This window comes from Nelumbo lutea, chromosome 6, assembly GCF_056320005.1.
Source record: "Nelumbo lutea isolate HS-2025 chromosome 6, American lotus-T2T, whole genome shotgun sequence".
NCBI classification, from domain to species: domain Eukaryota; kingdom Viridiplantae; phylum Streptophyta; class Magnoliopsida; order Proteales; family Nelumbonaceae; genus Nelumbo; species Nelumbo lutea.
In genome coordinates, this window is record NC_142689.1 from 15958768 (window position 1) to 16102946 (window position 144179).

The window sequence follows — 144179 nt, forward strand, 5'->3', positions numbered from 1 at the left end:
AAATCAACGATTTTTGGCCAAAGAGTGGTTTTAGGGTGAAACGGAACCAGTTACTAACCGTCCGGTCTGATCTGATTTTAAAAACCATGATAAATAACTAATAATATTAATAATAATTAAAAATAATTATTAGTATTAATAAAAATAATATTCAAAACTTATTAAATAATATTAATAATTAGGGTAAAACACATGTTGCATGGTTTTAGGGTAAAAACACATTATTTGAGAGTAGTGTGAAGGGATCAATATGAAAATAAATGTTCACAATAACGTGGACTTGTCCATGAGAAATAACCGTAGACGATATTTTACCTTGTGGTGTGGACTGTTCCACGATATATTATGGTTTAATCCACACCACAATGCAACCAAACACTAAGAGAAACTGTGACTTGTTTCAATCTGCAATATATGATGGTTGAGCCACAGTTCCGAAAACCAATAAATGAACATAAACAGACTCTCCTAGTTGTGAGGGATAATAGAGGAACGTGTTTGCCATTTTAAAAACATTTTGATTTTGATGGATAGGAGATTCCTTGATTGTTCAGCCTTCGTCACAATAAATGAAATGATTAATAGATCGATTTTTAATTGGTTGGAGACAAAAAATCATACACAACGGGGTGGTCAATTTATCACAAATGAGCACCCAGGCTAGTGTTCCATACGCATAAGATATAGGTCCCGCATGGGCTCCATATATACAATACACTGACGCTTCAGTACTACTGATAGGTTGCCCAACGCATTGTACATGATTTTGTCTCGAACCCATATGCTTCAATCTTTATATTCCATTCATTTTCACTTATCATATAAGGTAAGTGAGTGATATATCTTTCACATATTTACCATCATTATTAATCAATACCAATTAAATGGAAAAAATGTAAACCAAGATAAATAAGAAGAAGAAAATTGTATATCCATCCACTAAATATCCATGTGAATCATCAAAATAGATCTCTCTCTCACTCTCTCATGGTTAGCATTTCCCAAAACAGCTGCAAAACTTTCTATTTTGCCATATTTTACACTTTACGTTACTGACCATTTCTCCATGGAATATCTATATTACTATAAAAAGCATGAATGAGCCCTAAGATTTTTGGAATTTTATTTGACTAAAATATCCCTAATTTTGAATTTAGGCACCCTTTATTTTGGGGGAAAATGTAATTTCAATACCATTATTCAATTCATTCAATTCCCTCTCATTAAATTCCATATTTAGGATATTAACTCCTATTGGTTTTTAGAATTTTTATTGGCAAAAATATCCTTCATTTTGAATTTGGACAATTTTCATTTTGGGGGAAAAATGTAATTTCAATACTACTATTCATTTTATTCAATTCCCTCACATTAAATCCCATATTTAAGGTACCGATTCCTATTTTCTATCATTGAATCCTATATTTAAGGTATTTTTGTTTTTTATTATTACATTACATTAATTAAGTCCATAAATAATGATTTTCATAATATAAAAAAACTATATTTTTAAAACCAATTCAAAAATGAAACCATTTTTTTCATCTAGGTGGTGAGTAAGTAGTTCAACCATCTAGGCCAAATGGATCAATCCAAAATTTCATAATTAAATATTAAATAATAAAAAAGGCATGAATGAGGCTTGAGATTTCTGGAATTTTACTTGATTAAAATACCCCCCATTTTGAAATTAGACTTTCTTTATTTTAAGGGCAAAAAATGTAAATTCAATGCCACTATTCAGTTCATTCAATTTCCTCTCATTAAATCCATATTTAAGATATTAACTCTTATTGATTTCTAAAAATTTTCTTGGCTAAAATACCCTTCATTTTGTATTTAGACAATTTTCATTTTGGGGGCAAAAAATGTAATTTCAATACTACTATTCATTTTATTCAATTTCCTCACATTAAATCCCATATTTAAGGTATTAAGTCCTACTCTTTGTCATTGAATCCTATATTTAAGGATTTTTTGTTTTTTATTTTTATTTTTAAGTTCCATTAATTAAGTCCATAAATAATGATTTTTATAATATAGAAACCTATATTTTTAAAATCAACTCAAAAATGAAATCATTTTAGTCATCTAGGTGATGTGTAAGTAGTTCAAATATTTTGGCCAAATGAATCAATCCAAAATGCCATAACTAAATAATAAAAAATTAAAATAAATAATTATACAAAAAACATGAAAAACAAAGAAAATCTGTAGAAAATTTTGGATACATCACTATTATTATATATCGTCATACTAAACACAAGTATGATATTTTTTTGTAAACTAAAAATTTATAAAAAGAGAAAAAAGGAAGTATATATGCAATAAAAACACCCAAATAGAGAACGCAAAAAACCGGGCTACACAATGGCAACCCAACAAAAAAACATGATAAATATGAAGTATTTATGAATGATGAAAATAGGATATAAAATTTAAAATAAAAAATTAAAACCATCTTCTATCTAGGTGGCAGATTAATGATTCAACAATTTGAGTCAAATTGGTCAACCCATGGTGTCATGATTAGAAAACACTAAAAATAAAGAAATACAAAGAATTATGAAAAATACGAAAAATGATAAAACAATTTTGTGCACATGTCTAAAATTATATATTTGTCATATTAAAAACTAAATGAGATAAATAAGAACTATTTTTATTAATGATAGAAGTGAAATATAAAATTAGAAAAATTGATGCCTAATTTATGATTCCACTAACTAGGTTAAGTTGTTCAAGTAGGCCACCATGTTGATAACCAAGTAAATTGTCTTTTGCAAATAAGTGGCTTAGTTGTAAATGAACTTAGAATCATTGTTACGTGATGGGTTTACCCATTTGACCACTTGATTTGACTATAAGATAAAACCAATGTTATAAAAATCAATTGCAATTGCATTTTCCTCCCAATTAAACAAAACTTGTAATGCCATAAAATAAATAATGAAAATGCAAAATGTAAAAAATTATAAAACTTATAAAAAATTTTCTTTATATCTATGATGCTAGAAGGTAAGATACCAAAAGAATTTTAACCGATCATACCCCACTAGGAATTTTAATGAATACCACTTGATTGGTAGCATATGCGTAGGAATAGTTCCGAAAGGAGAAAAATGAGAGAAAGTAGATTGAGATGGTTTGGTCATTTGCATGCAAAACCATATATAAATTTGTTTGATAAGTTGTTCTATTTTTATTTTTTTATTTTTGGTAAAATAAAGAGGAGATACACAAGCCTAGGGATAGTTACGCCCCAAAGATCACAGCAATAAAAAAAAATTCTAGAAGACTAGGGAGGGAGGAAGAAGATATATTGAGGGGGGCATTTGAGTGGAGAGCTTTGTGCACAGTCCAATCTGCTGCTTGATTTACTTCAATTTAATATTGAATTTAATGTTGAAGGGGATAAAAGAGTGAAGGATAAATCAAGGACTTAGGTGGAAGTAATAAAAATTATGTCTCCATAATTTAACGATAGATATAGAATTGAATTGTGAAAGGGGATTCATGTAGCTGATCCCACATAATTAATTTGGACAAAGCTCTTAGGTTGATGATGATGATAACCACATAATTATTTATCATTTTTATTCTATCAATTACACTACGATTTGATCACTTATCTTTGTTAAATAAGCTCTAATAAGAACATTTAAATTTTATTATGGTTATCATTATCATTGAAAATTGCCAAATGCAACTTAATTATATGCACATTACTAAAACATTACAAATGCTTGTAAAGATATGTAAAGTATTATTTAGAAAAAAATAAAAACAAAAAAAAAGGATCTATAATGTTTTAATTCTTTCAACTTCAAATCATACCGAAAATTTCAATCCCATTCAACATAATGATCAATGAAGTTAAATTTCCCTTTTTCCCTGGAACCTCCATACCAAGAATTTAAGCAATGCAATCACATTGACTCAACTTCTTTGTTTCTGTTCTCTCTCTCTCAAATACAAACAATAAGACATTGATGTTGTCTTCTCTCACAATTATGAATTATCCCACCACCACCTGCCATGAATTGCCAATTAAAACGCTAGCTTCTCACATAGATGCATATATGAAATGCTTACACACAGTACGTAGTTGCATATATGCATGCATGCAGGTATCTTAGGGAGCCATGCAGCAAGATCCAAGAAGCCTCAACTCATCATCTAGGGACTAGGGGTCCTGTAGGTGGCAGGTGCCAATTAATACGTACGTGTGTATCTCGTAACGCCAATGCCCTAACATTCACAAATCAATCATCCCCAGTTGTTACACAAAACTGTCATCTCTGTCATGAACGTTAACGACGATGAATGTGAAATTAGCCCAAAGAAGAAGAAGAAGTGGTAGCTATAGCTACTTACTTAATATCACGTAGCCAGCTGCTAGGTACCGTACGTCACACAAAAACCTTGCAGGTCCTATGCTTCCCACTCAATATTCCGGAGGGATGGGTTGAGTTGATTTTGAGGTACATACCGCCGCAGAAAACTTTGATCATTTGTCTCTTCATCTCCCAATCTTCCCTCTCATACGTAACCCAACCGACCACCCTCAGCCTCACAGTTCTAACCATGTATCCCGTCCCCACGTCGTTCTCAATAAAAAAAAACTCAACACTCAGAGGATCGGTCAGGTGGATGTTAAACGTGGTGCTCACCGTCCCCTCCTGCAGGCTATCAATGCGCAGAGGCAAAGCAGGCTGCCCCATGCTTGAGTTGGAAATTTCTGTAAACCCTTGAAACAGCGTAAGGTTGAGGCTATACAAGTTGAGGCTCATATTACCCGCCATGTTCCTCATTCCCACTCTCATGAAACAATCTATTTTGATGCTGCTTTTAGCTGGTATTTCTGGTTTCTGGGTGAAATACATTTCCCTCACTTCGAAATTCGGGGGCTTTGGACCAAGAAGGAACCAAGCAATCAGGATCACCGTCGCCACTAGCACCACCACCACTGTAATGGCCGTCCATATTGCATACAGGGTCATGGTGGCCAAGCTTAGCAATGGACTAGATTGCAGGTTGTGGGCAAAGTCCCAATCCGGATGCTCTATTAGGGGTTCAGATGTATGCTGCATCATCCTTCCCTTAATTTTCTTTATTCGATCTGTGTACGTAGAAAATTCAAAATTACCCAGAAACAGAAACAGAGACAGAGAGTTGCGACAAAAAAGAGAACAACCAGTTTAAACCGATCCACATATAGATAGAGGACCTCCGTTAAAAATGAGTGGAGATCGTTGCTCAAAAATCAGTTACTCCGAGTCGTCCTGGGCTAAAACCGTGAATCACGGCCCTCGCTCGATGTATTGATGTAGCCCCACCTTGAATTATTGGATGAAGCTTAATTAGCAAACAATTAGCTAGGTTGCAGGTTGTGGGCAAACTCCAAGTCGTGATGCTCTATTAGAGGTACAGAAGATCGGTGCTGGTTCAATTCAATGGATTCATCATCCTCTTCCCTTTTCCTTGTACGTAACTTCTGTAGAAATTTATCCAGAGACACATGCAGACAAGCAGAGAGAGAGAGAGAGAGAGAGAGAGAGAGAGAGAGAGAGACAGAGACAGAGAGAGACAGAGAGAGAGTTGTGACGAAAACAAAGCAACCAGTTTAAACCGATCCACACATAGATCGAGAACGTTAAAAATGAGTAGAGATCATGCATTGCTCAAAATTCAGCTACTCCCACCTTGAATTGGATGAAGGTGATGTAAGATGGAGCCACAACATTTCATCAAAGGTCGTGATTTCATGGTTTTAGCCCAGCGCTATTCCAATAAGAGTAGCTAAATTTCTCCTCGAGATCGTTCGGCCTTGTTAGAATAGCCCCAAAGCGAAAGAAATTAAGTCATTTGACTAGGGGTAGTAGCTTGGGTGGAACGATACTTCCCTCATACCAGGATGCAGGATCATTGGCCCCGGACCAATCCAAGGACTGACTGGCCCAACCAAGGTTAGATTCGGTTAAGCATCCATGAAAGAAGCAAATTAATTAACCATATTCACACTGCGATCCAGACAGACCTACTGCAACTGGTTAGGATATACGCAGTGATGAACTTAGGACTTGGGAGGAGTTATCCATGTACTTGATCAAAATTAATTGTTCGATTCACTTGTTCAGACTTAATTCAGAGAAGAAAGATATGGTGGGAGCCATGGACTCTGGGTACAGCGGATTAATTTTAGCTAGCCCAATCAAGTCTAATGCCAGATCAAGAAACATCCATCTTCATTATGGGCTTGGCTTACTAATAATCCTCTGGCATGTAAACCAAATAGTTAGTTGGCCTAGTTTGGAAAGCTTAATTAGCTTTATCTGGGCTTGTAAGTAGTTGCTTTGAACAAGTTCCTAGAAAAGGCTTTACTGGAGAGCCGCATCCCGCATGAATGACTGACTGTAGGATGATCAATATTTTAGCTCTCAGGTTTTCTTTTATCAAATGTTGCTCATAAGATTTTCACATGGACCCAATAACCTCGCAAAGCCAAAAGCCACAGCGTACGTGAAACCCTCCAAATGGCCGCTGAATTTCATTGGAGCCATATTGACCAAACAGTTCTCAATGCCATAGCCCAGACAAATGAAATTCAAGCTCTCTGATAGTCAATTGCAGGGTGCTCCTCTGCTAACTTTTCTTTTTTCCTTTATTAAATCTGATACTACCTGGTCTAAAGAGTCTGGTTGTAAGATCTCTCGGGGGCATTTATACCAAATAACTGTGAAAGAGTTCAACTATGTAAACTGCCCACAATTTTCACTGGAATCCTCCATTATTTTCAACTCAAATATGTGTGTTGTCATCTAACACCATGACTCAGTCTCAAGCAGATTAGATGTTTTTCTCATGGCAACATTATATGGTGAACATTATAGACTGGCTTCATGGTTGGACCCCTCACTAGTGGGACCCAACTGATCATGCGTCGGATCCTCTGGTATATTATTACACTTTAACGTTGTAGGTTATGAGGGTTCACCCAACTAGGCAAAAAATACACAACAAATAATTAAGATTGTTTAAAATTCTGAACTCTTCATTTGTACCAGAATTTTTTTTGATCAGTTCTTTTTGAATTCATTCAGTTGGCTTCAAGTCCAGATCACCAAATTTAGTACATAATTTCCCAATCTCTCTCCCTCTCTCTCTCTCTCTCTCTACTCCTCTCTCCGATGAACTAAAAGAATCTCTCATTTTAATGATTTTCCTCTCCCTATCTCTCTCCATTAATTCTACCATCTCTCTTTCTTTTAAAGGAAGATTTGCGAAAGTCTCATGAAGAAAGAAAAGGGAGAAGAAGCAGAGGCTATAGATAAAACAAGCATTCCCTTGGACCGCCTATAAACGCTTCTTCTCCTGATGATGAGCCAGAGAGCCCAACCCTCAAATTATCGCAGTAAACTCTCACACACTGATTTCTTGACACCCAAATTCCATTTTTGAATGTAATAGAAGCGGTCATTCTCAGATTGAAGAACATCACCCCATGGCTCCGATCCACTTGCATTGTCTCGGCCAGAACGCCTTCCATGGACTCCGACTCCGTTGTCAACTTCACACTCAGCGCTGTTTGATTCCTCTTCTCCAAGGAGAAGGGCGGGAGCAATTTCGCAGCAGAATTCTCTCCCCGAACAGCACAAATGTATGCACGCGGTCATAGGTCAAACTAAGTTTCTTGCTGGGGTTGTTCACGTTCATGGCTACGTCCCATTTGGCCGTCAATATTGAATCGGAGAGGTTGAAGTTGGAGATAGAGAAGGAGTCGACTCTGATCTCGGGGACCTGTGGGCGGAGGGAAACCACTCGGCGAAGCTGGTCAGACCCATTATGACCGTAAGGACAACCATCAGGGTAATCATACGGCGGAAGAAGGAGCTGTTGGCGCCATGGAGAGGTGGACGTGGAGAACTCGGCGGTGCTGCAGTGTATGGGTAGCCACCTGTTGGGTATGCCGGAGGATAGTACACCGGCGGTGGGAAGCCAGGGGCCGGGATATAGCCTGCTGCATGTTTTGCTCGATCGTCAGGCGTGAAAGCCATATAGATCGAGCAGAGAGAGAGAGAGATTGGTATATTGGTGATGAAATGGAGAGAGACAGAAAGAAGGGTATAAATAAATAGAGGGAAGATGGAAAGAGCGTGGTAACTGTAATTACAGTGTGGAGTGGATTGATTTACGGTGTGATTAATTAAGGAAATCTATGTTAATAAAATCCACCGGGGGTTGCTATAAAATAAGCGTCGCACCAACGCGTACAAAAGTAGCATAAGCTGAGTGGATGGTTTATGGGATTTTTCGTTTGGGAGGAGCATCCTGCCTCCTACGTCTGCATGCAAATGCAAGGGTTGCTCATTGCTGTTGTTGTTGGTGCAGGGAGTAAGGGCTTTGCGCTTCCAACGGTTAGTAACGGCTTTACTAATAATGAATATGAAATTAATGAATACAGGAGGGGTATGAGATCAAAAAGCCTCGTGGCCAGAAGACAACACATGTGTGATAACCCTATTTGTATTTATATTCCTCCCAAACTGAGCCTTAAGAGAGAGAATACAACAGTCAACAGATGGAGTCCGGATCCGCTCCTCATTCCTCACACACCGCTTCTCAATGCAGGTGAGATGTGCCTGTGAGGAGCAGATCCCAATTCCAATTCCAACAGATGACGCTAAAATCTCCTTCAAGAATGAGCTTAGACACATTAAGCTGATTAATCAGTTGCAAACCTTTAGGCTATGTTTGGTTTGAAGGAAAAATATAGGTAAAGGAAGGAAAATGTAGGGAAATCTTTAGAAACCTTGTATGATTTTCCTGTCTTTCCCTTCCTTTCCCTACTTTTTCTTTGAAACCGAATACAGCCTTAAGAAAAGCCGCAAGAGAGTTGAAAGGGGTGGATTCATAAGACCCCTTTCAACTATTAATCTAGTACTATACACCCTTATTCTTTTTAATATAAAAGGTTTTTATTAAAAATAAAGAAAAAAATGAGATCTCCCTTCATCTTCTTTTTCCTCTCCTTCTTCCTCCTTTCTCCTAACCCCCTTCTCTTAAAGAGGGATCTCAACTACCTCTAGATGGTGAAATACTTCACGTCAAACTTCTGCATTTTAAAACATTAATTGTTATAGGGATTTTAATTAGCTCTATTGACTCCAATAAAAGTGCCATCTTCTTTCACTTAGATTTTTGAACTAAGAATTAAAATACATCAAAGAATACCGACTTGGAACTGACTTTGGTAAGGCTAGTTCCTATCAGCGTTTGAGTAGAGCCCAGTTCCAAATTCTTGGACTAACAACACACTACTGTCACGTTGTCAAAAAACCTAATGATATTTCAAGTAATTCATTAGAAAATAGGGTACACTAATTCTATTTATCAGAACACAAGGTACTTTAATTATTTAACCCTTAAAATAATGCATCAAGGATTTTTTTTCTTTAATTTAACCCATCCAAATGATGTAATAAATCAATCCAAAGATCTAGGAAATCAAATTAATTCCCTAAAATGGTTGAATATTAATTATCCAATTAACATACCAATATTTCAACAAATCAAGGCATATGTACCAAATCAACCAAAAAAAAACCCTAAGCCCAAAGCAATCTCCTATCTAAGGGTGCAAATCAGGTTGTCCAATTTGAAAATGTTCAACTATGTCATGTTCAGCGGAGAAGTTGCACCTCTACTCTTGTGTAATGGACTAATCTCATATCCATGATGTATCAAGTGTACGAGATTTTAACTGCAATCCAACATATTCTGGAATGGGCTTGAAACATAGTTTGGATGATTTTTGAGGATGTTGATGTTTTTGTTTGATTTTTTTAGAAAAAATCATGCATTAATTGAATGCCGGAGATTAGTCAAAATATTGGTACTCGGGAATTAATTCACCTGTATTGATTTCGCGGATGTTTTTCAACCGTTTTGTTGTATTTAATCGATTTTACCCTATTTTTCTCAATAATCATGCATCTGATCCTCTAGTACATAACACTGTAATGAGAACCAACTAACTAGCTAGGCAAAAAGTAAAAAAATAAAATAAAATAAACAAAACAAAACAGATAATTAAGGTTTGTTTGAATGAACTCATTTGTACCAGAAAAAAAAAAAAAAAAACCTGATTTCATTCAGTGGGCTTCACGTCCCAGATCACCAAATATAATATACAATTTCCCAATCTCTCTCTCTCTCTCTCTCTCTCTCTGATTAACTAAAAGAATCTCTCGTTTATTGATTTTCTTCTCCCTATATATTGTCTCTCCCCATTCTGCCATCTCTCTTTCTCTTTTTCTCTCCTTTTACGTGCATGACGCACGTCCCATTTAACTGTAAATTAAATTTAAAAGAGAAAGATTTGCCACCCAAGACATTTCATGGAGAAAGAAGAGGAAGAAGAACCAGAGGCTATAGATAAACCAAGCAATCCCTTGGACCACCTATTAACGTTCCTGCTCCGGATGATGACTTAGAGAGCTCAACCCTCAAATAATCGCAGTAAACTCTCACACTCTGCTTGCTTAACGTCCAAATTCCATTCTTGAATGTAATAAAAGCGGTCATCCTCAGATTGAATAACATCTCCCCATTTCTCCGACCCACCTGCATTATCTCGTCCAGAACGCCTTCCATGTACTCCGAATCCGCTGTAAACTTCACATTCAGCGTTGTTTGATCCCTCTTCTCCAAGTAGAAGGGAGGGAGCAATTTCGCAGTCAGAATTCTCTCCCCGAACAGCACAAGTGTATGCACGCGATCATACACCATACCAACTTTCTCGCTGGGGTTGTTCACGTTCATGGCTACGTCCCATTTGGCCGTCAATATTGAACTGGAGAGGTTGAAGTTGGATACGGAGAAGGATTCGACTCTGATCTCGGGGACTTGTGGGGGGAGGATAAACCACGCGGCGATGCTGGTCAGACCCATTATGACCGTGACGACAATCACCAGGATAATCATACGGCGGAGGAAGGAGCTGCAGGCATCATGGGGAGGTGGAGATGGAGACCTCGGCGTTGCTGCAGTGTATGGGTAGCCACCTGTTGGGTATGCCGGAGGATAGTACACCGGCGGCGGGAAGGCCGAGGTATAGCCTGCTGCATATTTTGCTCGATCGTCTGGCACGAAAGCCATACGATCGAGCAGAGAGAGAGAGAGAGAGAGAGAGAGATTGGTGTATTGGCGATGAAATGGAGAGAGACGGAGAGAGAGGTATAAATAAATAGAAGGAAGATGGAAAAAGCGTGAGAGCTGTAATTAGTAATTACAGTGCGGAGTGGATTGATTTACGGTGTGATTAAATTGGGGAAGTCCATGTTAAGAAAATCCACCAGGTTGGTGGTAGTGGTGTCAATTGTACTGGATTTGGTCCAATCAATGTGAGTCCATTACAAATGCATTGGTCCAGTCCAATCCAATGAATATTTTGAATCATTTTGGACTGATCCAATTCAATGTTTCAACCGTTTAATCGGTTCAAATTCATTTTAATTTAGATTGGTTTCAACCCAAATCCAGTCCATTGACCTATATTCTTATCTTATATTAATGGACCAGCTATTGGCCTAATCCAACTCAACCCAGTATAAATTTATTATGAACGAATCAGGACCAATCCAATCTAATAAATATTTTGGATCGGATTGATCCAATCCAATATGTCTTGTTAGTTTGTCCAATCTGTCCAAATTGATCCATTGACACCCATAGTTGACGGGTTACTACAAAATAAGCTTGCACCAACAACAACGCGTACAATAGTAGAATAAGCTGAATGGATGGTTCATTGGATTGGTTTTGGAGGAGCATCCTGCGTCTGCAGTTCTGCACCATGGTCCATGCAAGGGTGGTTGTTGTTAGCATAGGATAAGAATGGCAATGGGACGGGTTATCCTTCCCCGTCTTGACTTAATTAGAATAAATTATTAATAAATACATTAAATTTTAAAAATATTTTAGATATAGAATTATGAAAATTTGGGAGTATTTTAAATATATGATTATGGGATTTTTGGGTTTTTTTAAAAATTAATATTAAATCTAGAAATATTTTAATAATTTATCATCGGATTTGAGGAATTATATGAAAATCCTATCCTTGCCTGTCCTCAATTTGGGGAAAAAATATTTTCCTCATGTCCGCACCACCCCATCTCCTTGAATTCACATATGCTCCCCACAGAATGCACCCCAAAAATGTCCCACATGCACATCTCAGCATGCATTCAAAACATCTCCCATACTTGTCATTGGGAGATATTCCCAATACACATTGGGATGTGCTGCAGGATGTTTTTGGGGTGCATTCTGAGGGGAAAGATGTAACTTCCATCTCTGTTTAAGATTAGGGGAAACCAACCCCATTCCAAACAGGGTGATGTGGGACCCCCAATTTTACAGAAAAATTTGCCATCCCTCATATAGGAGCAAGGGCTTTGTGCTCCAAATAGTTTGTAACTGCTTTAGGAATAATGAACAATGAATAAAAGAGATATAATCATATCAAAATGGCTCGTGGCAAGAAAAGAGAGTGCATGATGGGCAAGAGCATGTGATATTAAGGTTCAAAGTATCAACACGTATCAGCTCGTATCGGCTGATACATATCATTCTGGGACCCCTCCGGTACGTCCCTATAGTGGGTGTATTAGGGGTTTGACCGGTTCAGGGGGTGGAGGAGCCCTAAACCAGCCCCCCTGAACTGGTTTTAGAAAAAAATAAAAGAAAATAGTAAAAAAATAGTACTGATGGGCATATCGGGCGTATCGATATTTTGAACTTTGTGTGCTATATACAGTGGCATCCTTGAAAACATGTGCGCTTTCTAACACATCAAAATAAGGAAGGAGAGCTTGGTCTCCAAAGAGAATTGGGATCTGCTCCTCACACAACGCACTTCACAGCCACATCCCAACCTGTATTGGAAATATATTCCAAGAATAATAAATACAAGTACGGGAGGTGTTCTTGATGTGGGGCGAAGATAGATTGTGAGGAGCAGATCTAGACTCCTCCAAAGAGCGAGAGAATACCTCCAAGCCACGGCCTCACAGCTCTGCTTCTTTGGGAGGGATTAAAAATACCAATTCTAAAAGCAACCTGAAGATATTTCTGAGGATCACACTCACGACCACGAGTTCAAATCTGCATGCCCCCACAACACATCTCTGACATGTATTGGAAACATCTCCCAATGATAGTATCAAAAATGATGATACCGTCATCAAGTGATGTTCCCAATACACAACGGAGATGTGATGTGGGACGTCGTGGGGCGAAGTCTTGTGGTTGTGGGGGGCTGATTTGATCTCCACACCCATAGAAGAAAAAGATGCTTTGAATTGAACGCACCATCCATGTTGATCTTTTAACCAATCTGAGGGAGGTCATTTCTCCGAGTTCAAATCAGCCCCCCACAGCACACCCCTGCCATGTATTGAGAATATCTCCCGATGATAATATCTAGAATGATGATGTCATCATCAAGAGATGTTCCCACACGGCGGGGATGTGTTGTGGGACGTTGTGGGGGACTGATTCTGTCTTTTATCTCTCCCACTAGGGCTTGCATCAATAGATAGGAGGCTCCACCAAAACCTCAGAACTAACGTACATGCATAATTTGGGGCCTCAAATGGTTGTCACGAATGTAAGAGATGAAGCTATGCGGGCATGAGAAATATATATAATTGTTTTGAATACATACACTTCTTCTAACCAATGCAAGTTTCAGATTGTAATGGTGGTTGATTCACAATCAATCTTGCACAAGGGTCGGGCATATAATTATTGCCACAGGGATCCCATGTAAGCATGAGATTCCAGTGGCTTTCCATGTTTTCCACCTTTGAGGTTAGGCGAGAGTGAGTCGGATGTAGGAATGGCAATGGGGCAGGTTCGGGGCGAGGATTATGTTCCTCATCCTTGACCCTGAGCTCCAAATCATCCCCGATCCCCGTTGGGGAAAGGAATTCTCTTCCATCCCGACCCCGATGGGGATGAATTCCCCACTAGAGACCCGAATCCCTAAATACGTGAAATCCAGTATCCATTGGCTGAACCTGAAACATGTCATTTTACTTCCAATTCTATTCCCCCAAACAAACAAAACAATTTAAATTTCAAATAAAGTCTCCATTTGGTTGTAGTGCAAATCCCAACCTATATACAAAATTTGCATCCCATTCACATTGACTATGATTTGAACACATACTTGCTGCAAATTTTGTACATACTTGTACTCATTGGCAATACAAAATTTGCAGGGATAGGGAGATTTGAAGAATTTGTTTAGTAGCTATCTCTTTGCATTAATCAATAAACCAGAAATGAATCTGTACTTACCAAGTTGCGACTTGTGAGTTTTAAAGGAACTTGCAAAGTTACCCTTCATATCTAAATGAGAGATAGAGACTTTAGACTTGCAAGTAGATTCAAATTTGTACTTAAGTAGATTTGGATCTGTATTTGTAATCTATTTGAGATTTCAAAAATAAGAAATCAAAAGCACAAAAAAACAGAAATAAAAAATAGAGAGACTGAGAGAGAAAGATAGAGAGGACATTTGCGAGTTATAGGCTTGCGACGTTGATAGACGAAGAAGAAAGCCAAAGAACTAGGGTTTTGAGTACCGACGTTCGAAGTCTGACGAGCAATGGTGGCCGGGGGTAATAACCCCATCCCTAACCCCGACCCCACCAAAGTACTCCCCATACTCGACCCCGTTGGTTCGGGGAGCCTGGGTACCCATTGGGAACGGGGAAAACTGCCATCACTATTCGGATGATATTGTCATACTCACTTTGTCTTCCCACTTTACATTACAGCTAGACCTGTTCATGGGTCGGGTAGCCTAATGGCTTGGCCCGGCCCGGGCCACACCCCGATCGGGCTTGGTCATGTAATTTGGCCCACGGGCCTAACCTCGGGCCTAACACAATAAGCTTGATTGTGTTACGGGCCAGGCTCGGGATTTGTCAAAAAAGCCCGGCCCGACTCAGCATTATATATTTTATAAAATATATAATATGTATTTTATATATTATATAAAATATACAAATAATATAATTTTTATTGAAATATATATATTTATAATTTAATATATACATTTTTTATTTTTTTCTTTATAATTTCTCTCTCACTCTCTCTTCTCTCTATTCAGTCGCTTCAACAGTAGTAACAACATGGGATAAATTTTGGGCTCGGGCCCAAGCCCGGGCTTCGGGCTTTTTATGAGGGTCGGGCTTGGGCCTTAGAAGAATCTGTTAATATAGAGTGAAAGCCCGGCCCGACCCGACCCGACCCATGAACAAGTCTAATTGCAGCTGTACATTTCACAATACAAGATGGGGATGTGTGACTGCAATTCAAGGTAGGGTAGATTGTGGGTAGAGAGTTGTGAGCAGGAAATCTGGAGTGCTATTGGAGCTAGGATCTCCTACCCACAAACTGCTCCCATTTCAGTACCCACAGGACAAAAGAAGGCAGGCACACATTGGGAATATCGGCTTGGGATCTGCTCCTCACACATGGGAGCCTCATAGGCACATCCATCGTGCATTGGGAACATCTCCCATGAATAATAACTTATAAGTACAGGAGATGTGCCCAATGCATGGTAGGATGTGCGTGTGAGGTCGGTTTGAGGCACCCTGTGTGAGGAGCAGATCCTGTCTCTGGAATATATGCCTTGCTATTCATGGAGAGATGTTCCCAGTACACTACAATAACATCTTGTTGGTATGCATGTGCGGACAGTTTATGGATCAGAATTCGGAAGTAGTTACAATCAGTTTCTTAACTCAATTGGTTGTGGCTTGTGGGTGAGTTTAAGGCTCAGTTTGGAAGGAGTACAAATGCAAATATGTATAGAGTAAATACATACAAAATAATGCAAAATATAAGGTTTTGCACTCTACGTATTTGCATTTGTACTCCTTGCAAACTCAGCCTAAATAGTCCCATATTTAATTTTTTTTTAATTCAAAAAAACCATAAAATATTTAAAAGGGTTGGAAAGCAACATGAGGGACAATTACATTTTATAATATAGTATAGATTTGGTATAGTGGTTTTAGCATTTTAGGCCAGAGAAGAGGGGAAATATTTGGCTCCTACTTGGTTGGAGGACATGTGTCAGACCAACTGCATTTTACATGTTAATTTTAGGATTTATGCTTAGAATTCAAGGGTTAGGGATGTAGGGGTTAGGGTTTAGCTATGACAATCAAGAGGTGGTGAGGACGCTTTTGTCCACCATGGTAGGAGTGAAATAAAACCTGGCTGATAAATACAAATTTGTGTTGCTATTGCATTGCATTTTGGTGAGAGAAATTTTTCTACCTAAAATGTGGTGTTGTGTTGTATTGCTATTATATTTTGGGTTGATAAATACAAATTTGTGTGATAGATTTTTCTACTTGAAACATTTTAAAAACATTTTGATGTTTTTCACATAATGCATTTTTTTTTATGCGATCAGATCTGGCAGGCACAACATAGGAACTAAATAAAAAATCTGACAACTGTAAAAAATCATATAAGATGCTGACAAAACATATTTCTCACAAATTTATATTAATCAAGAGCTTTCTGAAGACTAGTACTATTATTTCATGTTGAACATGTAGACGCTAGACAATTATTCCAGTGTCCTAACGGAATAAATGGAGACCTAGCAATGGTAACATTTTCGATATATTATTTACCAAATGTGATGTCTCTTACCAAAGAGATCGCAACACCATATATATAAGCTCAGAGCAAGACCCTAGGAGGTCTTCTCTAAAATCTCTTAGGTCCATTTTGGATCTCCAAGTCAAAGATGAAGGCTATAAAGGCAATAAAGGTAAAGACCCCAAAGAGTTCGAGTTCAATAAATGCAACAGCGAGCAAGTCATTAATGAGAGAGAGAGATCGTAGGCTATGCAATAGATTTCTGCACAGGCAAGGTAGCTAGATTTATGTCTCCACCAAGGCTCCATTCATTTTTGGGTAAGTTATTTATCTAGGTAAATGTAGTTATTTGGATAAGTTTTTCCTCGGAAACACTTATCTAGATAAGTGTATTTATCCATGTTCTTTTATTTCTCATGTAAATAAGGCAATGACCATTTTAATCATAAAAATCCATTATTAAAAATGACATTTTTATTCTATTCAAGTGTTGGCAACTTTCCCCCTATGTGGGAAAGTTGTTTACCCACCTAAGAGATGAGTACCACTTACCCGGATAAGTGGTACCCAAGAAAATAAACTTTTCCTGATCCCCACTTAAATCTAAAAAAAGAACATGGGATTCATGGTCAATGGGAATCAAAATCCCATTGACCAACTTTCCCCTCTCTCAAAATCTAAAAAAAGAATGCCCTCTAAGAAATACACAGTTTCAATGGAATTAAGAGAGAGAGAGAGAGAGAGAGAGGCTAATGAACATCTCGACTTAGGACAATTGTGAGAGTAAGTAGACAGAAACTCCAATAGGCTGTATTTGGTTTGAAAGAAAAGGTAGAGAAACCCACCTACCTTTACCTTCCTTTCCCTACCTTTTATTTCCAACCAAACACAAAATTAGGGAACCATGCTTTCTTCTTCGAGGTCATATTTTTCTAAAGGAGCTCCAAGAGATGCAAATGGGATTTCCTACTCACTTTTCCTACCCACTCTCTACCCGTTGTGAATTACAGCCACACATCTCTTAATTCACGGCGGATAGAGAGTGGGTAGGAAACCTAGATTCCAAAAGATGGGCCTTTTCGAAAGACTTACATTAGTAAAAGCGAATGAACAAGGGAACAATAAAAGATAAGTTCTGGCTCTCGTATCCACATGTGTGTTTATATTATCATCAATGCCAGATAATTAAATAAGGGTGAACCGTGCCAGGCCTTTTCTAGGACTGGTGCAAAACCAGCCCAGGCCAGGCCAGGCTAGAACATAAAACCTAAGCCCAAGTACGAAAATTTCTGGGCTGGGCTAGGCCAGGCCCAAGCCATAAATGAATACCCCTAGAATTTAATCATTAATTAATATAAATATAGGGGTGATCATTCTTGGCCCGGCCTGGCCCAGCCCAGGCTGCAAAAATTTCCGGGCCTTATATAGATGAAAGCTAAAGTCTTCTTCTCATTCCCTAAGTAATATAGGACTTGCTCAAGAATGGGAGTGAAACTCAATCCAAATCAAGCCTAACAATTAAATGAGGCCTATGCCTTTTTTTTCGTGCTATAGGCCTAAAGCCTAACAAGCCCAATTTAATTTTTGCTTGTATAATATTTTTGTATATATTGCATCTACATGCTATTTAATTTGAAACTTTTAAATATATAAATAATTTTTTATTTTTTGATATGGGACCAAAGGTATTTTACACATTAGACCTGGCACGTAAGTCCAGCCCGGGCCCAGCGCATGATCACCCCTATATGCATGGTTGTCGCTTCACAACTTATGCCTTTCACACACTTTTCTTGAATACTAGTAAATGTGCATGTGCTTTGCACGTGGCAATTTCAAATGATAACAACAACAACAATAATTGTATATATATATATTGGTGGTTTATTGCCTTTCAACCTAAAAACTTGTATCAAATCTTCTTACTTTATAGCTTATATCAATATTTTCAATTTATTCTGATAATTGAACCATTGCTTGCCCAGAGACTAATTAGACTAATTGAATTGTTAGTTGACCTAGATTTTAGATTCATTTTCCACCAAATTGCTTGTTTGTAAAAAACCATTGACTTGGCCAACAACATGGTGACCTAGCTAATAAAACCATTTTATCATTTGATTTGTTTGGTAGGGTGATGGAATAGTCATTAATTTTCTCTTTTCATAACTTTTGTATTCCATTTCCTTCATTTAACAAACATGAAAGTGGTTTCATTGATAAGGCAGTTTTAAACTTTGTATTCCCTTTCTATCTTTAATAAAAATTCTTCTTATTTATCATACTTAAAAATCAGTTTTATTTCCAAATTGATTTTCAATATACAGGTTTTTATACTAATAAAATTGTTATTCGTGAATTTAATTAGTAAAATTTAATGATGAAAAACAAAAATACATTAAGCATATGATTCAATGTGAGGGAATGAAAGTTAACTTTAAATATGAGACTTAATGAGAGAGAATGGAATAAAATAAAAAGTAGTATTCAATTGACAACTTGTATCTTCATAAGAGAGAGAGAGAAGGGGTGAGGGAGGGAAGTTAAATTTGTCCAACTAAATACTCCATGCAATTTCAATTACAATTCATTAAGTTAAGTGATTTATAGATGTCTATATAGACACATTGTGAGTTGTCAAAAAAAAAAAAGACATGTTGTAGATGCATAAAACAAGAAGTTAACAATGAAGGGATCAGTTTGTCCTATTTTGATCTCATTTTAGACAATCAACAAAATACTTGATTTTTCCCTCAAATTCAAATATGAAAGCATTGACATAAAGGGGAAAAATACCTCTTATAGATTTTTCAAAAAATTCAGGGGTTCTTAATGATTTTCCCAAAAATAAAAGTCACTAATTTGTAAATCCTTTTCTAACATGTCCTACAATTGCTCATTGCCTTCTCTTGGGCCTTAAAAGAATTGACTTTGAATTTTATCAATCTTTTTTAGGTTATGTTCATTTGAAAAACATTTGAAATAGAGGAATTACATTTTTTTTTTGCCTCATAGATATACAACAGGGATGACCCATCCCCTAAACCCATAACCTCCAACCCATGTGCAAGTGAGTTTTGATTCCAAGTCTCTCAACTACAACCACTAAGAGCCCTTACTGACTGACCAATTGGTGCATTGTAAATAGAAGAACCACATAAACTTATTTGATAAGAATAGCTCTTTCATCTTTAAAAGGAGTTTTCAATTTCCAACCCTAACTTTTCTTCTTAATTTTAGTTGTGCTGTTATTAGGAGCCTTCTTATCAATTATGCCTTGAATAATTGGAGCATCCAAATATGGGATGCTCATAATCTTAGAAATCAATTTTTAAAGCCTATATGAAAAATTTTATTCAAGAAAAATTTGACTTTTTGAAATGGATATTTCGAATGAGACCCTCTCAAACAACCTGATATTGGGCAAAAAATAATTATAAACCAAGGGAAAAGCTAACCCAAAAACCATTGTTTTGAAAATAGGTCCAAGTCGGACGATCAAACCATTTGACCTAGGAGCCAATCATAGTTTTGGGTCCGATTTTGGGTTGGATTGAAAAAAACATTGACTTTGTCAAAATCACTAACTTGGGTAGTCTAACAACTAAACCGTTTTAACCCAGACAACGATTTAAGTATATTATATATATATTTAAAATATTGTTTATATTTTAAAATTTTTATTTATTTTTCAAAATAAATACAATTAACTAAAAAAAATTGAAGATTCAAATCCCCATGGGAAACTTGTTCCCATCATGGATCAAGGATGGAAAACAACTTATCTCTGATGGGGATCAGAGTTGAAAATAGGGATTTATTTTGAAATTGAGGGTCAGGGATGAAGAATATGATCCTTTGCCCTATTGCCATTCCTAGAAATAATGTTCTTAAACAAGAAATAAACTGTCCACGAGGAAAAGCTTGAACAAGCAAAAACATTAAGTAGTAAGATGGATCCGATAACCAACATATCTTGAACTTGAAGGGTAATCATGGACGAAAGGCATGGAAAGTCATAAATGAAAGGAGCAACACCGCCATATTTCCAAAGTTTTTAAAATCAGACCGAACAAGGAATTGTTCTAGGGTCCGATTCTCGGGTTGAACTATCCAACCATCCGATCCAAATGGATGGCCCACTATAAAAAAATAAAAAAAAAAAACAAAAAAACGACCAAGGTCGATGGTTCAACTGCTCGAGTCAACGATTCATTGACCAAATCAATGATTTTTGGACAAAAGATGATTTTGGGGTGAAAGGTTTCCAATTTTTTTGGTCCGACCATCCAATCCAGTTCAGTTTTGAAAACTCTTTGAACTTGGCAATTAAAGATTGTTAAAAAAAAGGGAAAATCTATGATGCGGGAAAGACATGGTATCAAAAGAGTTTTGACCAATCAAAACCCACCCATGAATTTTGATAAATAACACCTGATTGGCTACCACAATTATGATATCAGTTGATTGGTCAAAATTTGTTTAGATATCATATCTTTTCCATATCATAGTTGAACCCTAAAAAAAAAGAGTAATTAAAGATGCTTTTTATACCATTTCTGTTTCTAACTAAAACTTTGGTCTTTGGATTGATAATACAAATTGGCATAAAACTATAATTCAAGGCTGTTTGGCATATGTGTGAGAGGGAGGCTGTTTATACAAAAATCAAAATTTGGCATTTCTTGCTTTAGGAGAGTGAAGTCTAATCATTCTAGCTTAGGAGATTCTCACCAATTTGTATTGAACAACCTCGTTTCTGGTGGAAACAACAGTGGTACCAAAACAACCTAAACGAACCCTCCACTTACAGCTCCAAGCCTCCAATAAGCAAGCTAGGAACCTGAATAAAACCGGACGAAGAGCAGCTTTAGGTTTTAAAAGCCCCCAGCCCCCTACATCTGTGGAGTTCACGACTGTGAGAGGGTGGTCTCATCAACAGGTTCATAATCATTGCCCAAAAAATATGCTTCAACTGTTTAAGAATTTCAATTAGAGGGTTCTTCATGCAGCTTTTGATCTATATGAGGAAGAAAAGGCGACCATACAATACTTGATATCATTCAACTCAGAGACGAAATGGAAGCCGCAGGTTATATACAACAATTTATGCAAAGCGACGAAAATATGCCACCTGAAAAGATATTTTTCTTATTATTCCACAATGCAAATGAATCACGAGCTATGCAAATACATGCACTGCTAACCACGTATAGAGCAGGGGGTTTTTCTACTTTACAATCTCTACCGCCTCTGTTCATTCAAGATCTTCCCCTCAAAAAATTCACTCAGCATCCGATCAAGATCCTCAGCTGAGAATCTTATATACTTCTGTGGGTTTTTCCCATTCTCAATCATAGGCCTGTAAATAATCCCGTGGTAAGAATCACTTTTTTTATCAATAACTGAAACAGTGGTAAGAATCGTAAGGAAGATGGAAGGCAGGATATAGAAGAATCTAAGGTTTTAAAATAATAGAACACACCCAAAACGTTTGAGGAAAGATCTATATGCAGGCAAGAGGACTTCTGCAACTGCCAGCCTCAAAGACTCCCTGAGCTCACTGTCAGGCACTGTCCACTGGGATTGTCTCTGATGAAGCTCCTCAAACTGTATATTAAAAGTCTTGAACCTGATGAAGTAAAGAACTGCTGCTTAGTTTGCGAAGTATGTATCAAGAAATAAAACAAGCTAATAGAGAATCTAACTGACCTGTCCTTCACCATTGCTCTTGAAATCCCACTGTTATCACTTCCAGTTGCACTATTACTACCGCCACCAGATGGTCCCACACCCTGGACAGATACGCATTGCAGAATCTGCAGGCAAAAGATCAATAAGCTGAAAAAAAAAACAGATGATTTCTCTTCAAGCTATTCTTTTGAAATGATATTCATTGAGTGTAAAATTGGTCTCTTAAATACTTATTATAGTAGTATTATTTTTGAAAATAATGAAATTAATATATGTAAAAGATTTTATCTTTTAGATGTGATGATTTCCACATTTTTAGAGGAAAATTAATGTTCTTAATAAAGAGAATTGCTATTTTTTCAATTGCTATACATTCTGAATGGCATATACAAGTGGGAACTAGCTAAAACCCAAAAGTTAGTTCTTTATATTATAAAATTCTTATCGCCTAGGTGCGACTAGGCGCCTCAGTTTCACCCAGACACCTTGAAAACTATGACCCCAATTTGGTAAGAAAAGTGGGTATTCTCTAGGCCATATTGGCATGAAAAAGAGATTCTGTTATTTGATCTGTGATCCCTTAGCCATACCCATTGGGATATCTAGAAAGAAAACTGAACCATAAATCTTTAATAGTTTGGGAAGGCCCTTGGCGGGCATGTGTATATGTTAGCGGTGTTTTGACCAGTCCTTTTAGCTCCCCCTCCCCCCCTACCACATATCCATGGATCCGTTGACCTATATATATATATATATATATTTTTTTTTTGGCTTGAATCATCCTATCAATCTTGGAGTCTCCTACCTCTATGTTCTTGTAATTTTAAGTGTTCTGCAGTATCCAACCAACATATCCATCGCTTCTGCCCTTATGGGGTCTGCAACTCCAATGGGGCCAGAAAAGGCATCTTCCCACTGATTTACAATCCACATCCATCATATAGGTAGCTACAAGCTGAATAGGCATGCTATTAAATGATAAATGATGTTATACAAAGATACATATACCTATATAAATGCATGTGTTTTCTTTGTTGAACCATAAAAATACACCATAAAGTACCTTTTATTTTTTATTGGTTACTTCCACAGAGGTATGCCATGTGGAGAATCCATGCCTTTTATAGTCATGGCATTCCATTAGAGATCATTAAAGAGAGGCAACACTTGTTTCACTCAAGATCAGAGGTCAGAATTTACTTTGTTCAAGATCAGAGATCAGATTTAGACCTCTCCTATTTTCTGTTTTTGTTTTACCTTTTTTAGATGAATCATTCCTGTGAGGTAATGTTGTGGAGCCCAGAAAGAGCAGGCAAAAGAGTAAATAATTAGAACACCCACATTGATGACACCACAATCAAAGGCTTAGGGTAGAATCCAAAAATAACAGGATATGAAAAGTGTGAAGAGACTTGACATATCCTTTTTTCTTTTTTTATCAATAACAGATTCATTTCATTAATGAAAAGTGAAAGAAAGGTACAAAGGTAGGGGAGATAAACTCTCTTAACTCCCCCAAGGAAAAGAAAGATTACAGATTAGCCTAAAACAACTGATTTCTTCCCTCCCCTTTTTTGGCTAGTGCATCTGCAAAGGAATTGGCGCATCTCTTTACCCACTGTAATCTCACTGTCATACCCCGAGCCAACCTCTTGAAAGTTCTTTTTTCATTCAGGTAGCTCCACATGCTCCTCTCCTCCTTTTGTAGCCAATCTATTACTAGCTTCAAGTCTCCCTCAATTATTAACCTTTCTACATTAAGCTCCTTAGCCTTTTTGACACCTTCCAAGACACCCAAAACTTCAGCGCAAAGTGAATCTCCTTCCCCTACTGAGCCTGAAAACATAGCAATAATTTCACCCCTCTCCTTCCTAAAAACCCCTCCAATACCTGAAGGGCCAGGGTTCCCTTCACTACTTCCATCAAAGTTCAGCTTTATAAAGCCAGAATCTGGAAGAGTCAACTGTGGTAAAGTGACTTAACATATCCTATTAGGATTGTCCTTGTTGTATATTGTACATGTGTTTTACTTAGCTTTATTTTCTTTCAGCCCTATAAGGCACTTCTGTGGGGTGGGATCAACTGATTCATTTGACACCCCTGAATCTGCATTCTCTTCTGCTTGAACTAGGGTTGACAGAAAGGGATTTGGGGAACAAAGAGATAGTGAGCCATGTCATACAGCATTGAAATAGATTCTTCAGCTTCTCACATTAGAACTCTAATTTGAGATTGCACATACTAATTGTTCATAGATGCCACCTATAAGAGGTCGTTTGATAATAGCTGAATTGAATGAGCATCTACTTTTAGTGGATAAAAGTAATTAAATAATAGAATATTTGAGGGTACAGTAATCAATCCAAAATGGAGAAAGGTTTTGTGGAGAAAACAAAATGGAAAATAGCTTGGAAGGTAGAGGCTAAAAAATTTCTTTTTGAAGAAATGTGGATTAAAGGAAGACTTAGCCTGAAGATAGTGGAACAGAAAATGGCTACAGTGCTTGTGGAAGGAACTGAGATGATTGACTGGCTGAAAGAGTTCCTTTCCGATGCAGCAACTAAAGGGAAGCAGTGTATATGGAAAGAGAAGTTATCCCAGATGGGTAGAAGGTACGTAATGCTAAGTAAGAGGAATGTAAAGGGATCCTTCATATCTCTTTCTGAATATCTTGCTAAAGGAAGGAGGCAAATGGTCTGTTTTCCTGAAGGAAGAAGCAGTCAAGGGTGGAATGGAGTGGCTAATATTTTATCAAACTTCCTAGACAGAAGGAAAATGGAAAAAACAGAGATGATGGTGAAAGGGGACAGTGGCCAGAGTTTGTATGCTAGCACTCCTAGTCCACCTGTGGAAGAGGAACCAAAAAAGGAGCTCCTTGCACTGGCACATAGCAGTAGTAATCCTTCTTTGGTAGCAGACAGGAAGTCAGGGCATTGGGACAACATGCTAATCTTAAAAGCTGAGAAGAGGGTATTAGACTGGAGGAAAGTTGCAGAACTCCTGAAGGTTAAGCTGTGCTTGAAGAAGATTATTTTAACTCCGTTTGAACAACAGAAGGCAGTGCTGGACCCTCTTTCTTGATCTCTCCAACTGTCTCATTCTCATCTTTGAGCCCCTGTTTTGCCACTGAACCAGAGAATCGAAAAAGCACTTTTCACAGTCCTTTTTGGTCAAACTCCAACTTACGGTGACAGAAATCTCACTAATCTTCGTTGGTTCTCATCCTGGTCATCCTTCTGACTTAACCAAAGTGATGGTGAACCACACTACCACAAACTGAACAGTGCATCAACATAACATCTCCAACTCCAAGTTCTTCTCAATTGAAGATAATGTGACTGTTCAGTTAGTTGGGCTGCCATTCCATCTGTGGAATCAGGAGATTGCAAACTCAATTGCTCTGCTGTGTGGTGCTCGACTAGATGGTGTTTTCTAGGGAGATCTACGTAGTGCAGCTCTTCTTCTGAGTAGAGTAAAGCCAGAAGAGATACCGAGGAAGGTGACCATTGGAGTGGAGGGAGTATTACTACCGGTGTGGTTAGCAACCTCCATTGAAGCTGCCTTGTGGAGGGAGGCTAAACAAGAGGAAGAAGAAAGGGCTGAAGGGTTGGTGCTACATGGCAGTCTGGGGATGGACAAACAAAGCAGATGGAAACTTTCACCAAAATGGAAAGACAACTTTTAAGCAGCCCAAAGGTTCTAGGTCAGGAGAATGGTATAAGACGTGAGCAACAAGGCAAGGGTATGACAGTCAATAGAACTTTCGTGTAGGTATTATCTTCTGGCGCCAAACTGAACAAGTTGAATGGGTCAAATAAATCAAATTTACTTGAAGGAATGTGTGTTTCAAAGGGGGCATCTGGAGAAAAAGGGGTGCAAGCAGATGGGCTGAAACAGACACGTGGGCCTCTAAGTGGGCACGTGGGGTTGGGTAAAGAAAGCCACAACTTAAGGCCGAAAGGAAATGGGCCTATTCCAGATGGGCCAGCAAACATATTTGGGGAAAAAGGGGTACAAACTGATGGGCTGAAACAGGCACGTGGGGTCGGGTAAAGAAAGCCTTGACTTAAGGCCAAAAATAAATGGGCCTAGTCCAGATGGGCCAGCAAATAGAATTGGACCAAAAGGTAGGTCATGTGACTGTCTAAAAAGCCATGTGATAGGAGATAGGATTCGAGTGACACTAGATGGTTCTTATGGTGTATCATCGTCCCAACCCAAGCCCAACCAAACTGAAAAACAGAAAGATCAAAAGACTACGGGAGGAGTTTAGACATGGAAACCTAGGCTGGTATCCTATTCTATTAGCCCAGAGAAACCAAACCCAAGGTACGATTGGCAAAGGGATAAGGATGATGTTTTCGACTCAGATTGGGTTAGCATCAATGATGAAAATACAGATGATGAAGTCTTCACAGTTTCCCCTAGCCCAGGAAGTGTGGAAAGCAAAACAAAAGCTTTGGTTGATTCAACGGAATTGAACGGTCTTGCGTTACTATTTGAAGAGAGTAGTATAGGATTGGAAGTAGGGGCAACGACGGTGGAAAAGATAAATCCTTCGGATGAGAGGGCAACTCAGTCATAAAGGGAAAGAAAACCAGGAAACGTATAGGATCAAGGACAAGAAGGAACAGGATGTAGTAAAACACTCCCACTAGCTCTCGACAAGGCAACGACAAACCCCTTAACCCCGTTCTCTTATCCAAGTATTGATCCAAAAACCATAAATTGTCACCCCTGGCAAAAGGCTAATTTCCAAAAACTAGAACCTTCCAAATCCTAGTGTCTCCCTCACAGTTACAAGGTATGATGTCTCCTTTGGTTTGTGTGGGTACTAATCTATCTTCTAGTCCTTTGCACATAGGTGAGACCAGCCCGACACCCAAGTCTGCCATTGCCAGTGTTTCGACAGAAATGGTGGGTAGTGATAAGATGCCGATAGCTGATGAGGAGGAAGGTGATAGAATCTGGGAGATGATCTTGGAGATTTTTAGGATCTTAGTGAAGGATGAACTAGAAAATGAGAGGAGAAAGGGTGGGGAGGGTGACAGTCCTCAGTCTAGGCCAAAACACTCCCACTAGCTCTCGACAAGGCAACGACAAACCCCTTATCCCCGTTCTCTTATCCAAGTATTGATCCAAAAACCATAAATTGTCACCCCTGGCAAAAGGCTAATTTCCAAAAACTAGAACCTTCCAAATCCTAGTGTCTCCCTCACAGTTACAAGGTATGATGTCTCCTTTGGTTTGTGTGGGTACTAATCTATCTTCTAGTCCTTTGCACACAGGTGAGACCAGCCCGACACCCAAGTCTGCCATTGCCAGTGTTTCGACAGAAATGGTGGGTAGTGATAAGATGCCGATAGCTGATGAGGAGGAAGGTGATAGAATCTGGGAGATGATCTTGGAGATTTTTAGGATCTTAGTGAAGGATGAAATAGAAAATGAGAGGAGAAAGGGTGGGGAGGGTGACAGTCCTCAGTCTAGGCCAAAAGAGGTGTGAAAAGAGTTTGAGGCTTTGATTACAAAGAAAAAAGGGTCAAGAAAAAGTAACAGCAGAGGTAGGGGTAGAAATAGGGTGAGAAAGGAAAAATTGAGTGCACAAAAGGTTCCAAATAAGGTCAAAGGAGGTTCAAATAAGAAAAGGAAGAAGAAGTTAACTAGGGTGGAAAGGTTGTGATGTGATGTGGTGTATGATAAAGGGAGCGATGGGAGAAAAGATAGGCAAAGGTAAAGTAGAGGGTGTGTTTAGGAAAGGGGACAAAATTTAGCTTGTTTTTTCTGCATAAAGATATTAAGCTAGAATGTAAGAGGTCTGGGAAGAGCAACTAAGAGAAGGGAAATAAGAGAGATGTTAAGAAAGGAGAAGCCAAACTTTGTGTTAATTCAAGAGTTCAAATTGATGGAAGTGGATAGGAAGTGGATAAGACAAATTTGGACTGCTAGGGGAATCAGTTGGGCCTTCTCACAATCTTGGGGATCTTCTGGAGGAATCATTACTATATGGAAGAATGATAATATTGAGTGCATGGAAGAACTGATAGGGAACTTTTTAGTCTCAATCAAGCTAAAGAGAAAGACAAATGACTTTGTTTGGGTTTTTACCAATGTCTATGGGCTGAATTCCTATAGAGAGAGAGAGAGAGAGAGAAGATTTTTGGGAAGAACTGACAATAATCAGGGGTCTATGGAAGGGCCCATGGTGCTTGGGGGGTAACTTCAATGTGATCAGGTTCCTTTAGGAATCAAATAACCCTAGCCATAGGATTACTTCCAGTATGAGGAAATTTAAACCTTTTGTAGATACAAATGATCTGAGATAGTTGCCCCTTCTTCAAACAAAGTTCACATGGTCCAATTTTCAAGAGACACCTATTTGTTGCAAGCTAGACAGATTTCTCTTTACTTTAGACTGGGAGGAAGGGTGGCGGAGCCTAGTGGTTAGGACCTTGCCTAGAACTACTTCGGATCACTGTCCTATCAGCATCTCTAAAGAAAGAATGGGAGGAGGGGCCCTACCCTTTTAGGTTTGCGAACATGTGGCTGCTACATCCAAATTTCAAATCAAAAGTGAAAGAATGGTGGGAAGAAGGCCAAGTGGAGTTTAGATGGAAGGGTTTTAGATTTTACAAAAAACTGCAAAGGTTGAAGGGCAAGATTAAAGAGTGGAATAAGGAAGTATTCGGGTCATTGGAGGAAAGAAAGACAAGCATCTCACATAGAATAGGGGAATTAGATGAATTGGAAGGGGAAAGGACAATAAGAGAGGAAGAGAAATCTAAGAGATGGAGACTAAAGCATGAGCTGGAAGAGGTTTTGAGGAAAGAGGAGATTTGTTGGAGATAGAAATCTAGATATCAGTGGTTAAAGGAAGGTGATGGCAATACAAGTTTTTTCCACTTAGTAGAAAATGGGAGATAAAGAAGAAATTCTATTGCTTAGCTAGTGTGGAATGGGTAAACTTCAACTAGGGAGGAGGATATAGCACAAGCTTTTGTGGATCACTTTAAAGGCATTTTTACTAGTTAGGGAGTTACCAGAGAGCCACTAGAAAATTTTGATTGGAGAAGAGGTCCTAGGGAGTTGATGGAAACCTTGGAAAAGGCTTTTGAAGCTCAATAAATAAAGGAAGCCATATTCTTTACAGAAAGATCCAAAGCCCCAGGCCTAGACGGCTTCACAATGGCTTTCTTTCAAGATTGTTAGGAAATTGTGGGTGCTGGTTTAGTGGAAGTTTTCACTGAATTCAAGGGTAAATGCCACCTTTATCACCCAAAAGATTTTAGACCATCAGCCTTGTGGGTAGCATGTACAAAATTGTCTCCAAGGTGTTAGCTAAGAGGATTAAAAAAGTTCTTCCCTCTTTAATCTCTCCAAATCAAGGGGCTTTTGTGTTTGGAAGACAAATAATAGACCAAATCCTTATTGAAAACGTGTGTGGAGTTTAAAAAACGGAGAAAGGAAAAAGGGCTAGTTTGCAAATTGGATCTGGAGAAAGCCTATGACTTGGTGGATTGGGATTTCCTTCTAGAAGAGCTTTGCTTAGGTTGAGAGGTTTTGGAGCGAGATGGTGCAAATGGATTAAGGGCTGTATTTCTTCTTGTCATTATTCCATTTTGGTTAACGGGGTTGCCAGGGATTTCTTTCCAGCAATTTGATTTCAATGATCGATACCAATAATCTGATACAAGTTGGAGAATTGGGGGGAATAATGTGGTGGTTACCCATTTACAATTTGTAGATGATATTATAATCTTTTGCAAAGGAGAAAGGGAGGAAATGACAAATTTACAAAGGATGGTAACCCATTTTGAAAGGATCTCCAATCTCAAAGTAAACTAGAGAAAAAGTTGTGTAGCAAGTATAAATAGGGAGAGAAGAGAGGTGGAAAGCCTAGCTAGTTTGTTGAGATGTGAGGTAGGTGACTGGCCTCTACAATACCTTGGAGTACCCTTGGGGGGAACCCGACTTCAGTTAGCTTCTGGGATCTAGATTAACAAAAAGGCTTGCTGGCTAGAAGAGAAACTACAGATCTCTAGGGGGTAGAATAACCCTAAAAAAGTACACATTGACTAATTTGCTAGTCTATTACCTCTCAACCTTTAAGATCCCCATAAAAGTGGCCAATAAACTAGAGAAATTGATGAGAGACTTCTTGTGGGAGTCGGGGGATACAAAAAAGGATCATTTGGTAAAGTGGGAGGTGGTTTCAAGGAGTAGGGATAGTGGAGGCTTAGGGTTAGGAAACATCAAGCTTAGAAACATGGCTTTACTGGGTAAATGGCTATGGAGGTTTCCTTTGGAAAAAGAGAACTTATGGCATAATGAAACTGTAAGCATTCATGGCATGGTAGACAACGGATGGGACGCTGGTCTTGATCCTAGGGCAACAAGGGCTTCTCCATGGAAAGAAATTCACAGTTTGCTACATTCTTTCCTTCCGCTGGTCAAGTATGATGCTTGTTTGGGTAATAAAATTCGTTTCTAGGGAGGATATCTGGCTTGGGGACATTCCTCTCAAAGACACATTTCCACCTAATTATTCTCTGTCCCTCAACAAAGGGAAAGTGATTTTTTCAATGCTTGTTAATGAAAATTCTTGGGATCTAGGTTTAAGAAGAGGGTTAAGGGATTGTGAAATGGACCTAGTAGATGAACTAGTCTCACTTCTTAATACAACATTCCTAGACCTATCTTGTCATGACAGCAGGATCTGGTTAGTGTACCCCTTTGACTCCTATACCTGTGCCTCCTTCTTCTCTGCCCTCCTTCAGTGCCTCTCCCCTCATGCTTGTTGCCTTTATATGGGAAATGGTGAGACAGTAACACATCTTTTACTTTCTTGTCCCTTTGCTTCTTGTGTATGGGATTGGTTTTCTTCCTTATTTGGCTGTAGGTGGACTACTCCCCCAGATGTGACAAGTCTTTTCAACCCAAGTTTCTTCCGACTTTCAAAGAAAAGGGGAAGAGTGATGTGGAGGGCAACAAGAGCAGCCACTCTTTGGTCTCTATGGGAAGAAAGGAACAACAAAATATTCCAAGGGGAACAAAGATCAACAGAACAAATCATTGATTGTATAGCCATTAAAGTCATACATTGGCGGAAAGTAAGTGATTTATTTAAAGATTTTTCAATGGATGATAATACAAAGGGGCTGGTCAACAGTGGCAAACTCTTCAACCAGGCAACCTATCATGCAGCCCTCTTGGACACCAGCAGCACAACAAAGGGTAAAATTGAATTTTGATGGAAGCTCCATGGGTAATCTAGGACCCTCAGGAGCTGGGGGAGTTTTTAGGGACGGGGAGGGCAGAATGGTGGCACTTTACTCTAGTCCATAGGAGTGGGAGACTCTTTGAGAGCTGAAATTTTGGCTCTCCTACAAGGCCTGAGATTTTCCAAGCAATGGGAGTTTCAGAACTTGGAGGTGGAAGGAGACTCTAAATTGTTAATAGAGTGGCTGCAAACAAAGAAGTTGGGTGTATGGAAATTTAGACAACAAATAAGGGAAATAATCTGCTTGGTAAGGGAAGTTGGAGTAGCATTCAAATGGGTAAGGAGATAGGCAAACTCTATGGCAAATAGCTTGGCAAAACAGGGGACTTTCAGGGAAAACTTATTTTGGGCAGTACTGTAATTCTTGATGTTATTTTGGGGTCAACACTCTGTCTGAGTGATTGACAGTGTGAGATGTTTATTTAATATTCTTAATGAAAGTTACTGTTTCCAATAAAAAAAAGGAACTTGCAGCCTCCTAAATAACTTGTTCACTAAAAGACAAAGCAATAAGTCATTCAGTTCAGCAACTTCAGCTGTTGTCAAATGGCCCCTAGGTTGATGGGGTCACACCACCAAAGACACAAAATTCTAAGTAGTAATTTCCATTCACTTAATTGCCCACTAAAAATAAAATAGTACATCCATATATATGGCCAAATCTTTCCTGCAAGAGAAGAAAACTGACATTAAAAGCACAAATAGAAGATTTTTTTTATGAAAATTAAGGTAATTTATATGGGCAAAACCCAGAAACAAGCTAGCCAAAGTGCTAGTAAACAAATACCAATCACACATCCCCTCAAGAGCCAAATACAATAAAATTCCATCCATTACAGAAGTAGGAAATTGAAGATTAGCAAATTCCTTCAGGATGGAGATCTACCCAACAACAGTTCTTTCAATATGACCAATCAAAACCTATAGCTGCCAGCAGATACCATTGAGCTTTTCTCCTCTAATTCCTTGCCTTTATGGACAGAGGGAGAGGAACATGTGGAGCTGCACAAGGACTCTAATCTTATGAAGTGTTTGGAATGAAAGAGATATCCTTATTGATCTAATTTCTGCAAAGGTGATTCACTTAGTCTCAACAAGGAATGAGTTTAAAGGTGTTTTGGAGCAGCTACAGTAGTCCGAACCAGTGAAGAAGGAAGAAGAAGATGAGGAAGAAGACAAGAGAAAGAGAGAACAGGAGGGTTTAGTCGAACTGATTAGTTTCCCATTCAGTCGACCCCCTTGTGTTTATTAGGTTCTAATTACACTTACAAAGACTAAACTGCCCTCACTTAAGTGTGGGGCAGAGTACTCTAATAAAACAGCCACATAAGCAAAGTACTTAACTGACATAAGATTACTAAATTACCCTTATTCGGCTCACTCTAACACTCCCCCTCAAGCTGGAGAATATATGTCATATAATCCCAGCTTGTTACATAGATTATTCACTTTCCCTGAGTTTAGAGCTTTTGTAAACAAATCTGCCCATTGATCATTCGAGCCCACATGTTCTGTGTTTATCTCTCCAGCAAGGACCTTCTCCCTCACAAAGTGGCAATCAACCTCTATGTGCTTTGTTCTCTCATGAAATACAGGATTGGATGAGATATGGAGTGCAGCTTGGTTGTCACAATACAGTCTCATAGGTTTATCCATGTGAAACCCAATTTCTTGTAGAAGATTCCTCAACCACACTAACTCACAGGTAGTATGTTCCATGGCCCTATACTCAGCTTCAGCACTACTTCTGGCCACAACCGTCTGCCTTTTACTCTTCCACGTCACAAGATTTCCTCCAAGAAATGTGCAATAGCCCGTAGTAGATCTTCTATCATTCACTGAGCCTGCCCAGTCTGCATCTGTATACCCCACTACTTCAAGTTTTCCTCCTGGTTTATACAATAGTCCACGGCCTGGAGCTCCTTTCAGATACCTCACAATTCTAAGAATTGCATCCCAGTGAGGTATACGAGGGTCCTGCATGAATTGGCTCACCACACTGACTGCAAAGGATATGTCGGGTCTCGTGATAGTTAGATAGTTGAGCTTCCCCACTAGTCGTCTATACCTTCCAGGATCTTCAAATACTTCTCCTGTATCACTGCTCAACTTAACATTTGGTTCCATAGGGGTCTCAGCCGGTTTTGCACCTAACAGTCCTGTTTCTTCCAATAGATCAAGAACATATTTTCTTTGGCACAGATTTACACCTTGTTTTGACCTGGCAACCTCTATTCCCAAGAAATATTTCAATGTTCCAAGATCTTTTGTTTGGAAATGGTTTTGCAAAAATACCTTTAATTTGCCAATCCCCAATTTATCACTGCCAGTAATGACAATATCATCCACATAGACCACTAATAGAATCTTCCCAGCTTCTGAGTCATAGCTAAACACTGAGTGATCTACCTGGCACTGCTTCATTCCAAAACTCTTCACCACTTCACTGAACTTCCCAAACCAAGCACGCGGCGATTGTTTCAACCCATAAATTGCCTTTTTCAATTTGCATACCTTACCATCCTCCCCCTGAGCAACAAACCCAGGTGGTTGCTCCATATATACCTCCTCCACAAGATCACCATGGAGAAAGGCATTCTTGATATCAAGCTGAAACAGAGGCCAATCATACATAACTGCCAGGGAAATTAGTACACGAACAGAACCAATCTTAGCCACCGGAGAGAATGTCTCCATGTAGTCTACTCCATACAACTGGGAGTAACCTTTAGCAACAAGTCTGGCCTTCAGACGCTCTACACTACCATCTGGCAAGTATTTCACAGTATACACCCATTTACATCCCACAACATGCTTACCAGGTGGGAGAGTAGTAAGTTCCCACGTTTGAGTATGTTGAAGAGCAGAAAGTTCCTCCTCCATTGCCTGTCGCCAATCAGGTGAACTGAGAGCTTCTTGGACATTGTTAGGTATGGAAATAGAGGATAAAAGGGAAACAAACTGGCGATGTGATGTAGAAAGACGAGATAATGAAACGAAATTGGAAATGGGATGGAGGGTAGAACTGCGTTTACCTTTCCGTAAGGCAATGGGTAGATCAAGGTTTGAGGGTTCAACAATAGGAGCCATGAGAGGATCCGCAGATGAGGTAGAAGCTGGAGGAGGGGCCGGTGCCGTTCGACGTGTATACACGTGCCGGATTGGTGGACGTTCGGTGGTGATCTGCATGGGATGAGGTGATGAGTCTACTCCAACAACAACATCTGGAACTGGATCACTGACAGGGAGAGGAAGAGGAAGTGCGGGTGGAGACGAGGGTGCTTCAGGACTTGAGAAGAAGGGGACTGACTCAAAAAAGGTGACATCAGGACAGACATAGCACTTCCGGGTAATGGGATTATAACACTTGTACCCTTTCTGAGTCTGTGAGTAGCCAAGGAAGACACATTTAATTGAGCGTGCATCTAGCTTGTCTATTCCAGGGCTCAGATTGTGGACAAAGCACACACAACCAAAGACACGAGGAATTGATGGGAATGGAGATAAAGTGGGAAACAAGATAGAGAAGGGGGACCGACCATGAAGAATGAAGGAGGGCATCCGATTAATGAGAAAACATGCAGTGAGTACAGCATCACTCCAAAAACGTTTAGGAACATTCATGTGGTGAAGAATAGACCGAACAGTTTCAAGAAGCTGACGGTTCTTCCGTTCAGCTACCCCATTTTGTTGAGGGGTGTATGCACATGATGTCTGATGAATAATGCCATGCTGTTCTAAATACTGTTGAAATGAAGTAAGAAAGTATTCACGACCATTATCTGAACGGAGAATTTTGATTGGAACACCAAATTGTGTGCGTATTTCAGCATGGAATTTTTGAAAAATAGAAAACAATTCACTTCTTTCTTTCATTAAGTAAATCCATGTCATTCTTGAACAATCATCAATAAAGGAGACAAAATACTTGTACCCATTATAAGACTCTATTTTGATTGAACCCCAAACATCTGAATGAACCAAAGAAAAAGGACTCAACATACGACTCTCAACTCTTGGACTGAAGGACACACGACGATGTTTCCCAAACTGACATGACTCACATTGCAAAACTGACAAATGACTCAATGACGGGACCAAAATCTTGAGAGCCTTGAGAGATGGATGTCCCAGTTGGCAATGCCATTGTAGAGGAGTAAGCGAAGTCTGAAGAGCAATTGAAGATCCACCACCGTCAAGATAGTACAGTCCACCAGCTTCATGCCCCCCACCAATCTTCTTCCCCGTCTTGAGATCCTGAAAAACACAGGTGGAAGGAAAGAAGGTAACGGAACAGTTAAGAGCTTTGGTTATTTTACTAACAGACATAAGATTGAATGGAAACTTAGGGACATATAAAACAGATGATAAGGGCACAGGAGCCATGTCAATATTACCAACACCACATATGGGAGATGAGGACCCATTGGCAAGTGTAACAGTTTGTGATGTGGAGGTTTCAGAGAGAGAAAAGAACACACCTGGAGTCCCGGTCATATGATCTGAGGCTCCAGAGTCAATAATCCAGGGAGAGGTTTTAGATGACATGCAAGCAATACCTGATTGGGCAAGTGTGGCAGTGGTATGCTGTGAAGTAGTTTGAAGGAACCGTTCATACTCATCACGCGGTACGCTCACCATTTCCCTCCCAGAGGTAGATGTAGATGTGGGATGAGTTCGGTCTGCCGGTTTACTGTCACTTATATCAACCTCACCCGCTACAGCATGATTAGCCCATTTAGAGGGAGGGCCATGTAGATCATAACAGAAATTCACTGTGTGTCCCTCTCTACCACAATGAGTGCATTTCCTTGTAGAGTTATTCTTCCCTCTGCCACGACCTCCCCCTGAGTCACGACCACCCCGACTAATCATGGAACTGCCACGGCCTCCTCGGGGAGCATGACCTCCCCCTCTTGTACTATATCCAACCCCTCGAGCTGTCACAAGTGCTGATCTATCAGACTGTGTGGAGTTCTCTGTCTGTCCCAAAGAGATTCTACGAAGCCTTGAGAATACTTCCTCAAGTGTAGGAAGAGTAGAGCCCCCCAATATTTGGGCTCTAACTGGTTCATATTCCAACTTCAGCCCCACTAAAAATCTTGTAACATCTAGTTGCTCCCTTTGCTGTTGCTGAACTTTAATATCTGGAGTAAGGGGGTGATAGACATTGAGTTCATTCCTTATATTCTTCATGTTGGCATAGTACTCTTCTAGTGTTTTGGTTCCTTGTTGTAAATCAAAATACTCCTGATAAAGCTGATACACTCTTGTTGTGTTATCTTGTCCAGAATATAGCTTCTTAGCATGCTCCCATATATCCTTAGCCGTATCAAGAAACATGAAGTTGGCACTAATTTTAGGTTCCATACTATTCCACAACCAAGTCATGATTTGAGCATCTTCTTGCTCCCAATCATCAAACCCTAGAGAGTCCTCCGATGGCTTTTCATCTCTTACATGCTTTACTTTCTTCTTTGCCTTGAGAAACACTTCCACTGATTTGGCCCATGGAACATAGTTCTCCCCATTCAGCTTAATTGAGGTCATTTGTACCCCTAGGTAGTCGGAGGAAATTACCACATTAGGTTTCTGATCATTGTAGCCATCTCCTATTGCTGCCATTGTACTCTTTCACAGTTGCCTCTAACCTTACTTCTCAGCTACAAGCTGATTGATGTTGTTCACAGTTTGATACTTCAGCACCTATTGCAGCCCCTAAACACAACAGTGGGAGCACACACTTGTTCTTCTTTACACTACTGCTGACTTCACACACCTACGACCCACATAAGCATCACAAGCACCACAACACAACAGTAGGCCCTCTTACAACCACTCAATAAAAAAAATTGCGCATCACAAGCACCACAACACAGTCAAACTGCTACACCCAGTTCAGATTTGTTTAACACACTTAAGAGGGCATTACACGACCACAAGGAGCTTGGCAAGGTCACTGCATTCCACCTTACACCACTCGGCCACCTACAGCAGCCCTAACACCACTCAACAACTCACAGCAGCCTTACACCATTCGGCTACTGCACACACAGCCCTTTTTAGGGCAACAATGAACCTAGTTCTCTAGGTTCTAATCAGTACTAACTGATTCTTGAAGGGTTCCTACCCAGAAATACCAGCAACACAAGAGGACTAAATAACCAACCTTCCTTTGAGAGTATCAGCCAACCATTCACTGCTGAAATCACCTTCCTTGATGAAGAAAACTGTGCGCAGCAGAGAGCAACGAGCTGTGATGTCTCAGACCTAGGGCGAACCAGTTCTCTCCATTAACCAACTAGAAACGAAGAGGAGGGTGTCACGAACACAGCTGAGATGCTTTGCAAGCGGAAGCAGGTCAGAAACCTTGCTCTGATACCATGTTTTGGAGCAGCTACAGTAGTCCGAACCAGTGAAGAAGGAAGAAGAAGATGAGGAAGAAGACAAGAGAAAGAGAGAACAGGAGGGTTTAGTCGAACTGATTAGTTTCCCATTCAGTCGACCCCCTTGTGTTTATTAGGTTCTAATTACACTTACAAAGACTAAACTGCCCTCACTTAAGTGTGGGGCAGAGTACTCTAATAAAACAGCCACATAAGCAAAGTACTTAACTGACATAAGATTACTAAATTACCCTTATTCGGCTCACTCTAACAAAAGGGATTTCCCACAGACTCAATTGTAAGGAACTGGAATGTGGTTGCAAGCTTTGCCCCTAGGGCTGTTGTGTTTGTTGCAGTGCAAATCTAAACTGGATAAAAATTTTGCACCTGGTTCGATTTTGCATCCATTTGTTTGTAACTATATTTGCACCACCTCCCTTCCCTCCTACATCATATGAGAGAATTGATCACATCATCTTGCTTCTTACCTCACTCCCAAACAAGTAACTTTCGCCTTACCTCCATACTCTTCCATGTAAGGTCGGGAAAGACAATTTTATTTCTCACAAAATTAAGAGAACATCAAATCTAAAGCAAAAGTAAACCAGAATATACACCCAGCCAAATTGCACTCCATGCATTTACACCAATGCAAATGAAATTAACACTGCAAACAAACTGAGCCTAGAGGAAGGATCATGATAACTACGATATTTTTAGAGGAACTGAATGATGGTATCATAAAATTCAATTATGATAAATTGTACAATAGAAAATCCAAGGCTCATCAAGAATTGGGGGTGATATTAAAGGCCGCAATGGAAGCATGGTTTGGGTTAGACTGGGCCTATTGAAATTGGAACATTGAGGACTGAGCTGCTCTTGGTGCTCCATGGTTTAAGATTGGTCACTGAATGGGTTGGAGAAATCTGATTGTATAAAGAATGACCCGGTTTTGGTCGGCTGGATGTCAGTTAATTTTGATGGCCTCTGGGTACTATTATTAGAGAAGCAAGATCTGTAGCACTTGACAAATAATTTTACTGGTTCCCTAGCCTTGAGGGGGGAGGGGCTTCAGGCCTTGGGGAGTAGTAGGACTACTTCGTATTGTATGAAAAATTAACTGCTTTATCTTGTGTCCTCCATTTATTCGTCTTAGGCAAAAGGCACCCATACATTTCTTTCTTGATACCTTCATAAAATGCTTCTGATTGCTTTCGATAATGCAAAATGAAAATAAAGGCTGGCATTAAAATCTCTATTACTGCTTCCTTGAAACCAATAAATACAACTCTCTATACATTTCATTGTGACTAGTTACTTCACAAACTACCATAAATTAATGCTATCTTTTTCCATATCTTCCTTCAATTCCAAGAAATGCACCCATAACATGTTGATAATGCCAAGACACCAATAGCAAATTCACTCAGCGATGGTTTCAATGCTTACGCAATGACTGGTCAGGGATCTGCATTTACTCAGGTTTGGTTATTAGTCATGGATATTAGCATGAACTTAGACTTGCAGAAAGATGAAGCCTAGTATATTTTATTGTCTCCTCACCTTGTGGACTTGTGATTTTTCCTTGGACATCACAAGGACATCCAGCCAAGGGCCATGCTACTTGGGCATCAAGATCCCCATCTCCATGCCAAAGATCCCCATCTGATAGGCCTGCAGTCTTGCAGTCACCCATTGGATGTCTTGAGGTTGAGTGTGAAGATTCTTTTCCCTAGTTTAGAGAAGAGAAGAAAGTTGGAGGAGAAAAATGGGCGGCAACTTAAGTCTCTCCAGCCCCTTGGTGTTATTTAAATGAAAAAAGTACATAAATACAAGGATCGACAAGTATGCCCCTGCTTAGGTGGCACCAAAATACAGACATAAAACACAAGACACAATAAGCCCAGGCCCATTACACCCAGTAATAAGAAAAAAACACATAACAGAAATGTAATAGGCCCACCCCATACTGCTAAGTCCCAAAACAGAGTGATATGCCTCCATGGCTTTTTTTTTTTTTTTTTATGAATATGCCTCCATGGCTTTTTTTCTATTTTTTTATGAGTATGCCTCCATGGCTTTCAGACTCCTCTACTAGAGTTAAGGCACCACATACACTGTGCTCTACATGAAATGCTAGTTAACTTGAATTTCAATCAATGTAAAGTTGCATATTCTACATGAGCTACTGGAGGAATCAATCTGGCATCACCACATGTAAAATCCACTAGAAGAACAGAAGAAGCACCACCACTCAGAACCCCCAGACATTACTAGATAAGAAAAGGATGTCCTTGAAACTTTTGTGCATGCAATAAATTCTTTCTAAATAAAACAATGAATATTTTGAGTATGCATCCAGTTCTAACAAAGAAGATGTTAAGACTGAAAAGGAAAAGAATGAAAATCTATTCAAACAAATTTAAGCCAAGATAAAGATGCTTGATAGAGAAAAACAAATTCCACTGCAGATTGCTTAAGATATTAATATATGTGTATATATGGAAAAAAGCTCAACTATAGATTTATTATTGTTAACAACAAAAAAAAACCTCATTGGTTAAAACATGAAAAAAAGACACCTAAAATTCAAGAGAACAAGCACTGCAGACAAAAGATCAACTATATAGGTAAATTGATTAAATTCTAAATTGCATCCATGATGATATTGATCATAAAGAGATAAAAAAAAAAAATAGACAAAGGGAAGATCCTTCCTACAGAAGGATAGACAAAACTCTAGGTATGGATCCAAGGGTCAGAATTATACTGACATCAAATTTCAGTAAAGACAGATACTTGAGTTTGATTTTCAATAAAACCTTTCCCCAGGCAACCCTCTTGTATTGATTTGCATGCTGCTGGACAACCCTTCGGTGTCTTTGCACCCAGTCATCTCCTAATAAATCCTTTGCTTCTGACCTGAGCATAACATGCTAAAAGTAATTGGTTCTAGCATAGATATAAGCTTGTCATATTTTAATTATATAAGCTGAAAAAAACACAAACCTGCGTACAGATCTGACCATATAGTGAATGTTATTCATAAGAAACAATTGAGTCAAAGCAGGATCTTTGTATTGCTTAGATTTTCCATCCAAATTTGTCTGAAGAGCTTGCATTATCCGCATTGTTACAGTTGCCAACTGAGAATTTGCATCAACTCCACTATCAAACTCCTGAAAAAGCTGCTTCAATGTTGATTGGTAACTGTACATTTTGTGTAACATTGTCAGGTCAATATGTCTGGACATTCAGAACTATACCAGAGCTAATGTCATTAGATCAATCATTCAATATGAATATGAAATTTAAGAAAATTCATGGAACTTCAATACTTAAATTAGCAGGAAAACGTATACATGCTTATCCATGAAAGCACAATTACATAGGATTATCAATTTAACGGCCAATAGTTAAGTTCATTAGCCTTAGACATGCATAAAGAATTAGAATCTTTAAACTCAAATCTGTAAAGAGTAGGAATCTGCTGAATTAAAAAATATGAAAGAGAGTAGTTTCTTGAAGAGAAAAAAAGAGAGAAGGAGAAGAGAAGAACAGAAGTTGAAAAGAAAAGAGAGCAATAATCTAGCTGCCCCCTTCACTTATTATTTATACTAAAAGAATAGAACAATGCAAAGACAACTATGCCCTTATAGGGAGGCAAAACATAAAACAGCATATATAACACTCAAAAAACATAATAAAATTTGGACTCACATAACTACTGTGGTCCCCACCTCCTATCTAACAACTAACATAAAACATCTATTCAGAAAAATATCATAAAACTAATTAATCTTCAACACTCCCCCTCAAGTTGGGAGTAAATGCCACACATTCCCAACTTGCGTAGATCATGTTCAAGCTTGTTCCTTGCCACCCCTTTAGTGAGAACATCAACCAACTGCAACTCTGAAGAGACATAAGGCAAACAAACTTCTCCAGTTGTTACCCTTTCTCTTATAAAGTGTCTATCAACTTCAATGTGTTTTGTCCTATCATGCTTAATTGGATTGTGGGCAATATTGATTGCAGCCTGATTGTCACAGTATAACATCATAGGTTCCTCTGCTTTCACCCCAATCTCACTCAAAAGAGATCTAACCCAAAGAAGTTTTGAGACACCATGAGCCATGGATCTATACTCAGCCTCTGCACTTGACCTTGCCACAACTGCTTGCTTCTTACTCTTCCAGGAGATCAAGTTTCCACCTACGAAGGTACACACTCTTGATGTAGACCTCCTGTCATCTAAGCATCCTGCCCAGTCTGCATCTGTATAGGATTCTAGCGTCAAATTTTCATGATTTGAGAAAAGAATGCCTCTACCAGGGTGCTTTTTCAGATATGCAAGTATTCTCTCAATAGCTTCCCAGTGCTGAACCCGAGGTGCATACATGTACTAACTCACAACATTGATAGCATAGGAAATATCTGGTTGTGTCATACACAAATACAACAGTCGTCCCGTCCCACCATTCTTTGATATCTCCCCACATCTTTTACCAATTCACCATCCACACCACTAATTCTGTGATTTGGATCAATAAAAGTGTCTGTTGGTTTGGTCCCCAACTTCCCAGTCTCTTGCAGTAGGTCAAGTACATACTTTTTCTGTGAAATGAAGATCCCATGCTTGGATCTTGCAACTTGAATCCTTAAGAAGTATTTGATCTCACCAAGATCTTTGATCTCAAATTCTTGTTGCAATGATTTTTTGAGATCATCAATCTCCTCCAAATCATTTCCTGTCACCACTATATCATCCACATACACAATCAGAATTGACACCAAAGCATCTCTCCTCTTCACAAAGAGGGTGTGATCAGACTGTGTCTACGTGTATCCAAAACGGATGAGTGCCCCTCTGAACCTGTCAAACCAAGCCCTAGGTGACTGTTTCAGTTCATACAGAGATTTTCTGAGTCTGCACACCTTTCCTTTACCAACATTTTCATAAAAATCTGCTAGAATGTCCATATATACCTCCCCCTCTAAGTCACCATTGAGGAAAGCATTTTTGACATCAAGCTAGAACAAGGGCCATGAATAGGTGGCTGCTAGAGATAAAAGGATACGAACTGAATTCATCTTAGCTACTGGTGCAAAGGTTTCCAGATAATCAACACCATAGGTCTGAGTATACCCTTTCGCTACCAACCTTGCCTTGTACCTCTCTATCTTGCCATAGGCCTTATACTTCACTGTGAATACCCATCGACATCCGACTGTCTCCTTGTCTGGGGGGAGATCAACTATTTCCCAAGTTTGGTTTTTGACCAAAGCATCCATCTCATCTTGCATGGTTGTTTTCCACTCAGGTTTGGAGAGATCCTTAGTAACATTACTGGGTATAGACACAGAGTCCAGGGAAGAACGAAAAGCACGGTAGGAGAGTAATAAGGCACTATAGGAAAGATGGTGTGAAATGCAGTGGGCTGTAGTGGGATCAACTGCAACAATGGTGTTAGGGACAAAAACATTATCATAAGAAAACATAACAGGCTCAGGCTCAAGAGGAATACCTGGAACTGTATCTGCCGAATCTGGAGTTTCAGAAGGACTGACAGAGAGTGGTGTGGGTTGAGGATGTGTGGAGTCAACCATCATCTGTCGGCACTGATATTGCTGTGAGGCTGCCCGTAGTGGCTCAAGTAATGAAACTGGAGGTGTAGGTGCTGGCTGAACTGATGGAGGCACCACAGAAACAAGAGGAACAGATTGTTCTTCTCCCCAAAACTCTCCCCCTGAGGAGAACCACTCGAGAAGAAGAATGTGGATTCAAAAAAGGTAACATCCATAGTGACAAATCTGCTCCTCGACACTGGGTCATAACAGTAATACCCCTTTTGGTTATGAGCATACCCAAGAAAAACACATTTCTTGGCCTTAGGATCCAATTTCTTGCGATGAGAGCCAAGAATGTGAACAAAAGAAACACAACCAAAAACCATCAGAGGTATATGAAATATCTCTCCATCTGGAAAAAAGAAGGCTAATTGGCACCTTAAACCCCAAAGTCCATGAAGGAACACAGTTAATCACATGTATGGCTATAAGAACTGCATCTCCCCAAAACTGTACAGGTACTGAAGCACACACCATAAGACTCCTTGCCACCTCCACAATGTGTCAGTTTTTCCTCTCAACTACTCCATTCTGTTGTGGTGTATATGCACAACTGCTCTGATGAACTACACCATGTTCTAAGAGATACATGGTTAGGTCCTTCTCAAAGTACTCTCTGGCATTATCTGATCTAAAAGCCTTAGTTCTCACTCCAAATTGTGTGAGAACCATCTGGTGGAATTGTCGTACTAAGTTAGAAACCTCATCACGTGATCTCATCAAATATATCCAAGAATATCATGTATAATCATCCACAAACAAGAAAAAGTAATGGAATCCTCCCATGGAGGGGATTTGATATGGCCCCCATACATCAATGTGACCAATATTAAAAGTAGTACTTATTTTATTACTTGGTTTTAAAGATTGTCTACAATGCTTTCCTAACTGACAACTCTCACACTCCAAAGTTGATAATTGAATATACTCAAACAACTTTGGGAAAAGACATTTCAAAGAACTAAAAAAAAGATGTCCCAAGCGATTGTGCCAAAGCATAATCTGGTTCACTGACTCTGACCCACCACTACTGCTATTGCTAACATGATGGCCCTGATGTCTCGAAATCTCATCTAGAAGGTAGACTCCATTCACCTCACGACCACTCCCGATCATCTTCTTTGACTCCAGATCCTGCAAAACACAATTACCAGGAAGAAAGGTCACAGAACAATTCAAATTTTTTGTCAAAGAAATAGTAGATAGTAGGTTGGTATGAAGTCTAGGGACATGTAAAACAAAAGGCAAAGTTATATCATTGGTATCTAACTGTCCCCTTCCAAGCAATGGGCATATGTGAACCATCTGCTATAGAGGTTTTGTCTCTACCAGAGCACAACTGATAGAAACTGAAAATGGTAGGGGCATTAGTCATATGCACAGATGCTCCTGAGTCTATAATCTAGGGAGGTCCCTCCTTACCTGAAGTAGATGCAAGATTTGCAGTTGCATATGAACTACCTGTATATGCAAAGGAAGTGGTGCAATTGGCTCCTACATTCTGTTGTCCATCTGGAAGGCTAGTTCTGGGTGAATCTTTCTTACTCATAAGCTGTCCAAACCTCTCCAATTATGTTCTCATTGTTGCTACTGCAATGGATTCCCAATCAGTTTGGGAAAGAGGGGCTGAAGAGTCTCCTGTAGTGGCTACATTTGCATTTCCCTTCTTGTTTCTTATCCGAGCAGGCATAAGATTTGGATGAAGCTTCCAACAAGTGTCCCTGGTATGCTTAAGCTTCTTGCAATAATCACACACCAAGTCCTTCTTATCTTCCCTTCTAGTCTCACTACTCCCCTGTCTCCATTCGGCTTAGGTTTTGTTGTACCAACCATAGCCGACTGGCCAATCCCAGGCTGTCTCAGCATTACATTCCTCCTACTCTCCTCTCCAGAGACAGAAGCATAGGCTGAGAGAGTGTCACACCCTCCCTAGAAAGAATATGCTGCCTAGCAATGTCAAATTCAGGGTTCAGCCTTGCCAAGAACTCAAAAACCCTATTCCTCTCTACCAGTTTGTGATAAGTTGCTGCATCATTTACACTTTCCCATACCACAGTTTCTAAGTGATCTATTTCCTGCCATAGGGTTTTCAGCATGGAGAAATACACAGCAAGAGATTTTTCTCCCTGTTTCATACTTATCACCTGGCTTCTTAACTGATAGGCTCTGGCTTCATTTTACTTCTGAGAGTAGGTTTCAGTCACTCCATCCCAAATCTCCTTAGCAATATTAGCCCATAGGAAATTTTTTGCAATGTAAGGTAACATAGAATTACACAACCAGGAAATTACCATGTAATTCTCTTGCACCCATCGGGAAGAGTTTGTATCAGGTTTCTTCTCCTCCCTAGTGAGATACCCTAATTTTCCACAGGCACCAATAGCCATCTTAGCTGATTGTGCCCACTCCAAATAATTTGTACCATCAAGTTTTATTGTAGTAATCATCCCAGACCCAAAAATATCACTACTACCTCCAACACCCAGCCCCACAATACCGATAGATTTCATCTCGGTATTCCAACTCTCCATTTTACTTCAAATAGTTCAACAGTAAGAAAAAAATAGATTGAAGACCTTCAAAAAATAATTTAATACCACACACATAGAAACCAACCCTTTCGGAAGAAGAAAACCCTAGCTGGAAGGAAATCTCTCTCCTCTCCACTCCTCCCAACAGAGAGAAAAGTGAATTGATCACTCTGGGAGGCCTAGAAAATTTCAGAAACCAAACCGCCCTCTTCAAAAAATCAAAAGAAAACTAACAATACCTAGGCGCCCAAGATCAGATTGAAAACAAAGAGCCCAACTTTTCTGGGACTCTTCCCCGTACTCCAGTTCTTCCTGATTTTGATGCCGAACAGTAGATCACCTTCCTGATGTCTAGATCCCACCAAAAACTCCAAGAACTGGGCAATCTATAGCAGATCGATCAGCCCTTTACTACTTCATGCAATCGGCTGATCTAGGGCTGCATGAGAATGCTTCAAGAAACCCTAGTCGATGCTCTGATATCAAGTAGGAATCTGCTGAATTAAAAAAATATGAAAGAGAGTAGTTTCTTGAAGAGAGAAGGAAAAGAGAAGGAGAAGAAGAGAAGAAGAGAAGTTGGAAAGAAAAGAGAGCAATAATCTGGCCGCCCCCTTCACTTATTATTTATACTAAAATAATAGAACAGTACAAAGAAAACTATGCCCTTATAGGGCGGCAAAACATAAAACAGCATATATAACACTCAAAAAACATAATAAAATTTGGACTCACATAACTACTATCGTCCCCACCTCCTATCTAACAACTAACATAAAACATCTACTCAAAAAAACATCATAAAACTAATTAATCTTCAACATAAAGCACTTTATAAATCCAACCCCACCCCCTTTAAAAAAATGTGTAAAGAAGATATTTCAAACCATAAACTCACTTGGACAAAGTAACCTTGATGGGAAAAAAATCAGTAATCGTTATTTTTTTTATGAGTAATAAAAATATCTTATTAACAAACTATTGTGCATGGAGTGGGAAAAAATCAAAGCCAAAATGAATATACTGCCCTCTACACCCAAAATAATAAGCACATTATAGATAATATCTTCACAGCAAAATCCTTTCAACTCAACGAGAACTAGAATCCACTCCATCAAAAAAGTCACTACCATCAGCACAAAGAAACACCAAGGTCTTTGCTGAACTATAATAGATTCTTCGGTTGCATATACCAACAAGGCAACAACAACAACAACAACATTAATAATAATAGTAATTTAGTACTATTTTATCTGAAATGATTAGTACTTATTGGAAGTAAACACTGAATATAAGAGTGCACAATAATATAACTTACTCAAACAGAAATTTCACGTAGTTTATTACATAGCTTGTCAAAGGATGAACAGTTCCATCTAAAACAGAAGTTTTTGTTGCATCTTTTTCAACTGCTTCTTCAAAATCACCAAAGGTCTCCTGTGCTGTCTGGGCCAGCTTCTTTGTCAAGCTCAATGCAGATTCTCGCATTTCAGTGCAAGCTTTACCTTCAAAAATTGTCTCTATCTGCCAATGGATAGAAAACTTAATCCATATTATTCCAAAGAAAAATGATTGTTTGGAAGCAGATCAAAATAAGCCTTACAATTTTTTTGTCAGGAAAAAAATTATTGTAAGTACCTCCCCAGAATACAAGACACATTTCATAAAAGATTATAAAATGGACTCAACTGGACATTATCCAACAAAGGAATTATTTATGGTTTTACTCAAGGAATCAAAAATGGCAACTTAACAATGACCAATATGCACTCCATTATAATGGTTGTAGATTTCCACAGTTGTCACTTATCAGTATGTCTTTCATAATACCAATTTTCTTTCTTATTAATATTAAAACTTAAATTTTTTGATAGGTAAGGCTCTCTGTATGTGCAGGGGTAAGGTTGTGTACATCTGTCCCTCCCCAGACACTACATCAACAGGAGCCTCGTGCACTGGGCTGCCCTTTTTTAATAGAAAGGATTTTATTAAGAAAGAGAAGAAACAACAAACAACTTATATAATGAGCTTCCTACAGAGAGGTGCAAGGTGCAGCCTCAAAAACAATAGCAAATTACAATTGAGCCCAGCAAAGATGATCCCTATGCACCCCTTGCTTAATATTAAAACTTCAATTATCACAGGATACTGTTTAAAGTAGTAATAGAAGTTTTCTTATGTTTTTTTTTCAGTTTTATGGACTTAGTGTTATTGGCCCATAGCCCTACTTTAGTTTTTTATAGGTCACTTCTTATGGCCACCTTACTTGGGATGCTTTTTAATCTTACACATTTCCAGCATTTATATAAGAGGTGGGGCTCATTATGACCACCATAATTTGATTTTCTCTTCTTTCTTTCTCTTCTCCACCACCATAATTCTAGTTATTCATTGATTAATTGTTTCTGAATTATTTGATAAGACGATATGAGAGCAAGAAGAAGACTCTGATGAGGATAATGATGTTGACAGTGATCAGATTTAAAGTTGATTATGATCAGATCTGAACAATAAGTTACCTTTGGTCTTGTCCTTCCTTTTGCTATCATTTTTTGTTAGTTTTCACTCAGTTCTTGTTTAGTTTTGTTGGTATTTTTTATCTCCTCCTTATTAGACCAATTAGTTTTAGCTCTCTATTCAAAATCTCCATTCTCTTGGATTCCCTGTTATCAGATCTGGTTTTACAATAAGCAGTAAGCTGTGACTTTAAATAGCAATTATGGAAATTAATAAAAACTGTAAGCTAACAAGTTATTATATATTGAAATTTCATACTCCTAAAATGGTTATCATCTACCATCCTTAAATTGCATAATTTATAGAAAAAATTTGGAGAATCTTTTAGTAATTTTTTGATACATAGGATGATGTCCTAGGGACTATGCCCAAAAATGAAAGGGAAGTAAGAGATATGCTTCCTTCTTGATTGTGGTCACTAAAGATGGTTTTCTAGATGGCCATTTGGAATTGTTTAGTCACTCGTATATTTTTCAGAGGAAGTGATAGAGAGATTTTCTGTGAAGCAAGGGGCAAGTGACCACCTCTTCTCCCTCTATTCTAGCGTCAACTCATATTTGGACTATCCCTACAGTGTTTTGGCCTTTGAGGGAGTGAGTTCCTAGTCTGTTGGCTGATAGTTGTTGGATATATTATTCATTTCTGAACTGCCTAGCGTTAAATAATTGTTTCACGAATTTATTGAGGGTTAGTTGATCTCAAGAGAGAAGCTTTGAAACTTTGAACAAAAAATCAAGAAGAACCAGAGAAAGTTTTTTATTCAGTATACCAGATGAATTTGTTATGTCACACAGGTATTTCTAGTTTGCATGGATCCAGAGTGGACGATTTGGATTCTTGAAGTTTCCAAGGCCCCTCGAGTGTTTACAAGGATAGTCTTGTTTTACATGCTAAACAAGGATCAAAGCATCGGTATTAGGTATCGTATCAGACAACTCCAATACAGATACACTTTGGAAATAAAAATACAGAAATGCTTGAATACGCTAGGGAAATACATACAAATTCCATAAACACATTATGACATTAATAACACTAAATTTCATGTCAAAATAACCATAAATTATGTATGAATACATAGGAAATGTATATTTTAATGATATATGAAGAATATATTACAATTAATAAAGAGAGATGCATAGATTTCATACAATTTTATTGATAATAAATGCATCAATCAAAAGTCCAAGACACATTATATAGATTTTTACAAATTAATACACGCGTCAAAGCCATTATTTTGTTATTTTCTATTACATATGCAACTATTATATTTTAATTATTAAATCAATTATTTTTTTATTTCACTATTTTTACTTTTTAACATTAACAAAAAAAATCAACAAAATATTAAATTCTCAAATTTTTGGTAAACAATATTTTTATTTTTGTAAACAATAAACATGTAATCAAAATTGTTGAATTTCTAAGATACATACAGTATGTAAATTCATAATTTTTAATTATTAAAATAATTATTCCATTATTAATTTTTACTTTTATAATTTTTATGAAATAAAAATCATTTTTTTATATAAATGTAGATTAGTAGATTTGATAGACTCGCTTTAATATTATATTCTCGAATATTTTGTAAACAATGTTTTTATTTTTGTAAATAATAAATTGTTTCTATTCAATTTAAATTAAAATTATAATTAATAATTTATAAAAATATATAAATATTTTAAGATACTTATTGTTTGCAAATTTATAAATTTTTAAGTACTAAAATAATTATCCTATTATTAATACTTTTTGTATAAATTCCTTGAGATTAAAAATCATTTTTTGATATAAATGTGGATTTGATAGATTATTTATTCCATTACTTTATAATATATCAATTTTGAATATTATTCTTTTTAATTTTTAGTTGAAGTTGTTAAACATAAACATATGTATTTGTTTGGGTTGCATGTGGACACAAAAGTAAATAAAAGTAATTATATTTCATTTATTATCAAAAAAGGCAAGTTGGTTTAGTGGTTGAATGTCGCATTTAAGATTTGGGTATAAAAGTGACATGGGCTTGAATCACACTATAAGCCTTTTTTAATAAAGAGACGACACAAATGCATAGTATAGATGTGTTTCGGACTGATACAATGCAATACGTGTCAATACAAGCCTGTACCGGCCCAATATGCATGACTCAAGGGATCTGCCCTTGTTCACAGTGCATCCCATATCTGTATGCACCGATACCAACACAATATGCTCTATATCGAGTGTGTGTCGTATCAATAGATTTTTATTAGCAAAGAATCTTATTAATTAATTAAGAGGTAAAAACTGAATGGTACAACATATTGGTTTCAGCCCTCTCATGAGACATTAGCCATCCTCAATAAAGGTTACAATAGTAAAGGTGAGTAAAAAAAATCTGAAAAACTGAACCGAAAAATCGGTTAACCAAACCGGTCAGTTCGGTTTTGGTTCAATATTCTTAAAAAACCGATAGTTTCGGTTAACCATTCAAAAAAACGACGGTTAACTGAACCGACCGATATATACAATAATATATATTTATATAAATAATATAATGTTATATATATTATATTTTTTAGTTTTTTGAAAATCGAATAAAAGATTTCCATTTAGTCGATGCCTAGTCGCCTATCGTACCGATTTATTAGCTGCAGTCTATGAGTCTAATAGACTTTCAGCCTTAAGGTTCAAGTTTGAATTGAAAGCCCGGCAGTCTACCTCTGCCAAAGTGCCAGATTGGTAGTCCTCTTTTGTCTTTCCCAGACTGCCAACTCTTTTTCTCAGCTTTTTCTTTTTCTCTCTCTCTCTGTCATTTCTCTCAGTTTTTTCTTCTCTCGCTTTCTCAATTCTCTTTCACTCTAGAGGTCGTGCGGCCCACGCCAACCACCAGCACGGCAATGACGGTCGCTGCCTCGTTGGCAAGCAAGCACCAACGGTTCAACCAATCCGGCAAGCAAGCACCAACTCTCTCACTCTCTCAGTTCTCTCTTCTCTCTCTCACCTCTCTTCTCTGCGTCTCCGCCAGGCACCAGCCGCACCACCTCTCGGTCTCTCGTTCAGGCAACACTTGTCGGCAACCACCGGCACCGACAACCACCAATGGCACTAGCAGTCCGGCACCAGTTTTAGTTTTTCTTTATTTTAAGTGTATAAAAAAACCAAAAAACTGAACCACGGTTAACCGATCCACATCGGTTCGGTATCGGTTTGCATATTTAAAAAACCGATCAGATCAGTTCGGTTTGAAAAAAATACCCCACGGTTCGGTTAAACCCCTATACAATAGTACCCAAAAACAATTGCTGTCTAATTTTTCTGGAACAAAGTTGCAGTAGTACCCAAAACATCTGCTGTCTATAGACCCCTTGTTTTGCTAGAGTTTCAACCATCCCATTTACAGTCCTTACCCAATTGAACGAAACATTCAGCTCCTGTGACAGGTTCTCTATTTCCCTAAAAGCATGCCTATAGATCCATGGCACTTGATGCTTACTTCTGGGTCAAGAAGCAACCAGTTTTGAGTCTCCTACTTCCAAATGTTGGAAATTTGATTGCTTTGCAAATCTTAATCCTTGTAGAAATGCCATCAGTTCTGCCCTTAATGAGTCTCCCAATCCTGAAGTTCCCAAAAACATGGCCAACACTCTGCCTGCACCATCTCTAAAGACACCTTCAATACCTGCCAAACCGGAACCTCCCATGGAGCTTCCATCAAAAGTTAATTTAATGCTATTAACAATTGGGGGTTTCCACTCCATAAACACTTTTTTCCTTTTCTGTAGATGTATGAGCCACTTCATTCCATGTCCTTAACATATCATCGACCAAATGCATAGCTTTGATTTTTATGGCCTCAAAGATTTCCTCTTTTGATCTACTCTTCTCATAGAAGATCCATCCATTCCTTTTCCTCCCAAATAGTCCACACTACTGCTGCCCTCACTGCCTTCCACATAATTCTCTCTTTTTTGGTTTTCCCAGGAAGCTTGGTCTGAAGAGGCTAGCTACATCCTGTGGGGTATACCATCTGCCACCAAAAAGAGAACAGCAACATACCCAAATACAAAGCACAAGGGGGCAAAATAGCAATAAAGTATATGAGCGAGAAGCATTTGCTTGGCCTTCTCTTTTGAAGCATATCACGTGTTTACCTTTCCAAGATAGACTTCTCAGTACAAAGCATGGATTTTGTGAGGGATAGGCTTGCTCCAGATCTCTTTCACTGGGAAATTCTCCCCCAAGGTAATAGGCAATAAAAGGGCATTGAAAAAGGAAGCACAAGTGAACACACCATTTGGAATAGGAGACCAAACACTAGTGTCCTCCACTGATTGATCCAGAAAATCTAGATTAAGGGAGTTCACATCTCAGCCCCACAGCGTTCTGCCCCACAACACCCCACAACACATCCCCGCCGTGTATTGGGAACATCTCCCGATGATAATACCAGAACCGATGATGTCATCATCGGGAGATGCTCTCAATACACGGCAGGGATGTGCTGTGGGGGTTGTGGGGGCGGAGATGTGACTCCAGATTAAGGTTGTCCAACAATTGAATGAGGGCTTCACAGTCACTGTCCCTTAATCCTCTTCTAAAACCAAAATCCTAATTTGCCCTGGAATGAGAAAAGGTGACAAAACTCGAAACAGGTAGTAGTTTATAATCAGACAAGGAATAAAGGCTAGGGAAAGCAAACTTGAGAGAAGACTATGTCAACCAAAGATCCTCCCAAAATAATACCTCGGTACCACAACCCACATCAAAACAAGTGAAGCTAATAAAAGTTGGATATACCTCTTGTATTGATTTCCAGGGAGAAAGTGAAGTTGAAGGAGTTGTCTTTGCATCCCAACCATTGTTCAAGATCCCGTGAATGATTACAATTACCTTATGCCAAAGCCTTTCCCTTTCCATTAGAAACCTCCATAGCCATTTAAGAGTTCTGTATTTCTGCACATTAAGTTCCCTTTTTTTTTTATCAATAACAACAGCTTCATTAATATTAAAAGAAAAGAGAGATTATGGATACAAGAGGGGAGAGAAAATATCTTAGCTCCCCAATAACAGGCACATTAAGTTCCCTATTCCAAGCCCTCCCTACTCCTTAGGTCTGCTTACTTGCTCCCACTTCACTAAATGGTCCCTCTTCTCATCCCTTGGCTCCCAAAGGAATTCCCTCATGAATTTCTCTAGCTGGTCCGCTATCCTAGCTAGAATCCTAAAGGTGGAGAGGAAGTATATTGGTAGGTTGGCTAATGTTGCCCTAATCAAGGTTATTCTCCCACCCACTGAAATGTAATTCCTTTTCCACAGTGCTAGTCTTTTAGTGAATCTCTCAAGTACCAGTTTCCAAAAACTTTCTATTATCAATATTTCAATCCTTGATTGGGAAGAGTTCAAATGTTCAGTTGAAGGCTGGAGGAACATTAGATTACAAGACAAGGGGAGTGATTCTTTATCGTGAACTCGTGTGCTTCGTTGAAATGCTTGGTGATGCATGTTTCTAACTTGTTTAACTATTTGTAGCATCAAAAGTCTTTATGCCTTGCATGTATTAAATGAAATTCTTGAAAGGCTACAAAAGTTTTGAGAGTCTTGAGTTTTTTGTTATAGGTCCTTTTATTTTGTTATCAGAATATTGTATTATTTCTGTTTAGGCAAGCTAGTGCTAGTTTGAGGAGGAATGTTGAAAGTAGTTGTAAAGAGATTGGGCCGAATGGGCCCTAGTATCTTCTCTTGTAGTATCTTTTCTTTTATTGTTGGCTAATGGGCCTCTCTTAATGGGCCTGTTATTTCTTTTTTGTTTAATCTCTTTATGTTACTGCCTAGCTGGCCGCCCACTTAAGGGCATACTGGTCATTACCCTAACTTTAATTCTTAATAAAAAAAAGGGTTAGAGGATAAAGGAGAGATGATTCAATTTCTTCTTCTTCTTCCTTCTCTTTTCGCCATCTTCTTCTCTTGTATTGCTACTCTTACTTCTCTTCTTCCTTTTCTTCTAATCTTCAAATTTACACTTAATATTTGAGGACTGGTTTGCATCTTGGTATCAGAGCAGGTCTATTTCTTCCTTTTTTTCTTTTTCTTCTTTTCCCATACACCCTTAGGTTAAGAGAGTGTATGGAGAGATAGGTTCTCTATAGTACAGAGGATCTCTAGCCTAGTTGGTAGAGGGTTTGGAGAGTTTAAATTTGGCTGGATATTGCCAAGAAGCGGTGTTGTTCTATTGCTGCCCAAAACCCTAGCCGATTAGAGATTTTCGAAGGTACAGGTAAAGGTGAAGCTTGGGTGTGGCGCTCTGTGCTTGGGAGGTGTCTTGTGACTCCTAAAGGAGGGCGGTTCAGATTTGGAAGAGATTGGGAAGGTCTGGTAGGAGTGGCTGCATCTTCTCTCTTTCTCCCCAACAGTTGGACGGAGTAAAACCCCAGTTTTCAAGCATTTGGGTTCTGATTTGACTTCAAGTAAGTTTATACAAACAAAATTTCTGGTTCTTTGATTTTTCGTTCAATTAATGGAGCCATACGGAAGTGAGTTCAAGCAAGTGCCGGTTTCAGGCCTTGGCTTGGTAGATTCCGTTTTGACTGGTGTAACCACAATCAAGCTAGATGGGACAAATTATCTTGCTTGGGCACAGTCTATAAGAATTTATGTCTGTAGTAGAGGAAAACTCGGGTATCTCATAGGTAGTAAAGTGAAACCCAAAGAGACAGACCCTGAATTTGAAAAATGGATGCAAGAGAACTATACTGTCATAGGATGGTTGGTCAATTCTATGCAACCTCACATAAGTCAGCACTATCTCTAGATGTCTTCGGCTAAGGAGATATGGGACAGTGTTACTAAGACCTATTCACAGAAATTGAATGTAGCCAGAGCATATAAGTTGAAAAGTGATGTGAAGAACCTAAGACAGGGGGAGAAGAGTGTAGCAATCTACTACTCTATACTGAAATCCCTATGGCAAGAAATTGATGTTATGGAAACATTTGTATGGGAGAGTAAGAATGATGCTGAAATGTATAGGAAGTTGGTGGAGAGAAATAGGGTGTTTGAATTTCTCACTGGACTCAACCCTGAGTTTGACATCATTAGGCAAAATATCCTGGCCAGAGATGAGGTTACTCTTTCACAGGCATATGCTATGATAAGTAGTGAGGAGAGTAGGCGGCAGGTTCAGTTGCAGGGTCCACCTACAGAACACTTTGCACATGCTGGAATAAAGCCAAAGGGTCCTACTGAGAAAAAGGAGCAGATATGTGAATATTGTAAGAAACCGAGACATACAAAGGACACTTGCTGGAAGCTTCATCCTGAGCTTCTCCCTGATAGGTTTAAGAATAACAACAGCTCTAAGAAGGGCAATCGGGTAGGAAATCCTAAGACAGCTAACGTTGCTACAGTACCTGAAGAAGGAAATAAGGAGTGAATAAAAATCAACCATTGAGCAGTTGGCAGCAATGAAGGCGGATTTTGAAAAGTATGGGAGGCTCCTAAATCACTTGGAAGCTACGGTTTCTTCATCTCACCCTTCTAACAACACATCATCTTCATCAGGTATTCGTGCTTCTGCAAATCATGCTTCAGTTTCAGATAATAATAAAATCCCTTGGATTATTGATTCTAGTGCATTAGACCATACAACCAGCCTGTCTAATCTCTTCTGCTCATACCACCTTCTCTCTGGCAAAGAGAAAATATTCCTTGCTAATGGGTCTCTTGCTCCCATCTTTGGTAAAGGAGATATAAAGACCTCTGACACCCTTTATTTATCCTCTGTCCTTCATGTCCCTAAACTTAATACAAACCTTTTATCTGTTAGCAGCTTAACTAAATCCATGAATTGCAGCATAACCTTCTTTCCCATTCATTGTGTTTTTCAGGACCTGCAATCTCAGAGGATGATTGGGAGTGGCCATTAGGCGAAGGAATATACTTGCTGGATACACCAGATCGAGCTTTGGGACCACCTCATGGAGTTGCCTTAGAGTCTATTGTTAACAAAATTTTGTTGTCACCTTCGATTTGGTCATTTGTCATTTTCTGCTTTGAGTCATTTGTTTCCAGATATGTTTAAGGGAGTGTCTTTATCTAGTCTTCATTGGGAGTCGTGTGAAATGGCAAAGCATTGTAGACATTCCTATTCAGTAAGCAATAAAAGATCTATTTCTCCTTTCCATATTGTTCACTCTGACGTGTGGGGTCCATATCATTTGCCAACTATGGGGGGTTACAGGTACTTTATCCTTTTTATTGATGACTACTTGCGTTACACTTGGATTTATCTCATGAAATCCAGGGATGAAGTACTAGTTATTGTGCAAAAATTTCATGAACTCATCCTCACCCAGTTTAAAACTCGTATCAAAATATTCCATTTTGATAATGCTAAGGAGTATTTTGAGGGAACCCTCTCCACCTATCTTGAAACTTTTGGAGTTATTCATCAAAGTTCTTGTTCCTACACTCCACAACAAAACGGGGTGGCGGAAAGGAAGAACAGACATGTGGTTGAAGTTGGAGATCCCTCTTGTTTGCATCCCATGTTCCTATTAAATTTTGGGGAGATGTTGTTCTTACTGCTACTTTTTTATCAACGTATGCCCTCCCAGGTCCTTGACTTTAAAACTCCCTTTAGCCTTCTCTTCCCGGATGAGGATATCTTTCTCTTCCTCTCCATGTTTTTGGGTGCACTTGCTACGTGCATATTCACAGTCATCAAATGCACAAGTTTGAACCTAAGGCTCATAAATGTGTTTTTCTGGGATATGCTTCCACACAGAAGGGATATTGTTGCTTTGATCTAGTTCGTGGCACCCGTTTTGTATCTCGGGATGTCACCTTTGCTGAGTTGACTCCTTTCATTAGAATTCCTCCTTAAAGGGAGAAATCTGAAGAGCCCTTTGCTATGTCTCCAGCTGTTCCTCTTCCCATTCCTCTTGAGTCCTATCATGAGGTGTCCACTTCTACCACTGGACCTACCTCCGATATTCCTATTCCTCCTCCTCCTCCACCTCATTCTCCTATAATAACTCCTCCTATTCTCCAAAGGTGGTACCAAAGGCAGAGATTCAGACATGGGCAGGTTGTTTCCACTCCTTCAGAAGAGCCTCTTGCTCCTCCCATCATTCCTGAGGTAACAGGTCAGCCTTCTTCTGACCCATCTACAGCTTTCCTAGACCTTGACCTTCCTATTGCTCTCCGCAAGGGCAAGCGGAAGTGTACAGCCCATTGTATCTCCAAACACCTATCTTACAGCCTTCTCTCTCCTTCCTACTACTCTTTTCTTGCATCTGTTTCTTCCCATGTGATACCCAGGTCCGTACCGGAAGCCTTATCTCAACCTGAATGGAGGGATGCTATGATGGCTGAACTGGATGCTTTGCATAAGAACCATACCTGGGATATTGTTGACTTTCCTGAAGGGAAGGAACCAATGGGTTGTATGTGGGTGTTTACCATTAAATATCACTCTGATGGCTCTATTGAGAGGTTTAAGGCTAGGCTGGTTGCTAAGGGCTACACTCAAATGTATGGCATTGACTATCTTGAGGCATTTGCTTCGGTCGCTAAGATGACCTCAGTCAGGGTTTTGTTACCTCTAGCCGCTACTTTTGACTGGCCCCTACACCAGTTTGATGTTAAAAATGCCTTCTTGAATGGCGACCTGCATGAAGAGGTCTATATGTCTTTGCCTCCAGGGGTGTATGGGAAGGAAATGCAAGGCAATGTGTGTAAACTGCAAAAATCTATTTATGATCTCAAACAATCTCCTCAGGCTTGGTTTGAGAGGTTTAGGGCTGCTCTTGTCTCCTTTGGCTACACACAAACTCAATCTGATCATACCCTGTTCTTGAAGAGAAATGGATCTTTGGTGACCTTCTTGATAGTTTATGTTGATGATATTGTGGTCACGGGTAATGACACTCAAGAGGTCAGTAAACTAAAGAGGTTTCTCAACTCTGTATTTGAGATCAAGGATTTGGGAGATCTTCGGTATTTTTTGGGCATTGAAGTTGCTAGATCTAAGGATGGTATTTTCATTTCTCAGCGCAAATATGTCCTTGACCTCCTTATTGAGACTGGTAAACTTGGAGCTAAACCAATCTCCACTCCTATTGATCCTAATCATAAGCTTTCTGCTACAGATGGTGAGCTTTTATTTGATAAGGGGGTGTTTCAGAGACTGCTTGGGAAGTTGTTATATCTTTGCATGACTCGGCCAGATATTTCCTATGCATTAATTGTTATTAGTCAATTTATGCATTCTCCCTGAGATACTCATTTAGTTGTTGTAGAAAGGGTTCTGTGTTATTTGAAAGGTACTCCAGGGAAAGGTATTCTGTTTGCTAAACATGGACACATGAAGCTGGAAGCTTTCACTAATGTTGATTGGGCAGGATGTATTGATGATAAGAGATCCACCTCAGGTTATTGTGCTCTGGTCGCTGGGAACATTGTGTCATGGAGGAGTAAGAAATAGTCTGTAGTTGCTAGATCCTTAGCTGAAGCAGAATATAGGGCAATGACACATGGTGTGTCAGAATTACTGTGGCTACGATCCCTTCTAGACGAATTGGGGGTTGACTACGAGAAGCCAATGATGCTCTACTGTGACAACCAAGCAGCTATCAACATTGCACATAATCCTGTTCAACATGACTATAAGCACATTGAGGTTGATAGACATTTTATAAGGGAAAGATTTTCCTCAGGAGAAGTTTGTTTGCCATTCATCACATCAGATGAGCAATTAGCTGATATCTTGTCCAAGGGAGTTCCAAGAGGGAAAATGACACACTATATAAGCAAGCTGGGCATGATTGACATCTATGCTCAGCTTGAGAGGGGTTGTAAAGAGACTGGGCCGAATGGGCCCTAGTATCTTCTCTTGTAATATCTTTTCTTTTATTGTTGGCTAATGGGCCTCTCGTAATGGGCCTGTTATTTCTTTTTTGTTTAATCTCTTTATGTTACTGCCTAGCTGGCCACCCACTTAAGGGCATACTTGTCATTACTCTAACTTTAATTCTTAATATAAAAAGGGTTAGAGGAGAAAGGAGAGATGATTCGATTTCTTCTTCTTCTTCCTTCTCTTTTTGCCATCTTCTTCTCTTGTATTGCTACTCTTACTTCTCTTCTTCCTTTTCTTCTAATCTTCAAATTTACACCTAATATTTGAGGACTGATTTGCATTTGTAGTAATAGAAGCGGAATTATTGGCTGCTTTTAGTTGTTTTTCTATAGGCAGTTACTTTTCTTCCTTTCTTATGTTTCTTTTTATTTTATGGATTTATTTATTGTTATTGGGCCATGGGCCTATTTTAGATTATCTTAGGTTCTTTTACTGCCATCGTACCAGGGGCACTACTTGTGTAATGTTTCACAGATTTTCATTTTTAAACTATATAAGAGAGTTGGGAGGATAGTCATTACGACCATCAAGATCTGATTCTCTTCACCCTTCTTCTCATCTTTATTTCTCTTATTCTTCTCTCTTTGCCATTCTCTTCCTTTAACACCAAGATTGTGTTTATTAATTGATTAATTGTTGCTGAATTATCTGACAAAAGGTACTCTATGTTTCCCTTAGAACATAAAATTGTGGATAAACAATTTATTGTAGCTGAAGTTGGTCAATCAGTAGTTGGAGTGGAGAAATAAAAACTATGACTGACTTTATCATCTATCATACCTCTGACTGCAGTTCTCGCATTATCTCATACATGTCTAGAAGTACAAACAACTTTTCCGGTGACCTCTTGCTTTTAGCAATGGCCTCTCCAAAACTAAGAAGAATGGATACACTGTTTGCAGTAGCTTCAGCAAAACAATTATCCCTGAGAGAATCAATGCCTTGAAATATTTGATCAGACACTTTTCGTTCCCCAGCAAATAGCAATTTGACCTGTTTCAAGGTCAATCAGACAATTGAGACAAAAACAATAAGATAGCAAATATAATACCCAAAAAGCAAACAATAAGATAGTAATCATAAAACTCAAAAAAAAAAAAAAAAAAAAAGCGTACAGCAATCCGCATGTAATGGATCCAATTCCCAATTTTGGCCTCCAAAACCTCCCATTGCATCTTCTGTACATCATCTTTACTGAGTCTTTCCACCCCAAGCTTTCGAAGGCTTTGTTCCAGAACAGAAGCACGAGTATCCCTAAATGCCAACAAAAATTATTACTGTTCTGATACTCCAGAACACCATGATGAATATAACAGAAAGATACAAATCACTTTGAAATTATTCATATATATATTGGCATTAGTTACAACTAAAATGCCTATGCAATAAATATGATCTATCATCTAGCAACCTACCTAGGCAAAAGTCCAGTGACAGTGTGATGCAGTCCAGGAAATACAAGATTAGCATAGAATAAATAAAAGCCATCTGTGTAATTTTTCTATCAACAAGTACTTGTAACAGGATAAACAAAATAAAAGAGGATATGATACATAGGGAAACCAAGGGAAAATCTATGATACCAGAAAGACATGGTACTGGAAGAGCTTTGACCAATCAAAGCACCCCGTGAATTTTGATCAAGATCACCAGATTGGTCACCTCTTTTATGATATCAGTTTATTAGCTATAAGTTTTTCCAGTATCAGAGTCGAACCTAGAAAGAAAACGTCACAATCCTAGAAAATAATAGAACAAAGTCTAAGTGTGTGTTTGTGCATGTGGTAAATAATATATATATCTAAGACAGAAATTCTGCATACAGGTTTTTTATGCATTCTTAGACTTGTATTAATAAAATAGTTACTTGAAAAACTAGGAATCCTTCATCTTCTAAAGAGGGGAAGAAACAAGATTTTGCTTCATAAATTGAGGAAATGAGCTTCTATTCATGTAGGAATGCAGGTAAGTTCTCTTTGTGAAGTGATTCACTTATGTTTCTACAACCAACAACCAGGCTACCATATTTTCCCTATTTTGTACATTTTCTTTTTTTGTTTTTTTGAAAAGGTAAAGTAAGATTGTATTAAAGATAAAAAATAATATATAAGGTCCTCTGTACAAAGAGATTGTGTAATCTGTACATATAACAACCCCATGCTAAGGGCCCCCAAAAAAGTCAGCATTGTCCATGCCCATGTCAGCACAGAGCCAAGTCTGGTTAAATCTTATTGTATACATATTGTAGATTTCACGTATACACATATGCATGGATAATATATGTAGCTGGGACAAAGCTTAGAAGATGATGATTATGATGACATTACATGGATAATATATATAATTATATAAAGTTTATAATTAATAAATTTAGTATTTTATATTTATATAAACTTATTTTATATGTATAAGTTAAAAGTGATTAACTTTTTATTAAAATTTTTAATTCTTCCTTTATTTTAAAAACAATGACCCCTGGATCCAATTGGATGTGGAAGTGGCTGAATCCAATCAGAATCCAACCTGATCATGGCTCTAGCTAGGGATCATTAATAATGGCTTGGGTTGTTTCATAAAGGCTGAATTAGCAGTGCATATCATTTTGTCTTTTAGTGAATAAGTACAAGTGATGAGGTGAACTTATTAATGGCTGGATGGCATGTCCCTACTTAATGGCTGAATTATCTGTGCATATCATTTCAGAAATTGAGAGGTTACTCCCTACTTAATGACTTATTCAATAAAAGATAAAGCAGTAAGCATTATAGTTCAGCCAATTCAGCCATTACCAAACAGCCCCTTATGGTTCATCTTTAAGTGAACAAATCAGTAAGTAGGTTGCAAGCTCCTGAATGGATGAGGGTTGATTACTATACCCCAAATATTTCATTATATGGTAATTTTATCCACTAAAAGACAAGGCAATATATCATTCAGATCAGTCACTTCAGCCGCTATTGAATAGCCAGCCCCTTATCCTGCCTTACAATGCCATTAGCAAGTCTGGATGAAGGAAAACGGTTGTTAGGTTGGAAACTGGCATAAAAACCTTTAGTCAATCCAAATATGAACATGTGACCTAGAGAAGGAAGCTTTCTCAGCTGTTACCTTGGAATCTGCAGGCTCTGGATCAATTTTGAATGGTCAGAGCCCAAGGCACTGCAGATACATCCTGCAAAAGACATACACCCATTGTCTACCCACCAACCAAACCCCAAAAGAAAACAAAATAAAAAAAAATAAGGAAAATAAGAAAACAGTTAAAATTAAGGTTTCTTTTTTCATTATGATTAATACCACCAAACAAAGCATGTCCAGATACATCCTGCAGAAGTCATGTTGTTCCAGAACTTTTGGGAAGAATTCCAGCTCATAAGCCCAAAAATGAACTTCACTATGAAGGTAAGTTTGTCTTACCAGAAAAAAATATATCAAACATCAATTATTTTTAGGACAACATTTCTTTTTTTTTCTTTCTTTTGGATAACTATAAGAATACATAATGTAAAAAATGAGAAATGTACAATGTATTTTCTCCCTTTAGAGTATTCCATCCATACCCCTTTCCCACGTACTCTGTTTTATACAAATTAGAAAGTAAGATTACAACTGAGCCCAAGACATGCCATATTTGTCCCTTGCTTGGTTAGACCATCTACCAACCCATTAGCCAATTCATAAACCCACCAAAATCCTGCCACCATCCCATTAGCTAGTAGCCTAATCTCCCTCATGGCATATCTGTATCTCCATAATCTTTCGATGCTGCTCATTGACCAACCCACTACCACCCTTGAGTCTCCTTCCTTCCGGGACCACATTTCTGTCTCCTTGCTCCTTAACAGAATTTGAGATCCAAAAAATATTTTTTCTCCTTGTTTTGCTAGAATGATCAGGCTATTGATGCATAGGCAGGCAAGTTCCAGGGAAAAGGAGTGAGAAGAAGGGATTAAAGGTTGGAAAAGTACAAAAGGAACAGCATACTTAACAGTATATTTATACCATTGCCAAAAGGGGAAACCTGCACACTTTCTGATGATGCATTCATAATTGACACCCCCAGACACCAACAATATTCCCATACTCTTCATGTTACAGATCTCTGATGGTCTCCTCTTGCCTATTTCTCTTTTGATTTGAAAGTAAAAGGAAAAAGAAATGTACAAGGAAGGTGATAAGGAATCACACAAGAGAAAACAGCCCCACAACCACCACTCCAAAACACTCCCACATGAACAAACAAAACTCACTGCAAAATGCAAACAACACCGCCCTAATGAAAGGACAAGTACACCAAACCACAACCAAACAAAACATCTCTCCCCAACCTTTAACAACAAGCAATAACTAGAACCCAAAGAAAAACATCCCATGTTTTCAAAAGAAACCACCTAACCCGCTGCATAAGAAATTGCTCCACTATGCGCCTCTGTTTCTCTTGTTGATCTTTCTCAGTTTCTACACCATTTTATTAGGACCAACCCCAAATAGACCCCCTTTAAGCCCAGCAAAAACCTTCAAAACTTGAATTGCCCTTTGAATTCTTTGACCCTTAAAACAACTAACCGCGTTAGTAAACTTTTCTGAATCAAAAGTTGGGCATTGGGAGGATAGAGGGTGGGACGAAGAAGGGGGTGAGGAGGTGTTGCACGAGGATCTGTGAAGGGTTAAATATCAAACTGTCAGAAGGAGTATGGGAAGAGGGGATGGAGGATGAGAGTGCTAAGCTGGATTGAAAGAGGTAAGAGGGAGAGAATTGGGAGAACAGCGATGGGAATTTAATTAAAAGTCTGAAGAAGTTCACAGAAGGGGAAGGAGGAGAACCATGGAATGAGGATGGAGACAAGCAGAAAGAAGTGTTTGAAGGAGTCGATTAATAATTTGGGGAGAGTGTGGAGATACGTGCATCTGCTCATGTGCTTTGTGGAGGTTTAAACGTTTCTTTTGAGATGTTTGTAGTATTTGGTCTATGAGTCTATCATTCTCTAATGATGTTTCAGGGTGCTGCGTCATTACCCTCTGATGTTTGTATTAAGTTCCCTATTTTTATTTTAATGAATATTTTTCTTTTTACTCTTCAAAACCTTTTCTGAATCAAACTTGTCGGAAATCTTCATTCAACCTATAAATCTAACAGCCTCCTCTTGCTTCATGGGGCTACACAATGGGCCCATCCCCAGCACCCACAACCCCCCCCCCTTCCGGTGACCAACCTGGGTGAAGGCCAAAATCAAAATCAATCCCAAGTCTCCCCTACAACCAGCCACTGAGCCAGTTGGTACCTTCATCTATGACGGTCTCCTTTCCTTTCCCTTTTCATAATTCAGAAGATCAGGTTATCTTATTTTTTGAAAACTAGACTACATCAAAACAACTGTAGACCAAGGCACTGTACAATGAGGATCTGTCAATGGATTATAAAAGTCAGATATGGTCTCAATCCCTAAACCACTTGCCCATAAATGACTATCCAAATACACAGAAGAGTATTCTGGGTATGCAAGCATTCACTGAGATCTGAAGGGTAAGGAAAGAGCTTTGTGTCAGTTGGAACTCCAAGCATGTACCCAAGACAACAAAGACAAGATCAGAAGAAGGCTGCAATTGGGTGGCATTCCCATTCCTTGCTAGTTAGTAAGGAAAAGATCCCAGTAGCCAAGCATAGAAGATCACAGATATATAACTAGTTACGTCCTATGGTAATTTGATGGGACTGGATGTATCTTATTTCTTTCCTTTGTAATTATATAATGCTTTGGGGGAAAGCTGGAGGAGTTGGGCTCGTTAAAAAACTTAAGCTGAGCCCAACAAAAAATGGGGCGGGTCTTAGAATTTGGTGGGCCTTCTTTTAAGAGGGGAGATTAGAGTCATGTCACCCACTTAAAAGTCACGTGGGCCACATTAGAGAGGCAATCATGGATGGTAATTTAGGTCCATCATCATTCCTTTCAAAACTCCCTAGCCACTCCGCGAATCAGGGGCAGAGGCTGAGTAGTAACACCCAGTGTTTTAAAAGCACAAGGACCATTTTGCACCTGAGGCAGAAGGCACAACATGTGGCACAGGCCTTTCAGAAGACACAAAAAAGCGAAAAAAAAAAAAAAGTAAACAAAATTTAAAAATAAAAAAAAAATTGCCATAAATTCAAACAATGCAAAATATTAAAAATATAAACTTAAGTTTTCAAATAAATGTTTTAAAAAACCTATTGTCTCAAATTAAAATACATAAACATAACATGTAAAACATATTTAAAATGAAAACTTAAAAATAAAATCAAGCATAACATTATAAAACATATTCAAGCATGTAAACTCTTAATCTCTTTATTTTTTCCCAATTGCATGACTTCAAATAGCCACCTTTCAAGTAATGTTAAACATTACTTCAAACACTGATTTCTAGGATATATCCGGGGGGGGGGGATGGGGGATGATAGGGAAAAGCCCCTATTTTATGTCAAAATGACTGAAAAAGAAAATGGTGCAGAGCCTCTGTTTTGCATCAACAAAAGGGGGAAATGATGGGGTGAAGCCCCTGTTTAATGTCACAAATGATGGAAAAAGAAAATGGGGCAGAGACCTTTGTTATTTTGTGTAAAAAGAGATGGGAAAAACGGCCAGGAGCCCCTGTTCTTGCAGAAAATATGAAGGTTTCAAAACAATAAAGCATAACCCCTTATTACAACAAAGAGAAAATGGGGTGGATCCCTCTTTTGCATAAAAAAGAGGGAGAAAATGATGGTTCAGAGCCCCTGTTTTCTGTGTAAAAAAAAGAATGGAAAAAATGGGGCAAATCCCTTGTTCTTACATCAAAAAACAAGGGTTTCAAACAATAGGGAAGAACCACTTATTACAGCAAGAGAAAAGGCAAGAATAAAAGCTGCTAACAATCAAGAAAAAGAAGATCAGAAAACGGCAATAGCAATTGAAAAATGGGAAATGTTGACCTTAAACACAGACTAGCAGCTAAAATGGAGCTTCATGCAGCAATGAACAATCATGGAAGAAGTTTCTTCTTCCACCCAAGCTTTTTTGTTCATTCATATATATATATATATAAATAAAAGTTTTAATAAGAAGAGGGTTAAAAAGTCTTTATCTTCAAATCACTGTTTAATAATAATAATGAATCACGATTTACAATTCAAACCTATGATTCATATAAAAATCGTACAACTTTTAAAAAAAAAGTTGATTTATGCATACGATTCATATTATCTTATAAACGATTTGATATGAAATTACAATTTGAATCATGAATCGTACAATTTTAAAAACATTGATCCATTCCCCCTCTGAGAGTATTCCTTTGCGGCGTTCTATTTGTATTTCCCATCCTAACCACTATGGGTTCTTCAACCCACCAAGTCCCTGATTATTCGAAACTACAAGCACCATACCACCTCTTCATTTTGCAATCTGACATGTTTAGTCACTAACCCATTTCCAACTTGGTATTTGACTCCATTTTTAAAATCAAACTATGATTTTTTTTCTTTTGAATGTTTCTCCACAATGCATTTCCATAAAAGCATAGTTGTGAAGGCAACGCTTAGGTGACAAGGCGCCCATTGAGAGCCACCTGCCGAATTGACTAGCTTTTTTATGTACAAGGTGCCATGTAATGATTTTTATATTTTTTATTTCATGACATCATAATAATACAATAGACATTATTAGATTAATTATTCATTTTTTAGGTTTACAATATTTTCATAATTCATATTCTAATTTCTTTTATTATTTTCTTATTCATTTAGGTTCGACCAACAAGTAAATGGACATTGTTTTGAACTCTTGAAGATTTCAAAACATGAACCAATAAGCAAGGGAGAACTTGAAGGTTTTATTTGATCAACACACACAACTCCTTGAAAACTATGCATAAGGTTTTGTATGGGTTGTGTGGTTGTTCTTAGTTCTTTGGCATGGTGTGTCTGTGTTTTGGAGTGATTTTCACATGTAATGGTGAGGATCTGTGTTTAAGGTAGTCGGGTGTGTTGGATGTAGGATGTTTTCTTCTGGGTGATTTCTGGTCACCTTCCCTGTAATCTCTCCTTTTTTCTTTTAAGAAAATTTTATAAGAGTGAGTTGCTTCTCCTGAGTCTCACACTCTCACTCCAAATTTCTTAAATCATATTTAGCTTACAACTATTTGTCTCCATGGGTTCTCTCTCTCCAAGCTGAAACCCTAGAACCATTTTCCAAAAAGTGGTGTTAACCGTCTGCATCCACCTCACACCCAGGCCCCATGCATTTATAGGTTCACAAGCCTTTTTCAAGATCACCCAAATGGAATTTGAGGTTATGTTTCTACCCTTTCCATAGTGACTCAGCCTCACTTGGACAGATATCTAAACTTCCACGGTGTTAGTCTTTTATCAAACCCTTCCAATATTGGATGCCAAATGGTCTTACAAACACATATGGTGCCCAAAGGAAGCCTGGGTATGTCATTGGAAGATTGCTCATATTGCATCCCAGCACTTCTTCTGGTTTTATTAAAATGACAAAGCTTAAGCTTAAAAGAGTACAATATCTATATCACCATCAAGTGGTTAGATACATAGACTTCCCGTAGGAAAGGAAAACAGAAAACCATAGAGAACATAATCACAGAAGGCAACTAGGTCAAAAGAGGTTATGCCCCATACTACTATGCCATCCCCACACCTCTAGCCAGGCTAGCTAGGGAATTGGCTAATCTCTGGATCCACCTGAATGAGATTTTCACAACTTCCCATTTGAACCCAAACATATATTCCCCATCAGAAGGTATCCAAATCTCCATAGACCTTCACCAAAATCTTCCAACCCCTTCTGGTTACGATAATGTGGCATACAAAATTTCTTAATACAATATCAAGTTATGCAACATTATATCTATTTCCTTGGATATAAAAGAAAATGAGTCTACATGAAAGATGACATCCAAAGTAGTGTTCACTATCAGCACGTAGAACTTTTACCTGTAAGTTTTGATTAGCTGTTGTCGGTGACCAGCTTGAACCAACTGTTGAGCCAAGTCATGCAGCAATGGAAGAATCCTTGGCGGAATGAGTGTTGGGGGTGTATAAACAGCATTTTCTACACCTTTATTTTGTTGCTCAGGATGATTATTGGAAGAAGGGTTCATGCCATCACCCTGGTGACCAGGTGATCCTGACGATGGCCGCATCGAGTTGGGAAGGCCCTCAAAAAGACGATCAGGTTCCACAGGTTTGCTGAAAACCGAAGAAAAAAACGTATTCAAAGGGGCAAACAGTTGCATGCTAGCATGAAGGATCTTTTCCAAGTCAAAAAGATAAATCATAATACCATATGAGACCAACTCGAAATAAAACATGCTATCCAAACCATATTTTAAATCATTAAAGCATATCAAGAAATGCAAAATTGTCCATATATCCCTACAGGATGTAGAAAAAGGAGATTCATTGCAACAGTTAAATGTATAAAATTCTCTGATTCTCTCCAGCATATCAAAACAACAAATAGATAGCATAAAATTCATAAATAGTTTACTGCCAAAATTTTTCCACCTGTTATATCAATAACAAAAAGCCTTTTTGAAAAAAAAAAAAAAGTTGACCACCTGAACCCAAAAAAAAAGAAAGAAAAGGGACAACAGAGACCTAAATGAAAGGGGGAAAAAAGGAAAATATCAACCAAAACAAGGGTAAAGCAACTACAGACCACCCATGGAGACTATTCCCCCACTGAATAAGTACTTCACTCAAAACCAAAAGCTCTAACTTACCTAAAGTAAAGAAGAACCTAAGATCCATTTGATCAATTGTGTATTAATCAGGGGCAATTTGGGAATCAACTTCCATTTCTATATGTTTAAAACCCATGGCATGCATAAGCCTTACGCCCAGGAGCAAAGCCAAGGTCACAACTCCAACAGAATTCCCAGACCCAGAGCCAATAGAACTAGAAATTATAACAATGACTTCAACCCGAAGATCCCTAACTACTGCATCAAATCCTGAGAGTGACAGATTCCCATGGGAGCACCCACCAAAATCAAGCTAGGTAGCTCCATCAGAAGGGGTAACCACGTAACCTACGATAAGAACATACAATAAAAGGCCACCATCTAACCACAGAATCCAGAGAAACACTTGTTTAACTTTAGATAATCAATGGGAGAAAAGAACATAGCCAACCACAAGAACCCAACCACCACTGCTCAATAAATCAAAACCTTTTACTATCTTCACTTAAAACGAGACCAATCCATGCAGAAAACAATTTTATCTTATTATTCTTTGACTCCTCTGCCTAGGGCTGTTCATAACAAGACCCAAACCGACCAACCTGGTCCGATCCAACCCAAGTTGGCCGGTTTTTCTTCAGCACTGGTCGGTTTCGGTTTTCATGTGTGAAAACCAAAACCGAACCGAACCAACTTAGATATATATTATATATAATATATATTTCAGATATTATATATATATATATATATATATATATATATATATTTCAGTTTTAATATATATTTGTGGATATATATATACATATATTTCAGCTTTATTTCAGAAATATACATATGATATATAAAATTTCTGATATATAAAATATCAGTTTCAATCCATCACATCATTTTTAATTTCCAGGCATCCAGCCTTTGCTTTCTTAGACTTGAATCCTTTACCGTTCACACCGAGAGAATCATTCACAAAACCGACCAGGTCGGTTTTACTTAGTGTGCCTCTTAAAGCAGCTAATAGCATTGGAAATCAATTCTAACTCCCTATGCTCTTTATCCTCAATGATATCAAGCAAATAGGGCCCCTGCAATTCCATGGCAGTATCTCAATGCAGCAAAAAGTTAAGCTGAATTTTGATGGAAGTCCTTTTGGTAACTTGGGTCCGTCAGGCATAGGGGGGTCTTTGGAACACCACCAAGCCATCCTGATTCAACTGGATTTGAGGCATTTCAACCTCTTTACTTAAGGGTGATCAGTCCACTTAAATCCCTTTTTGAAGATCAAACAAAGAAGAGGAAAGAAAAAGGAAAAAATTCCTGTTTGTGTCATCCAGAAACAGAGGCTCCTATCAGATTGAGCTAAACAGCTCTGATACCATGCTTTAATTAAAAAAAGGAAATTAAGAAAAAGGTAGAAATCAACCCAGAAAATTCTTAGACCGAAGTAGAATGGAATAGAGAGAAGAATAGGAGAAGAACTAGGGATGAACAATAGAGATCGTAAATCAATTCGACCTCTAACTGCTGTCCAACCTTTAATTCACTTAATAATAAATGGCAAATTACAACTTTGATCCTACTTAAGAGATAAAAGAAATAAATAGAATAAAAAGACAAATATAACCCTGCTGACCATAAACAAAGAATAAAAAGAATTCTAACAAGAGCAATGGTGGCTATAGCTGGTCCTAATAAAGTAGCATTTCAGGGAAGAAAATATTTTCCAGAAGTGCGTGTATATATAGATCCAGTACTACATATTATATAGATTTTTATTTTTTTTATTTTTTGATCAGCAACACAGAATTGATTTCATTAAAAAAAAATCAGGCATGAGTACAACAAGAGGTCGTGAAAAAAGAAGAAAACACAGCTATAGAAAAGCTGACTCAAGCCAGATATTACAATTGAGCCCAATACAATTGAGTTCTTTCGACATATTATATAGATATACATGTATTTTTGTGCAAGGTGATCATAAATGGCACTGGAGGAGCATCTTGTATATCCAAGAACCAACCTGTAAGACGTTAAGAGATGCTTAAACTCCTCTTCCAATTTCAGAATAGCCTTTGCAAGCAAATTATTTGCATGGTTAAGAACTGCATCACTACTTTTGAAGCTTTTGTTGTTACTGAAGAAATTAACGTTACTTCTCAGTTGATCCACAGCTTCTAGGTAACTTTCTAAATCTTCATGTGGACCTCTCAGTATTTTAGCCTCTGCCTACATGTTGAAGGGATATTCACATAAGCATTCAAGAATTCAAACTGAAAATGTGATGTACTGGATTATGCCACAAGAGGTGCAACCACAGATGTTTTAGATCTTTAGGCATACTAGAATACAAGGAAGAAGATGTGCAATGAAAATACAAGGAAGAAGAAGTGAGACTGAGAATAAGTTTCTAATCCCTAATATTTATCAGAAAACTTACAAAAATTACAAGAAACTTCAAATATAGCATGTGAATGTGCAACCTTGATGCCAAACTTAAACATGTTTCTGCACAGGTTAGTCCCACTGGTTTCCAGTATATCACTCTTTGATTCATCACTGTGCAATATTCTGAGTCCTAATTACTAAACGAAATAAAATACAAAGAATCTCTGGATTAATAGGAACCATTCAATTGGCTAGAATTAATTATTTGAACAAAAATATATCTTATTCTACCATGTCCATCCAACTACTCCAACAAGATAGTGGCTATACATGGGAAAATAGCATGTTGAAAGTGAGAAACATAAGAAAAGCACAAAAGGAGGTTTGTGCCCAAACAAAGCAAAGAACAAGTTCTTTAAAATAATCTAAAAAGTAAAATACATAAAAAATGAAAAACTGAATTTTAAAAGAAATTAAATGTTTTAAAAAGCTTACTAGTTCAAATCAAAATGCAAAAGGATAACACATAAAACAAATTCAGGGTGAAAGTTAAAGCAAACAAATGTGGATCAACCAAAGTGCTTCTAGCATTCAACAATTCAAACAAATAAAACTCTCTTGCAAGGCAAGCTGAGAAATGTGTTTGGACAAAACAAGGCACAGGTTCTTGAAAAAAAAATTAAAGAATAAAAAAATAAATATTAGTGCATAAAATATGAAAACCTGATTTTCAAATGAAATTAAATGTCTTAAAAAAAGCTTATTAGCTCAAATCAAAATACAAAAGCATAGTATATAAACAAATTCAAAGTGAAAGTGAAAGCAAACAAATGTTGATTGTAGTAAAGTGATCAAAGCGCTCAACAATTCAAACATGTGAAACTGTCTCACAAGGTGAGGCAAGATGTACGCTTGGACAAAGTAAGACACTATCTTTAAAATAAATAAATGAATAAAGACATTAAAAATGAAAACCTGATTTTTAAAGAAGTTAAGTGTCTTAAAAAAACTTGCTAGCTCAAATCAAAATAAATAAGCATAACATATTAAACAAATACAAAGTGAAAGTAAAAGAAAACAAATGCAGACCGTACCAAAATGCTTCAAGCACTCAACAATTCAAACATGTGAAACTCTCAACATCCCCATATATCTACTAACTACATTACTTCAAGTTCAAGTGGATAGTGTAACGTTTGATATCTCACATTACTGATTTTAAGAAGCTGGAACCTTCACAATAATATCTCTTCAAAGATCCTTGAGGCAAGTCCAAACAAGCACATGTAGAGGTCTGAAGGTATGGCGTAGTGCTACCAACCCAAATTTTTGCGCACACAAGGGAATTGGTTCAATGAGTTTTGTTGAGATCCTATCTGGACAACTAGGGTTCAAATATTCAAAAGGTCTTTGTGTTTTGTTTCTTTTCAATGTTAATAAGACTATTACTAGTGAACAAGCACCAATAAAAGGTACTTAGAAGCTAATATACCATTACAAAGGTATAAAACACACAAGAATGTATAAAAAAGGTAACCAAAAAGCAAACTTATAAAAGGTGCATGTCTAGGCCAAGGTGAAAGGCAACCCAAGAGTGTGCCTAGGCACACCGAGAACATACTTTTTCAAAGGGCTTTTGCCTAGGTTTAAGTGAAATTCATTATAGGAATGTGCCTTGCCCATGCACCTAGGCACACCTTCTAAAAGACTTGAAACATCTCCACATCATCAAGCATGTGGTATACCTAAGCATTCAACAAGATAAAGTCACTAATTGGATAAACCAACTTGCCAAGTTGATTAACTCTTGAACTAATACCACAAACATGAGTTCATAACCTGTCTTCAAGTTAACTGCATTTCCACTCAGAAGGGGAAAAGTCAAGAAGGATGTACCTGACAAATACCTCATGTCCTTGGTGATATGATTCAACTGTAAATACTGAAAAGGAGGAGAAGAATAGTCTAATCAATCTTATCTTGCAAAGGAGTGCTTGGGTTAATTAGTGTACACCTCAAGTCACATGTCTCATAAATCTTATTATGCCATTATCAGGCTTTACTTGCTAATAGTAATACTAATAAAATTTACATTTAGTAAAGAATAAAAGGTTCAGAGGAGTGCTTGGGTTAATTAGTGTGCACCTCAAGTCACACATCCCACAAATCTTATTATGCCATTATCAGGCTTTACTTGCTAATAGTAATACTAATAAAATTTACATTTAGTAAAGAATAAAAGGTTCGTAGGAGTGCTTGGGTTAATTAGTGTGCACCTCAAGTCACACATCTCATAAATCTTATTATGCCATTATCAGGCTTTACTTGCTAATAGTAATACTAATAAAATTTACATTTAGTAAAGAATAAAAGGTGCATAGGAGTGTTTGGGTTAATTAGTGTGCACCTCAAGTCACACATCTCATAAATCTTATTATGCCATCATCAGGATTTACTTGCTAATAGTAATATAAAATTTACATCTAGTAAAGAATAAAAGGTACATTTCCTTTCACCCGAACGGAGGAAAGTTGAGTGAAGTAGAACCAATCAAAAGACAAAAGGGGAAGTATAAAAAAGATAAGGCCCTCCCTTTCTTTACCTTAAGTTTGTAACAATCATGGATTGCTAAAAAGGATCATGAAAACATTACAACTCAGAAAATCTTTATCTCAAGTTCTCAACTATCTGGGGTTAGCTACAAAACACTCAACTCAAATCACCCTTAATCACAACTATTTTGGGGTTAGCTGCATGAAAACTACACCACCATGGGCCATACAAAACCTGTTTCATCATCCCACTCTATCAGCCGTGATACACCATGTTGCTTACATAATACCCTATAGTGAGATATATTCAAGCAAATAATAAACAAGAGGGAAGTTTCAGAAAGAGAAACTAGCCTAAGGAAACATTTGATAATGAATGAATTAGCTCAACTAAACTGCTTGTTTCAGTGTTTGTCTTTTAGTGAATAAGGAATTAAGTAAGGGCAAGTTCCTTAATGGCTAAATTTGCATGTGGCTTTACCCCAAAATATTTTCTTATATGACTAACCTATGAACAATTCAGTTCAGCCAACGCAACAGTTTATCACACACCCTCTAAATTACTTCAAATTGTCTGAAATTCCAGATCTGATAAGCAATAAATTTAGTTGCTAAACTTTTCATAGTTTAAAAAAATGACATAATCAAACAAGGATGGAAAACAAGGTTTACAGATATAACTGTTGTGAGGATTATTTAATTGTTATTTTATAGTTGCTGTTAGTAGGTTGTCAGCTTAAGATGCTGTCAGTCAGTTAGTTTCTTTCTTTCTTATTAGTTTGTTTATAGGGAGTGCCACCAGGGGCATACTTGTAATCTCCCATTCCTTTTATATTAAGTTAATATAAATAACTAAACTGGCGGCAGCCAGAAATAGTTGGTTTTTTTGTCTCTCAATCATATCTTCCTCTTCTTCTCTTTCTCTCTCTCTCGTCTCTCTCTCTCCATGAATGATTACATGGTATCAGAGCCAGGCTTTGGGCTATAAAAAAATCGGTTTCTCCCATTTGAACCTGCTTCATCCTCTTTTTTTCGTTGATTTCTTGGACATGGAAGACAGAGAAACCCTAGCAGACTACTTGTGGCTCTTCCTTTGGGTTCTTCCTTGGTCGTAATATCAAGGAGACCCTAGTAGAAGAAAGGCGATGCAGAATAAGACTCCCTTTCTTATCTGTTCGATGCTGTGAAGTTAGTTTCTGGTTGTCACCTTCGTACAGGTGCTGGACAGGGTATGTGTTCTTGTTTTTTTTTTATGGCCAATGGTGTGAAGGCCTTATTTCTTGGTTTTATACCTTCGTTTGGATGCTGGATTGTAGATTGCATGGGCTGTAATCAGACTGCTAGTATACTATTCTAACGGCTGGTGTTGGACTGATTACTGGGCTGTTTTAATAACTGAACCATCACTGAGTTGATTTCAGCAGTTTTTCTTTTGTTTTTTTTTTCCACATTCCAGAAGTAAATTCCTTGAGGGTTGGTATTCTGATTGTGGCTGTTGTGTAGTTGTGTGGGATTTGGTCTGATTCAGCAGTACTATGGCAAACTATGATTCAACTTCATCAGGGGTTACACCGACCTGCAGCACAGCTGGTATGGGAAGTGAAAACATGATGTTTCCCATGCCCATTACCCCTTTAAATGGTCTAAACTACCTAGAGTGGGCTAAAAGTGTAAAACTTTATGTAACGGCAAGGGGAAAAGCTGGTTACATAAATGGAAGGGTGAAAGAACCCAAGAGTGAGACAGCTGAACATGATAGGTGGGACCAAGAAAACAGTATGGTGATGTCTTGGATCCTTGCAACCATGGAACCTGATGTAAAGAAGAACTTTATGTGGGCAGACACCGCTAGTGAGATTTGGGAACAGGCCAAAACTACGTATTTTGAGCAAAGGCATTATGCCAAGGTTTACCAGTTGCAAGCTAAATCCTCAACCTGTAAACAAGGAAATCGTAGTTTGTCTTCCTATTATTCAGCCCTTACTTCCGTATGGAAAGAATCGGATCATTATCAGGCTATAGAGTGGAAACATGATGACGATGCTAAGGCCTACAAGAAGCTGATTTCTCAGCAACGTGTGTTTGATTTCTTGTTGGGACTGAACCCTGCCTATGAACCCTTGAGAGTTCAGATCTTAGGAAACAAAGAGCTATCGTCGGTTCACGAGGTATATGCCCTTGTTCAATCGAAAGAAAGTAGGCGGAGTGTGATGGTTACAACCGAGGGGGAGCAACAAGTTGCTTTGGCTGCAATGAGTAATAACAACATGGGGAAGAAAAGTGACACCAAGAAGGCTGATGATACATGTTGGCTGTAATGAGTAATACCCACTGTCGGCGCTCACGGCATACACGTGACACATGTTGGGACATTCACGGGAAACCCAAGTGGGCAATGAAGAAACAAGAACAGGGTAAAGGGCAAGGTCAGAAGAAGATGAACACAGCACATAATGCAGCACATGTGGCAACCCAAGATACTCAGGTTGTCGGTACTACCCAGGACCACTTTACTAATTTTGACCCCAAGGAAGATATAATGAATTCCTTCAGAGGCAACTTGGAGTAATGCGGCTTCTACATTCCATGTCACTACTACCACTGGTTCCCCTTGGATCATTGACTCAGGGGCCTCTAACCACATGACCGGTAAGTCGAACTTGTTTCAGATTTATAGCCTTTTGTCAGGAAGGGATAAAGTGAGGCTTGCAGATGGATCATTCTCCTCCATTGCAGGCCAAGGATCAATATCTCTTCCCCATGGCCTTAACCTGAATTGTGTATTGCATGTCCCTCAACTTCCTATTAATTTGCTTTCAATTAGTAGTATCACAAGCTCTTTAAACTGTAGTGTAACCTTTTTTTCCTGGTTCATGTGTTTTTCAGGATCTAACTTCTGGAAGGACAATTGGTAGAGGGAGCCTAGTGGATGGTCTCTACATTCTCGACAACAAAGCTGGTCTCTCGGTGTCATCCTCAGAGTCACATAGTCAATCAAATAAGAGTCATTTTTTTGTGGCATAGTCAGTTAGGTCATGTTCCTTTTGAATTAGTAAAGTCTTTGTTTCCGGTTTTATTTAAGTCATGTTCAATGTCAGAGTTCCAGTGCCAAACGTGTCAGTTGAGCAAACAATGTAGAACAACTTTTCACTCAAATAATAAAAGATCAAGTGTTCCTTTTCATGTTGTGTATTCTAATGTATGGGGGCCTACTACTATAATCTCTGAGGGCGAATACAAGTACTTTATCACATTGATCGATGACTACTCTCGCTATACATGGGTATTCCCTATGCATAGTAGAGACAAAGTTCCAAAGATTGTGAAAGACTTCCAGATGATGGTATTTATGCAATTCCATGTTGAAATACAGATCTTCCAATCCGACAATGCAAAAGAATATTTCCATGGTGAGCTCAATGAGTTCTTTGCCTCCCACGGATCTATTCATAGGAGCTCATGCGCAAGAACACCACAACAAAATGGTGTTGCAGAAAGAAAAAACAGACACCTCCTTGAGGTAGCTCGTAGGATGATGTTACACATGAATGTTCCAAAAAGGTTTTGGATGGATGCTATACTTGCAACTGCTTATGTCATCAATCGCATGCCCTCCAAAGTGTTGAACTACATGGCCCCTCATCAGTTGTTCCCTCAGTCCCCTTTATTTTCCATTCCCATGAGAGTTTTTGGTTTTCGTGCCTTTGTCCATGATTTGTCTCCGTCTCGGGGTAAGTTAGACCCTCGGTCCATTCCTTGTATCTTTTTGGGGTATCCCTCCTCTCAAAAAGGGCATCGATGCTTTGATCCCATTAGTCATAAGTTTTTTGTGTCTATAGATGTGTCCTTCTTTGAATCTGAACCATTCTTCTCTGCTTCTCCTCAGGGGGAGAGTAGTAGTGTGGAAGAGGAGAAGCAGGTTCAGGTCCGCCAAGTCTCTCTTCCTTCTATTCCGGACCTTGCTCCCTTTCGTGTCTTCTAGCGTACACGCCGTAGAGATCAGCAATGTGATAGAGATGTGGAGCAACCAAACATTGAGCAATCGACACTGTTAGACTCACAGGAGGTAAGTCCAATCCCTGTTGCAACTACTGATACCCCTACTCCTACTGTGGATGACCTTGACATTCCTATTGCTCAAAGAAAGGGAGTCAGGCCATGCACTACCAAAACACCCCATTACCTAGTATGTCTCCTATTATCACATTTCCCCCTCATACCGAGCCTTTCTATCTGTAGTTGTTTGCATCTCTATTCCCATAAATGTTGCAGAAGCCTTAAAATGCCCCGAATGGACAGATGCCATAAAAGAGGAGATTAACGCTCTTCATAAAAATCAAACTTGGGAATTTGTGGATCTTCCAAGGGGGAAAGACCCCGTGGGGTGTAAGTGGGTGTTTACAGTTAAACACAAGGCAGACGGGACAGTTGAAAGGTACAAAGCAAGATTAGTAGCCAAAGGGTACACTCAAGTGTACGGGGTTGACTATGATGAGACTTTTGCTCCATAGCTAAGATGAACTCAATTAGGGTTCTCCTGTCATTAGCTGCTAACCTTGACTGGGAATTGCATCAACTGGACATAAAGAATGCTTTTTTAAATGGTGACCTAGAGAAGGAAGTATACATGGTTCAACCCCCTGGGTTCTGTGCCAAGGGAAGTGAAAATAAGGTGTGCAAGCTGAGAAAGTCTCTTTATGGTTTAAAACAATCTCCCAGAGCTTGTTTCAGTAAGTTTCACATGGCAGTTCAGCAGGTAGGTTTGAAACAATGTCAATCTGATCATACACTCTTTGTGAAGAGATGTCAGGAACAGGTTGTTGTATTGATAATGTATGTGGATGATATCATCATTACAGGAAATTGGAGTTCAAAAATACAAAAATTGAAACAATTCCTTGCATCTAAATTTGAAGTGAAAGATTTAGGTCCCCTAAAGCATTTCCTTGGAATTGAAGTCGCCCGCTCAGAAAGGGGTATCTTCATTTCTCAAAGGAAATACACCCTTGATCTATTACAAGACATAGGCAAATTAGGTGCAAAGCAACAGATACTCCCATGGATATTGATCACAAGTTGGGTGACTATGATGGTGAACCTCTAAAAGATGTGAAAAAGTTCCAAAGGTTAGTGGGAAAGCTGATTTATTTGTCTATGACCCGTCCAGACATTGCCTATTCAGTTGGCGTTCTAAGACAATTCATGCACTCTCCTAAGAAACCATACATGGAGGCAGCAGAGAGAGTTTTTAGATACTTAAAAAAGTATCCCATAACAGGCCTACTATTCAGTAAACATAATCACCTAAAGGTGGAAAGTCTTTACAGATGCTGATTGGGCAGGTGTTGTGGATGATAGAAAGTCTACGAGTGGGTATTGCACACTTGTGGGAGGAAACCTAGTGACCTGAAAAGGCAAGAAACAAAGTGTGGTAGCAAGGTCAAGTGTTGAAGCTGAATATAGAACTATGGCACATGGGGTGGCTGAAGTCCTTTGGCTAAAAAATCTTCTAGGGGAGCTTGGAGTTGTTGTTCATAATCCTATGTTTCTTTACTGTGACAACAAGGCAGCCATAAACATCGCCAGCAACCCTGTCCTACATGAGAGGAACAAGCACATTAAGGTGGACAAACACTTCATCATAAGGAAAAAATTGGAAAAAAGGGAAATTTGCATCCCTTATGTCAACTCCAAGGAACAACTCGCTGATGTCCTCACAAAAGGGCTTCCATACTGGCGGCACAATGAGTTATGTGACAAGCTGGGCATGATAGACATATTCAGCCCAACTTGAGGGGGAGTGTTGTGAGGATTATTTAATTGTTATTTTATAGTTGTTGTTAGTGGGTTGTCAGCTTAAGATGCTGTCAGTCAGTTAGTTTCTTTCTTTCTTATTAGTTTGTTTCTAGGGAAGGCCACCAGGGGCATACTTGTAATCTCCCATTCCTTTTATATTAAGTTAATATAAATAACTAAACTGGCGGCAGTCAGAAGTAGTTGGTTTTTTTGTCTCTCAATCATATCTTCCTCTTCTTCTCTTTCTCCCTCTCGCCTCTCTCTCTCTCCATGAATGATTACAATAACCAAGCACCTGCAAAGAATAAAGAAAAAGTTCAAAAGGTCCACATAACAGTTCAAATTAGAAAATGTGGAATTGGAATCAGTAGGTCTGTTCACCAAATGTTAAAAAACTGACAAAAACGTCCCAACTCAACCCGATTTGGTCGGTTTTTAAATGGATCAGTTTGGTTTTGGGCTTTTTTATCAAGCCAATTTCGGTTTTGTTGATTGTAAAATCCAACTTATCAGCTCAGTTGTGGGTTATGACTGTGCAAACTGAGTTGAAACTGAACCAAACCGACTAGATAATGATCATACTTATAATGTTAGGCATCTCAGAAAAAATAAGCTGACCTCTTCTGTTCTTATTTACTTTTTTTGTTACTAACTGTTAACTTTTTTCAGCCAACGGCTGCTGTTTTTCCTACAGTCCCATTGTCCTAGACTCCTAAGCTCTGTCATCTCTTTCCTAGTTCTCATAAAAGTCAAAAAGGACAAAAACAAAGGTCCTATTGTTCTAGTCTTCTAGACTCCTAGTCTACCAATTGTGGTATTTGTAAAACATGACACTTTTGATAAATTTAAATGATCAAATCCACCATTGGCCATTGGGTGGATTAATCTTCTGGGCCTATTCTACCTTTATGGTGTGCCAAGTTACATTGGGTCAATTTTCTAAAGAAAAGGGATGATGAAAAGGTATGGCACTGAACAACAGTAGTTGCAACTTGCAATGGTTGCAACCACATGACACTGGATCCAAATTCTCGCCTGGCTTGTTCCCACAAATAAGGTTGATAAGAGTTAATAAATGCAAAAAGAGCATTTGGTCGGTTAACCGATGAAACTGACCAAAATAGAAAACTAATATCACAATCACTTTAGGTGTCTATCGGTGGGTTTCAATTAGATGAATTGTAAACCTGACAGTGTTGGTTCAGTTGGCATAATTAAGTAAAACCAAACCGAACTGACCCATATACAGACCTATGAATCAGATAGTACAGCTCAAATTCATCCCCCAGCCTAAAAAAGATAACTATACAATAAAAGAACAAAAACAATACAAATTACATTCACTGGAAAATTTTACATGTAGAAACAACTTCCTGGTACATATAGAGGACAGTGGTAACAGCAAAGCCAATCTAATATCAAGAAAAAAAACGCTTTCCCAAAACAAAAAGAAATGGAAATAAAATGCAAGCTGGCGATTCAATCATATTTGACAATTGGATGTTGGCTGCTTTAATTAAAATGCAAAGCAATCAGAAAGAAAACACGAATCACGATGAAGTAATAAACCTGGCGGGTAAGATCGAAATGAGACAATATAACCTCCGCCGCCTTCAAAGTTTTATCAATGTTCTCGTGCGCTCTCCGAATGGAATGTGTCCTTAGCTATAACAGGAAGACACAGAAATCAATACAAAAAACAATACAAACATCGAAATTCTGATTGGGAAACGATCTCAAGATCTTACCAGCTCCCGAAAAATGGTAACCGGGGAAGAACATATTAATCAAGCACATCAGAAAGCCCAATTTGAAACCAGAAAGGCTGACGTACCTGAGTGGGACGCATGGCCGTCTCTAGGGCAGAGAGACGATGGTCGAAGGAGCCAAGAATGGCAACCATGTTGTCCGTAAATGTCTGGCTCTTCTGGAGAGACTCCCTCATGAAGGCCGCTCTCTGGCTTAGGGTTTCCATGGCCAAAGGAACCCCCATTGCTCTCCCTCTCTCTCTTTCTGAGGGAGCCTTATTCTCTGGGTTGTAATGGTGGTGGTAGCGCCCTGCGTTTGGAGTCGATCCACTAAAATATTGCCACGTTAAAAGTGGGTAACGTTCAACCAGGAATGAAGGTTTCCTAAAAAGCCCATAATCCTTTGCTGGCTTCGAAGGATTTTATAATTTCATTCCCGACACAAACCAAAACGCTTACTTCCTCTCTTATTAACAGGCTGATCCTGGTGAAACTCCGGCTTTGTCCTTTGGAACGACGACACTACAGTGGAGCAGCAACCTGGACTAAAAATCTGGTGAACAACAACAGAAAAAACGAACAGACAAGATATGAACAAGGAAGAGAGATTCAACGGACAAAGAAAATCTGATTTGATCTTGTAACTGAAACGGAAATCTATTCTATGTACTTAAAACACACTTGTCCATGTCAGCGTCCCTCTCCATCGTCCTCAAGCAATTATCTAAAATGAGAAATTTTTGAGCTTTTGTGTCTGCATTCCCCGTCAAGAACTAAAGGAAGCGAGGGATTTAGAAGGGATGGGAGATCAGACTCGAACGCATAACCACCTTCGCCCAAGGATGGAGACTGGAGACCAAGAAGACCGATGGCAGCGGGAAACAAATGGAAAGAAGAAGAAGAAGAAGAAGAAGAAGAAGAAGAAAGAAAAAAGCGAATAAGAAGGGAGTGCTGACCGCCGGCAATGGGAAGGAGATTCGTTGGCAATGGTCCAACAATGGGAACTGATATTCAAGGTTTTTCGAAGCTGGATCGATTTTCAGGAAAGAGAAAGAATAAGAACCGAGTCTCCTTTTCTTTCAGGGAAGAAAAAGGTTTTTCCCCTTTTTATTTTACTCAAAATTGATTCGTCCCTTTTCAGGCCCAACGATCCCCCCGTTGTCCTGATCGAGTGGAAGAGGAGCAAAATGGGAATTATAGAAGAACTGAGGGGTAGTTCAGGATTTCTACTGGGTAGCCAGGGGCTAATTAGGGCTTTTGATAGAGATCAAGTTCAAGGGTCGTTTTGTTCCGTTCAGTTTGGGGAAAGGGAATCTCTTTGTGGATGTAAAGGCATTTTGGTCATTTGAGTATGGATGTACAACAGGCCACATGGGTGTCTCAGGAGATTCTCTTTGGAAGGTAGTGGTTGGAAGGAGTTGTATATACGGTGGATATCAATTTTAGAGGTGTTAAGGTGTTATAAGTTGAAAATACACGTCTAATATTTTAGCCAATCTAGAACTCCAAAAGGGAATCTATATTAGATGGGTGGTCAAATGAAGAGATTTTCCATTGAAATTTGATGAGCGGATCAATCTTATTTTCCTGGAACTAATAGCAGTGTCTGAGTAGTCTTAAGGTAAGCCATTCAATGAGATTGTGATCTTGATGGAACTATTGGCACCGTTTCATTGGTTTTAAGCCAATCAATGGGATTTTGATCTTCAAGGCCCCATCTAATCTGGATCATACAAATTGCACAAAGGGAGAGTTTATTGGCAAATAGTTTGATCTTAGGGTGACGATTAGTGGTTTTATCATTATTTGGACGATCAAGATTTCGTGGAGTTGTCTGTCTTTTATCGCAATAGGAAATCTTACACTACATGATGTTAGAAATACTAATGGTCTATTTGGTTCATGGGAATAGGGGTCCAGCTGTTTGGTTGGCCACACACGGAATCCCATTCTCATTCTTCATGGAATGGCATTTCCCATTTGAGGGAAAGATCATTCACTCCCCCTCCCTTGAGAATGAAATTCTATTCCAGCATATTTGAATTCTCATTCTAATTCATGTCTAAGCTAAACAGACAATGAGAATAGATCCTTCCGATTCCAGTTCCAAAGGATTTTGATTCCGATTTCGATTCTATGTAGAAAAATGGAAGGAAAGGAAAAAAAAAGGGAAACATACAAACCTTGTATAGGTTTTCATGTCTTTCCCTACAACCAATATTAAGAATAGAAATATGTGAGTTGACGATTTGGGGGTTTTGAGAATAATGGAGTAGTCTTGAACCAATTATTTAGTTGATTCTATAGACCAATGTTTTAAAAACCCACCTAGAGGCCGAACCATTTTTGCCTCTGGGTCGTAAGTTATTGATTTGATCGGACTGGTTGAACGGTTCAGATTGTGCCACATCAACGCATATATGTATTAAGTATATATATATATATATGTGTGTGTGTGTGTGTGTGTGTGTGTAAGTATATTTTTAGCAATAAATAATGTATAAATATATTTTAGATATCTTGTATATATTATCTTATATTTAATTTATGTTTTTAAACTTTTTTATTTATAAAAATATTAAAATTTGTAATTTGAGGACAAAAAATGGTTTTTTTGTAAAAATAGCAGGGCAAGGCACTTACATCACCTTTGGACGCAAAGATCTCAAAAGTTACCCAAATTAAAAAAAAAATCAATCGGACATCAGAGTGCAAAGTTATGACCTCTAAAAGTTTAAATGCATTGAGTGTGCAACCCGTGACCCGATCACTGGGTCAAACAGTTCTTGACTAAGTCAACAGTTTTGCCCATTTGGCAAGTCTTGATTGAACTAGACCCAGAATCTTGGCCGGGTGATGATTCAAATGATTTGACCAGCCAGATCAATGGCGAGTTGAAAATATTGCTATAAACCAATTGTTTATCGAGATAATCAGATCTGACCTGATTATACTTGATATCCATAATTACCTGTGATAATAACAACTTAGAACTTCATTTTTTTTATAATATTACCTTAATAAAAATGTGAGTAAATAATAATATGTTTATATGTTGATAAAACAAGTATTTTTAACCAAAAATGTCTTAGGTATTTTACCGTTGGTTCATTGTTCTTTGTTCTTTACAATAGGATTTTAGATTTAATCTCATTTCTTGTAATGGTAGTTTTTTTTTTCAACAAAGCTCCCAAAAACTTCATTAGTTCATAGTTAGAAAGGTATTTACATCAAGACCATTTGAAGGAAAATGGTATAATCAGTGTCCTCTTCCTACATACTTTGTAAGCAATAGTGTGCCTGTCTATTCATATATGAAATTTCATATACATTAGAATAATTTAGCAGCTGCCCTATTTTGACGATGTGTATAAGAACCACCTATATTGATACTTGAAGAAGAAGAGTGAGTGTGTATCCTATGTGTTACCATAGGGTGATTGTGAGTGAAATTGTTGACTGCTGCTACGATGTTCATGGGATGTGGGTTTATATTTTCAAACAATTTGCGGTTTTTTAGCATATCCCATATGAATATTAGGGCAATAGCTACTTTTTTCTAAGAGTAGGGATGCCAATGGACCAGTTTTGGATTGGACCCCATCCAAACCAAAATCAATTTGGATGGATTGGATAGACCAACAAGGCATATTGAATTGGACCAGTCAAGACTTGATGGTCTAAAGTATCTATTGGATTAGATTGGACCTGGTCCATCCCTACTGAATTTATATTGGATAGGATTGGATTGAGCCAATATCTGGTCCATTGATAGAAAATAAGAACATAGGTGTCAATGGACCAAGTTTGGGTTAGGATTAATCTAAATTAAAAAAATAATAAATTGAACAGATTGGATGGTTCAGACTTTGAATCGAACCAGTCCAAAATGATCCAATGTATTCATTGGATTAGATTGAACCTGGTCCATTTGTAATGGACTCACATTGCACTGGATCAGATTGGACCAAATCCAATCCATTTCACACCCCTATCTAAGAGTGTTTTTTTTTTTGTCCATCTTTCTTGATAGTAGAGTGCATTATTTCTTTTTCAATCAATCCCCTCCCCTTAGTGGGAACCGGGAAGATAGGCATTTAGAACAAATCATAGGGTTTGTGTAAACGAGCATAATATGAAGAAAGGGTGGACTAGTTCAGTCTTGGTGACACAGAATTAGACATAGGCTATGAATTACATCATGAGAAAAGATGTTTCATTTTTTGTATGAATTACATCCCAATAGAGCTTCCATTGTGAATCTAAGAATGGAGGTGTTTCAGAGTTGGAGACACTAGCTCTCCTTATTTCTTGTGTAGCTCTTCACTGGTGTGGTTGATCTAGAGATACAGAAATGAGCACATTTTTTGAACATAAAGCTTTCAACCCCGTGGCCATAACTAACCATGCAAGAGCTGCTAGTGACTTCTTCATTTCTATTGATGGACTCCCTCTCACCACCACCATGGTGTATAAAGAAACCCGATATGCTCCTCACACCTGGCACCTCACAAGCGCCTTACATGCACATCCTACCATGCATTGGGAACCTCTCCCATATTTATTAGTTATCATTCACGGGAGATGTTTCCAATGCACGATGGATGTGCCTACGAGGCACCCATTTGTGAGCAGCAGATCCCGTTTCGTGTATAAACACCATAATTGCTGATTGTATGGACTGTGGAGCTTCTTCAATGCCTGTCTCTTCATTCTCAATTTATCATACAAGTTGAATGCTAACAGAGCTACACATAAGTTGGCATGGATTGCCCTTGATTGTACTACTATTACTATTTGGTCAAAATTCACTGAATTGCTGACTTTCGTTGTGCTTTTTTATATTCATAACTAAGATGAATGAAATCCTTTACTTGTCTAAGAAAATAGAGCTTCCATAAAAGAAAAAATCTATGACGTGGAAAAGATATGGTATGGGAAGAGTTTTGACCAATCAAAACCCACCCATGAATTTTGATAAATAACACCTAATTGACTATCACGTTTATGATTCTATTTGATTGGTCAGAAGTTTTTTAGATATCATATCTTTTCCATATCATAGTCGAACCCTCCATAAAAATAATTATAATAGTGGTTTACACTTGCAACCTACCTCTGTCCAAATGGTTTGCATATGTTTCTTGTGCAATTTAGTGTGATAACATTGTCTTGTGAATTAAAATGCTGATTTCAAGGAATCAATTGAGTGGGGATTTTATGTAATGAGTTGAAATGAAAAGCTGTTGGGTCACTTGGTATGATTTCATAATCCCTCTATTGTATTCAACGTGTAGTTTGGTAGTTTCAATAATGCTTGAATTAATGCATGATTATATGAATGTTTATGTGTTTATGTGTTTGGTTTTATCATTTTTTAGGTTTTTTCTTCGGTTTTGAAGACCCTATTAGAACATTTTAAGTATTGAAAACAAATTGCATGCTTAAAGCAAGGATGGCTACAATTCTATTTCCTGATTGAGCTCCCATAGAGGGAGGTGATATGCATTTTTTATTTTAATTCTTATAAATAAGGTATAAGGGATCCTAGATAGAAGAAAGAAAGGGAAGAGTGACGAATACCCAAACTCCATTTATTCCATTAAGGGCCACTTCCCTCAAAAAGGAGAATTAAGAGATTGAATTATCTATAAAATCCTCCTCTCATAATTAGGCATTCTCTAATCCCAAACCTTTGGGTGGAAATTTCCAAAGCCTTTAAGTATTGGGTTGTCTAATAGATGAGACTACTCAAGCTCTATAGTATAGTCAACTACCTAGAGATGTATAGTTAATTAACTGTGACAATTAAGGCATGAACTTCTATGAATGTAAGACATTATCAACTAACCCAAAAGGCATAATCGACCACTTGTGATAGTTGAGGCATAAAAATGCCTAGTTTGAGAGATGTAGTTGATTACCCAAAAATGCATAATCGACTAACCTAGACAAACCAAGTTCAAATTTGTTATCAATTAGTTAATAAGAGAAATCAATTAACTAAGAAAGGAAAGAAAAGATTATTCCTTTCGTCAAGTAGACGACTAACAATTCTGATAGCAAACTAATTTAGAAATAAAAATGACCATTTGAAGGCTCTAATGGCTATTGCCATCTTTGAAAAGCCTCTATAAATAAAGGAGTTTGGCTTGTTTTAAAACAAGCAAGAGGAATCGAGAGAAAAATAGCATGTGCTTTTCCTAGTGAGAAGGTTAGCAAGAGTCATTTTTGTTGAAGAGAATCTTAAGCTTCAATATTATTAGAAGAGAGAAAAACTGAGAAGCCTTTGAGGTTGCACAATCTCACTCATCTATTGTAGATTTTTTCATTAGGTGAAGTATCTTTAGAGAAACGCTTACAACTAAGTTTGTATTTTATTGTGATATCTACCTACTGAGAGGTATCTTACTATAAACTTGCCCTTGGGCTATATTTGTAATATCTTGAGAGTTGATAGTTGTTTAAGTTTGAACACCATTAAGGTCTTATTAATACTTGAATTAAGCCCAACTATAAGGTCTTGCAGGCACTCAGTAGCCCTGTTGGTTAGGTCTTTTTGTTAAGCTCAATTGGTTTAAGGTATTGTAGGCACCTAAAAGTCTTGCAGGTTGTAAAGGCTTTATTGGCGCCCATGAAATCTAACTAATTAGTGGAAATATTCAATGGTGACCTGAGATAGAGGACGTAGGCAAGGTTGGCTGAACCTCTATAAAACTTGGCCTTGTATTTGTATTTTATTTTTTTAAAGGGAAATTTTTCGATTAGTACCCTGTACTTTAGGCCTAGTGCCACTTTGGTCCCCGAACTTTAAAATGTGGCAATTCAGTACCCAAACTTTCAAAACGTGCCAATCCAGTACTTGTTATTAACTAACCATTAAGTGGCATTTGAAAACACAAAATGCCCTTCGAGTGTCATTTAATTCTCTTTATCAACCATCCAAATGTTGATAAAAAATGAAAAATCACAAATCCTTGCCTCTTCTATTCAAGAAAGTTGGGGTCACGTCTCAATGGGCATTATTATGACCCCAACTTTCTTGAATAGAAGAGGCAAGGGTTTGGGACTGTTCATTTTTTGTTAACGTTTGAACGGTTGATAAAGAAAATTAGATAACATTCGAAAGGCATTTGTGTCTTTTCAAATATCATTTAACGGTTGATTAATGATAGGTATTGGATTGACACATTTTGAAATTTTGGGTACTAAATTGTTACATTTTAAGGTTCGGGGACCAAAGTGGCACTAGGCCCAAAGTGCAAGGTACTAATCGGGAATTTTCCCTTTTTTGAAGTTCTTGTACTTTATTTTCTTACTAACTTTACTAACATTCTTTGTTAATTGCAATAACTTGAATCTCTTGTAATCTTGTAGTCATTGCATTTATCTTGTTCTTGTTTTATTTTTTTAGATTTACATGATACAAGATCACTTAGGTTGTTTTTGGTTTGAAGGAAAAAATAAGGAAAGGAAGGGAAAGGTAGGGAAACCTATAAGATTTGTAAAGATTTCCCTACCTTTTCCTTCCTTCCCCTATCTTTTCCTTCAAACCAAAAGATAGCCTTAGTGTAGTTACTAAGTTACTAACGCCAGTAAATTACTAATTGCACCAACTTAGTGGTTTAACAATCTAGGCTTTATTACTTACTAACACCTAGATCTATTCGTGGGCAGAGTAGCCCAACGGGCTGACCTGGGCCACCTGGCCTGACCCATCCTAAATCAGGCTTGAATAAAGTTTTAAGCCTATGGGCTCAAGCTTTAAAAATTGACCATGACTACTTTGCAGATCAGGCTGGGGCTTTTCCAAATAAGCCTGACCCGAGCCTTAACCCGACCCAATAATATTATATATAATGGAAATATAATATATATGCTAATAATATATTATATATTATATAATAGTAAAATTAATAGCAAAAAAGTATTGTATATATATTAAATATATAGAATAATCAAGGTTTTAAAAACCAACCTAGAAACAGAACCATTTTGGCCATCGATTTTTTTGTTAGTGGTTCAACCGTCTAGGTCGAATGGTTTAGGCAGTTTAGTTGAAAAGTTATTAAGTATAGCTAAAAAGTTATTAAGAGAAAGAGACATACTCAATTGAGAAATAAATAAATAAATAAATAAAAGAGAGAAAAGAGGGAGGAGAGAAAGGAAAAAAAAGGAAAGGAAGGAGAGAAAGGAAAGAAAGAAAGGAAGAAGGAGGAAGGAAAATGAGGAGGAGGATCATCCAACATTCATCGGCGACGGCAACGACAACAGCAAAGCAACATCCGAGCACTGAATCTCTCTAATCTCATATATGAGATATGAGAACTGAGATCTTAGATCTGTGATATGAGAACTGAAATCTCCAATTTTGTGAGATCTAATTTCTCTGCAATCTCAATCTCTCTCTTTCACTGGAACTATCTCAGATCTGAAATCATTATTGTCTCAAAGGTCATTCTTCATTATTGTCTCAGGCGATCGTATTTGAATCCCCTCTGCCTCCTAGTTAAACCACGAACCATTGTCCAAGTTGAACGGGTTGACAGTTTGACTACCCGGGTCAACAGTTCTTTGACCAAATCAATGGTTTTTGACCCAAGAACGAGTTAAGGGTGAAACAAAACTGGTTTCTTGGATGATATCCGAGCTGAATGGTCTGATTTTTTGGGTCAACGATAGTCGAAAACATTGAGAATAACATATAATGTATAATGTATTATTAATAATATATTATAAAATACCTTTCAAGGGCTTTGGGCTTTATATAGGGCTAGGCTCGAGCTTGGGTCTGGTGATTTTCCGTTTATAAAGAGGTAAAGCCCAACCCGTGAACATGTCTACTAACATCTTTCAACTGCTAATCATTTATTATAATTGCTTTATATTTCCATTTATAGTTGTTTATCTTTTTTGTTCATTTATTATTTACTTTCTACAATTAGATTTGTCTCTGAGATACTGGTAGTTGTCTAATAACTGTTTGAATCTCAAGTTAATATTACTTGAATCACTGGTTTTGTAGTTGGTTCATTTCTCAACTACCTTCTAGTGGTTGTTCCCTCTCTATCTAGCTATTAATCTTGGCACACACCATGAGTGCAACTGCCATTTACTTTTACTATCAATTTACTTTCAGTTGCCTTTTACATTTTATAGTTATTTACTTTTAGTGTTTATTATTTATTGGGCAGCAAAATTCTTAAAAAGCCCTTATGATTTAGCTAATTGACTAACTCACCCTTACTATTTACACATTATCTCAAAGTACCCCCACTGTCCCAGGATCATAAACCAAAATGTTCTTTTCTCCTCCCTTCTTGTTGATACCATAGGCAAGTAGCCACGGCCGTGGGCTCATTGATTATCACATTGAGTCCGGCAATCACACCGGCGTCTTTGGTGGCCTGCCTCTGTGCATCAATGAAATAAGCTGCAAAAAGAGAAAACATGGGACAATACTCGTTAAAACATAGAATCAATGGGAATTAAGAATCACAACAAGGGACTCTCTAGATTGTGCTCGTCGGAGGCAGTACTCACATTCCCAAGGTCCAACAGCTTTTGAAGGAAATGTTCGACGGGAAGGAACCCAACAAGAGTGTTAATCCTGATGAAGCTGTTGCTTATGGCGTTGTTGTTCAAGGTGGAATTCTCGGTGGTGAAGGCGGAGACGAAACCAAATGTAATGAAATTGCTCTACAACAAGCGTAGTTATTGTAATTTTGGGATGAAATTTCCTTTTTTTAAGAAATTTTGTTTTATGTTCGTTGCAGACATTCTCTTGCTCGATGTTGCGCCACTTAGTTTAGGATTGAAATGGTTGGTGGGGTGATGACCAAATTGATTCCAAGGAACACCGTCATCCCCATCAAGAAATCTCAAGTTTTCACGACCTGCCAAGACCAATAAACGACTATTGATCAAGGTAAGGAAAATGATTTTTTTTCTTTTTTTTTTCATGTGAGCAACAAGTATTTTTAGTTGTTTTAACAAAACTAATTTAATCTCTGTTTGGGAAAAAAATATTTAGGTCTATGAAGGTGAGAGGAGCTTAACCAAGGATTGTTGTGAGTTTAGAAGATTTGATCTCTCGAACATTCCACTTGCTCCAAGGTGAGTAAAAAGCATTACTCAGAATAATATATGAATGAGAATGTAGAAACTAGACACTAATTATAAGTGGCTTGTGTTTAAATTTGAATTGCAAGGGAGTTCCATAGATTGATGTTACATTCTAGGTGTTGAGCAAGGTTTCGCTAAACATTTTGGCTATTTAGAAGGTTGTGGAACCAATGATAAGGTTCTACACTAATAATAAAATACATGGGTCCACACCTTTCACAGTGGGGGCCATGAATATATTACTGGTGTGGAACCTCATCATTGGTTTCACAACCCGCTGAACAACCAAAGCATTTAGCTAATCCGAGACGCAAATGGTATTCTTCATGTGAGGGTGAAGGACAATGCAACCAAGAAATTAGAATCAATCACCATAACAAATGACAAAGGGTGTCTAAGCGAGGAGATAGAGAGGATGGTGAAGGAAGCAGAGGAATTCATAGAGGATGATAGGAAGGTGAAGGAGAAGATCATGTGAGGAACAAGCTAGAAACATACGTCTACAACATGAAGAGCATTATCAATGACAAGGACAAACTCTCTGATAAGATCTATTCTGATGGCAAGGAGAAGATGGAGAGCACACCAAAGGAGGCACTAGAGTGGTTGGATGAAAACCATAGTGCAGAGAAGGACAATTACGAAGAGAAGTTGAAGGAGGTAGAAGCAGTGTGTGATCAGATCATAAAGCAAGTACACGAAAAGAGTGATTGGACGAACTTCCTGTCCCCGGTGTTATCGAGGAGCTCCCTGACGGGTGCATGGACTTCCTACCTCATTTCTTTTAAATTTTCATAAATTGGGTTTTATTTTGAAAATTTGAGGAATAGTATTCTATTAGCATTTAACACGGTGTCAATTGTCAAAAACATTAAGGGTACTTTAAGATAATATGTAAACGATAAGAATAGAGTTAGTCAATTAGTTAAACCATAAGGGTGGTTTAAGAAATTTTCCCTGCATTGCCACTAACACGATCAAGTTGTGTATTTGATTGTTATATTTCATTTTAGCTACTATCTACTAATTAATAATTATTTGCTTTTATCGTGTTATATTTGTTAATTGCTAACTCCTGCAACTCTTACTATTATACTGTTCATTTGTTTCTTATAATTGCAATTCTTGAGACGGCAATGTAATTAATCATTAAGAGTTAATTGTTGAATCCATCAACTAAGCCTTATTCAACTACATCTTGTTTCAGTTTTGGGGGAAGGGTTTTAAGCTCAATTTGCTTACAACAATATGATTTTTGAAGCTATACTCAATTCACCCTCTCTTGGGTAAGACCATCAATCCTAGCAAAATCAACCAAATCTTTTTAGTTTTGTATTATTTATTATCATTATTAATAATTAATAATATATTATTATGTTATTAGTTTTAATAATTAATATCTCAGTATTTCATTATTTATTTATTTATATTTTATTAATGGTTTATCTATAATTTATTATTTTGGTATTACTTAATTATTTATTAATTATTAATGCATTATTATTTTGTTATTACCTTATTAATTTTTATTACTATATTATTAATGTTACTATTACTTTAGTAATATTCTATTATTTTACCAATATTTCATTAATGTTATGGGTTAGGTGTATCAGGATTTTTTTTCATAAGTTCTTTACTTTTTCCGAAATTCTAAATCCTTGCAAAAGTTTCCCTACCTATCCCTTCCTTTCCTTACTTTTTCCTTCATACCACACATAGCGTTAATGAGAATCTCATTCCCAATGGGGACTTGTATGGGCCATTCTCCAGAACGAGAAATCCTATTCCGCCGGAACAAGTATGGTAATCATAATCCTATTCCTATTAAACGAAACGGCTGAAATCAGAAACGGGTCATTCCAAACATCTGTTGCAAGAAACCAAACGGATAAGTGGGCTCTTCTCATGTGGCATGCATAAGAAATTTCAACACCGCTGTTTTTTACAAACAGGCAAACAGCCAAACTTTTTGGGTCTCATTCTAATGAATTCCCTGCAGGGCATTCAATTTGCGGGCCCCAACAGAACAGTTTCTTCCATTAGAAATGAGTAAACCCGACAATCTCAATATCTACCAAAAAGTCGGACAATCTCCACCACAAAACCCACTCGATTCTTAACGGAAGGTCAGAATTCCTCAACCAAAACTATCTCTTATCCATGGTAAATAAAAGAAAAAAAAAAAAGAAAAAGAAGAGAAAGATTTTTTTATACCAAACGTATGGCACATGGATTAGGTCCCACCACGCACACGGTGGTACGAGGACCACTAAAATATCAGTAAACGGGAGGTGAGGAATGGCGTGAATGAAATGCTTTCGGGTCAACGAGAGCGTGCTCGTTGGATCACTCACTAGTCACTAGTCAAGGAAGGTGCAGCCGTGAATGACGCGCGAAAAATATCTGAGCGGAGCGAGTGGCGAAGAGGCCAAGTAAGTACGCCAGCAGTAGCAGTGTCCCCCAAAGTCTGTGGAGATGCCACGTGCTACCTGTTGCCGTGCCTGTTGCCCTGTAACATGTTGGAGGGTCACCAGCTTCCTCTTGTAGATGCTGACGTGGCAGATACTCCCTCCATAGAAAGATATTTTCCGCGAGTCGGTGTCAATCGTGGCATTCTGTACCAAAAGATCTCTCTCTCTCCTCTGTTTTGTTTTCTTTTATGTAGAAAGGAAAAATAAGTAAACAATTAATAAAGAAAATGGAGCGCAGGGAAGGCGAAGGGGGGGAGGTTGTCGTCGCCGGAGGCCAGGCGGAGGAGGTTGCAAGTGGCCGGGAAATGGAGGGCCTGGTGGTGAGGCATGTAATTGCGGGGACTCTAGGAGCATCGTCGAGGAATCGCGACTCGACGACGGCAGGAGGAGGAGGGGGAGAAGAGCAGGTGATTAGGTGCGAGAGGTTTCTACCAAGGAGGTCCTTGAGGGTTTTGCTTGTTGAGAGTGATGATTCTACTAGACATATTGTCGCTGCTTTGCTCCGGAAATGTAGCTACCAAGGTATGCTCTGTATCTTCCTCTTTAGATGCTCTGTTTTTTTCACTTGCTTTGATTGTCGAATCAAGACGGATTGTGATAAGAGATTTTACTTTAGATCCATCCTGTTTATTGTATTTTTTTTTAGAGATGGGAATTTGCATTGAGATTTAGAGTCAAGGCTGAATGATCTCTCTTTTCAGTCCCTATTATGATAATGGAACTCTAAGTACGAAGCAATGGTTAGTTTAAAAGAGTTTATAATTCAGTCTCTTGTCTTAGTGTTTTATGGTTTAAATGATGCATGATGAAGCGTGAGATTTCAGGGCTTCTTATGAATGATATAACTTGTTTCTTACTTTGCCCAGTGGTAATAGATAACGAAAGAGTAATCCACATGCTTTGCTTATTTTTCAATGGATATTTCGGTTCACTGTTATAGATGTCTAAAAGCAAGTAATGTTTGGTGGATGCGGTGACCTTAGGCAGTCGGTAAATAGTTATGGTGTGAGTTCAAACTGGAGAAGTTTCTAATGAATGTTTAATCATACAAAGTAAGAGGTGGTACTGAAAGTGGATTTTTACTCTGCATGATCTAGACTGGTTTGTTTTCTTCTGCATTTCTGGCAATTGTTTCCCACAATAAAGGAGTTAAGAACTAGGAAGAAGAGGAAAGTTCATATTTAAGTTGAATCTTGATAGATAGTTTGTGTGGGATGTTATATCTCCTGAGGCTCATCTAAATCAGTCTTGTTTTGTTTTTATTTTTTATTTTTTGGATTTGTGGGTGATGACAAGTATCACACTGTCTATACATCATCAAAGTAGCAGGTTTATATTCAGATCTCCTAGGACTTTCGTGGCCCACATTCTATTGGGAAACTATCAGATAATTCCAGGATACGTCCTTTTCCTCTGCTAAATCTAACCCATTCTATTGCAGCCTTGTATGAGGACCAAATTCTAGGGTTTTTTTTGTTCAACCGATGCGGTTAATAAGGTGTTCCATAACCAGCTACCTTGTGAAATGGATATTCCATAAGAAATGGATCTGATAATGTACGTCTAGCAGAGGAGTGCTTCAGGCCTATCATTTTTCACAAAGCCTAATTAAGAATCACATTTTAATGCCAAAGTTTAATGCATAGCTTGTGATATGACTTCTGTGCAGAAATCATGTCCAAGAAAGATGTTGTTTAGCTATCGCAAGTGTGGTTTTGGTGAATGGGCTTCAAATTCTTTGAGCTCAACTATGGATCATGAAAATGAATTTATTACCAATTACAGGGAGTGGTGTTGATTCAACCAACATCATAATGTTGGTATGGGTATAAAATGGAATAAATCCTGGCTATAAAATTGTAAAATGGAAATAGGTATTCCATTTCTTGTCCTCATCCTGAACTGATGGATGTTTAAGTGTGGTACTGAGAAACTGATATGATCTTTCCCAAATAGTATTGCCAATCTGAGTTAAATGCTTGAAGTGGACCATTCAATATGTCAATGATAGGTCCAAGTTAGCCTTAAATGATTAAGTATATTTCGGTTACAAAACAATTGGTGTTTTTATAGGAACTTTCTGATTCTTGTAATATTATCTCCAGTACTCAGTTTTGGGCATAAGGCATGAATGATGATGATGACTCAGTTTTGGACATCAACCTCGTAAATGCAACTTTTTCTTTTGCTTTTTCATGGTGTCAATGGATATTAAGCCTAAGCTCTTATCCGGATGTCAATAAAGAAGGCCAACCTTTCCCCAGATTTTTCTGAAAAGGGGTTTTCCTATCACTCTATTGTAGCAAGGATAGCTTAGAGTTCTCTCTCTCTCTCTGACTGCCCTTGTTAACCTCTTATATTTGGTAAAAGTAACACTTTTGTCAAGTAAAGTCTGCTTCACATTATTCCACTGAGGCACTGATACTAATAAATCTCAAGTTCTAGGCATATAGCACAAGAAGTGATTGCTAGCCAATATCCTTTGCCTTTTCCAAGATATATAAAGTACTGTGACAAACACATCTATTGTGTTAGCTCTGCTCACAGGTCACAGGGAGTTTTGCTATCATAGATCATTTCAGAATTGCATTTTGCCATTAAAGAATGAGAAAAAGATGGATTAAAAAGTATTTCAAAATGGAGAAAGAAGTACAAAGCCTACTCCTGACAAGAAGTAATACCCTTCAATAGTTCCTTTAGATTCTTTGACATTATTAAGGCCTGAGAACTACAAATGCTGTTCCTTTTTCTTTTTCATTTTCTTTTCTTTACTTTCTTCTTTCTTTCTTTCCTTTTCTGCTGAAGCAGCCTCCAGTTTCTTAGAAATTAGCTTGTTTCAGTTTCAAAATGAAAAGCTATTGTTAGATTAAAATGTGATTGCTGATTTATCCATGTGTAATAAGTTGCATATGATACAATAATTGTCATCTTTAATTATTTATTATTCATCTCAAGACATTTATAATAGTAAGAAACTATATGTACATTGTAAAGAAATTGTTTTTTAATATGCATTCTATTTTATTTGATTAGTTATATAATAATATAACTGGAATTATGTCTCAGATTGGGATCTTTTACCATATTAAATTCCCCAGGTTTTGTTGATTTTCTTATATTAACATTAGCAAGTTGGCTCTACTTGTCAATCTAATTAGCTGATATCTATGACCATGACAAGTTAACTGTATGGTGTTTGTTTAATGCTCAAGAAAACATCTTTGCATTGCTAATGAGACATATATTGCTTTGATGTCTCTTCAGTCTTCCACTTCCTGTGTGTTGCATGACTGAACTCATGTGCTCAAATTCATATGCAATAGAACGTTTTATTTGACATCTCTTTCTAGTTTTCTCATTTATTTAATTGTGATTTTAAAGTCTGTGAGTGGTCTATACCACGTATATTATTGTTTTCAGTTTTCCAATTATGGTAAATTTCCCCTCTCCATGAATAGAAAGAAAATAAAGAGGAAAAATAAGATGGACATGGCAGCTCATGAATAGGATAGTACCTATTAATACATTGTTTAATCTTCATTATATATACTGTTTATTTGATCATTCTTGAAGACCTTTGGCCTTATTATTAAAGCTTTCTCTAGGACCTAGGTTTGATAGTATTAGATTATCAAATTCATCCTAAAGTAGTGATCTTAATGCTTGGAGATGTCATTGCCATTTCTTTGTACACACATAAATAATTTATTTCATCTTTTCTATGGCCCGGTGTTTTCCTTGGCAATATTTTGATGGTGCAAAATTTCCCTACTAATCTTGATTTTCAAATGTGGCCTATACAGTTGCTGCAGTTGCAGATGGGCTCAAAGCTTGGGAGGTCCTAAAGGAGAAACACTACAATTTTGATCTTGTTTTAACTGAAGTGGTGATGCCTTCTCTCTCTGGGATAGGTCTTCTCTCCAAAATCATGAATAATGAGATATGCAAAAGTATTCCTGTAATCAGTAAGTAAAAAATGTAAAGTTGTTTACATACCATTTTTAATACTTCTTGATGCCTGATAATTATTTTGCCTTGGCTTTCTTGTCTGACAGTGATGTCCTCACATGATTCCATTGGCATAGTGTTCAAATGCATGCAAGAAGGTGCTTCAGACTTTCTAGTAAAGCCAGTTAGAAAAAATGAACTAAGGAATTTATGGCAGCATGTTTGGAGAAAGTATTCTGTATGTCCTATCCCTCTACCATTCAATCTCCTTGTTTGAATCATTTGTTTCCTATAAATTCAACTTAACCACTGTGCTGATTCTTTTGGGAATATAAATTAGTGAAACTTAGACCCCTCTTGCAGTCTAATAGTTCTGGAAATTGGTATGGAGGTGGTACTCCAAACCAGGTAAGATTTGAGGCTGTGTCTGACAATGATGCTGCTAGTAATCATAGAAATGCAAATGCTGGCAACAAATCCAAAACAGGGAACCGTTCTGATAAAGAAAGTGATACTCAGGTAAGCATCCTGATCTTTTGATTATATTTTATTAATTATGTATTGTTTGACTCTAAATATCTCATTTTCTTTAATTATAAGCATGCATTATATTATGGAAAGGACATATAAGTTATATTACTGGCAAAGAATTTATTTGAAGAATAGTCAATGTGATATATAAATTGCTGTAAGGGGTACTTATAACAATAAAATACCATTTAGTCATTTAACAAGGTTGTTCCTTCTTTATGATCTTTTCTTTCTTTTATTTTTTAAGTAGGTACTTTTTCCTAATTTGAAGTTTTCCCATTTAGGAAATTTTTATATCCATGTTGAAGGTCTAAGACAACAAGTCCGATGTAGACAAGATTTTATCTGCTTGCCATATATTTTTCTCTGTTACTAACATATTGTCATACATGTTAGATTCTTTGAACTACATATTATTTGTTTTGCTCACCATGTTAGCGAACTTATTAGAATTATATATCATTCTCTATAATAGCCCAAAAGGGCATGATTTCGTTTCGTGTTTTTAGAAGTCATGCATTCTTGACCTTGTATCAGTTTCAGGAATGAGTACACATCTCAATATTTTAGTTGCATATTATTTTTATAAAAATATTTACATTTATAATTTCATTTTTTTCTGATTTTTTGTGAAAGACAGTATGTGGATGTGGGTATATCATATCATATACTGTTTATGCAGAGCTCATGTAGTAAACCAGAGACTGAAAATGAGATTGTAAGGAAACCAGGGGAGTCTCTTGAAACTGAAAATAGGAGTTTCCTCAAGGAAACTAATTCAATATTAGAGAAGCATGAATATAACATGGTGACTGCATCATCAATGCATGAGAGGGGAAAATCAAAAGGTAGTCATTTTTTGTTTGGTTCTTTTGCTTGGTACTATATAGGATCAAATAGATACTGTGATATATTTTAATCTCTGCTTTTGCAGATAAATCAGCAAGGCTAGAAATCAAAGTATCAAAAACTGCTTCAAATAAAGAGGTTTGGGAGAAGAACAGTATTTATTCTGGATCCCTATGCAGAGGGGAGTGGTCAACCTCCATAAGAAATAAAGAGGGTGCAACCAACAATCCTGAATCTCTTGATCAAACTGAGGGAACAAAGGAACCTCCAAGAGAGATAATTAACTTCATTGGGGTGGAAACTTCTAAACAATGTAGTTCTCCTTCTCCAGTCTTGGGAAATAATGATAATGGAAAGGTTGTTTTATGTCAACCTGCAAAATCTTTTGATGCAAGGAGTAGAATGTGTACTTGTGGTCCCTTTCCTTTGCGGGAGCTTTCTTTAGAACATGTAAAGCAGCAGGATGGTGGAGTTTTTCGGGAAAAGCATGTACTTAATCACTCTGATGCGTCCCCATTTTCAAGGTGAGCTTGCTGTCTTCGGATATCATATTATGCTTCACTTCTTGGGCCCGAACCATTCTGATGCATCCCCTTACAAATGCATCTTACACCACACATTTGTATTATCATGTATGCAATCCATCTTAACTGACAGATGGGGAACCACCTGAATTGATTTGATTTTCCAGATCTGGTGAATGATGCATTTGTCAAAGGCACCAAGTTCCTATTAAATTTGCTTCTGTATAAAAAATAAAAACAAAAAGAAAAATTGTTAAAAAGCAAATTTAAAAGATAAAACCCTAAAGGGGAGGAGAATTGTGACTTGAGAGTGCCAAAGGGTCTATCACAGAATCAGTCATCATTTCCCTTCAGCATGGTATGAGCATTTCTTTTCTAATGTGTTTAAACCAGATATTCTTAGGCCATGTTTTATGGTGTCAGCTACTGTTTAATACTACAACAAACACGGTTTGGATGTGAACTGCAAAACTTTAATATTGAGTGGATTTGGAAGTCCCTACCAATAGCTACATTGCTTTCTATAATGCAGTTATTCTAATACCAGTATCAAATTTATTTCTTATAATTGTGCAAAATAAGCATGACTCCAGGTTTTGTTTAACTTTTTAAAATTTTCCAAGAATCCAAATATATATTTGGAGTTGGAATTTGTTTCTTATTAAGGAACAAGTTTAATGCTTGAAAATAAAACTATCACTCCCAGATTGATAGTGTAACAAGAAGCATAAGATGGACTAAGCTTCCATGGAGGTACTAAGCCAGTGATGTTGCTTCTCATAAGTTCATAAGTCCTTTGAAATCAAAGTTACCTTAAAAAATATACAGATATAATTTAATTAGACAAACGTTTCAAGAACAGGGGAACAACGATTTCTGAGTAAAGTGATTTTTTTTTATATCTTGTGCAGGTATGCTGGTTCTAGGATTCATGTTTCCTCTTCAAGGTCTGGATCTTCTTCTGCCAGTTTATGCATAAGAACCGATGGCTCTAGTTCAGTAAAATCTCACATAAATTCAAGTTCCAATGATGGGAAAAGTATTCCTTTTCCTATCATAGAGAGATTGATATCTTCCCATCAAAACGGACATAAAACTTTAATTTGCTATTATATCTCATCTTCTAGCAGAAATGAAGATGGAGAGCCTTCATCATCTGTTACTTTAAGGGAGGATGCCTGTGTTGGTCATTCTTTTACTGAGAATATTGTATTTCCTTATCCCCAACTTGGGTTCATTCCACTTCCTGTTCCTGTTGGAGCAATGCCTTTTCAGAATTTATGTGCTGGCTATAACACTATACTGCAACCAACTTTCTATCAGGAGACTTCTACACTTCTACGTGAATCATCTGAAATGAGGAGACAAGATGCATTACATCCACCCAACCAATGTGTTCATGACAATCATTTTACTAATGATTTCAATAGTGATACTTGTCACCACTGTGTGGAGAATCCCCATCCCCATCGTTTGACACATTCCATCAAGGAAAGTGGAGACAATAGTAAACCCACATATCCAAGAATAATGTTTCCGAAACCTACTGAGATGGCTGATCAACTTGGTATCTGTAACCATGGTATTACTGATGCTAATGGAAGCAATGGGAGTGATGAGGATGCAAGTGCAGCTGCCAACACAGGAATTTCTGTGGAGAGCGGAAATGAAGATGGGTTCCGAAACTGCAAAGGGAAAGTATTAGAACGTGACTGCTCTCGACGTGAGGCTGCATTGATTCGATTCCGCTTGAAACGAAAGGACAGATGCTTTGAGAAAAAGGTGACAACTTGTGCTATTGGAATTTTTGCTTATGTTCTGTTCCATGGTTTTTATGGGGACTATGGAAGTGTCCGAATTCTTTTCCCTCTTCTCTCTGCACTGAAAATGGTTCTGGAAAGACCTGCTCTGCTGACAGAATGATGGTTCCATTAACTAAGAATTCTTTAAATCTCAAACCATGTAATTTATCTGCTATGGCATTACTATATTGTAATATGATAATAAGCTTTTTTGCAACTCAATGTAGACTCCTTTGTTTTTCAGGTTAGGTATCATAGTAGACAAAAGCTTGCAGAGCAACGCCCACGATTGAAAGGGCAATTTATTCGTCAATCACTTGCTGAATCAACTGCTATTACTGCAGAAGCAGAAAGTTGAGTTAAAGATGATGTATTTTTTAAATATTGTGAAAGTTTCATATCCACGAGTACAAAGTTAAAGGTATGGGAGAAGGCCTTCTAACTTTATACAAAAAACTTCTAAATTGGTAGTTATTTTTTTTTTTATTTGGTCCCTAAAATGATGGGTTCCAAATCCCGGTGATTGATGTATTTATGTTGAACATGCTCACATGATATATTGAAATATTAATTAATTGTGAAACTGATACTCATGGCTTGTATGATTCTTTAGTCTTGCATAGCAGGGATATTGCACTTCCCTAATCTTGGTGTTGGACATAATGTGACGGTTCAACACAGGTTTAGCCTTGCCTACGCTTGGCAGGCTTATGTTAGGGACATGCTCATCATTTTCGCCTATAAGATTTTTGGGAGAACTGATGTCATCTTCAGGCAGACCACCAAAAGCTTAACGTATTCTTTGAGGAGGGGTGATTGACCTCCTTGGGTGCCTAACCTTGGCACTCCTAGACCTTCATTCCCTTGCGGGGCAGCCCTGGTTAACGGCCAGCATGGCTATCAGGGTTTCTCATGGGCGCACATTTGCTCATGGGGACAGTGTTGGACCGGCACTGCGCTATCGATACTCAAGGGAGGCTTGGCATGCGAGCCTGACTCAAGCATGATCCTTCACCACGCCAGTCCCTTGCCCAAGTTGAGTGAGTTACCCCGTTGCCTCTAGCGCATGGGTGTGTTCCGGCCTAAGCGGTTGCCTATCATCATGGCACACAGGTGCTTGTCATCATCGGCATACAGGAGACCCATCATATCGGTGCCAAGTCACCTCATCGGCACATGGTCGCCTTACATTATGGTTGTCCCCCTTTAGCACGTAAGCGGCGCCTCCCATGGACCGGTCTGAGCCAGGAGAGTGCCCCGGCCATTGGACTTGAGGTCATGATCCAGTGCTATTGACTTTGGTGGAGCCATCCCCTCAGGCAACTCGTAGCCTCTATGTGTATAAAAGCTTGTCCTGGCCTGCCTTGGCCAGGACGCCGCACAAGTTTCTTCCGCTGTAGAACTACCCCCGTGACAGTTGGTATCAGAGCAAGTTGGCCAATTGCAGCCGCAGTTGGTTTTCAGCAGATTAGCCCGGAGCCAGTTGAAGCGGTCATTTTGACAAGCAGTATTTTGTGGGGTGCGGTCCCTAGGCACTTCCACCCAGGATCGAGCAGAATTCAAATCAGGCCTAGCAAGAGGCCATTTCATAGTTCGTGTCCCCATTCCAATGACATTAAAACAGCTTCCCTTGCGGGGGTAGATGCATTGGTTGTTGTCCTCATGCGGGGGCAGACGTGTGAGCCTTGATAGGAATGTGGGGACGCTGCCCGAGAAGATTGTTTATCAGGCTTAGCAAGAGGCCATTCATTGTTCGCGTTCCCATTCCAATGACCCTAAAACAGCTTCCCTTGCGGGTGCAGACGCATTGGTTGTTGTCCTCATGCGGGGGCAGACGCGTGGGCCTTGTTAGGAATGTGGTTACGCTAGTTGCTAGAGCATGGCGGCCCTACACCGGCAAAGTATCAGGTGGACATGCTCAGTTTTTAGGTGGATCACTTGCAGCAGTAGAAGCTCATCATCAGGCAAGTGCATGTTTGGCAACTCATGGGTAAAAGTTGCCACCACTCGCATAGATTGTGGTCAGGTCTCCTTGAGGCAGCAGCAGTGGGGCCCCCTCGGAGTGAAGATGTAGCTCGAGTCGGCGAGGCGAAGCGTAGTTTCGAGGGCCAAGAGAGCATAAGCCATGGCTAGGTTTGAGTAACCCGAATTGGTGAGGTGAAGTCGGCAGGCTAGCATGGTGAAAGGGTACCCAGGTCATCGGCAACATGAGGAGTAGACCTATTAGTGTGTTCGGTAGCATCACTGAAAATCTACCAAGAAGACGGTTGAGCCTTGAGGTAAGATGATACATGGGGTGGACCTCTACGAAGCACTACACATATTTCTCCGATGGCCCTTCTTTCACAATTCAACGGCATAGCCATTGCATGGTTTGAGTAACCTCAACAGTGGGGGTGAAGTCCAGGCATGCCGGCATGGTGAAATGGTTCCGTCCCCATAAATGGACACCAACATAGGCAAGACCCGGGCTAGCCAGACGGGCCCTGGAACTGGCAAGGAAGTGGATGGTGCGGGACACAGACGCCCATTCACAAGGAAGACCATTGTCGAGGACGACAATGGATTGAGTGGGGGAGCCTGTGATGGTTCAACACAGGCTTAGCCTTGCCTACGCTTGGTAGGCTTACGTTAGGGACATGCCCGTCATTTTCGCCTGTAAGATTTTTGGGAGAACTGATGTCATCTTCAGGTAGACCACCAAAAGCTTAACGTACTCTTTGAGGAGGGGTGGTTGACCTCTTTGGGTGCCTAACTTTGGTACTCCTAGACCTTCATCCCCTTACGGGGCAGCCCTGGTTAACGGCCAGCATGGCTACCAGGGTTCCTCATGGGCGCACACTTGCTCATGGGGTCAGTGTTGGACCGGCACTACGCTACCGATACTCAAGGGAGACTTGGTATGCGGGTCTGGCTCAAGCATGATCCTTCACCACGCCAGCCCCTTGCCCAAGCTGAGTGAGCTACCTCGTTGCCTCTAGCGCACGAGTGTGTTCCGGCCCAAGCGGTTGCCTATCATCATGGCACATAGGTGCCTGTCATCATCGGCATACAGGAGACCCATCACATCGGTGCCAAGTCATCTCATCGGCGCATAGTCACCTTGCATTATGGTTGTCCCCCTTTAGCACGTAAGCGACGCCTCCCATGGACCGATCTGAGCCAGAAGAGTGCCCCGACCATTGGACTTGAGGTCATGATCTAGTGCTACTGACTTTGATGGAGTCATCCCCTCGAGCAACTCCTAACCTCTATGCGTATAAAAATTTGTCCTAGCCTGCCTTGGCCAGGGCGCCGCACGGATTTCTTCCGCTGTAGAACTACCCCCGTGACAATAAGGTGGCAAAGGTCCCTATGCTAGATGACCTATCCCAATTTAAGCTATGGGAGACAGATGTTACCATCCACAGAATTGTTCAGAGAGGGGCCTCTCGATTGGCCATGTATACAATGCTCAGTCCATGACTATATAAATATATATTCTATTTGTAATGGAGGCTTTGACCAACAATCTTTACTTCTCATATTAAAGAAATGATTACATATACAGTTTGGGCGTGACATATCTGATATCTTGTATTAAACTGAGCAGTATGCAGTGGGGATTAATAAGTGGTTTATTTTTCCAAGGTTATTTAGACAATTTGTTGATAAACAAGGCTATTCATATTCTATTTTACTTGGTTGCATTGGTTGACAATAAGGACGTATATCGTTCTCAGTTTCATCCATTTTTCTCTAAGATGCGGCCAGCCGGCCATGGACATTCGAAAACTTGTGTATATGTGTTTTAACCCAATAAAGCGGTTGCGAACTTTGGATTCTTACATTTCAGATTTTGAGAAATAACTTTAAACCTTTATGATGATGAATGTCTACTGTTTTTTTAGGTCATGGCAATTGCCTGCCCCATAAGTGAGTCCATTCCAGGTAGATAAATATTTCATCCATTTCTCAGATTCAAGTGGCCTAAGCCAGAAGAAATGCTGTAGGTTGGCCTGGATCATGTTAAGGATAGGGATGTCAGTGGGTTGGGCGAAGTGGTAAACCCTCCCTGATCCTAACCTGTCTGGTGTCGGTCTTAGGGTCTGTTTAGTTCACAATTGAAATTAGAATGGTTTATTCTTATAGTCTGTTTGGTTCAGACAGGAATCAGAGTGGGAATTGGAATAAGATAGAATGAGATTTAATTTTCAAGGGAGGGGGAGGGAATGGTTATTCCTTCAAATGGGGGAAATATCATTCCACCAGAAATAGGTGTCTAACCAAACAGTTGGAATTGAAATAACCTATTCTGATTCCAGACACTTATCCCGCAAATCAAATGGCCCTTAATTAGGTTTTGGGTTGAGTTAAATCTGTATCAAGCTTGACCTATTGGCATCCTTAATCAATGAGCGCCAGGACGTTGTGAACTCTAATGTGTCATGGGTGTCTGATAAGCCCGATATTAAGCTATTACCTATTAATCTATTATCACATTTCTATCCGCAAAGCTAATTCTCACATATGTTACAAAAAGTTTTTTCATAATATTCACTTTAATCAGAGGCGGAGTTACATTTATGAGGGTAAGTAATTGAACCCACTTGGTTTTTAAAATCCTCAAGGCTGTGTTTGATTTGAAAGAAAAGGTGGGGAAAGGAAAGAAAAGGTAGGGAAACTCAATAAGATTTGTAAAGATTTTTCTACCTTTCCTTTTCTTTCCCTACATTTTCCTTCAAACCAAACGCAGCCTGAGGGATTACTCACAATTATCTATTAAAAAAATTATTCACAATTTATGTTAGGTTTAAACTCTTTTTTTGAAAATTGATCACACTCAAATAAAAATTGTGGGGTCAATTCAAAATGTATAAACATTTTGATCCACTAAAAGTAGGGGTGTAAACGGATCGAATTCGGATCGGGTCAAGCAGTATTCGAATTCGGATCCGATAAAAAAAAATCTGATATTCGAATTCGATTCGATATCCGATGGATATTGAAAATCAATATCTGAATTCGAATCCGATTAAATATTCGAATATTCGATTTGGTTCGAAATCGATTAATTAATTATTTTAGATAATTAATAAATATATAAAATAAATATTTTATTAACATAAAGTATATAAATATATAAATTATTTATATAACTTAATTATTATATGTATTATATAAAATATTTTACATATTATATATAAGAATTAAATAATCGGTCGAATTTGGATATTTATCGAATCGAATCAGGTCATATCCGAATTCGACCGATTAAATATTCGAATTATCCGAATTCAATTCGATTATGTCGAATATCGAATTCGAAATTAAATTTTCGAATACCGTTGACACCCCTAACTACAAGTAAAGTTATCAAACTCCATTTAAGAGAGAGATGTAATTCATCAAATGAAGGCTATCAATAGAAACGATAATATGTTGGGCAATATGTTAAGCAAGTAACGAACTAATTTTTAATCACAGTAAAGGGCCCAATGCAAGTGGTAGGAGTGGCAATTAATCTTGTTCCTGATCTCGAATTGTTCCCCTGATGTGTCATTTTGTTGATCGGAATTCTGATGTCTTAAAACAAAAAAGATGTGCAAAAAAGTATTTTTAAACTTGGTGCCTTTTGCTTTATCTAACATCTGAATGAGAACATTATTTTGAAATATGAATGCTAAATTTTGAAAATGGTTAGCTTATCATTTTGTCCCTATAGTTGACTATGAAAATAGATATTGATGTTAATGATAACTACCATTATTAATAAAAAAATTATAGAATTAATAAAATTTATATAAATAAATAACATAACAATAAAATATTTATAAATTATTAATAACATAGCATTAAAATAATAAAATAAAAAATATATTAAAAATAAAATAATAACAAAACGATACCATATTAATTAAAAAAAATAAAATAATAGTACAACAATATTTTATTAATAAATAATATTATCACAATAAAGATATTTTGCATTATTCTAGTGTTGTTTTAGTATTAATATTTTCTTATTTTAATGATAAAATATTAAAACATGTACACATTGTTTTATTGAAAATATTACTTAAATATTATTTTATTAAAATATTATTTTAATATCATTTATTAATACAATAATAATAACACAATATGGTTAAAATCATAAAGTAATAATTTGTCATTAAAACACAATTATATTTTTAATATTTAATATTACCATGAAAGTCATAATGATAAAATAATATTTAAAACAATAAAATATATTAACATAATGTTTTGATATTATTTTAATAATAAAAGTAAGTTACAATGAAATATATTTGAATAATATAATACTATAAAAACAATAATATTTTGATATTATTTTATTTTAAAATTGTGTTATTAAAATATTATTATTTTAATAATAATTTATTAGAATTAAAATAATAATATTATTATGAAACTATAATTTCAGTATTATTACTTATAAAAATTTAGTAAAGTATAATACGAGTGTCAAAGTGTGTTACTAATAATAATAAATAATGAATAAAACGCACAAAGGGCATTTTGTGGACAAAATTAAGAATATTGTGAGGTCTGAAAATAAAATGTATTAAAACTCACCATGACTTTTATGCATTTCTCTTAAACTAACCATAACTTTTCAAAACCTCCACAGGGCCACTATCAATGAGTTTTTTGTTGTCCAAAACTCATCTTTGTTAGATCAATAGTGATCATTAATGGAATTTGTCCTTCATATGACCAAAGCACCGATGAATAGCCAGTCTTCCTCTATCACAGTTTTGGTCAATGATTTGGGGGTTTTGATCTGCTGGGTACTCAAATCACATCCATAGGTATTAGAGTTCAATCAGATACTAAGAAGACTTCCGTGTTGGGGCACAAATGTTCAATGGAGCGATAGTGCTGCAATGCCTAGTGATGAGGGCAGATTTGGCCCTCCAGTGAAATTGTGACATGTGGCACCTCGTGACAACTAGGAAAACACCCAGCCAACAAACTCACGAAGTTGGTGACCCACCCGGGCACCAGTCTGGCCGGTCTGGCGCGACCTGCACGCGGCCTGACGCGACCTGCGTGCAATACATGCGACCTGCGCGGCGCGCGCGCGAACTGTGCACGGCCTGCGCGACCTGGCCGACCTGGACCAGCCTAGCACATGATCCAGCCAAGGCGCCCACCAACGAACCTGGCCTAGACACTGACCCGCCGATTGACACAGGTGCCAACTTGACGACCTGATCTAGACACTGACCCGCCGACTGACACAGGCGCCGACCTGATGACCTGGCCTAGAAACTGACCCGCCGACTGACACAGGCGCCAGCTTGACGACCTGATCTAGACACTGACCCACCGACTGACACAGGCGCCGACCTGACGACCTGGCCTAGACACTGACCCGCCGACTGACGCATGCACCCCTCTGACAACCCGGCCCAGGCGCCGACCTGGCCGCCTGACACAAGCGCCAGCTTGACAACCTCGAGGAGTTCACCACCGTACCCCGGTTTTGACAGGATGTGACGAGTCTTACCGTTTGGAGGCTTTTCACCCACCTAACCCGCGAGGACTCCGGTATATAAATACCTCACCCCCAAAGGGGAGGGGGGTGAAAAAGAAAGGGAAGTAACCCTGCTCTCTAGATCTCTCATATTATCTTCAAAGCTCTCTACAATAAGAGTGCTAATTTAAGCATCGGAGAGCCCCCACCGGGAAAATACCCCCGGGACCTCCGATTCAGTTCTTGCAGGTCCTTCAGCTCCCGCCGCCTACGAAGAGGAGGAAAAGATGCAGTTCTCGGAAGTCCCTCAGCTCCCGCCACCTATAAGGAGGAGGAAGAGATGGAGTTCTCGGAGGTCCCTCAGCTCTCGCCACCTACAAGGAGGAGAGATGGAGTTCTCAGATGTCCCTCAGCTCCCGCCACCTACAAGGAGGAGGAAAAGATGGAGTTCTCGGAGGTCCCTCAGCTCCCACCACCTACAAGGAGGAGGAAAAGATGGAGTTCTCGGAGGTCCCTTAGCTCCCGCCACCTACAAAGAGGAGGAAAAGATGGAGTTCTCGTAGGTCTCTCAGCTCCCGCCACCTACAAAGAGGAAGAAAAGATGAAGTTCTCACAGGTCCCTCATCTCCCGCAGCCTACAAAGGAAAGAAGACCACCTCATGCTGAGGGCAGTCGGATTGCGCCGCACCAGGGAGCTCCAACATTCTCTAAGGCATCGGCCGCCTAGTAGGGAGTTCGCCACCAAGCAGTTCGCCCCCAGGCAGTTCGACACTAGGGAGTTCGCCACCAGGCAGTTCGACACTAGGGAGTTCGCCACCAGGCAGTTCGCCCCCAGGCAGTTCGCCACTAGGGAGTTCGCCACCAGGCAGTTCATCCCCAGGCAGTTCGCCACCAAGGCAGTTCGCCCCCAGGCAGTTCGCCACTAGGGAGTTCGCCACCAGGCAGTTCGCCCCCAGGCAGTTTGCCACCAAGGCAGTTCACCACCACGGAGTTCGCCACTAGGCAGTTCGCCCCCAGGCAGCTCGCCACCAAGGCAGTTCTCCCCCAGGCAGCTCGCCACCAAGGCAGTTCGCCACCAAGCAGTTCGTCACCAAGCAGTTCTCCCCCAGGGAGTTCGCCACCAAGTAGCTCGTCACTAAGGCACGCCACCACCGGGTCGAATAACGAGGTACTTTGCCAAAAAATTTTACATCACAAAACATTGGTACGTGGCCGAAAATGGTTACATCAATTGGCGTCGTTTGTGGGAACACGCTACAAAAAGCTAAGTTCTCATCCTACCAAAGCTAAGTTCTCATCTTGCCAAAACTAAGTCCTCACTTTTTAGAAATTGAAGCTATCACTTTATAGTTTACATTTTTTATGAACTCAGAGACTATGCAGGGAGCTAACGGACTAAGTAGCTCTACCAACCTTACTTTCAATTCAGATAATGCCACATCAGTCCTCTCCGCAAGGTCCCCCCTACAAAGATGAGCTCTTCGTGGCTTCCGCAGGAGTTGGCGGCCAACTGACTACATAGGCGCCCTTACTGGTCGAGCCTTCCAAGGCTCCCGTGTGAGCTGGCAACCTAAAGTTAGTGGTGTTGCCCCCGAAGGTCGAGCCCCTAGTAGCTTCTTGTAGGAGTAGGTGACCGGCATTACAAAGCTGATGCATGCCAAGCCCACCTCACTACTTAAGACCCGGTCGCCTCTCCGGCACGGGCAAAAGTCAAAAAAGAGTAGACTACGAGTCGCTCCCAAAAGCCTACGGGCCACATTACTGCTTAAGACCCGGTCGCCTCTCCGGCACGGGCAAAAGTAAAAAAAAAGTAGTCTACGAGTCGCTCCCAAAAGCCTACGGGCCACATTACTGCTCAAGACCCGGTCGCCTCTCCGACACGGGCAAAGTCAAAAAAGAATAGACTACGAGTAGCTCCCAAAGCCTACGGGCCACACTAGTAATTTGATCAGCACTTACTAGCTCATCGACTTACGGACCAAAAGAAATCTACTCCCTTCTCTGAGTTACTATCAGCTCGGGAGTGGGGGGCTAATGATGAGGGCAGATTTGGCCCTCCAGTGAAATTGTGACACGTGGCACCTCGTGACAACTAGGAAAACACCCAACCAACAAACTTACGAAGTTGGTGACCCACCCGGGCACCAGTCTGGTCGGCCTGGCGCGACCTGCGCGCGGCCTGACGAGCGCCTGCGCGAACTGCGCACAGCCTGAGCGACCTGGTCGACCTGGACCAGCCTAGCGCATGATCCGGCCAAGGCACCCACCGACGAACCTGGCCTAGACACTGACCCGCCGACTGACACAGGCGCCAGCTTGACGACCTGATCTAGACACTGACCCGCCGACTGACACAGGCGCCGACCTGACGACTTGGCCTAGACACTGACCCGCCGACTGACACAGGCGCCAGCTTGACGACCTGATCTAGACACTGACCCGCCAACTGACATAGGCGCCGACCTGACGACCTGGCCTAGACACTGACCCACCGACTGATGCAGGCACCCCTCTGACAACCCGGCCCAGGCGCCGACCTGGCCGCCTGACACAAGCGCCAGCCTGACGACCTCGAGGAGTTAACCACCGTACCCCGGTTCTGACAGGATGCGACGAGTCTTACCGTTTGGAGGCTTTTCACCCACCTAACCCGCGAGGACTCCGGTATATAAAGACCTCACCCCCCAAAGGGGAGGGGGATGAAAAAGAAAGGGAAGTAACCCTGCTCTCTAACTCTCTCATATTATCTTCAAAGCTCTCTACAATAAGAGTGCTAACTTAAGCATCGGAGAGCCCCCACCGGGAAAATACCCCCAGGACCTCTGATTCAGTTCTCGCATGTCCTTCAGCTCCCGCCGCCTACGAAGAGGAGGAAAAGATGCAGTTCTCGGAAGTCCCTAAGCTCCCGCCACCTACAAGGAGGAGGAAGAGATGGAGTTCTCGGAGGTCCCTCAGCTCCCGCCACCTACAAGGAGGAGGAAAAGATGGAGTTCTCGGAGGTCCCTCAGCTCCCGCCACCTACAACGAGGAGGAAAAGATGGAGTTCTCGGAGGTCCCTCAGCTCCCGCCACCTACAACGAGGAGGAAAAGATGGAGTTCTCGGAGGTCCCTTAGCTCCCGCCACCTACAAAGAAGAGGAAAAGATGGAGTTCTTGCAGGTCTCTCAGCTCCCGCCACCTACAAAGAGGAGGAAAAGATGAAGTTCTCGCAGGTCCCTCATCTCCCGCAGCCTACAAAGGAAAGAAGACCACCTCATGCTGAGGGCAGTCGGATTGCGCCGCACCAAGGAGCTCCAACATTCTCTAAGGCATCGGCCGCCTAGTAGGGAGTTCACCAGGCAGTTCGCCACCAGGGAGTTCGCCACCACGCAGTTCGCCCCCAGGCAGTTCGCCACCAGGGAGTTCGCCCCCAGGCAGTTCGCCACCAGGGAGTTCGCCACCAGGCAGTTCGCCACTAGGGAGTTCTCCACCAGGCAGTTCGTCCCCAAGCAGTTCGCCACCAAGGCAATTCGCCCCCAGGCAGTTCGCCACCACGGCAGTTCGCCCCCAGGCAGTTCACCACCAGGGAGTTTGCCACCAGGAAGTTCGCCACCAAGGCAGTTCGCCCCAAGGCAGTTCGCCACCAAGGCAGTTCGCCCCCAGGCAGTTCGCCACCAGGCAGTTTGCCCCCAGGCAGTTCGCCACCAAGCAGTTCGTCACCAGGGAGTTCGCCCCCAGGGAGTTCGCCACCAAGTAGCTCGTCACTAAGGCACGCCACCACCGGGTCGAATAACGAGGTACTTTGCCAAAAAAATTTACATCACAAAACATTGGTACGTGGCTGAAAACGGTTACATCACCTAGGGAGTTCGCCACCAAGCAGTTCGTCACCAAGCAGTTCTCCCCCAGGGAGTTCGCCACCAAGTAGCTCGTCACTAAGGCACGCCACCACCGGGTCGAATAACGAGGTACTTTGCCAAAAAAATTTACATCACAAAACATTGGTACGTGGCTGAAAACGGTTACATCACCTAGGTATGATGGGGAAAGAGAACAAGATTGTAACTGGTTCGGTTGCAGTAAGAAAGACTAGTTTGGAAGAATACTAGAGAAGAAGAATAAGGAGGATGAGAGAGAGAGAGATTGGGGTGGCAATTTCTTTGTTTTCTTTTGGTTGTCGAAATGGGAAAGATGATGAACAATGATCCCTTCTCGAGATTCAGGTGAGGGAGAGTTGTAAAACTTAGGGTTTTTTAGATGAATTCAGAGAAAAGTGAAAATCTTGTTCAAGGAAAAACCAAAAAAGGCTGAGAATCACTGTCAAAGATGCATATGGGAAGATCAACACAGACAAACCTTTGAACAACTGAGGAGTCCTTGATAGTTGATACGGTTAAGCATTTTTAGAACAGGGGTTTTAGATATGAAGTCAAATGCAAAAATAGAGTACAATTTGTATGAATAAGAATGCAGACCCTAAAATACAAAGTTTGAAATATATATACTTTGAACCATTGGTTGGGTTATGAACATAGGTTTGCATCATTCAACCACCGAAAGCCCGTATCAGTTGGCTGCCTTTCCAGCTTCAAACAACAACCACCACCTAAAATTTTAAAGTTTAGTTTAGAGAGTTAAACCACACTTAGGGTTCGTTTTGATAACTCTTTTCAGACGTTTTGATAACTTTTTTCATACGTCAATAATAATAATAATATTTTTATTAATTATTTTAATATTTTTTATTAAACATTAATTATTAATTATTTTTTTAACTAGTAATTTTTAATTATTTCATTAATTTTTAAAAATTATTTTAATTTTTATGTGTAAATTATTAATTATTTTAATATTTTTTAAAGTCATTAATTATTTTTAATTTTAGTTGTTTCATTTATTAAATAGTAATTAATAATTTATTATTTTTTATTTATATTGTTTCAATATTATTTTAAGGTTGAAAATTAATTTTTATGAGATAACGCAAATTGAATTTAACATTTCCAAATAGTATGTTTTAGGGGTAGAATAGTAAAATCAGTAAATTTCAGATGGTAAATGGTTGATCCAAAACAAACAAACTTATGGATTCAAATCCTCTAAAAAGTATAAAAGCATCTATGCCTCTTTTCAGACGCTTTTAATATCTTTTTAACTTTTCAGATTTATCAAATGGCACCATAGTGAACGTTCCATGTATATATCACCTAGTTCAATGTGTAATAATTGATTTGTTTATACAACTATTCTCCAACCAGGGGTGTCAATTGGACTAGATTTGGTCCAATCCAATCCAATCTAGTCTAATGTGAGTCCATTATAAATGGATCAAGCCCAATCCAATCCAATGAATATTTTGGACCAATTTGGACTGGTCCAATTCAATGTCTAGACCGTCCAATCTGTTCAAATTCGTTTTGATTTAGATTGGTTTCAACCCAAATCTAGTCCATTGACACCTATATTCTTATCTTATATCAATGGACCAAATATTGGCTAATCCAACCCAATCCAATATAAATTTATTACGAACAGACCATGTCCAATCATATCTAATAAATATTTTGGACCGGATTAGGGGTGCAAATGGATCAAATCATGATTTGATCTGATCCAAGATATGATCTTATTTGGTCGAATTCGGATCACCCCTGTTCAGATCGGAACATATCGGATTTGGATAACCCCTATTTGATCCGATATATATATATATATATATTATATTTATAAATATAAATATATATAATACATATATATGTTATTTATTTATTTATAAATATATTTTTATAAATTTGTTATATTATTTATTTTTTTATAAAAACATGTATATATATGATGAAAATAATTAAAAAATACTTTTATTTTATTTAAATTAGTATATTTTAATTTTCTTTTAATAATTTATTAATTTTTAAAGAAAACAAGTCGGATCAGATCAAATTCAAAAATCTGACTTACCGATAGGATTTGAATTCAAATCAAATCCTATATGATACAATCAGATCCGACATGAACAATGTCAGATCGGATTCAAATATACCCTGATTCGAATATGATCCAATCCGTTTACATCCCTAGACCGGATTGGTCTAATCCAATATGTCTTATTGGTCCATACAAACCGTCCAAATTGATTTTGGACTAGACGGGGTCCAATCCAAAACTGGTCCATTGACACCTTATGGTTGGTTAGTTTACATGAAGGCATTAAGATTCATTATGGTGAAGAATGAAGATGCTAACCATTTATTTTTTGTCGGTGCAACTTGATATCTATGATCCATTATCTATTTGCTGAACTGAACTCCTCAATAGCAGTTAAAACATCACCAGCAAGTTCTCTATTTTTGGATTTCAGTTGTTCATCCAAATATTAATGACTATCTTGACAAAAAGGGACGAGTTATGCGTGATGATGGTTTGTTGTGGTTCATTTCAAGAAAGAAGACTTGAGCTCAGTCCTGCATACCGTGGGGCGTGGGCCATAAAGGAGTTCGCGCATTTCTGTTAAAACAATGGGAGGTTGGTGTTAAAACAATGGGTGGATGATAGTTCGGAGGACGCTGCCTCTGGTTCTATTGTCAGGAGGAAGAAGATGAAGGATACTTCTTCCAAAATCTTGAGCTCTAACAGGAGATATTTAGAGGGATAGTATGGTAAATTTGATAAAACCATTTATTATTTAACAACAAATCACAGAGGGTTCTTTAGAGATTTTGAAAACGTCATAGTGAGTTTAAGAAAAATGCAAAAAAATTAAAGGTGAATTTTAGATAATATCCCAAAAATAATTGTTTTTAAAACATCAAAGGTTGAAAACAGTCCAAAAAACCATCCCGTAATATGTTTCTTTCAAGTACAAAGCCAGATTGATTCTTGAAGCTTGGTTGAAAGTAAATTGCATTGCAAGCTTGGTTGAAAGTAAATTGCATTGCAAGCTTCAATAACTGCACCAAGGTGGGCCTCACATGCATACTCAGGGATCACATGGAGCAAGTTGCGGCAGCCATAGGCAAGCTATAACCTTTCTGCTTGGTGGAGGATGATGCCAAAAGGAAGATCGATCAAGATGGGTTGCTTAGATGCCATCAAAGTTGGAGGGAAAAGAATAATTGTGGAATCTGATGCTCTTCCATTCCAATCATCCACAAGATCAAAACCTCGGCTGGTGTGAAGTTGTGAACTCCAATTCGAGATTGGCTTCAGTCAGAGCTAGGCCCGTTCGAACACTGTTCGAACAGCCTTTACAACCTTTCATCGGAAATATCTCCTTAATTCTGTGCTTTATTTCATTGGGAGATATTCCCAATGCAAGGCAGTGATGGCTGTTCGAATGGACTTGGCTCTGGCTGAATCCGGTCTCCTCCGATTCACCCTTGCTTGGCATTTGGAAAACATCATCGCTGGCTACCACCCTTCAACGGCATTTGTATTCGACGACTTTGTACCAAACCACCCTCTGTAAATCTAATCAATTTCGCTTTTTCTTATCAAAAGAATAAATAAATAACCAAATACCAAAATACGCCACTATGGCTCTATTCCAACCCCTTCTTCAGTCAATCTTCCGTTTTCCTACAACCATTCTGGCCTTGAATACACCAAACAGAAGATACTTGCATCTTCATGACCGATCATTCTGTACATCCATTTGTATGCAACAATATATATTCATCCATTTAACCAAAAATTCATATTTATTTAATTGCTATACTCACTATATATACAATAGATTCTGCCATTGAAAGAATACAAGAGATGGGGAAAGAAAAACTGGATAAGGCAGAGGTAGGCCTGTTCTGCTTGTAATTCAAATGGAATTTGAATAGGTGAATGCCAAAAGGTAGCAGAAGAAGAGAACTGGCAAGAAACTGAAATAACATACAGATGATATCTGAGACATCACACAAGCCGTCCAGAGTCCTCTATCATCATCCCTTTGAGACTCTTTGCCAACCAGATTGCTGTCTCTCGTGGAGAGACCTTATCCTTCCCAAAAGGCTTCAAGACAACGGCAAGTTCTTCAAGCCTATTTTGTTGTAGCAACTCCGCAGACAGTTCCAGCAACCCTTCGAGTGCCTCTGCTCTCTGCCTAAACGACTTTACATTCAAAGTTTCTTTCGCTGGAGTGTCCTCTTCCTTCACACCAGTAGTGGTAACCTCTGAAGAGGAATTTGTTAGTTCAGAAAAGTCAGGTTTTGGAATAGGTGGGGTAGGGTTCCTGGCATCTACTTCTTTGTTGCCTGGACTGCCCGAAATACTTGATTTCACAGTAACTGCTTCCAAGCAACCTGGTGACTTCAGAGTAACCGGTGGTGTTGTGCTTCTCATCTCCACCTCCTCCCTTACTACATTTAGTAACTTGCCTACATCCATATTGTTGCCTGGACTGCCCGAAATACTTGATTTCACAGTAACTGCTTCCAAGCAACCTGGTGATTTCAGAGTAACTGGTGGTGTTGTGCTCCTCATCTCCACCTCTTCCCTTACTACATTTAGTAACTTGCCCACATCCATATTTTGAACCCCCATCTCCACAGTTTCCATCACAGGCTGCTCACTCCCTACTCGGAAGCTGCTGTGCCTTATGACATGGATGACATCATCAAAGGCTGGTTTTAAATGGGCCTGGGCTGCATTTGGCTTCTCAACTGCTGGACTTGGCAGTACTGGAATCTTCTCAGGTTGCAAATTGTTTTGGGTTGCTGAAATTGGTGTAGTGTCAGCCACGGATGAAAGGAGTTCTGTCACAGTAAACTTGTCATCATCGCTAGGTGTAGAAATAAGCTTTGATTGTGGTATTGCATTGTCTCTATTGCTAGGCTTGCTTATGGAGATTTCATCCTTACAGGCATACTCATGCTCAGAGTTTGGGAAGCATGGCTGTGGACCAGCACTACCACTCATTTTGTCATTACTGGTAGTATTCTTCTGATGATCCAAATTCGCCTCAGATGTCTTGACCGAGCATGATACAGGTCTATAATCATGTCCTTTACTTTCCACAGATAGGTTTTCTGGCCTAGCAGTATGTAGACATGGAGCAACCAAGCAAGTAGTAGGAATTGCTTTGCCCTTTGAAGTTTCAGTGTAATTATGTTCCTGGGAAATTTCAGTATGACTGTATCTCTCATGGAGTATCATATTCGGTGAACAAGAGTTGCTTTGCCCCTTGAAGTTTGGTAAAGGGGCTGCTAGCTCTTCACAAAGCTCAAGAAACTGAGTTGACTTTGACGATGGTACCAAAATGGTGCTATCTGTCTGTAGTCCTCTGGAATTGTTACTGTCTGTGTCTGTCTGCTGTAGTCCTCTATAATTGATGCTACCTTTCTGTAGTCCTACGGAATTTTTGCCATCTGTCTGTAGTCCTCTAGAATTGGCGATGTCTGTCTGTAGTCCTTTAGAATTGGCACCATCTGTCTGTAATCCTTTAGAATTGGCATTGTCTGTCTGTAGTCCTTTAGAATTGGCACCATCTGATGGTAATCCCTTAGAATTGGCACTATCTGTCTGTAGTCCTTTAGAATTGGCACTGTCTGTCTGTAGTCCTTTGGAATTGGCACCATCTGTCTGTAGTCCTTTGGAATCTCTTACTGGAGTTTTTTCAGATTCCTGTGCAATTGGTGTCAAGGCATGCTTGATGACATTGGGCAAATCAGAAATCCTTTCAGGCTCTTGGGTCGTATCACTTGGTCCTGGCTTCAGGCCATTATTCACAGGGCTTGAAGGCCTCAAAGGTCCTGAAAAGGAAGATCGTCTAGCCAGAATAGGAGGACGTTGCCTGGGCTTGGCTGGAAGTCCATCATCTAGAACTTGTTTTACAAGACCAGGAGATGAAGCTCCATCATACTTGGCTTTAGTTTTTGGAGAGGAGTCAAACATAGGAAACTGAAAAACATAAGACAATAAATGATGTCATTTCAATAATATTAATAAAGAAAATGAAAAGAAGAAAAAAAATATTTTTACCTGATGCTTCAAAAGATGTGATCCTTGGACCCGTTTCACAGAATCACTGTTTGCCTTTGCTGTAACACCAGGTGTATCCACATTGGATTTAGAACCAGGAAGAATTGCACTGGGTTTGGGGACTTTAGGTGATGCTTCTATGTTAACTTTTTGGGTAGTTACAGCTCCAGCCTTTGCACGATTGCCTCTCATTGGTGAACTATTTTCTCGGGCTTTTCCCTCTTCTTTCAAAGCCATAAATAAGTTCCTAATTGTTTTTGCTTGTTTTGCTTCAACCTTGGGTTGTTGTTCAACATGAGGGGGGTTCACCACCTCTTGTTCATCCACTCTGACAGTGGATCTACCAATTCCATGCTCATCACTAATGAAGGGCTGCTCACTATCCACTCCATCATCAGTTGAAGCAACATCTGTGTCAGTGGCTTTGTGGTCACAGTTGAACACCAATGCTGAATTGTTTCTTTCACTTGAAACCAAACTTTCTTTATCACTGCTAGAACTGTTACTATTTTGGCTTTCAGCCATATTTTTCTGAGCATGGCATGCAGTAGAGATTGGTTTCTCTGGGGAATAGGCTGTAGGGAGACTGGAAGATGCACGGTATTGATCAACATATGGTTGCAAATAAGGATGCCTTAGCATCTCAGATGCCTGATCAAGGTTCAGTGTAGACTATTGATTAGTGTGATGAAAAAGAACCACAAAAGTTGGCCAAGGGAAAAAAGAGATGCTTACACTTGGACGATGCTCTGGGTTCTTCCTCAGCATGCTCTTGATAAGTGTCTTCCTGTTTGAAATTACATTTTACAAATTTTGGTGATAGTTTCTAGAAATGAAATGGTGGAATCATCTATTACATATGGAATACAAACCTCAAGGACAAAAGATAACAGAAGATGAACAAATTAAGGACTTACAAGGAAGAGGAATAGCATGCTGGCAAAGGGCCAATGGATGAACGGTTTATCTTGCTTATTAATCCTGCCATATCCTGAAACCCGATGCACAGATCCCATGTAACTAAAATCTCCAATAGAAATTACAGCAAAACCAAGGAATTGTATGATGCACACTTGAGCATAAAAAAAAGTAATTAATTAGCATAAGAGAAATATACCCTTGGATCAAGAACTTGAAGAAGAAAAGAAAATTTTAGAATAGTGAATGATATAAAAATCCATCAATTAAAATGGGTTGCAAGTTTTCCTAATGGCAAGGTTTCTATCGATATCGATATCGATATTGCGAACCTTGGTTGCAACATAAAAATGTGTTTTCATGCTTCACAAATATAAGCATCTTCCCTGAATTTGATTATTGTCATCTGAGGATGTAGCATTTTTTTCTTTTCCTTTTCTATTTGTGGGGATTGGGGAGGGGTTGTTTTGCATGTGATACCAAAAATCACCAAAGACTAAAAAAACCTGAGATTGAACTTGGAAGCCTTAGCTTCTACTTGAACTTTCAAATTTGAAGCAAGAGAAAAACTACATAGAAGAGAAAGGGGTTTGAAGACCACTCAAATCACTTTGATAACTCAAACACTTATCTGAGCAGGTGTTTCACGGTTTCCTATCTCTTCAAGTGAAAGACAGCCAATTTGGTGAAAAGGCCAATAAAGGTTCCTAGCAAGTTTTGGGAACACTGAAAAGGACAGAGAGTTGAGGTGGCGATGAGAGATCCTAGGACTCTGGATAAGGATTTGTTGAGTCTGTTGAATTTAGTTCTTTCTGGGTCTTTGAACAAAGGATTAATCTTGATTCTTGAAAGGAGCATATCATACAAATCCAAAGTTTAAAATACTGACACGATACACCCAATATGAGGCGTATCATAATGGCATCCAAAGGTGTGGATACATAGAACGGGTGGAAAATGATGCGACCTATGCTGGGGTTTTTTTTTTTTGAAGAAGAAGAAGGTAAAGTACTGATTACACTTGTGGCAGATGTGTTTAGCAGAATGATTTCTAAAGCAGACAGGGAGGAGCTAATAAGTGGTTGGAGGATAGGTAGAAATTATGTCATGATGACCCACCTTCAGTTTGTGGATGATATTATTATTTTCTGTGAGGGGAGAGACCTAAGGAGAGTGAGGAATCTGAAAACTCTTATTAAATCCTTTGAGTTTACCTCCAACTTGTCAATCAACCTTGATAAAAGCTGCGTGGTGGGAATCAATTTGGAGGATGGGGAGATAGAGGCTATTGCAGGTTGCTTCGGATGTTCTATGTCCCATTGGCCTTTGACCTACTTTGGGCTTCCTCTAGGAGCTAACCCCAAAGAAAGTCGATTTTGGTATCCAATTGTGGAGAAGTTTGAAAAGAGGTTGGCGTCCTGGAAGAAGAGTTACATTTCCGTAGGGGGTAGAGTGACCTTGATTAGGGCTACACTTGCTAGTCTGCCGATTTATTTTCTATCGGTATTTAGGATACCCTCAAGGGAAGCTAAGAAGCTAGAAAAAGTGATGGTGGATTTTTTGTGGGAGCCAGGGGAAGTGAAGAAATACCATTTGATTAGGTGGGAGATAGTTAGCAGAAGCAAGGAAGAAGGGGGACTAGGACTAGGTAACTTAGTTCTTAAGAATGAAGCTCTGCTAGCGAAGTGGTTATGGAGATGGCCTTTGGAGAAAGAGAGAGGCTATGGCACAAGGTGGTGACTAGAGGTGTAAATTGGGCTATGCCGCCCCTGGCCCGATACGATGGTTTGGGCCGTGCTTGGCCTGGGGTTCTAGGTCCACAAGCCGGTATGACTGTGTTGTGCCACCCATGGCCTAGTCCGCGGCACGACCCATCACGAGTCGGCACGGAATGACTCGTGGGCCAGTAGCTATATAGGCGTTTTTACAGAAATACCCCCAACAACTATAAACAACTATGTAGGGGGTATTTATGTATTTTGGTTTTGGGGGGAGAAAGAATGACACAAATGCCCCCCAGTAGCTATATAAGAACTAGTTTGGGGACATTTTGGGTAAAGTGATAAATAACTTTATAATGACCAAAATACCCCTCCCAAAAAACTAAAAACAACTAGTTTTTAGGGCATTTTGGGCAATTAAATTATTTTTAATTCCTATAAATAGCCCTATCCTCCACCATTTTCAATTCCTACAATGATCAAATTCATGAACAATAGGAGAAAATGATGAAGTAAATATTTTTTGTATACTCAATAGTTGTATAGCATTTTTTCAAATTATTGTAAATTTTGTTTTAATTTTATTTAATTCATTTGATTTTTTAATAACGTAATTTTTTTATTTTCAATTTGTAACTATATTGTATTTTTTATATTTTATTAATTTATTAATTTATTCCATTTTCCAATTTTCATATTTCATTCATTCAACCATTGTATGCTTTGTATCGTTCAAATTTAAATGAAATAAAATTCCTATTTTTCTTCCGATTTGTTATTCACTTTGAGTCTTTGTCCCTTTGACTTCTTATTTGGTTAAGTATTTTTTTTTAATTTCTTTGTTAGATTTCTTATTTTTTCAAATAGTTCTCAAAGTTAAATATTTTAGTTTTACTTAGCAAAGAAATAAAATAAAAAATGTCAAAAAAAACCAATCTAGCACGATTTGGCTCACAGCCAAGGCCCGGCTTGTGGCCCAGCCCCATGGCACAGCACAGACCCGCATAAGCTTGAGCCGTGGGCTGTGTCGGGCCGGCCCCCCAAATTATCCCTAGGAGGGCAGCACGGCCCGCACTTTGTGTGGGCCCGTTTTACACCTCTAGTGGTAACTAGTATTCATGGCTGTTCGAAGAAGGCTATACATGAGATCCTTCCCCATTTTCTCAATCTGGTCAAGTATGATGTCTACTCCAGAAATAACGTTCTTTTTTGGGAAGGCCTTTGGATGGGAAACCAACCCCTTAAAGACCTTTTTCCATCTCTTTACTCTCTGTCCCATTACAAGAAAGAGCCGATTTCCAAGTTTACCTCTTCCTCGGTTTCTCCTTGGGAATTGAATTGGGATTTTAGTTTTCGAAGAGGGTTAAATGATGATGAATGTGCTTGTGTTTTAGAACTATTGTCATCACTCGAGTCCACTTGTTTGGATCCTCCCAATTCTGATTTAAGAATTTGGACCCCTAACCTGAGAGGCCGTTTTACTTGCTCCTCCTTTTTCAAATCCCTTTGCTCTTCTTTTGCACCCTTGGCTTTCCCAGTTAAAGAAGTTTGGATTAGACCCTTTCCCCCAAAGATTGATGTTTTCTGTTGGGAAGTCTATTATGGTAAGATTAATACCTTTGAAAACCTGCAAAGGAAGAGACCAAATTGGTGCTTATCCCCGAATTGGTGTGTCCTTTGTAAAGCTCAAAGTGAGGACTGTTACTACTTACTAATCTCTTGTTCCTTTGTTACAACACTATGGGATTGGATTTTTGGTCTATTAGTGAGTAAGTGGAACCTGCCATATGATATTAGTTTGTTGTTCAGTCTGTCTACTTTTGAGTGGCACACAAAGAGAGGGAGAATTATGTGGAAGGGTAATTTATCAAAAAAAAATTATGTGGAAGGGTATTAGAGTAGCAATCTTGTGGACTGTCTGGGATGAAAGAAACACCAGAATTGTTTTTCTGAAAAGGAAAGGAGCGTGTCAAAAGTTAAGGACCGTGTTTTGACAAGGGAAATTCAGTGGTTTAAAACATTAAACCTGTTTGATAGTTAATCCTTTGATGACCTGTGGAGGAACTGGTTAGCAGTAGCTAATACTTCTACCAGGAAAAACAGACTTTTGGTACAATCGAAGCCACCTGGGGAGGAGTTTGTTAAGCTGAATTTTGATGGGAGTAGCAGAGGCTTTATTATCATATCCTTATATTCAGGGCCTGTGGGTCTGGGAGACTATGAGGGCTGAATTGCTTGCTGCGGTACAAGGTAACCAGCTCGTAAACCAATTAGGGATAGGGAACTTGCTTATTGAAGGGGACTCTCAGGTGGTGGTGGGATGGCTGCTGAATCCGAACTCTGTGATTTGGGGCTATAGAGACCTCCTTAAAAAAGTTAAATGGCTAACAAGAAATATGACAGTTAGAATCCAGGGGGTTTCTCAGGACTCTTTATTTTGGGCTACCTTGTAATCATGTTCATCTGATCTTATAATGCTGTAATCAATCTTAAAGGAAAGGTCACATCTCGTGCCTTTCCTTGGGTCGCCTTTAACTCTTATTTACTGGATTAATAAAATATTTATTCATTGATAAAAAAGTACCGAATTGTATTAACAAAGAAAGCCAATGAAGCCTGCACATTGGGAATATAGAAAAAACCCGAGTAATCTCCCAAAGAAAGGTCCATCTTGCAAAAAAGAGATAAGCTGGACACCATGAAAAACTCTGTATACACTAAACCTAGAATATAACAGACCTATAAGGCTGTTCTTAACTAAGTCTAAAGTGGATAGTTTCTTGTTTGAGAGAATGTTGAATTTGAAAGTGAATTGGGATAAAAGTTGTCTTGCAGGATTGAACATGGAGGAATTCCAAATGTCTGAATGGGCTGATTTGTTGGGGTGTAAGGTGAATCATCTTCCTTATGAATTATTTAGGCTTGCCCTTGGGGGATAATGCAAACGGCTGTAACTTCCGGAACCCTGTGGTAGAGAAATTAACCAAGAGATTGGCCTCTTGGAAGAAGAGCTACTTATCTTTGGGGGCTAGGATCACCCTCATTAAGTCCACTCTTGCTAATTTGCGGATTTATTTCATGTTTGTCTTCAGAATTCTTGGTGCAGTTAGCAGAAATCTTGAGAAGTTGATGAGGGACTTTCTGTGGGAGCAAGGGGAAGAGAAGAAAGATCATAGAGTTTGTTGGGAAAAAGTCAAAAGAAGTAAGAGGTATGGTGGGCTTGGTTTGGGGAATATTTAGGAAAGAAATAGGGATTTGTTGGCCAAGTGGTTGTGGAGATTGCGTATTGAGAATGATAAGCTATGGGTGAAGGTGATTGTCAGTATTCATGGTCTTGCGGCTGATGGCTGGGATGCTGGTGTGCTGGCTAGGGCTGCAAGAACCTCTCCTTGGAAGTGTATCCATGCTATCTTGCCTTTATTCTTAACCATATCAGGTATAACCCTGGCTCCGATAATTTTGTTAAATTTTGGGAGCATGTTGGTTGGATAATTCCTCCCTTAAAGAGTTATTCCCTTCCATTTATGCAATCTTTAAGCAAAAGGATGAACCTATTACTGTGAGGTTAGTAGAGCATTGGACTTGGTTCAAAACCTTGAGGGTGTTTATTTAGATCCCTCTTGTCATGATTGTCGGGTCTGGACTCTTTCCCCTTTGGGCACCTTCACTTGTTCCTATTTCTTCCTATCCTTATTGAATCCAGTTGATAATGGGGGCCAACCTTTTCCGGTGAATGAGGTTTGGGGTAAGCATGTTCCACATAAGATTGGGGGCTTCTAGAATTAATACTTGTGAACTTCTACAAAGGAAAAAAAACCTAATTGTTGCTTGTCCCACTCCCCTCATTGGTGTGTCTTTTGTAAGGCTAATGGGGAGTCCAGTCATCACTTATTAATCTCTTGTCCCTTTACACTATCAATTTGGGAATGGTCTTTTCCCTTGTTTGGGTGGAGGTGGACCCCCCACCTAATGTTCAAAGGCTGTTTGACCCTACCTTTGTTAGTTGGCAAAATAAGAGGGAAAAAAAACTTAATGGAGATGTTTAAGGGCTGCAGTTTGCTGGACTGTCTAGGAAGAGAGAAATCAAAGGCTGTTTGAAGGCAAAGAAAGAAGTATGGATGCCCTAACTGAACTCATTACAGTTAGGGTGATCCATTGAGTGAAAACTTTAAAGCTTTTAGATGGAATTCCAGTGGTTGATAAGTTGATTTGAGAAGGAAGTGGAGAGAAGTGGCTGATTTTGAGCCTTTAAAGGAGTTAGTTGTGCCTAATTGATTCATCAAAAAAAGTTGTGCCTAATTGGTCTCCCCCTACTAATGGATTCATCAAAAAAATGTTGTGCCTAATTGGTCTCCCCCTACTAATGGATTCATCAACAAAAGTTGTGCCTAATTGGTCTCGCCCTACTAATGGATTCATCAAGCTGAATTTTTTATGGTAGCAGTGTAGGAAACCTTGGGCCCTCAAGTATTGGAGGTGTTTTCAGGGATGAGGATGGCGATATTGTGGCTCTTTTCTCTGCTCCCATTGGCGCTGGGGACTCATTAAGGGCAGAAATCCTTAATATGTTGGAAGGAGCTAAGAAAGCCAAAGAGCTTAACCTTTCAAAGGTGCTAATTGAAGGGGGTTCTAAGCCGGTTATTGGCTGGCTTCAAAAAGAGGAGAGGGGATGGTGGGGTTACATCAATGAAAAAAAGGAAATTTAGACATTTGGCACAAGGAATGGATATCAAGCTGAATTGGGTGGAGAGGGATGCCAACTGCATGGCTGATGCTTTAGCTAAGCAAGGAGTGGGAAGAAACACTAATTTCTGGGCTATATTGTAATCCATTTTCTTGCTTCTTTCGGGGGAGTTAAGAGAGTTTATCTCCTCCTTATTTGCGTCTCTGTTTATGATTTATCAATGAACTAATGAATTTCAGTTATTGAGAGAGAGAGAGAGAGAGAGAGAGAGAGAGAGAGAGAGAGAGAGAGAGAGAGAGAGAGACTAAGGCTCTGTTTGGTTTGAAAGAAAAGGAAGGGAAATTAAGTCAATTAAGGAAGAGGCTTCCATTCCTTTTTTCTTTTAAACCAAACACAGCATAAATGATTATATGGACTATCTTGAGAGGCATCATAACCTATTCTAATTAAGCAAGCCTCAGTCACCAAGAACTGTTTGCATTCCTTTCCAAATATGCCAACTACTTGAGACTGTGTGGAAGAAATCTTACAAAAGCTTTAAATGCGGGGCGGTGGGCAGCCATCTCATACATACAGCACCCTGTCAAATCATGACCAAAAGTAAATATACTAAAGCCAAATGCTAATACCATGGTCCAATATATCACAGATATTAATCAAGAGATTCGTACCTAATGACCAGATATCAGATTTGAAGCCATAAGGGATATCAGCAAGCAGTTCCGGACACATGTAATTAGGAGTCCCAACTACCTGAGCACAACATGGTATAAAACCAATAATCAACTCCCAAGAAATGCTCAAAGTTTATATCCATTTATCTCTCTAAAAGAAGGAGAAATGAAGAAAATGGTTTAACATGAGCAAACAGCAAAGATAGCAGACTAAAAGCATGAAAATTATCACCTATTTCCACAACAGCAGCCTGGAAAACCACTAACAAATTAAAATAGCCAAATGTAGTTACCATACTAATAAAGCTTTGTTCAATATTCTTTGGTCCTTTTTGGTAAGAAAATCTAGTCCTTGGTCTTTAGGTATCATGATATGCAACCAAACCAAAGATAGAATTTTTTCCTCCTTTTTAATAGTTACAAATTCATGGAAACAAATAATGATAACGCTAAGATTCATGCAATAATGAGGTCATACAACCTTCAGACTACCTAGTGCTTAAACAATTATGATGGTTTGTGTTGTATATTGAATTTCAACCTACAGAACAGATTGCTAAATTACTCTAGGGAATGAACCTAAGTGCAAGGACTTTCACTAGCTCACCCATAGCCAAAGAAGAATTAACCTGGAGCATACCAAACCCTCAATAAACGATCTTAAAAAGGATATCAGAAACAGTACAGCAAATTAGCAAATGGAAAGAAAGCAAAATTTGAATTACAAGTACAGAAATGAACATACAGAAGAAGCCAGGTCATCTGCTTTTAGAGTTTTAGCAAGTCCGAAATCCCCTGGTCAAAACCACAAGATTTATGAGCCAAAACCTAATAATCAATCACATTTGGGAAACCACCATTTCTACTTTAAGTCACCAAAATATACTTACCAAGACGAACATCTTGGTCCTTGGTGAGAAAGATGTTAGAACACTGCTAAGTGCCAAAGGCAATGTGCTGAAGTAGTAAGTACATGTGCTTAGAAAAATAAATGAAACTCACTGACCACAACAACATGCACAAACCTTTAGATCTCGATGTAGAACAAAGTTTGAATGCAGATACTCAACAGCCAATAGTAATTGGGTGAACCACTTGCACAGTTTCTGAACAAATTACAGACCATCAAGAAACTATAGGAAACTGAAGCAAGATTAATCAAAGTGTAAATGGGGCAGCTAGGAAAATTTCATACCTCCTCTGGAAATAATGCCCCATTTGCTCTTTTCATCAACTCCGCCCTGTAAAAAGGTAATAAGCAACAGAAATCAGAATATAATTTACGAAGTAAAACTCTCTAAAATTAAGCACCATAGTTTACTCACATGTCTCCACCTTCACAGTATCCAGTGACAATGCAAACATAGCAACCCTGCATTATTGTCTTTATTCAGGAACGAAACAGCAGAAACTACGGAAGTTAAGAAAAACAGGTAAAATAAGAATAACTCCCACTTTCTCCACCCATGCTTCCTTGAATTCAACAATGTAAGGGTGCTGGATTCGTGCAATGAGAGCCATCTGCATTCCAAGTTATCCAGAAATGTGAAAAAGACAGCAAGACTCCCAACAAGATCCAAAACCAGGTAAAAGATCAAGCATATCGGGATCAACTCATATAACTTACCTCTTGATGAGCGGACCTCCTGCAGCGATCCGTCTGTCGTGCAAGCCTGATCTTCTTCAATACATACCTAAAATTCGAAACATCCAAACGAGTCTCAAAACGAAGCGTAAGCTACAAATATTACCAGAATAATAAAGAATCAAAAAGGTTATACAAGAGCAGAATCGCTTACTTTTTCCTCTCCAATTTGTGATTGACCAGAATGGCCGCTCCAAAAGCTCCCCGGCCAATCTGTTCCATGATCTCATAATGATCCATTCGCGATTCCATGACTCTGATTCGTAGGGATCAAAAGAAGACGTCAAACGCCAGATGCAATTCGCTTTCCTCTCGTCCGCAACTCTTTCCAAAATTTTCAATCAACTTCAAAGCATTCTACTACACCATTCTCCACTCAACGCACCAGACAGTAGTCTTCCGCTTCGACAACTCGTACTTGAACCTCACCATTCTCACGAACCAAAAACACTCTTAGTCCTTTGATCTTGCAGAACTCCAATGCAGTTCACCAGCCCTAAATTTCTCCAGTTGGAACAACAGACAACCAAACACCCCTACCTCCCTCGATCTACCAACCTCAGTATCTCTGAAGCTTCTCCAACAAGCCTCCGTCAATCCCAAAGCTAACTTTCCAATCTTCTCCAACTCCTCTACATTTCTCTAATTCCTTTTCTATCCTCGCTTGGTTACCTCTACAAATGCCATAAGTAACAACAGTTCTTGGCAAATCTCGATAAACAGAAAAGCGATCGAGATCGAATTTATCCGACCAGAAACTCTGAACCACCTTCACCTCCGCAGCTTCTTCAATCTATGTCTTGCTCAGGAAAAGGAAAAAAAGTATTCAAAATTTCTCTTTTGGCTTCTCTCTGCCCTCACTCTCTTTTCCTCTTTTGATCCTCTCTCACTCCTTTTTCTTTTTTCTTTATTTAATTTCTTCGTAATTTATGAGGAAGAGAGAGAAAGAGACCAGAGCTGCGATCACAGTCTATACTTTATAGTTTATAGCTAACCACGGTTAGAGAGAGAAATTGAACATCTGAAGACGCTTCTGTTCTTTCTCCTCAGTCCTCAGAGACTAGAGAAAGAGAGAGGAGAGAGAGAGACAGAGAGAGGGGAGAGCGTTAATGGAGTTGGATCATGGCCCTGTTTCGTGAAGTGCCGACAGTCCTAGTTGGCTTTCCAACTCATTCCTTTGTTTTAGATTTCTTCCATTTCACTTCTATTGATACCTTACCACATTATCCACTTCATTCCTTGGAGTAAAACAATCCGCACCGTTTGATTGAACCAATAGATTTCTTTAAAGTGGGACATATACATTTTCAGCCTAACGAGGATTGGAAAAGGCAAGTGAAAGAAACACTGATAGCAAGTTATTCCTGGTGGATAGATTCTATTTTGACAGTTGGATTATGTCAGGCCTACGTAAAAATGGTGAATCTGTTCACGTATATTATGCAACTATCATTCATCTTGTTAAAAAAAAAGCACGTGCTGAGCGTGACGCGCGCTGTTGTTATTTTGCGCGGTTGCGCTGGGGCTTTTTTGTTTTACTAATAACGTGCTCCATCTCCAACATGTTCCAGGAGCAATGACAATCACAACGAAATCAAATATGCTCGCAGAGCAGGGGCCCAGCGGCTTGCTAAAGTGCGCCACGAGGATTTTTTTGGGTGGAGCTCTCTCCCCGGTGCATGTTAGGTCTTTACGGCCTTTTAATGGAAATAGGTGCCACATAAAAGATTACATCAAAATTCAAAATTTGAAGAATCGGAATACCCTTTTTCTTTCTTATTTGGTTAGTTGATTATGGCGATTTCTGGGAAATCGGCCAAAATCGATTATTGAAATTAACTCTTAAAATCATCTTTCTTATTTTTTATGATGATTTTTTAATTTAATTGATTCTGATTTTTTGAGGACGACATGACATTAAATAATAATTCTAATACAAAAATAATCAGTTTTTAAAAATTAGCACCAAACAAATTTAAAATCCATTTTTCAAAAATCAGCTTATATGGCAAAAATTATAACAAATAATATTTTTTTATAATTTTTTAAAAATCACTAATTTTAAAAATCATCAATTATTGAATAATCAGTGAAGAAAAATCATCATGGATGCCAAACATCACCTGATTGAATTCGAAATTACGGAGTCTTTACGAAAGGCCAGCGGCGCTGTAAACTGTTTGGCCAGGGCAGACGAGTTTATTATTGAGAGAGAAATAACACTAACATGCGCATGTGGGTGCCCTGAACCACCTGCGGTGCGGTATGCCCTTCAGACTTCAGTTCTCCAAATGTTCAAATCCTAGTCGCACAGAGATCAGAACCGTGATGTTTCGTCCACGCGCCAGCTGGCAAGCAACTAGATAGTAGATATATCTGAAGTCTTACTGGCACATGGCCACAGTGAGTGGGAGACTGTGCGCCACCCGCTTGCGACTCACGTTAGTTTTTTCCGTTGGATGAAGGAAATATTTAAAGAAAAATGTCTAAAATTATTTAAAGGTGGAAATGACAAAAATCACCCCACCGCCCACGTCCTATTTGATCTTTTTTTTATTTATTTTTTGTCTTTTCGTTAAGGTAGTGATTGATTACAAGCATGTAAGCGTAGAGATGCCACGTCTCTATATGAAAAGGATCTAGAGCTATCATTTGATGGGCCAAAGATTGCCTAAAATTGATCGTTGATTGGATTTTGCAATAATACCAAAGCAAAGAAATAAATTGGATATTGCAGAAGAAATATTTTACATAGAAAGAAAAAAAAAAGAAAAAACAGCTTTACTTTTATTAGACAGTGTAGTAGATCACACTGCTATTGGAACTTCTAGAATGATTTTGATGATCAAACGGTTAATATTTAGTTAATATTGTAATTTCAGGATTTAATGGTGGGTCCCAAGATGGGAGGACGACGCTGCCCTTATTGAAGAGGGAGATGAATGAATGGGACCCAGCAAGTCGTCAGATGTCCAAAACAGCAACAACCAACCCAACTTGAAATGAACCCCACAGAGTAAGTGATCACAGTCACAGGTATAAATTTGGACGGTGGAAAAAAAGTCCTGGAATGCTCAGAAAGTAGTGGATGCATTAAATGGATAAAAGTAATCTGGTGCTTTGTATTTCTTTTTCCCTGAAGGCACTTTGATTGCCCGAGTTGTCCCAGGCTGGGACTGGGGGTTTTAACCCTCTGAGTATGTGGAATATGGTAGGATATTCCAGTTTAAGCAACATTCTTTCAAACTACCTTTCAATTTTGTACAATAGGAGCAGTCATTTGATAATGATCTAAGGCTGACTTGAGACCCAACTCATCTCCACGGTGGGACCCATAAATGGTTGGTCTTGATCTTTTGTTTCTAGAGATCACATCTTGATCTTGTTGTAGGTGGACCAGGTGGCAAAGTTATGTAGTCCTCGGACTCTTCTGTGCTTCCTGTAGCCCCAAAGCAGAGAAGTTGAAGGGGACAAAGTACTATGGTAATGAGTGGATTAGTATGGTAACCCCACTGGCCTCTAGTGGATTATATACGGTAGTCCCACTGGCCTCTGCTTAGGGCTGTCAATGGGTTGGGCAGACCGGACAGGTCTGAACCAAACCAACTCATAGGGTTTGGATCTGCATTATATGTCCGGGTTATTTTTTCATAATATATTTGTATAATATTGTCATACTATGATATCAGATAGTGTCAAACTGTCAATTTAACAAATAGATTGGTTTGTTTTCAAATTACTAAGTTACAGATTGAAAATATAGCTACCAATTATAAATGTGTCTTATGCATCAGAGTTAAGTTTGGTACTGGTTCTGCACATTTACTTTATCAGGTTGGATTTGGGTCTATCTTAACTCACACCAGATCCGACCCATTAGCAGCACTATCTTAATACCTCTACTCTTTATTGGAGTCATGGTTTTTAAAACCGACCCGGTGACTGAACCGGTCAGGGGTCCAGTTACCAGGTCAAACAGTCTGACTGTTTGAACTGAACACTCAGCCTGTTATGGCAAGAAAATAAAAAATTCAAAAAAAATAAAAAACAGTCAAAACCGTTTGAACGGTTAACCGTTTGGTTCAACGGTTTGCTGATCAAAATCAATGGTTTTAGGGAAAAATCCGGTTTTTGAAGAAAACAGAACCAATTACTTAACCGGTTTCTGGTTTTTCTGACCCGGTTTTAAAAACCATGATTGGAGTGGATATCTTTAGACCTTATGATAAAAAAAAAAAAAGAAAGAACATTTATCCTTTTCTTCTCTTTTCTCAATCTGTTCTTTTTATCAACTATGGTGGCCAAGTCGGTAAATTCTCTAAAGGGTTATAGCGGAGAATTGAATCACATCCTATTCCCACCAGGATGGCTTTAGAGGAGGTTATGAATATGGAAGTTGGGTTACCTCCACTAGGAATGGCAACGGGATGGGTGTCGGGCCATATTTCCCATTCTGACCCTGATCCTCGTTGAGAAAAAAATTTAGCGTTCATCCTCCACGATCCTTGATTGAGACGGGGTTCTCTAATCTCTATTAAGGATTTTTTTTTTTTTAATTTTGTTTTTGAAAAATTATTTATTTAAAAATTAAATTATAAATAATATTATATATAAACGGGGTTGGAGCGGGGCAGAAACTTCACTCCCATCACCGTCACCATCTCCACCCCTGCTAGGTTGGGAGGCTGGGCACCCAACAGGGATGGAGAAAATTACCATCCCTACCTTTCATCCGTGTAGTTTCATGAAGCCAAAAATAAAGAGATCACATCTCCATCCCACAACACCCCACAGTGCATCCCCGCCCTGTATGTGAACTCAAAAATTAATGGCTTATGTGGCTGAACTCAATGATTCATCAGTGTCTTTTAATCGCTAAAAGAACAGTATAATAAAATATTTAGAATTTAGTAGTAACAAACCCAACATTCTATCCAACTATGAAGTATATCTTTGGCATCGATGCTGTAGATACAACGCCATTTCTTGAGGAAATTGTGCTGTTGATGTGTGGGTTGGAAACACTATTTTCTCAGAAAATTGTGTCTTTTTTTGTTTGAAAACGTTGCTGTCAGGTAGAATATTTCTTGGAGCAATAATAATATTTTCCGTTTGGTATCAATGCTCCAGGAAACGTTTTCAGCACTGGTACTTATTATCTAGTGCCACATCATGTCCTTGTCACTGCCACCTCATGTCTCTACCAGCAGTAATGAACTGCAACTCTAGGAAATGCCAAATTCAGCGTTGCTCCAAGCCATGCCTTCCTAATTTCCAAAGTGTGATTTGGAACACCGTTTTTTATAGAAAAATAATTCCAAACAAACAGACGTTTCTTAGAGCTCCGTTTTTTTTCGATGTAGCACTAATATATCGCCATTTTCTGGAACAACGGTATCAATGCCAAACAGACGCTAAGATGTTCACCACCTACTTAAATTCTTGATGACTTATTCAGCAAAAGACAATGCAATAAATCATTTAATTCAGCCACTTCAACCGCCAAATGCCCCCTTTAGATGTTTTACTAAATAGGGTAAAACATGAAAATGTAAATACTTGTCTTGGCTTCACGTCTAGAAACCACTATGCAAAAACAATAGTACATCCATTTTCCTCTCTCTTTTGTTTGTTTTTCTCTCCCAACTCTACTCATATGAACCAATATACTAGGATCCATTATTTTGTTGTCATGGTCAAGTTTGCCCTAAGTACTATGAAACCTGATTTGTTGCCACCCTAAAGTCCAACCTCCAAATCACCCAGGCATGTCATAGAAGACCAAAATAATGATAGAAAACTCTGTACATGATTGAACAGGGGATAGTCAAGAATCAAGATGTGATGTGCAAGCTACAAGCTTTCTTAGTCTCAATGGAGGGTAATGCTCTTATTAGGGTTGAGACATAGAGTTGGATTAAGGTCAAGTCAAGTTTGGCTTGGTCCTCATCAGCTCTAAGTTTTGCCCTAAATGAAAGGAAACCTATTTGTTGCTATCTCAGGCCACATCATCCAGCATTGTCTATATCTCTTTGATATAAAGAATTAAATTATTTGGGAAGTGGCTTGCAAACTCTAGGGCTATTGGGGGGGGGGGGGGGGTTGATTTGGGCACATCCTTAACAAAGGGGCGCAAACCACCTCATCTTCAGTTTTCAAATGATAAATGCTTTAAGAAAAAAATTAAGGGTGTAAGTTAGATACTCGATTTTAAGATTTTACACTGTATCAATCCAAATTCATTCAAATTGCACCCTAGAAAAAAACAAGCCTAATTTGATTGATAAACACGGGTTTTCTGTCCTTTTCAGTAGGTATGTGTTCAGTTACCAAAACTTGGGTGTGTGCAAATCAGTTTAAAAGTCCTAAATAGGAATGAGAAACTTTATTACTAAGAAAATAACATTAAATCAAAGGTCTAATTATCTCTACAATTGTACTCCTAACATTGGTTTACTCGTGAAATAACATATCAAGCTTATGTGGTGACCTCGTACCCTTTGGAGTTTGATCAGTAGAGGGTTGGGGCACATTAAGGTGGCTTTTGGTTTGTAGTAGGTTTATGCATGGTAAGCTATTTATCAAAAAGTGATTTATCAAATAAGTTATTTATCATTAGTTATAAGTAGTTTTCTTTATATATATATATATATATATATATATATATATATATATATATATATATATATATATATATAAGCTTGGGTACGGGTCGGGTCAGATCCGGGTCCGGTCCATGGTCATCCCTATAAAAAACTAGAGCTTGGAAAGATAGCCGAGCCTTTAATGAATAATTCGATATCTAATCTTATCTAGGTATGATAACATAGGGGTGCTTGAGGCTGAACCAATCCAGTCTGAAATTTTACGTGGGCTGAACTCATCTCTTTTAAATAGTATTTTAAATTACTGTTTTTTACTGTTCTTGAAAGGATGTTCTTGAAAGGAAGTAGTTCTTGTAAATCTGTAAATATATTTGTTTTAAAAGCTCAGTTTGGAAAGAATATATAAATACAAATACATATGGTATAAATATATACAAAATAATATAAAGTACAAGATTTTTCACTCTATACATCTGCATTTGTACTCCTTCCAGGTATTCCTAAGGCTGTGTTTGGTTGCAATGCAAATATATTAGCACTGATGCGAAACCATGGTAATGCAAATTATGATTTATTTTTATTTCAAAATTTATCTTATTTTATTTGATTGCAGTATAAATGAAGTAAAATAAAACTTGAAGCAGAATAAATTAAAACTCAAAAAAAATAAAAATAAACCAGAATTTGCATTCTTTTCATTTGCATTCCCATGCATTTGTACTAATGCAAATCAAATTGCACTACAACCAAACACAGCCTAAGTGATGACTTATAGAGTTGTACATGAAACTTGGATCAGGTTAGGTTGAAAAATTAATAAATTTTCAGTGGGCTTGATCCCTAACCTGACCTTGATGTAGTTGAGAAATTACTGAATTTGCATTCCTATACATTTGTACTAGTGCAAATAAAATTGCACTACAACTAGACAACCTTGATTGTGATGCAAATGCAAATATGTACTTTGCAAAATTACCCTATTTTCAGTTCATGAATGCAAATTGAGTTCACATTTTTAAACCATTTTTGTATTCATCTTGTTTGTTTGAGATCGGTGCAAAACATGGGTCTCATCATTAAATGCTCAAACTACCTTATGCTCTAATTCCTTAAACTTTGGTCAAAAAGCAAAATTATTAGAAGAGCACAAAATTGTATCAAAAAAATAGGTATGACAATGTTCTCTCCTTAGAGTAGAAAAATGTATAAAAATACATTTTTGATCTCTTAATCATTACTTTTTTACATGTCAAACAAACACTCGCAAATGTGAACTACCGGCATTTGTATCGCAAACAAACAGAGCCTTAGGCTCAATTTGGAAGGAATACAAATATAAGTATGTACAACACAAATATATACAAAATAATACAAAATACAAGGTTTCGTACTTTACATATTTGTATTTGTATTCCTTCATGGAAAGAGTACAAATGCAAATATATACAATACAAAATATAAGGTTTTACAGTCTACATATTTGGATTTGTACTCCTTCCAAACCGAGCCTACGGATGTGTTTGGTTGCAATGCAAATAAATTTGCACTGTTGCAAAACTATGACAGTGCAAATGATTTTAGTGTAAATTCTGACATATTTTTGTTTAAAATTTTAGCTTATGCTGTTTGACTATAGTACAAATGAATGAAGTAAATTAAGACATGAATTAGAATAAAGTAAAATCCAAAACAAAATTAAACCAAAATTTGCATTTTTTACATTTGCACTCCCATGCATTTCTATTAGTGCAAATAAAATTGCACTACAACCAAACACAACCCAACTTCAAAATACCAAAACATCTAAGCATCATCTTTTAGGATCACTAATTCACTATGTATTAAACTTTGAGCGCTTTTAATTATTTTAAATGATATTATCCAATGTGACATTTCGGCTGACAAGAGATCAGAAGAAATAAGATAAAAAAAGGGTTTCATTTGCATATTGAGAGCATAGATACTTTCAATTTGGATATACTTTTCCCATATATAAAGGGTCCATTTGGTTTGCAGCTAGAATCAGAATTGAAATGATCTATTCCCATGGTATGTTTGACTCATATAGGAATGGGAATGAGAATTAGAATTAGCAGGAATAGGATTTGGGGCAGAGAATGGCCATTCCCTCTAATGGGGGAATCCTATTTCAGCAGAAATGGAAATGGGATTCAGATTCCATCCAACCAAACAATTGGAATTGGAATAACTCATTTCGATTCCGATTCCAGACCTCTATTCCCCTGAACCAAATGGGGCCTAAGTAATTTGTTGAATCGAATCACATGAAATCCTTGTATCTACATGATAGTATTTTTTTTTCTTTTTATTTTATATTGCCATCTACCACATGATCAAGCTTCCACACAACAAACTAGTGAACTAGCCTCCCTCCCTCCCTAAGGCCCCTGTTCGCTTTTTGGTAAGTTGCTTACCCGAGTAAATGCAATTACCTAGGTAAGTTTTTCTTGGGAAATACTTATTCATGTAAGCGTATTTACCCATATTCTTTTATTTCTCATGTAAATAAGGCAATGACCATTTTAGCCATAATAATTATTATTAAAAAAGACATTTTTGTCCCATTCAATTATTGGCAACTTTCCCCCTATGTGGAAAAGTTATTTACCCACCTAAAATATGGGTATTATTTATCCGGATAAGTGATACCCAAGAAAATAAAGTTTCTCTTATCTCTAAATAAATTTAAAAGAAAAACATAAGATTCTTGGTCAATGGGAACCAAAATCCCATTGACCAACTTTCCCCTTTCTCAAAATCCCCCAAAAAAAAACACCCTCTAACTGATAATGCAATAATGGCTATTGATTGGAATGGAAGGATTCAAAATCACCATATTGGTCATCAATGACCTACTCTTCATTAATTGTTGTCTATTTACCTACTTGGCCATCGATGGCCTACTCTTCCTTTTTTATTTTACTGTTGGGAAGCAATCGCAGCCAAGGGCAAAGTCTCTCCCTAGATAGTCAATGTAGTAGGCATATTCATTACCAAACACCATTTCTGATTTCTGAAGACTATTACTATTACTGAATACGCTTCTCCTTGGTCAACATACTGGGACCAATAGATGGAGGGGAATGAAGAAAACCTCTCTTTCAAGTGAGTAGATACTCCTTGGTTAAGATGAATCTTCCCTCGTATGGGGATTATTTTAATAATCACAATTGCATTAATTAGATCCTTCCTTCTATATGCATGTATATGTATAGCATAGTTTCTGATATGACAAGCGGCAAGTTGGTTTTGTTTATGGTGAAGCCATGTGGAGGGGTTTCATGGCAGATTAACCATGATTTCATTCTTGCCCAAAATGCCTCAAAGTATTAGTAGAACTTTTCCTTTCTCATGGGAAATTTTTTATTTCTATTTTCAATTACTTAGGACAAATGAAATGAAGAAAACAATTAGAGTTTCTTGTTCTTATTAAGCTTTGACAGGTTAGGGAAATGTTCCTATTCTGACAGATAGGCTGGCACCTCGCAAGTCCCATTTAAGGGCAATAATGAAGAAAGAAAGATGCCATTGGTCTAAATTACTCTCTCTCCTTCTTATTTGGTTTGTCTTTCTCTTGTTTTGCTTCCTTCACAATTTTCTAGGTCAAAGATATTGTATTATGTATTTATATAGAACAAGGGTTTCATATCATGTGAGAGCTGATGTGGCTAAAAGCACTGTTTATTGGGAAGAAAAGCTCAAAATTAGCCACGTGGATGATCTACCTCTCCATGTCAGACACCAAACAATCAATTGAGTAGATACTCCTCATCTTTCCATGAGGGTTGCCCAGCAAAAATGCATGTACTGAGTGAGACATCACAGAGAGCTAGCTATTGGTTTGCAACTTCTTGCATGAGGAATTTGGCCTCCAAAACACATGGACTGATTTGGGGCTGCAACCTCATCTGCGACACGAGAGAATTCGGTACAGACTACAAAGGATTTCATTACACTACTACATCCCCCCTCTCTGTCTCTCTCTCTGACTAGAATGTGTTTATTTTATTTTATAAATGCATAATTCTTTATTGATATGCTACTAACTCTAGTTAAAAAACTGGAAGCGGAAAACTATGCAAAACCAGGGACCACACCCTCGTGGGTAGGTAAGCTTAGGGGACCATATTTGAATATAACAAACCAACTCATTTTGTGTTCTTGTCAAACCAAAACAGCTACTTATGCTTATTCTGCACTCTAGATTTTGTGATTGTATGTGTAGCATTGTGTATAGCAAATTTTATGCAGTAGATCCAGCTGAATTAGCATGGTGTTGTCACAAAATTGGGCTGGGCTAGCCCTCTGTCCACACAAAACAGGCTGTTATTAATTATCGTCTCGATTTCTAATCACAGAGAGGGGCGTTTAGAATGTTCAAGTTCAAGGTTCAGTTTGGAAGGAGTATAAATATAAATATATACAGTATAAATAGATACAAAATAAAATATAAGGTCTTGCATTCTATATATTTAGGGTACATTTGATTCGTGGGAATAGAGGTTTAGAATTAAAATCAGAATAAACCATTCCGGTTCCAATTGTTTAGTTGGATGGAATCGGAATCTTGAAATCTCATTCCAATTCCTGATGGAATAGAATTCCCTCATTTGAAGGAACGACCATACCTTCTTCCTCTCTTAAGAATGAAATCCCATTTCAATTAATTTTAATTCCCATTTTAATTCCTGTCTGAACCAAATATATCATGGAAATAGGTCATTCTAATTCCGATTCCAATTCTAACTGCGTTCAACCTAATGTTGAAGAGCTTTTGATACAAAAGCAGTTTTCTGCACAAGAACAATAAAATCTCAGAGCCCACTGGTTTGGAAATTCGATCCAATGTTGAAGACTCGGACCGTCCATCACACTGAAAAAAAAGGAGGTTGTGCATCCAATTCCCTTTATTATGATTTTTACAACAATTGATTGAGCAGTGGTTGGGTTGGTCGTTGAAAACCGGCTGGTGACTAAAACCGAGTGAGTTTTCAATGGTTTGCCCAGATTAAGAGCGGCTCAAACCGTTTCTAGGAAAATTTAAAAACCAAGATTTAGAAAAATGGATTTCCCTCCTGTTACTGAGTATGGTAGTCCGACCATCTGAACCAGTTCAAGTTTTACAACATTGATTCAACCAGAGATAAATATGGTTTTATTATGGTTAAAAGGGTCAAATTATCCCGGTTCACACAGTTTAACTTTTATTAAGGGTCGTTTGGTTCGTGAGAGTAGGGGTCTGGAATCAGAAGCAGAATGCCCCATTTCCATTCCTGGTGAAATAACATTTCCCTGTTTGAAAAAATGGATATTTTCTCCCTTTCCCTAAGAAATGAAATCAATTCAACCTGATTCCTATTTTCATTCTAATTTTTGTCTGAATCAAACAGATTATGAGAATAGACTATTCCAATTCTAGTTCTGAAGGATTTAAATTCTAATTCTAATTTCAATTTCGACTGTAAACTAAACGAACCCTAAATTTTTTTTACTTGAGACTTTTGTGGGGAATGAACGGAAGATAAGAGCTCTATCATATAAAAGGTGTATCTTATTACTGAGAGGGGATTCGTGTATGCAACCCCCTAGATCTCTCCCCAAGGAGGCCTCATCAATACACCAACTCTCATAAGACTTGTATAACTTCATCCTAAACAGGTTCTTGTCATAGGAAATTAATCATTCTTGACCGATTTTCTCTCTTTCTCTCTCTCTCTCAATGCCTGATTGATATATTTAACTTTTCTCCAACTGATAATAAATTAATTGACAAACTCTTTCAAAATAACCAAGTGACCAACCATAGTTGTACACTAAATATCTAAAGGCTAAAGCAATATATCAACGATGGTTGGTCATTTGTTCATTTGTTCATTTGTTCCAATTCCACCAAATATAAGATATCTATTGGCAAGGTGGGGTGTCTTTAGTATGTTACTAAGACATTGTTTAAGAGTGCAAGTACCAACACTCAAGATATCACCATTCAACAGGGGCGGAGGTAGGAAATTTTTATAAGGGATCAAAACTTAAAGTAGTGGATTACGGAGGGGGATAAATGTAAATGGGCCCATATAGGGGATTAATCATTGGATTGGGGAATGGGGGAAGGGAGAATTTACATGAAAATTTGTATTAATATTGGGAGATTTCTGGACCATGATTTTCAAACTAGATCGGACCGGGACCGGTTCCCAGTTTTTCTCCAAACCCGTTTTTTTTCCAAAACCATTGATTTTGGTCAGTAAACCGCTGAATCGGCCGGTTAACCGTTCGAACGATTTTGACCGTTTTTAAAATTTTAAAATTTTATTATTTTTTGTCAAAATGGTTCAACCATTTAACCTGAATGACCGGTCCATTCAAACCAGTAATCTGACCCCTGACTGGTTCGATCACTAATTCGATTTTAAAAACCATGTTCTGGACCACAGGGGGGGCCATGGCTCCCCTGGGTCCCCCCTGGCTCCGCCCCTGCCATTCAAGTGTATTGATATCATATCATCTGAATCAAACTATCACATCAATGCTACATATGAAAATGTCAATGGATGGTTGGGTAATCAACCAAAACAAAACACAACAGAACGAGAAATGTAGCAAGGGCCAATCAATGTCCCCTTGGAAAGAGTAGCTTGTGGTAGCCATTCTTTCATAGAAAGGCCATGGGCCTCACGTCCATGAAAGAGAAAGCTCCCATTTTGTATCCTTGTTCCACTAGTCAGATTCCATGATTTGAACTATGGTTTGCTTGAACACAAGCCTTGATGGAGTCTGCCTCACTGCCTGAAGAGGGCAACCACTTAATTTGGACACTTGTGTTATAATCATCTCTTTGAGCAAGGACGACAATGGGTAGTAATAGTTATCATATTTACCAAAGAAGGACAAAGTATTCTCTGTATTCATGAATGCACTATGCAAATTTGTCAAACTCGGATCACATTGGATGGTTGAACCAGTTACCTTTGAAAATATATATTTTATTATTTTGGCAATTTCGCCAAAAGTTGCATTTTAAATATGCATGTTCATTTCATGTTATGATGGTATTATGAAAATTTTGTAGATGGATGTATATTCTTCTTCGTTTCTTTATTTTGGTTTTATATTTTTTCCTTTTATTTCAGCTGGTTGGTAAAGTTTTCTGTTGGTCGTGACGGAGATTTGCGAACAAATCCTGCATGCACCTGAGTTTGGATGGTTATGAGAGCGCTAAGTGGACAGCCTCTTCAAATAACCGACAGCTGATTTGGGCTCTCAAGATTTTTCTCTAAACAACTTTTATAGCTATCTATGTTGGCCCACCTCATAAAGCCAGGGGTCTCTGCCCTTCAGACCTCTCAAGTGGGCACTTCAAGATCGACTCAATCAATTGATCATCCACTTATGCAAACAAAAAAGTAATATGAAATAATACAAAAGATCAACTCAATGAATTGATCACACTCATATTGAATGAGCCAGTTTATTAAAAATGGAATGAGCCAAGTTTAATGTTCCTTTTCTTTTTCAAATGAACAACTGCATAAAAAGTGAACTTTTAGCTTAACAACCATACCAAGAAAAAAAGAAAATTTAAAAATAAAAATGAAAAGTAAGTGGACCCATCTATATATATTATTTAGATTATTAAATTAAATTTAATAGTTTGAGTACTGTACAATTGGATCAGTTTCAAATTCCAGGCTGCGAAACACTGAAACTACAGCTAGTCATCTACTTGCCTATGGATGTCTTGCTCTTTCTTAAGTGCCACCAAGATGGAAAATGTAACTAAAGAGCAGGGTCCCCCTAGCAAATGTACTTGGCTGATAATACTAAAAACAAATTATCAATGGGAATCAGAATGTTCAATTATTTCCTAATATTTGTGTACCAGGACCAATATATATATATATATGAGGAAGGTACTCTCCTTCAACTGAGAAAATGTTTCTCAAATTTCTCTTTCCTTTCTTTACTCTGAAGGAGATGCTTGTCACTTGAATGAGAAGAATCTTTGCCTTTTATTCAGCCTATTTTAATTAAATATTTTGTTTTGCTAAGAAGGATTATACTAACTATTTAATCAGATATCAGAAGGGCAGGCATATGTAATATTGCCTTATTCTTGTAAGGCATCAAGTTGGTTGGTTAACATGTGGAAGGCTTATATAATGGACCTTGTCCAAGTTAGCCCATGCCCCGACCAATTTTTAATAAATTATTTTCTCTACTCATGACAAGGTTTTTGTTTTCTACAATTTCCAGAACAAACAAAAGCAGAGTAGAATGATGTTTTGCCTTGCAGAGAAGAGAAGACTATTGGTCTAGTGATGTAGAGAAAACAAAGGGAGCCCATTCTTTAATGTGGCCCTTGACAGGTTAAGGTGATGCTCCTA

The 144179-nt window shown here is 38.5% G+C and overlaps 4 protein-coding genes and 1 long non-coding RNA gene across 12 annotated transcripts; 1 reads left to right on the top strand and 4 right to left on the bottom strand.

Annotated features, from left to right (window-relative positions):
* Nucleotides 1–3743: 3743 nt before the first annotated feature.
* On the bottom strand, nucleotides 3744–5846 carry LOC148847579 (uncharacterized). Its single transcript, XR_016100250.1, has 2 exons — nucleotides 4378–5846; nucleotides 3744–4251 (listed from the first exon to the last, which is right to left on the bottom strand). It is a non-coding gene; the product is annotated as an uncharacterized LOC148847579 (long non-coding RNA).
* Nucleotides 5847–10431: 4585 nt separating this feature from the next.
* Nucleotides 10432–11160, bottom strand: LOC148847580 (NDR1/HIN1-like protein 1). The gene has a single exon (XM_088951273.1). The coding sequence runs from the start codon at nucleotides 11158–11160 to the stop codon at nucleotides 10432–10434; it is 729 nt and encodes a 242-aa protein (XP_088807399.1).
* A 10519-nt stretch (nucleotides 11161–21679) lies between these two features.
* Nucleotides 21680–83053, bottom strand: LOC148847581 (exocyst complex component EXO70A1-like). 7 transcript variants are annotated; one of them, XM_088949767.1, is made up of 14 exons: nucleotides 82523–82926; nucleotides 81928–82394; nucleotides 81663–81758; nucleotides 71381–71586; nucleotides 68615–68869; nucleotides 60759–60897; nucleotides 60424–60636; nucleotides 53526–53681; nucleotides 47539–47744; nucleotides 41071–41271; nucleotides 40884–40983; nucleotides 22414–22520; nucleotides 22187–22333; nucleotides 21680–22063 (listed from the first exon to the last, which is right to left on the bottom strand). In XM_088949767.1, exons 2-14 carry the CDS (start codon nucleotides 82084–82086, stop codon nucleotides 21946–21948), a joined length of 2103 nt encoding a protein of 700 aa, XP_088805893.1. In that variant the 5' UTR covers nucleotides 82087–82394; nucleotides 82523–82926; the 3' UTR covers nucleotides 21680–21945. The 7 variants fall into 7 exon arrangements, with proteins under 7 accessions (XP_088805893.1, XP_088805891.1, XP_088805892.1 ...); XM_088949765.1 differs by having other exon boundaries at nucleotides 40836–40983; nucleotides 82523–82922; XM_088949766.1 differs by having other exon boundaries at nucleotides 40836–40983; nucleotides 81928–82381; nucleotides 82523–82697.
* Nucleotides 83054–94586: 11533 nt separating this feature from the next.
* Nucleotides 94587–102681, top strand: LOC148847582 (two-component response regulator-like APRR5). Of its 2 annotated transcripts, none has more exons than XM_088948215.1 (8): nucleotides 94587–94962; nucleotides 98244–98405; nucleotides 98496–98626; nucleotides 98752–98907; nucleotides 99602–99767; nucleotides 99854–100292; nucleotides 101204–102074; nucleotides 102339–102681. In XM_088948215.1, exons 1-8 carry the CDS (start codon nucleotides 94668–94670, stop codon nucleotides 102450–102452), a joined length of 2334 nt encoding a protein of 777 aa, XP_088804341.1. In that variant the 5' UTR covers nucleotides 94587–94667; the 3' UTR covers nucleotides 102453–102681. The 2 variants fall into 2 exon arrangements, with proteins under 2 accessions (XP_088804341.1, XP_088804340.1); XM_088948214.1 differs by having other exon boundaries at nucleotides 94594–94962; nucleotides 99560–99767.
* A 14555-nt stretch (nucleotides 102682–117236) lies between these two features.
* LOC148847583 (serine/threonine-protein kinase Nek5-like) lies at nucleotides 117237–130321 on the bottom strand. Its single transcript, XM_088952172.1, has 14 exons — nucleotides 129324–130321; nucleotides 129152–129218; nucleotides 128980–129045; nucleotides 128850–128896; nucleotides 128720–128765; nucleotides 128550–128630; nucleotides 128415–128457; nucleotides 128270–128319; nucleotides 127522–127603; nucleotides 127381–127430; nucleotides 120445–120518; nucleotides 120263–120314; nucleotides 119528–120178; nucleotides 117237–119446 (listed from the first exon to the last, which is right to left on the bottom strand). The coding sequence occupies exons 1-14, from the start codon at nucleotides 129419–129421 to the stop codon at nucleotides 117461–117463; spliced, it is 3393 nt and encodes a 1130-aa protein (XP_088808298.1). The 5' UTR covers nucleotides 129422–130321; the 3' UTR covers nucleotides 117237–117460.
* Nucleotides 130322–144179: the final 13858 nt, after the last annotated feature.

Coding starts and splice junctions, on each gene's coding strand:
- LOC148847580 (XM_088951273.1), bottom strand. CDS start 11,160: ATGGCTTTCGTGCCAGACGATCGAGCAAAATATGCAGCAGGCTATACC.
- LOC148847581 (XM_088949765.1), bottom strand. CDS start 82,086: ATGGGGGTTCCTTTGGCCATGGAAACCCTAAGCCAGAGAGCGGCCTTC. Junction 41,272..47,538: donor TACGTGAAATTTCTGTTTGA/GTAAGTTATATT, acceptor CAAAATGTACAG/TTACCAATCAACATTGAAGC. Junction 22,064..22,186: donor TCTTTCCTCAAACGTTTTGG/GTGTGTTCTATT, acceptor GATTATTTACAG/GCCTATGATTGAGAATGGGA.
- LOC148847582 (XM_088948214.1), top strand. CDS start 94,668: ATGGAGCGCAGGGAAGGCGAAGGGGGGGAGGTTGTCGTCGCCGGAGGC. Junction 94,963..98,243: donor CCGGAAATGTAGCTACCAAG/GTATGCTCTGTA, acceptor TGGCCTATACAG/TTGCTGCAGTTGCAGATGGG. Junction 98,908..99,559: donor ATAAAGAAAGTGATACTCAG/GTAAGCATCCTG, acceptor TGTGAAAGACAG/TATGTGGATGTGGGTATATC.
- LOC148847583 (XM_088952172.1), bottom strand. CDS start 129,421: ATGGAATCGCGAATGGATCATTATGAGATCATGGAACAGATTGGCCGG. Junction 128,631..128,719: donor GGGCATTATTTCCAGAGGAG/GTATGAAATTTT, acceptor TAATTTGTTCAG/AAACTGTGCAAGTGGTTCAC. Junction 128,458..128,549: donor TTCTACATCGAGATCTAAAG/GTTTGTGCATGT, acceptor GGCACTTAGCAG/TGTTCTAACATCTTTCTCAC.